Below are 111,331 nucleotides of genomic sequence, written 5' to 3' on the forward strand. Positions count from 1 at the left end.
TCGGACTAACTGGTTAGTCAAATTTGGCATCTACATGACTGTATTTTCATACTGTCACATCTCTCGAACGTATCCTATAGGTGTGACTTTTAGGGACCAGTTGATCACCGCCATCTGTATGACAATAACGTCAAACTTATCTAGCAAGCCAACCGTTATTGATAAACGTGGATCAACTGATAATAATACCAAAAGTATGCCCTTTGATCCTTTTAGAGGTTTATGAGTCATTGCACTAACTGTTAAGGACACCAACCCCAACAGGTGATGCACCAATTGGTGTCTTAAAGGCAGTTCTATAAGCCCATAATGTGTCATCTAGCTTAAGACTCCAGTCTTTCCGTGATTTAGAAACTACCTTAGACAAGATCTCTTTCAGCTCACGATTAGAGACCTCTACCTGACCACTAGTTTGGGGATGATACCCCAAACCACGCCGGTGTTGGACACCAACTCTAGACAGTATGGAAGTGAGTTTCTTTTCCTTAAAATGCACCCCCCCCATCACTAATGACGACCCTAAAGACACCAAAACGGGGGAATATGATCTTTTTGAACATCTTTATCACGGTCTTACCATCACAATGAGGTGAAGCAATTGCCTCAACCCATTTTGACACATAGTCTACAGCTACTAAAATGTACCTGTTACCTTTCGGACGGAACGGTCCTGGAAATCGATGCCCCAGACATCGAAAACCTCAACCTCTAGGATGCCGTTTTGTGGCATCTCATGTCTCTTCGAGATGTTCCCTGATCGTTGGCAAGCATCACAAGCTGAAACAAAAGACTTGGCGTCAGCAAACAAAGAAGGCCAGTAAAAACCAGACTGAAGTACCTTAGCCACGGTGCGCGATGGACCGTGGTGATCACCATATGAAGAGGAGTGACAGCCTTCCAGGACTATTTTGGTCTCCCACTGCGGAATACACCGTCTGTAGAGACCGTCTGCACATTCCTTAAACAAGTAAGGATCATCCCAAAGAAATCGCTTAGCGTTATACGTAAAACGCTTCTTTTTTTCGATGAGAAAGGTCGGTGACTTGCCATCGACAACGAAGTTAGCTATATCTGCATACCAAGGTTCTTGGTCAACAATAGACGATATAACAGCAATTAAAGTATCGTCAGGAAAAGAATCATCAATAGGTAGAGAATCTTCCCCTTCTTGTCGCATCAGTCGCGACAAGTGATCAGCTACAACGTTCTCAGCTCCTTTCTTATCCTTAATCTGCAAATCAAACTCCTGAAGAAGGAGTATCCATCTCAGTAGCCGTGGTTTAGCCTCCTTCTTAGCAAGGAGATGCCTCAAAGCTGCATGGTCAGTAAAAACAGTGACTTCTGACCCAACTAAATAAGTACGAAACTTCTCTAAGGCATAAACTACGCCTAATGACTCCTTCTCGTGGTAGTGTACTTCACTTGAGCCTCATCCCAGTTCGGCTCGCATAGTAAATAGCATTCAAGGCTTTGTCTTTCCTCTGGCCAAGCACCGCTCCTAGTGCATAGTCACTCGCGTCACACATGATCTCAAACGGCAAGTCCCAATTGGGAGGTTGTATGATCGGCGCGGAGATTAAGGCCTGCTTTAACCTGTTAAAAGCAGAAAGACAAGCGTCAGTAAACACAAAAGGGGCATCTTTAAGCAACAGCTGTGTAAGTGGTTTAGCAATTTTGGAGAAATCCTTGATAAACCGGCGTTAAAACCGGCGTGACCAAGGAAGCTCCTCACCCCCTTAACATTAACAGGAGGTGGTAATTGCTGAATCACTTCCACCTTTGCTTTGTCAACTTCTATTCCCCTATCAGAAACCAAGTGCCCTAAGACAACTCCCTCGTTGACCATAAAGTGGCACTTCTCCCAATTCATCACAAGGTTAACCTCAATACAGCGCTGCAAAACTTTCTCAAGGTTAGACAGACAGTTAGAAAAATCACTTCCGTATACACTGAAATCGTCCATAAAAACTTCCATGATAGACTCAATATACTCTGAAAATATCCCCATCATACACCTTTGGAAGGTGGCAGGGGCATTGCACAAACCAAAAGGCGTTCTGCGATACGCGAAAACGCCCTTAGGACAGGTAAATGTAGTCTTAGCCTGATCGTCTGGGTGGATAGGGATCTGAAAGAACCCTGAGTACCCGTCTAAATAGCAGAAAAATTTATGAGAAGCTAACCTTTCTACCATTTGATCAATAAAAGGAAGGGGAAAGTGATCTTTCTTGGTGGCGGCATTTAGCTGTTTGTAGTCTATGCACATCCGCCAACCAGTCACTACTCGGGTAGGTATTAATTCATTCTTCTCATTCTTAACTACAGTTGTCCCTCCTTTCTTCGGGACTACCTGTACTGGGCTTACCCATCTAGAATTACCTACAGAATAAATAATACCTGCATCCAGCAGCCTTCATTACCTCGGCCATCACAACATCCTCGCATCTTCGGTTCACCCGACGACGACCCCTGTCGCAAGGTTTGTGATCCTCCTCCAGCTCTATCCTGTGCATACAAATATCAGGACTAATCCCCGTGATATCGTCCAGTGAATAGCCCATTGCTTTCCTGTTTTTCTTAAGTATTGCTAACAAAGAGGTCAGTTGATCATCACTAAGCTTAGCACTAACAATGACTGGATACTGCTCTGTATCGTCTAGAAAAGCATATTTAAGATGAGAAGGGAGAGGCTTACGTTCCGGTACCTTTACCTCAATGGAGCAAAGTGTGCTAATCATTTGTTCCACCTGCTCTCCCTCATGCTCATCTAAATCATCAACAAGCAAATCCAACGCAGCGTCATCGCGTGCCGGGCTATCTCGCACACTCATCAAAAAGCATAAGAGCTTCCAGTGGGTCCTTCATAAAAGAACCCGACCAGAAGTCATAAATAGACTCATCAATGATATCGACCGAATAGCAAGTGTCCTCTATCATTGGGTGGGCTAAAAATCGAGCAAACTAAATGTGATAGCGTCATCCCTACCGCAAGAGTCGACGCCCTTTCTGACATCAATAACGGCCCCAGCTGTACAAAGGAATGGTCTTCCTAAGATAATTTGGGTCCGGGTGTCCTCAGCTATATCCAAAACAATGAAATCTACTGGGATGTAAAGCTTGCCTATTTTCACAGGCACATCCTCCAGGACACCTAAGGGTCTCCTAACAGATCTATCGGCCATCTGTAGGGTAATGTTAGTCACCTTGAAATGACTCATCTTCAATTTCTTGCAGACAGGAAGGGGCATGACACTAACACTGGCACCTAAATCGCAAAGGGCCTTATCAATAACCATATTGCCTATGACACAAGTAATAGAAAAGCTGCCCGGGTCTTTCATTTTTGGAGGGGCCTTATTTAACAGTAGATTACTAGACTCTTCCATAAATGAAATTGTCTCAAATTCGCTCAAATTCCTCTTACGCGTCACGATATCCTTCATAAACTTAGCGTAAGTGGGTACCTGAGTAACGAGTTCGGAAAAAGGGACAGTTACCTGGAGGTTCTTCACGATGTCCACGAACTTACCGTACTGTTGCTCGATCTTTGCGTCCTTCAGACGACTTGGGAAGGGTACTCTGGTAGCGATGAGCGGTCCTACAACCTTTTCTTTACCCTTAACAATTCGTGACGTCTCCACAGCAGGGGAAGATGACACGATGGCGGTATTAGATAGTAAATTGGAATTTCCGCCACTTGAAGTACTGGATCGAGTACCTTTGTCGCTCGATCGACCTTGTTCTTCACTCGATCGAGTGATATCTGCAGCATGGTTGCTCGATCGAGTAGTGGTGTCACTCGATCGAGTCACTGGACGATTAGAACCGCTCGATCGAGTAGAAGAGTCACTCGATCGAGTGGTTACAGCACACGCAGCAAGTATTTCCTGCAGGAACTCATCTAGATCATCATCTGAGTCATCATCACCGTCAACACCTCGTTTTCTTCATGAATAAGGTCATTTTGAAAATTCATCGACTTGGCCGGATCGCAAATTGGAAGAAACTTGGCTTGATCCGTCGCGTGTGTCAATTGCGCGACTTGCTCTTTCAATTCCGATATAACCGTATCGATTTCGTGACATACTCATCATAATGGATTTCAACTCGGCAATTTCTTCTCTTGCAGAGGGAGAGACCGGTTGTGGTATCTTGGCGTAGAAGGGTAGAAACGCTCTTTATCTCTTCATATAGCTGAGAAAAAGGAACCCCTTGCTTGTACTTATTGTAAGCAAGGGCGCGCTCTATACTTGCTACACATTCATAAAGGTCATGTCCTTCCTCGCCACATCTACCACACGGCTCTGTATGCTCTGTAATCGTAGGCATCTTGCAAATAGACTTCCGAGGCAAAAGTTAACCTGCAGCTGATCAAACTTTGCAAAAAAAAAAATGAGATCGGTCTCAAGTAATAAATTCCCTGAGACGAGAGACAAACTTAATTAAAGCAACAAATATGCGCCACCTCCCCGGCAACGGCGCCAAAATTTGACACGTCTATCGCGTACCTGCCAAAAATAACCAACTGGCTCTAACTAATATAGCTAGGGAAGTCGGGTCGAATCCACAGAGAGGTAGGAGTTTGTCGGCTAAACTTAAGTTCGTCCAAGTAACCAATTTGGGGGGTTATAAAATGTGATTTCTAAACTAAGAGAATAAGGAAAAGAGAAATAAAAAGGAAGGAGTTTAACAGATAAAGGAGAATAGCTAAGACAAACGGTTCACCATAATCATCTGGTCGAGTAATCTAGGTCCCAGGTCAATGCGGTGCGTCTAAGGGGTAGCGAACGTCACCTTTCGGTCCTTAATTCACCCTAAGGTGTAAACAGTTTAACTTTCGCCCTCGCTGCAATACTCTATTGTTTGCTACTAGTCTGCCTCTTCAAACCTTTCGGTCCAGGTCAAGGTCCACTAAGAATAAGGGTCTAATTGCGTCGACTCAATCAGGCAATTACAATTATTTGTAGCACTTAAACAACAAAGACGGTACTGGCATTAACCTAGTAGATCGATTACTCTCCCTTCAAATTATGGATCCCCTATAGTCTTAGCATAGGGAAATTAGCTACTCATAATCGTCAGATTAACAATTATAATAACCAAATAATTAAAACTAAGCATGATGATAATACTATGGGGGAACGATTGAACAATTATAAAGCAAGGAGGGAAAGGATTTAAAAGCAGTAAATACGATTAAGAATTAAAACTCGATTGATAATACCGAATCCGAGTAGCAAAGTAGAGAATAGAAATCCAAAGAACAGTGACAGAAGTAGCAGTCGAAATGTACGTGATCCAGAGATGGGAGTAACGTGATGTTCTCCTCAGTCTTATACTGAAAAATCGCCTTAAACCTAATCTAAGGACTAATTACAAAAGCCCATAAAAGATTAGGCGGAAATAAGCTAAAAGCACACGAAAACCCCTCGATCGAGTAGAAAGCTTACTCGATCGAACGCAAATCACTCGATCGAGCTAGAACAACCTCTCGATCGAGCACTGCTTGCAGAACTTCCTCGATCGACCCCTTTAAACTAGTCGATCGACCAGTCTTGAATGTGTAGAGCATTCGATCGAGCAGTAGACCACTCGATCGAGCTATATAGGCATGTTAGGACCTGAATTGCTTTCCAAACTCAGCTCATACGTCTTCCAATTGTTAGATTTCCAAGCTCCAGCTCCTTCTTTCCATGAATGCGTGCAATTGGGACAGTTAAGGCTCGATTTAGCTCCTCTTTGGTCAATTCCTGCAAATTACAATAAACGGACCAAAGTAGAATATTCGGGGGCATTTGTAGCCAGATGCTACATAAAAAGCATAGAAATACGTGCTGAAATAGGCTATAAAGACTATACATTAGGCACGTATCAAGTAGCTAGGAGATTTTTAAAGGTGACATCCATCGACCACTACCGTCACCAATCACGCCACAACCACCTTGAACTACGGCCAACAACGATTGCCACCAACGAGCATAGAACAACTATCTACCACAACCACTATCAATGAACCGATCTAAGTGCACGCTAGCTTTAATTTGCAGGTGAACTAATCTACCAGTAGTACACCTAAAAAACCGAAGAGATAAATACCTAATCTACATTGAAGGCTGAACTTGATCTTGATGTTCTTCGTCATCAACAAGTGAAACTACATTAAAAACCCCACATATAAGGATTCAACCGAAAAAGGCAAACGATGATGAAAATAAATTAGCAAAATGAGCAAGACGAAAAACATCAGACGGTCACCATATTTCTCATATTCATCATAATCTCTGTTAGTTGTAATAGTTCCATGACCATGACAATGTATAAGTTAGAACCTTTGGTACGGTGAGGAACAAGGATATAAAAAGGCCAAATGATACCTTTGTATATGGACTAACAAATTCCTTCGAAAGTGTTAACAAATCAGTCACTAAACAACCATCAAAATTCAAAACTTAGACCCTGCATTTAAATTAGCTTTAAACCCATCAAAAATCTAGCTAATTCAGCAGTTCTTGTTTCACAACCCAAATCCGTGACCAGCCTTGAGATATAAAAAATTTCAATTGAACACAAAATCCCATAAAACCCCAACTCAACCCTGAAAAGAAAAACCTCAAACAAACACTAAAGACTTAATGAACTGTAATCCCGAAAAATTAAGCAAAGACCTATTTTAGTCAGTACCATTGTCATAATTGCTATTTTTTTTCACGTCACCGTGATTCCAGTTACAATAATCCGCAAATTTGATCGACAATTGCCCAAAAGCAAAATCCAACTAAATGATCACATAACCTAAAAGATCTTTCCATATAATACACAACTACTTAAATAAAAGCAATGATAATTGATATGCACCAAAATGAATATGAACCTAGAAATGTGAACTAATAACCACCCATGAAAGGCAATGAATATGTACCCCAAATGTAAATTACGATATAATGTAGGTCTCATTCTCATTATCGACGTAGCTGAAGTTATAGATGAAGTTTAACCTTAGCTCAGGGACTAAGCTGAAAACCTGTTCTTGATTCCATGATCCACTACACCAATACTACTTTGTTTTGTTCGACATGATAACATATTCTTTTTGATCGGGAATTATCTCAACAGTATAAAGACCCAGGAAAGGATCGTCCTCATTTTTCCAAGAAGAAAGTTGCTGCCTTTTTCTAGTCTTTTTGTTATACTCGATCTTACAAGCAGGAAGCCAAGTACCAGTAAGATTTTCAAAACTCTGCCACAACGGCTCACTCGTATTAGGCCCGTCTCTAAGAACCAGATTTCTTGAATCAAGTAAAACTGCTTGTACTGATTTCCTGGTTGTCGAATTCAAATTTGTGGACCAAATGTGTGTTGATTTTAGCCCGTTTGTAATAACCAAGTTTACATCTAAAATTTTTAGCTCATAACTATGTTTATCTAAGATGGGGTTAACTCAGTTTGCTACCTAAACTAAAGTGAATACTGAAATTTTCTTGTACCGAATACCTATATATATACCAGTTGGAAGATTCACCAGGTTGAAAGTATCTGAACTCAAAGTTTCCTCCTGCTTATGTTATTGTTTCATCTCCGGAGATCGAGTTGTTTACCGTAATCCTGTCCAAACCAGGTGATAAGGGAATTATGAATGAGATAATTAATGTGATATGATAAAGCTTGAAACATCGATCATACAAGTTATCCACGACATACAAACTCCAAAGGGCAAATGTTATGTTTATCAGTCAGTTAAGAATAACAAACACAAGTATATAGTGAAACAACGGTTTGCTAGAAGACTAAAAGTCAATTTAGACGACTACAATAAGCCCATTGGAAACAGCAATCGAACAAATGTTGACATGAGCTCACCACTGATTAATTGTGGTGCTGATCAACAGAATTAACAGTACATTCAGAACATAGACTATTCAATTATTGAGCATTGAGTTGGCAATCGGGTCACTTAGGCCGTTATACATTTAAGCATCAGTCAAAGCTCCAAACAACCTAAACCAAGTTAACCAACCAATGTCCACTCCAACCCAGTCTTATGTTCACAACTCCTTCCCCAAGAAGTAACAAACCCAACCGAGAAATCAAAGATCAAAATAATAAACAATAAGCAACATAAAAACTAACTAAACTCATGTAGTAACTTACATAATGATTAGTGAGTCTGAAGTGGCTAAAAAATGATTGTTGTGTACTCAATAAGACAACCAAGTACAATGAGCAGTGAGCTAAGTGTAAAGCAGTACAAGGCAAGCTCTGAAGATCGAGTAAATACCGACCTTCCATAAGAAATCTTGACCCATGGAGTTAAATATCATCTGTTTGAAAGCAAGAGTTCAACGGCTTGCTACTGTCTTCTTCACTCCTGCCACTACTGCATTTACACCTCCAGGGTCTATAACATCACACTGAGCACAACAAAAACCAAGTCGGATTGTTAGAGACCGAGATTCTGATAAATCTGACTCCAGTTTAAATCAAGAGTATCTAAGTCACTAAGTCAGTTAAGGTCATTACATTTGCATTGAAATGTCCCATTTGGAATCTGGTGAATCCTTCTTTTACAGTATCAACAAGTCCTCTAGTTGAAGCCACAATTGGGATCTGAGTTAAAAAAAACCCAAACAAATTAATCAAAAGTATAAGAATCAAATTTAGAGGAAGAATTAAGTTGAGTCGATCAATACCATTCCATAAGCATAGCATATACTGAATTAGGCCACAAGGCTCACCTGCTTGAGATGAGCGTGAAATCATCCCCCGCTACGATCATGTGAGGTAAGGGCATATAAAATTTTGTCAATCCTCTTGCATTATTAGGAAAAAGATTTTCCGGTTCTTGAATTAGATTTTCCATTTCTTTCTTTCCGGTCCCTGAAATGTTCAAAAAAGCAGCACATCGTGTCATTGAAGGATAATGAAATTTTCACGAGTGAATGTATGGTTTGGAGAGTATTGATGAACTCACAAGGATAATAATATGCACATTATTCTTCTTGATAAAATGAGGAATTGCTTTACAAGGATATCGTAACCTTTCTGCTCTTCAAGTCGGCCTGTGAATCCAATAACTCGACTTCTCGACTCCTGCCTGAATGGTTTCACATTAATCACCTGAAACCATGCATTCAACATGAGTTACTTGAAAGCAACACATTTAGCGTCAGTCAATAAAGCTCCATAACAACCTAAATTGACCAATGTCAACTCCAGCCTAATGTAGTAATGTCAACAACTCCACCCTCGGAAAGTAACAAACCCAAAACGAAAGATCAAAATAATAAACAATAAAGAGGATTAACGATAATAGGAATACGTAGATAAATGAACACAACCAAGGTAAATTAGCAAGAAATCAAGAATACGAAGATCAATACACTAATCCTAAATGCCAGAAAACAAAGATGAAAAAAATTAACCACGAAAAGAACGAAAATGATATTGGAAAATGGCAAACCAATCTAAATCCCGCCAACTAATCAGAAGTAGCAAAGCACAGTAGTGATAATTAAGGTAACGCAAAACCCTAGTCCCAGCCAAAGTAACACAACAACGGGAAATGGAATGCCAAAATACCTGGTTGTTACCGCCACCGTCATCACACGCTGCCGTATCATCGCCATCACATCAACTCCTTCTCGTCATCGCCATGACATCAAGGCCGTATCGTTTCACTCCTCAACAACTACATGCAATATAAACATCACAAACAAATTATAAACAGGAAAAGCCTTTATGGAAACAATCCTTAACAATGACACCACGCGCCTCGTGACCTATTATACCCAAGGTACTGCTAGGGATAGAAAATAGTACTACCGAAAGGTTCCTGGACATGCATGAAGCCAGGTTCTAAAGAGCATTAACCTGAGAGGGAACTAAAAATCGTGAAAATCACCAAAGAGAAGACGAGCAATAACCATTGAATCATAACCTCGGGGTAAAAATGTTGGGAACTACACAACCAGGAATCCAGCACCAGGGCCTTCGGGAATAGCACATGAATAAGCTCGTAATTCGTAAGCGCCACAAGCAAGCCATGTCTACTACTATTGAACCTGAAAGGGAATAAAAACGTGAACAAAAACCAAAGAGAAGGTGAATAATAGCCATTCAATCATAATATCGGGAAAAAAAACAATGCTGGTAACTACAGAAACAGACACCCCAGCCCTAGGGCCTTCACGAACAGCATCCGAATAAGGTTACCCATAATAATACTCCCAAAAAAAGAATAAAGAACGCAATCAAAACCACAGGCCCAATAGCCCACCCTACCAAACCAGTTGAAACAGACCGGGTGAGGCGTAGTCCGAGATCCGATAATAGCCATTGAATCATAAACTCGGGTGCTAGAAACCTCAAGTCGAACTCTAGTCCTGTGGCTTTCAAGAATGGCACACAAATAAGGTTACCGAAGGAAGAACTCTGAAAGTAAAGAAGAAACAAAGCAATGTAAATCACAAACCCAAAACCCACCTTGAGCAAACAAGTTGGAAGAAGACCAGTGAGACAGGGCCTAAGATCCAGCAATAGTTAGCAACCTTAAAAACACAAAGAACCAAAGTAAGTTACAATAAACAGGACACAAGTACAAGAAGACAGAAATTAACCATTGAACGAACACGTAGATCAAATTGTACAATCACAAGGAGGCCTGAAAGCGACACAAGCAAGGAAAGGGCAGTTTGAAGAGACCACGAATTGCCTTTACTCAAAACCAGTACCTGTGTTGTACCAACACCCTAAATAAGGAAACCCCGAAAACATGAAAAAAATGAAAAAACTAATTAAGGATAGGAATTTGAATGCAACTTAAACACCTAATGAATGACCAATCAAATCACCATCAATAATCAGCCATCAAGAGGAGCCACGAACCGTATTCATAAGACATACGTCAGTCAGCACTTCGGATCGCTCCGCAGTAAGTCCCCTACAATTATAGAGCATCACATAAATAAGCACACAAATACATAGGAACCATCAGAAACGCACAAAGAAATGACATACGTAAATTAAGAAGGCATAAAAGAAGCTGAAACTAATGTGTAATAAAATACAATGCCTAACTCGACACAACGCAACCAACAAAACCGAATAGTGAAGAAGAGCAATAACCTTATAATCTGATTAGCTAACCTAAACAATAGAAATCCCCAATTTAATTGTGAGCCGTAGTCCATAACGGAAACTATAGCCCATAACCCTAATTCGTGATATTTAAGTGATCTGGGAAATTAGGTTAATTCAAGCGACGAACTTGGTATGGGATCCGATTATTTGAAGCAATTTGTGTGAGATTTGTCAAGGTTTATTAAAGGAGAAGTGAATTTGGGAAGGATTAAGAGAGCGGCATTTTATGAGCGAAGCAAATGAGGGTTGAAGGAGAAGTGAAATTGGGCAGAGATCTATGAATGAAGATAGGTTAAATTAGAATGTAAGGCTGTGATTCAGGGTGAGAAATCGACGGTGTGCATTTAGCATATACTATTCATCGCTACAGTGACCAATGTTCTCTCCTTTTAAAGATTAAGGATTTCAAAGTTTAGACCAGGCATAGCTAATCATAAGCATACCTAATTATGATTAAAGCAATAATACATGCAATCAAGTGACAAAAGATTAGTGTTCCAATCATAGGTATTGATTATTGATGGGAGTTGATTGTTGAACGTCTAACATAGTAGATTATTTTTTTATTTTATTTTTTGAAAAAACCCACATAAGGGTTTATACCATCTCATTCACATCCTTGTCAGCTAAAGCTATAATGTCATAAGGTACATCATCTGACCACCCCCGTCATCCTAGAGACAAGGATAGTAATGAGCAACCGAGTGAGCTACCATATTGAAATTACGACGAGTAAAAGAAAAAACAAATGAATCAAAAAACGAATAAATAGAAAAAATATCCAAGTAAACGAGATGAATGTCGCTTCGTCCTTTCTTTCCCGTCTTCAAATCTTCAACCACTTCCAAGCAATCACTCTCAATAATAATATTTCTCGCACCCATACTCCGAGCTTCCTGCACACCATGGAAAACCGCCATTGCTTCCGAATATTTCAAGGACATCTCTTCTTCCGCCTGTATTGCTGTGCACCACGTAATATGACCATAACTATTCCGACACACAACACCCCATCCAACCCCTTTACCTCTCAGCAAACCCCCATCCACATTCGCCTTTAGTACACCACTCATTAACTTTTCCCATTGCTTCATTTGTCCACCTCCCTCACACACCTCATCCACCCTATTCTCCACACCCATCCCACAAAACCCCGTCCCCTTTAATCTCCTCCCTTCTTCTGCGCTCATCATCTCCGCCAGCAACTCCCTCGTCCGGTTAATAACCCAGTCAGCACGCCATTCACCGTCTTCAAAAATTGCTTTATTTCTTCGCTGCCATATAGCCCAACATCCTACCATCAGCTCCATTCGTTCTCGACCTCCCAATTCCCTGAACATGTGCTCTACCCACTCCCTCACTCCCCTCCCTCGCCAACTTCCAATCCCAACCCATCCCAAACACCTCCAACCCAACCACAATCTTGAACCACATAAAGACAAGTCTCCACACAGTCCTTGCACCGTGGGCACATGTTATCCGTCAAAACCGATCGAGCTGCAATGTTCCCTTTTGTAGCTACGACATCATTGCATAGATGCCAAAAGAAAACTTTTATACGGGGTAGAACCGGCACCTTCCATATAATTTTCCATAGCCACTATTCCATTCCCACCTCTGATTGACCTACGCCATCAACACTATCCCCGTAAAGCAAATGATAGGCCGAAGACTTTACCGTATATTCACCACTCTTCTTAGGGTCCCGACACCACTCATCTGGTGGTCTAGTACTGCTAAGACGAATACGCCTTATCCGGTCGGCTTTAAAGGGCAAGAAAAATGACTCAATTTTCCCCGGGTCCCATCTGTTCTCATTCCCACTCATCAGGTCAGCCACCATCATCTCATCGTCCTCTACTCTTGGTGAAATCACCCGTCGCGTCTTTGTCCCGGGTATCCACGGGTCAGCCCATACTCTCGTACTAAGTCCGTCCCCAATCCTTCTACGAAGACCTTTATTGAGCACTTCCCTTGCCTCCCAAATCCCCCTCCAAGTGTAGCTTGGATTCACCCCCAACTCGGACTCCATGAAAGACACATTCGGGAAGTACTTTCCTTTAAGCACTCTCACCATAAGACACTCAGTATTAGTCACTAGCCTCCATGCTTGTTTACCAAGTAAAGCCATATTGAAGCTCATATAATCACGAAAACCCATCCCCCATGTACACTTTGGACGACACATTTTCTCCCATGCAATCCAAGGGATTTTTCTCCGACCATTTCCACTGCCCCACCAAAATCGTGAAACAAGAGAACGAAGCTCATCACAAAAATTAGTCGGCAGCTTAAAAATGCTCATTGCATAGGTAGGAATGGATTGACCTATAGCCTTTATCATAATTTCTTTACCTGCTTTCGAGAGCAGCATACCCCAACATCCTTGTAATTTCTTACTAATCTTGTCTCGAATAATCCTGGTTAGCACCTGTTTTGACCGACCTATCACAGTTGGCAGACCCAAATATTTATCCTGCACCTCTACCATACGAACATTAAGGACCCTTAACACCTCCTGCTTCCGAGTCCAAGCTGTTCCCTTGCTAAATGAGATGGTCGTTTTCTCTAGACTCACCAATTGTCCTGAAGCACTATCATACCGTTAAATAATATCCCGAACATAGCGAGCTTCCCTCTCCTTAGCCTTCACAAAAATGATACTATCATCAGCGAAAAAGAGGTATGAAACCACGGGCGCCGAAGGAGCAATTCGTATCCCATGTAGAGTATTATTTTCCACAGCTCTCCTAATCATACTCGAAAACACCTCAGCACACAAAATAAAGAGATACGGTGATAAAGGATCTCCTTGTCGAAGACCCCTACCTGGCCGAAATTCGTCGATAGCAGCCCATTAATACTGACAACATACGAGACAGATTCAACACACACCATGACTCTATCCACCCACCGCCTATCGAATCCCATATCGTCCAGAACCGACTTCAAAAAACCCATTCCACCCTATCATAAGCTTTTGCCATATCAAGCTTCAGAGCCATATGACCACCCCCACTTCGAGAATTCTTTATATAGTGAAACACCTCAAAAGCAACTAGAACATTATCAGAAATTAATCGCCCTGGAGTAAAAGCACTCTGATTCTCCGATACAATATCTCCTAAAAACACCTTTAATCTATTAGCTAAAACCTTAGAGATCAACTTATATATAACAGTATAAAGGCTAATTGGTCTGAAATCCATCATCTTATCCGGGGCCTTCTTTTTTGGTATAAGAACAATATTAGTTTTATTAACTCCATCCGGAATAGGTCCCCCATTAAGCACTCCTAAAACCGTCCTCACCACAGCCTTACCAAATATATGCCAATCTGTTTGATAAAAGAGTCCATTCATACCATCTAGCCCTGGAGCCTTGAGTGGTAGTGCCACGACCACCTCTTATTCGCTATAATCACATCGAAGGCCCTCATTCATTTGTTGCGTTACATGCCCCTCCACGCCTATTAAAATATCAGCAAAGTTCGACGGTCTCGAGCTTGTAAACAGATTAGAAAAATAGGACACAGCACATCGAGTCATAGCATAGCTACTCTCATAAACTCTACCATTCTCATCAACAAGCTTTGATACATTGTTCTTCTCCTTCCTCTGACTTGCTCTTATGTGAAAGAATTTTGTATTACGATCTCCGTCACGTAACCATAGAGCCCTGGACCGTTGTTTCCAAAAGAGTTCCTCCTGTCGAAGCAATAGTGCTATTTCTTTAACGAGCTTACGCCGTCCCATCACCAGCTGTTCAGACCTCCCTCCTTCGTTCATTCGTTTAAGTCGATCCTTTTTTTCTTAATATCCCGTGCGATCTTGCCAACACTTACTCCTTTCCATGCCTGAATTTCTGCTGCACATTTATTAATAGTATTCAATAAATCCCCATCATCATATTCCCAAGCTCGCCTTACCGCCTCTTCGCAACCATCCTCCCCTACCCAAATCTGATCAAACCTAAACAACTTTGATCTCATTTGTACCTCTTCACACCGCTTATTCAGTAAGACCTTAATTGGTGCGTTGTCCGACCACTCTCTATCCAAATGGTAGAGTTTAGCAAAAGGGTATAAATCCAGCCACGAACCTGTTATCATCGCCCTATCAATTCTACTCTGTCTATTAGCCTCCCCGGCTTGGCCATTATCAAAAGTAAAAGCATAACCTTCCATAGGAAGGTCCCTTAATCCACATTCATCCACTGCATCTCGGAAATTATTCATCTGCCACTGTAACCGCTCCCCTCCCTTCATCTCGTTAGCAAAAAGTACTTCATTATAATCACCAATACACAGCCAAGGACTGCTAATCTCCCTCGTTAATAACCTAATTTGTTGCCAAGATAAATGACGGCCTTGTAATGCAGGACACCCATAAAATCCCGTAAGTCTCCATGCCTTACCCTCCAACTCAACATCAACATCAATATAATGAACTGTAGCTGATCGAAAATTACATTTAACCTCCACCTTCCACATCACCGCTAACCCACCCGACCTGCCCACACTATCGACCTCATACCCCATATAACCACCCAAATGATCTCTAACCTTTCGCATATCACGACAATTAAGTTTAGTTTCACATAAAAATATAATAGTCGGGGCCTCCCGTCGGACAAGGTTCCGAAGACCGCTAACTGCATCGGGGTTGCCCAACCCTCTACAGTTAAGACATATGATACTCATTGGGCCCGGCGGGGTTGATTAGTCTCAACCTCCGCCTTAGATATCATCACATCCCTGTGAAAATTAGCCTTTTTCTGTACCAAGTCACAACCATTACCATCCTCCTCCCGCATCCTTTTCTGATTTTCATTGATATTTATTGTCTTCTGAACTTGCATCTCATTCCCAATGCATACGCTCCGTGTCCACAACCCTCCCCCATTATCCACTTTGTCCATTGCACATCGCCTCAACACCCCAGTCATCCTACACCCATCAGTTTCACCATCCACACCAGTCTGCACCAAACCCACCTGCCCGCCTTCCTCACACCTTCCCATACCCACAGCTTCATTGTTCTGCATATTACCCTCCTCCACTTCAACCCGCACCAACCTATCCTCCTCATTATCCTCCCCCACTTCCTCCTCCAACACACTACAGATCCCTTCAGCAGCAACCCTCTGCTTTTGCTTCAATTTATTCGATATAGCGAATTGTTGCAGCTTCTCGATCATCTCTTTTTCACACCTGCGATATCCTCAAACGCTGGCCTCAAATCCCGTCCACCTCTACTACCTTGTGCCACGCCAACCACCCCTCTTCTCCTTGGTGATGCCCTCAACTCATCCCCGTATGATTATGTGTAAGCCCTAATATTATATTTGAAGGAATATAATTTGGATGATCTTAGCTCTCACTACTAGAATCCCTTAGATAACCGATTGAAAAAAAACGACTGTATAAAAATTGGACGGTAAATGTAATCATCGACCATATTTACCGAACGACAGTTGTAGATGGTAAGTTCGTATATGTTAAATCCCGCGCACCATTTTACTATACTATATCCCGCACATTTTACCCCTTGTTTCCATCACTACCCTTCATTAAAAAAAAAAAAAGAGCTCTCTCCACCCCCTCATCATCCCGGACCACCGATCAGCCATCCTCCATCACCACTCCGCGCCAGCCCTAACCACCAACCTCCGCCCTGTCCAACCATCCATCGAAAGATTGGAGTCAACACACTGCAAATGAACAAAATGTTAAATCCCTTTTCCCCAATTATCAATCGGTTTTCACTACCCATTCCTCAATCACCGTTCACCCATCCCCTATTTCTGACGACTTTCCATCATCATTCATCCCCGTCGTCGTTCATACTTTGTCACCGACGACCCAAACGCTCTTCACCATCGCTATTTACCGATAACCGTTCACCCTCCGTCACCGACGACTCCATCGCCCTTTACCCGGCCATTTCCGTTCATACTCCATCGTCGACGACCCAATCAGCGTTCACACATCCTATTCGTGACGGCCCAGATGAAATCCCATGATTTCATGGTACTAAACTTGCAGATCGTGGTTTTTTAAGGATTTCTTAGGTTTTCTCTCTCATAGTCTCTCATGATGTGCGGGTAATGAGAGAGGTAAAATCGGAAAAAATGGAAAAAATGTGTAATGTTTAGTAATTTGTTGTGTTGGATTTAGCAAGTCCCTTAAATAATCGGCCACTAATTAGATTTACCGACTGATTTTAGTCTTACCGATATTTGATATATATCGGACGGTAACGTGTGATGTTAATTCAATATAATTGCCAAGAAGTGGACCATCTGAGATATGTGCTAAATAGATGACATATGATGAATTTGGCAAATTCTGTTATGTGTTTATGCTTTATTGTAAAAAAACAAGCTCATATTATGTTATTCTTCACTACCTAAGAATATATTCAGTAGAGTCTTTTGTTTAATCTTAAAGGGCAAAATAACAAGAAAATTTTGCCAAAAGAAGAGCATCTACATAGTATAAAAGATGAGTTTTTAAAAGGATTCCTATTGGCTGTTATAATTTTTTTTTTTCTGACGTGGGGACCGCCATGATCTCTACATAATTAATTACACTCTTCTTTACCATCTTAATTTTATTTACTTAAGATTACATTTACACAAAATCATACATTATACAATTACACATTAATAAATTACAATTACGAAAAATTAATAAAATTTTCAAATAATCGTCCTCCTACTTCTAACCTGAACAAATAAAATGTGAGCAATGCATATTGATTAATCATCCGGAATGAGTAGTTGAATTCATTGTGTAAATAAAAAAAATCAGTATAACTATTATATTCCAACATCACAAATACAGAGTATATTATTTCTTAACATTTTAACAACAAAATATATTGATATGTCATTTTTTTAAATATTCGTACATAAACAATATAGTAGAGATAGATAAAAAAATTCGTAGAAAATAGATTACTCCGTAAGAGAGTTTTTTTTTAAATCGAAAATATATAAACTTTCAAATAAATTAAAGCAAATAAAAAAAGAACTAAATATAACATAACCAGTATAATACAAGTAGATTTGAAAAAGTTCCCGTTCCAAATCGAAAAAAATATAAACTTTAAAATAAATACAAAGAAATATAAAAAGGAGGAAATATAAGTTTCGTATCATACTTACAAGAAGTTCTTCTGATTATTCACTTTAATTAGCTTTAATGTTAAAAGTCAAATCCTTTAAATTTGAATGAGATGAATATATGGAAAAATACTTAAAAAACATAGATAACTAAAGACAACAATATTTAAATAACTTTTTAAAAAGGTCTGAAAGACATCATAATTATTCATAATAATTGAAGAATAGTGAAAAAAAAAACAAAAAAAAAAGGAAAAACAGTGAACTACTGTAAAAAAAATAACAATACTGCATGGAAGAAAAAGAAATCAATTTTAAAGAAATCAATAGTCGGAAATACATAAAGATCGATCTTTTTGTATCATACATATAATTTCGATAATTGACTGCAAATGTCGTTATATGAGGTGTGAAGTAAATTTTGAGGGCAGATTTGATGTGAGAGATTTTTCAATCGGAACTTGAAGGGAATAGAAAGAGGCCTCCAAGTGAGAATGAGGGTATAAGATGATATTGAGAGTGGACGGATTTTCATTTTTATTTAATAATTGAGGGGAGTTGGAGAGATGATGGAGGTGACGGTGGTAGTGAGCCAGGGAGATATTAGACTCTCATGCTTTGGAAAAGCATATTTTGAAAAAAAATACTACTCACATATATAACTTACGTGCAATGTCCCAGAGCGCACCAACTAGGGTGATATCCCCGTGATAGTGGTTCGAAGCAACGACTGATAGATTGAATCGATTATTTTAATTACACTAATGATGAAAACCATTGTCGTAGATGAAAACTATTTTTTCTTTAATTATACGTACGTTATATGTTGGTTAGTTACGTTAATGATGAAAAACCGTATTATGTCATCAAAATGAAGACCGCTACTGAAATTATGAAATTATATTACGTCAAATCTTGTTTTAATGTTACGGCATTGCACATTTAATAACACTCATTTATATGATCATGTATCAATAATAACATCTGTTATTACGACCCGTGCATTTTTTTGCACGGGTTTAAAACTACTTAGTTAAGTAAAAGTAGGTGATCATTGAACAAGATTAATTAAAAAAATACTCTCTCTAATCATAGGTTTTGAGTTTTGGCTACGAAAATTTTTGCCATTTAAATAGTTATCGGTTGTTGTGGAATATAGAGTCTGTTAGGAAGTTAGTTAGATATAACTAACTTGATTATACTTCACCTAACAAACTAGTATAAATACTCCAACGCTGTAACACATTGTTAATTAATTCAGAATATTCAGATTTACTTCTCTCTCTTCTTCTTCCTCTCATCTCTCTTATATTCATCATCATCATTACAGTTTAATCACCATGATCTGATTTCACTATAGTTCATATGGTATCAGTGGTATCAATCCTAAAAACGCTTCCGCAAACATAAACAAACATATTCATTGATAAATCTTTGAATCTTTATCTTCATATATTCATCACAAATCCAATAATCATCAATCAAATATGTCTCAACCTGAACCAGATTCTCTTTTTTCTCCGCTTGATGATCCTCTATTCTTGTCTCATACTGACCAGCCTGGATTGAAGCTTTCAGAAACAGTCTTTGATGGCTCTAATTTTTGCCATTGGCAGCGCGAGATCATTCAGGCTCTGCTTTCCAAGAAAAAAATTGGTTTTATTTCTGGAGAATGCATGCTTCCTGAGAAAACTGATAAGAGGTATAACGCCTGGATTCGTTGTGATATTTTTGTCTCTCGTTGGATTAAAAATTCTATGATCAAAACTTTACAAGATAATTTTCAATATACTCAGTCTTCTAAGCATCTGTGGTCTGAGTTAGTTGAACGATTTGGGCAATTGAATGTTCTTGAATTGTATCAGTTAAAGACAGAACTCGCCAATGTTAAACAAGAAAATGCCTCCTTGATAGATTACTATAGTAAGATTAAGGGTCTATGGGAGAACATAGATCATATGGATCCCGTCCCTCAATGTATTTGTGGCATCATAACTAAGTGTACATGTAATCTGTTGAAGAGATTGGTTGAAAGGGAAACACAATCGAAATTGATTCAATTGCTTATGGGTTTGCATGCTGGGTATGAACATGTTCAGTCGTCTCTCTTGTCTATGGAACCTTTGCCACCCATAAACAAAGCATTAGGTGTCTTGCAAAAGATAGAATGCCAGAAATCTATTAATGATAGTTATGGTTCTGCTGTTACTGAGAATGTTGCTTATGTTGCCAAGAAAAGGTTTAATGGTCATAAGACAGCTGAGGACAATAACAGAAACAAAAAATCTAAAGATAATTTTGGTCAGGCTGCAGTTGTTGGGCAGTTTGATAATCCACCTTGTGCTCAGTGTGGGAAGACAAATCATAAAACTGCAGACTGTTTTCAGCTACAAACATGTCTATTTTGTGAAATTAAGGGTCACATAATTGAGCATTGTTATAAGAGTAAGGCATGGAAAGCCAAACAAGCAAAGAAATCCAGTAATTCTGCTGAAACTGTCACACCAGCACCTCCACCACCAAAGACTGCCAGTAATGTTGAAGTTAGTCACAATCAGGATGCTGAGTATGCTGCAGTTTATGGTTCTGTTCCTTCTTGTGCTGGCCAGTATGGCAATTTTAATCCTTTTTACCCTACTTTATATGGTTACAATAATCCAATGGGTTCATTTCAAGCTTCTCAGATACCTTCTGCACCTGTTGATGCATCTGTTGCTTCTCAAGTTTCACCAGACATTGTGCAGGGCATTGTTGATTCAGTAACACACAAGGTTCTACAAGCTTTGTCTGAGAAGACTTCTTCTTCTAATTCTGATGGACCAGCTTCTCAACCTTTTAGTCATTTTGCAGGTATCACTCTTCCCTACTCTTATGCTAATTATGGGTCTTCCAATTATAAAGATTGGGTTATTGACACTGGAGCATCTGATCATATGACATCAGATATTTCCTTGTTGCATAATATTGTAGTTCTGTCCCATCCTTTGTTTGTTGCTTTACCTGATGGGACACTGAAACCAGTACATAAAACTGGGACAGTTTACTTAACTTCAGATATTATTTTGTTTGATGTCTTGCTTATACCTGATTTTCAACCTAACCTCTTGTCTGTTGGAAAATTGATAACCAGGTCTAACTTAACTGTCACTTTTTTACATGATGCTTGTTTATTTCAGGACCATTCAAGTAAAACTACTATTGCTTATGGTAAAAGATGTGGAGACTTGTACAAACTTAGAGTGTTCAATAATCACAATGCTTGTAATAATGCATCCTTTGTTCATTCTGTTAACAAAATAAATGTAGATTTATTTCATTCTAGGCTTGGCCATTCTTCTATTGAGAAGTTAAAACATGTACATCCTGCTACTATGAAGAATGTTAATAAATTGTTTTGTGAAACTTGTATTTTAGCCAAACATCATTCTTTGCCTTTTAATAGAAGTGCTTCACATGCTGTTAAATGCTTTGATCTTGTTCATATGGACTTGTGGGGACCATATAAACAGGCTGATAGGACTGGTGCACAGTCATTTCTTACCATTCTGGATGATTATTCCAGATGCACCTGGACCTTTTTAGTTCAGCAGAAAACTCAAGTTCCTAATTTGATAGTCAATTTTATAAATTTGGTTGAAACTTAGTTTAGTACCAAAATTAAAATAATTAGATCTGATAATGGCACTGAATTCTTTCAATCACAATGTAAAGATTATTTTGCTTCTAAAGGAATCATACATCAAAGAAGTATTGTTGGTCGTCCTCAACAAAATGGTAGGGTAGAGAGAAAGCATAGACATTTTTTGGAGACTGCTCGTGCTCTTAGGTTCCATGCTCACCTTCCTATTAGGTTTTGGGGGGATTGCTTACTTACTGCAACTTATTTAATAAACAAGATGCCTTCATCTGTGTTAGATTGGCAGACTCCTCATGAGTTATTATTTCACACTAAGCCTAGCTATGATGAATTGAGAGTGTTTGGCTCTCTTTGCTATGCCACTAAGCCTCCCACTGCTAGAGGCAAATTTATGCCTAAAGCTAAAAAATGTATCTTTCTTGGGTACCCTCCTAATCAGAAAGGATATAAGCTCTATGATTTAGAGTCACATGACACCTTTATAAATAGAGATGTCATCTTCTATGAGTTTTGTCTACCTTTTAAGACTACTGGTTCATCAGCAGTTCCTGCAATCAATGATTTCTTGACTGATCTTGATAGTATACAAGTGCCTACTTCTGCAATAACAAATAATATGCCAGATAATACAAAGGTTATTACATCTAGTACTCAAAAATCACAACATAATACTCCTTCTAGTACTGGAGATTTTTATGTACAGTCTGTTCCTGCATCTGGTTCTCCTCCAATCAGAAAGTCTAGTAGAAAAAGACAACAACCAGCAAAGTTGGTTGATTACCATTGTTCAACTGCTCTACATGCTGCTGTTATTCAGCAACTTCATGATGATTTTGATCCAAGCTATACAACATCATTGAATAATGTCATTCAAGAGTTTGAACCAAGTTATTACAATCGAGCTAGTCAGGATGCTAGATGGGTCACTGCCATGAATCAGGAACTAAGTGCTCTTAAGATAAATAATACATGGGAATTGACATCATTACCTGTTGGCAAGAAGGCTATAGGTTGTAAGTGGGTCTACAAAATAAAACATAAGGCTGATGGAACAGTAGAGAGGTTCAAGGCAAGGTTGGTTGCTAAGGGTTTTAATCAGGTTAAGGACAAGGACTACAAACACACCTTTTCCTCTGTCGCAAAGTTCACTACTGTCAGAACCTTACTTGCAGTAGCAGCTATTAGAAATTGGTCTCTTTATCAGCTAGATGTCAATAATGCCTTCTTACATGGCTATATTGATGAAGAAGTTTACATGAGAGCCCCTTTGGGTTACACTAAGGCTAAGAAAGGTCAAGTGTGTAAGATTATAAGGTCATTATATGGTTTGAAGCAGGCTTCTAGACAATGGAATCAAGAACTGACAAAAGTTTTGGTTAGTCATGGCTATGTACAATCCAAACAAGACTACTCTCTTTTTACTAAACATAATCCTTTAACCAATAATTTAGCCTTGGTTTTAGTGTATGTTGATGATATATTGTTGACTGGTGATGACCTGATTGCACTAGATACACTGAAGTCAGAACTGCATTCCAAGTATACTATTAAGGACTTGGGTGAGATGAGGTATTTTTTAGGCTTGGAGATTGGAAGGAATGCTTCTGGTATAATGTTGAATCAGAGGAAGTATGTTTTAGACATCATTAAAGATGCAGGGTTTGAAGATTGTAAAGCTGCTTCATTTCCTATGCAAAAGGGACTCAAGTTAGCTATTGATCAAGGAGAGTTATTGACTAATCCTGAGGTATACAGAAGACTTATAGGCAGGTTGCTATACTTGAGTCTGACAAGGCCTGACATTGCTTACAGTGTACAGCACCTTAGTCAGTTCCTTAGCCAGCCACGGGAACCACATTATCAAGCTGCACAACATCTTCTTAAATACTTGAAAGGCACTGTCAACGCTGGTTTATTTTATTCCTCTACTGCCTCCCTTAGTTTGCAAGCATATAGTGATGCAGATTGGGGTTCGTGTGCATCTAGTTGCAGGTCTTTAAGTGGTTACTGCATTTTCTTAGGAAATTCCTTGGTCTCTTGGAAAACTAAGAAGCAGGTCACAGTTAGCAAGAATTCTGCTGGAGCCGAATACAGAAGCATGTCCTATACTACAAGTGAACTAGTGTGGTTGGTTGGATTACTCAAAGATTTCAAAGTTGACATCAAGCTTCCCATTCCGTTATATTGTGACAACAAAGCTGCTCAGCACATTACATTAAACCTTGTCTTCCATGAAAGAACTAAACACCTCAACATTGACTGTCACTTTGTTAGAGACAAGCAATTGGAAGGGTTTCTCTACACTAAGCATGTCAGGACAGGTTTACAGCTTGCAGATGTGATGACAAAAGCACTTGGCAGACAAGAACATCATTTCTTTGCTGCAAAGCTAGGACTCAAGCTGTATCAAGATTATCCATCTTGAGGGGGGGATGTGGAATATAGAGTCTGTTAGGAAGTTAGTTAGATATAACTAACTTGATTATACTTCACCTAACAAACACTACTACAAAACTCGTTATGGACATCAGTTGATGGACATCTGATTATTTAGAAAACTGATGTACAAATTATACACATCAGTTGTTTGCAAAAAACTGATGTACTTATAATTATATGTACATCAGTTGTGTTACAAAACTGATGTCCATTATTTCTGATTTTAATGGACATGGGATTTTAACAAAGCCCATGTCTATATGATAATCAAGTACATCGTGCATAAAATTTAACCGATGTACATATACAGTGAAAATTATAAGCGCGCAAAATATTTCCCTCACCGCCCTATCACTTGTATAATTTCAAGTATGTATAATTAAAAAAAATCATTTTTAATAAACCTAATAATCCCTAGCTCATCGTCATACAATTCATACCTTCATCCTCCCTCATATCATCGTCTCAGTATACAATTCATACCTTCATCCTCCATCAAATTCATCAAATTTATTCACCAGGCGCTCATCGTCAACCACCCTGTGCTGTTATCTCGCGCTGTCATCCCTCACCATAATTAGGTGTTTTTCGATCTTTTTTACTAAAGGCTTAATTTTTTGTTAATTTGATCAATTTACTACATGTATGTTTGGATTTTGTCATTTGTGTGATATGTTTTCAATTTTAATTGAAGAATAAATTATGGGTTTTTAATAAAATCTGGGTTTATGCTTAATAAAATTGTAGTTTTGATAATCAAATTGGGGGTTTATGCTGATACCTATTAATTATTTCAAATTGGGGGTTTATGCTTTGGGTGAGATGTTACCGTATGCAATTTTGATCAATTTATTGCATGCATGCCTGATTAATCGATTGTTAGAAGTGTTTTTTTTTTTTTTTTTGGTACATATGCTTTGGGTGAATTTACTGCATGCTGATACCTATCAATTTTGATCAATTTATGCTTTGGGTCAGATGTTAGAAGTGTTAGGCGAAGTGTTAGAAGTGTGCAATTTTGATAGGCCAACTATTTAGACTGCGGCAGTAGTATGGATTAAGAAAATCACCAGTTTAGCTGTTCAGTCATCCTCCTCATGCCAATTTTGATGCACTTAGTAGCTGTTCAGTCAATAGCATTGACAGTTACTGCCAATTGCCTGACTGCAGGATTTTGATGTGCATCAAATTATCAGTTGAGTGTTAGAAGCTAAGTGTTAGAAGTGTGCAATAATTATCATCAGTGGATTGTTAATTATGGAGTTGATGTTAAGTATTTAGCTGATTAATGCCTGAGTTTTGAATTATTCGTCCTGAACTTTTCAATAATAACCTTTTAACCTTATAAACTATCGCAGTGGATCTTGAATATATACGGAGATTGGGAATATGGATCGTGACTGGATGTTTGTTGACCGTTTGGACCCTAGATATAGGAAAGGGGTTGAACATTTTGTTAGACTTGCTATTAATAATACGGAGAATGTTGAAGAAATTTATTGTCCATGTGTTAAATGTGGGAATAATGTGTATCTTGATTCTGAAGAATTGAAAAGTCACCTCTTATGTAATGGTATTGACAAAAGTTATACAAGGTGGATTTGGCATGGGGAGGATGTGTTGCCTACCTTGAGTAGTAATTTAGAGGATGATAGCGACATTGAGGGAGATGATTTTGATAAAAATTTCGATCGAGTAGACGACCTGATTAATGATTTGAAGAAATCCACTGAAGACCCCACACAAGTAGAGATGTTTGATAGGCTAGCTGGTGATGCAATTAAACCCCTATACCCAGGTTCAAGTTTGACACGCCTATATGCAACTTTAAAATTGTATAGTTTAAAGGCGAAAAATGGATGGAGTGATAAAAGTTTCACAAGTTTGCTTCAGTTGTTGAGTGAGATTTTACCAGATGGCAATGAACTCCCTAAGCGTACCTATGATGCTAAGAAAATTTTGTGTCCAATGGGAGTTGATTATGTAAAGATACATGCATGTCCTAATGATTGCATTTTGTATCGAAAAGATTATAAAGATTTAAACGAATGTCCAAAGTGTGGGGCTTCACGTTACAAATTAGAAAAAAATTCCAAAAAAAATATTGGGGTCCCAGCTAAAGTCTTGTGGTATCTTCCAATTATCCCAAGATTTAAACGAATTTTTGCAAATGTAAAAGATGCAAAAAACTTAATTTGCATATTTGAAGGTAGAATTTGGATGACAAAATTCGTCATCCGGTGATTCAACATAGTGGAAAACAATAGATCATTTGTTTCTGAATTTGGATCGAGGCTAGAAATTTAAGGCTTGGACTTTGTCTGATGGTATGAATCCGTTTGGTAGTCTAAGTAGTCGGTGGAGCACATGGCCGGTTTTGCTAACAATTTATAATCTCCCTCCTTGGTTATGCATGAAGCGTAAATATCTTATGTTGTCACTACGATTTGGGGCCTAAGCAACCTGGAAATGATATAGATGTTTACCTAGAACCCTTGATTGATGATTTCAAGTTATTATGGGATGAAGGGGTAGAGGTATATGATGCTTATCATGGTGAGACTTTTAACTTACGTGCCATGATATTTTGCACCATTAATGATTTCCCGGCTTACGGCAACCTCTCTGGTTTATCTTGTGAAAGGGGCTAAAGCGTGTCCAATTTGTGAGGAGGATACAATTTCTGACCGTTTAGTTCATGGGGAAAAGAATGTGTACCTTTGTAATCGAAGATTGCTCCGCCGGTCACACCCTTATAGAAAAAAATGAAGCCTTTTAATGGGAAACAAGAACTTAGAAACCCTCCAAAGATTTTAAGTGGGAGAGAGGTTTATGAAAAAGTGAAAAACATTGAAAATAATTTTGGAAAACCATATAAGAAGCCAAGTAATGGGACCTTATACAAAAAGAAGTCCATATTCTGGGATTTACCATATTGGAAGCATTTGTCCGTGAGACATTGTATTGATGTCATGCACGTGGAGAAAAATGTGTGTGATAGCCTCATTGGCACACTTCTCAACATCCCTGGTAAAAGTAAGGATGGTGTCAAAGCTAGAGAAGATATGGTCGCACAAAAGATACGACCAGAATTAGCACCACAAATTAGAGGTTCAAGAACCTATTTACCCCCAGCTTGTTTTACTTTGTCACGAAAGGAGAAAAAAAGTGTGTGTGAATGTTTACATGGGGTGAAGGTTCCGTAAGGCTATTCATCTAACATTAGAAATCTTGTGTCTTTGAAAGAGTTAAAACTGGTAGGCTTGAAATCACATGATTGTCACACTTTAATGCAACAATTACTTCTAGTAGCTCTTCGTGGAGTTCTGCCTAATCATGTTCGAGGAGCTATTACTAGACTTTGCTATTTTTTCAATGCAATATTTAGCAAAGTTGTTGACTCAGATACCTTGAATACATTACAACGAGATGTTGTTATAACTATGTGTGAACTTGAGATGTTTTTTCCTCCTTCCTTTTTCAATATAATGCAGCATTTAATAGTACATTTGGTGAGAGAAATTAAAATTTGTGGACCAGTATTTTTAAGAAATATGTATCCATTTGAGCGATATATGAAACCCTTAGGCGGCTACGTAAGAAACCAAAATAGGCCAGAAGGGTGCATGATTCAGGGGTATGTGGCAGAAGAGGCGCTAGAGTTTGTAACTGACTACCTGTCAGATGTTGAATCTATTGGCCTCCCGACATCTCGACACGAAGGAAGAATTGAGGGACAAGGTACGCTGGGAAAAGCCGTAGTCACTATTAACCGAGATACCCTTGACCAGGCACAATTCTATATTCTCCAACACATGGTCGATGTATATCCGTATTTAGAGAAGCATCAAACCCTTCTAAGTGCACAAAATCCTTCTAAGGGAGAAAGGTGGTTAGCAATGGAGCATAATCGATCATTTCTTAAATGGTTTACTAATGAAGTAGACATTGAGCTGGAAAACGACCGTGAGAAAGTATCCGAGGAAGTAAGGTGGTTAACCCATGGACCTAGTTTGAACGTGTTATCTTATCAAGGTTATGACATCAATGGGTATTCATTCTACACTAAGGCTCAAGATGATAGAAGTACTATGCAAAATAGTGGAATAGCTTTGATGGCCATGTCAATGAGTGTTGCTAGTGTAACACCCGCGAATTTCCTATTTTGACATTTAAAATTTATTAAACCGTTTGATTACTTTATTTTATAATTTTGGATTATTCAATTTGATTAATTTTATCTCAAACGCGATTTTTATAAACGTATTATATAAAAGCTCATTTTTATAAAAATACGTACGATTAAATTATATCTTAAAGGCATGATTTATATAATAATATATGTATACGTATTTTTGGTCGGATAATAATAGTGACAGTAATAATATTAGTTTCCGTCTCAAGTTAAAATAAACTCGAGACCTTATTCCGTCTAGCTATAGACCGTCACATTTCACTGTCACCGAGCTTTAACTGGACCAATCAAAACCAACAACACATTCACCTACCTATACTCCACTTTTAAAATATCTCCTATTAATATTTATATATTATTATATATATTATTATTATTATTATTATTATCATTTGTTGTGGTGATGGTTGACCCGTCCCCACCCCCTCTCCCTTTCTTCTTCCTTTTTTTTTCCCTGCGAAAAACACACACACAGAAACCTTCAACCACCATTTCTAGTCGACCCTTCAATTTCCGATCCCGCCTTCATTCCTCAACCAATTTTCATAAAACTTACTCCATTAGCTTCCCCTCCTCATTCTCCTTCTTCCTATATAAAAAAGAACCAAGCTTTCATCCGGTTTCATTTCGGCCGTCTTTCAAGGATGCGGTTTTTGGAGCTAATCTCTTCCATTTTGGGTTTAGAATCACCCTTGGACGGTTCCTTGGACTTTAAGAGATCAAAAACAGGCAACGGTGATAGGTTACTCGACAAAATGTCGAGATTTCGTCTTACCCATCGTTTTCATGCTCTTACGTTTTAAAGCTGGAGTCTTTTTTATTTTCTTACTTGTATGCTTGAATTTATTGCGTTAATTCCATCTTAAATCGTGTTCTCACTAGTGTCGAATTGTGACTCGTTGTTGCTGCCCAAAATCGTGAGATTTAGGACTGGAAAATGGCCTAATACTCGGTATGTGTGGTCTCTAGGGCCCCTCTTGAGCTTACTTTATACTTGTGAACATCCGTCTTAAACCCGCTTCAAATGCTGTCTTAGTTTAGCCCAACCTAGGACTGTTTTATGCGCGAGGCTGGAGTAACTCGAGCCATGTCGTGCTCTGTCTTTTTGGGGACGGTTTTATGCGACTGTTGTGTAACTAAATGTGCTGGTTTTGGGACCGTTTGATGCTGGTTTTAGGACAGTAAAATGCTATTGGTGGGACGGGTTTCATGTGCAGGTTTTGAGACAAGTATATGTCGAGGTTGGAGACGGGTTATACGCATTTCTGAGTCTGTTCGGGACGGGGTGTGAGGACCGAGGTTGGGCTATTACGACTTCGTTCTAGGATAGAGATGGACTGGTGTGACATAATTTTATGGGTAGGAACTGGGATTGTTTTGACTCGGGTTGGGGCAGAAACATAGGCTGTTTTGGGACGGAATGTAGCATTTTTAGGTGCTGCACGCGGCTGTTTCAACGACCTATTTTGATGGTGTTTGTGGTCTGTTTTCGTGTTCGGTTTTGGGTAGAGGCAGGGGTTGTCCACAGCCCGTGTTGCGGGTTGGTCATGGCTAGTTGTGAGTCGTGTATAAATTACATACAAATGACACCCTGGAGTCGTGTTTGGGTACTGTCCAAAAGGGTCTTTGAGTCGTGTTTAAGGGTTACCCAAGTTGTCCCTTGAATCGTATTAACGGCTTGTTGGCGCTAGTTTGGTTTGTTTTTATTATTTATATTTCCGTCTCGTGTTTTAAATAGCGTGATTCGCTAAATATCGTTCTTTTACAAGTTTATTTGGTTGGACTCGTTTGTCTTTGCTTGTTGGGCTCAATTGATTTTAATTGTTGGGTTCACTACCTTTAAATCCTTGGGCTCACTATCATCCAATTATTAGGCTCACTATATTTCTTTTGTTGGACTTATATGATAAAATGATTTAGACCAACCTCATGTTTTGTAGTAGGCCCATGAAGAAGGCACTTGTGTGGGTTTCCATTTTAACCCGTAAATTTTGCATGATGTAAACTATCCATTACCACTTGTTATATTTTATTTATTTTATTTAACCGGCATGATAAATTATAAAATGAGATATTTATTTGCATAAGACAAGTATGAGATATTTATTGTTAAATGGTTATTTGTGAAGAGTCATATTCTTAATAACGTCTTGAATTGTTCTATTATGAGAGTCTCGGTCCTATCGGATACTAGGGGTGAGTTATAAGCCCTCTAGTTGCGATATGATCGTCGGGATTGATGTTACCATCTGTACTCACGGTGAGATGCAAGCCATAAGTATGAGTGTGACATTAATAATCCCGTCCCATGTACTTGTTTGTTGTACTTGTTTATTCTATTCAACCGGCATGTATAATTATGAAATGAAATGTTTATTTATATGTTACAGGCATGAAAAGGTTATTATAAATAATTACTTATAAGAGTCGTATTCTTGCAGAAATGCCATATTACCATCGTTTATGCTTGACATACATTTTTGCCCTGCTTGTTCTGTTCTGGCAAGCACGCGTTTGACCTACTCGTCTTTGTTGCAGCGAGTACGGTTTTGGCCTACTTGTCTTTGTTCGGCAGAAGTACGGCTTTTGGCCACTGTCTTTGTTACGGCAAGTGAGTCTTATCTTAGTCTTTCCGCCACTTTCGTCTTTGTTCAGCGATTAGGGTACTCGGTCTCCTTAGTAGTCGAGTCTTGGGTGCGTGCTGTGCTGGCGCACGTCGAATCGGGATGTACACCCGAGAATCTGCAGATTTAGACTAGGACCGTATTATTATCGTAGTCCTACCCGGGGAAATTATAGTCTAAGAGTAATAAATGTCCTGCATTATTTGGATGGTTACTTTGGTCATATCTCCTTAAAATACGTGCTCGTGGCTAAGTGGTCGTGTCTGTTATCTTGTCTTTCATATTATTTAATTGTCTCACATGAATAGTTTAACCGTTATCATGTTAATGTTGATTTATCTTGTTCCATCTCATTTAATCACCATGTTTAAACATAAACTTGATATCCATATTTTTGTAAGAGTCTTACATGGCTTACCTGTTTTAGTTCTTTGTTATGTTTGTTTCGACATTTTGTGGCTGGGAGAACCTTGAGTTACTCCCCACTGACTGTGGCGTTCATGTTTACATGAATGACAGGTATTAGTAATGCATTCATGGGGTGATTACATGTGTGAGCTAGCGAGCACTTCGGCCTAGTAGTTGGTTTATTAGGATTGTTTTGACCTACCTTTTATTGTATTGTCATTCGAGGGATATATTTTCCCACACCTCGACTATCACGTTTGTATAATTTTAAATCTTTATTTCCGCACTCTTTATTTATGTTTTGGATTTTGGTGAACCCGCGCTTTAAATTTTAAAAGTTTTCAAAATCTCACAAATTTCCGCTTTAATTTATTAGTTATATTTTCCGCTTTATAGCGGGGGTTCACAATTGGTATCAGAGCCTATGTTGCTCCCGACGCACACACGTGTACCTCAAATTTAAATATGAACTTGACCTTGAATAATGAATGAGAGATGGGTAGACTTAAGGACCTAAGGTGGTAGTCTGTATTGTGTTTGCTCTTTGTTAGGTTCTAACATGTTTGTTGATTGTCATTTAATAATTGTTGTGCCCGTGGATCAACAACCGTAAACTTACCAATGTGGTGATCAAGATTTGGTGCCTATTGCTGAGGATTGAAGATTCGTTCAACCTTTGAAGAATGCTTCTACTTCTTCGAAGATGTTTCTCATTCTTTGTGTACCTTGCTCTGTTCTTCACTTCTTAATGCTTATTCATTCTTCTAAATCCTCTTTTCTTTTTCCTTGTAAGTCACTCTTGTATTTCCTAACTTGTCCTTTGTTCCTTACTTATCCTTCCTTAACGCCCTTTTGATAGTACTCTTTCTTTTGAGGAATGTTGACCTTGGTTGAAAAACTTGTTTTTTGAGGAGATTGTTTGTGTTTGACCTTTAATCCTGGTTTTGAGAGGATTGATGTTGGAAAGACTTAGGTAGTGTGATGAGACATACTTGATGGTTCTTATACCTAGATCCTCGATAGAGTGAGTATATTTGTTTGGTGGATTTTGTGTGTCAAGTGTGAGTTGCATTGGTTACTAAGGTTATAGAACCTGGCTTTGTTGTTTATGTTTGGGATACTAGTGCTTAATACTTGACCTAAGATGGATGAAATTGAATGGTGGATTTGAGGATATAGGATTGACTAAGTAAGACGAGTTTGTGATTGGCTTTCGTAGTCGCTTTGGATATGAGGGTTTGATAATATAGATGTTACCATATGAGAAATGCTAATTGTGGGACTATTAGTTGGTTTAAGTGAGTGATATTGATTACTACTTGAGGTATAGTATGAGAGTGAGAATAAGCTACAATATTGGAAACTCTTAGCGCTTGTTTTAGTAACTAGAAAAGGATAATGGTATGGTTGACGCCAAATGTTAAGTTAAAGGACATAGTTTCAATCTATGGTATTAAAATGTGGAAAGTATGAGGTGATAAAGCGTTGTTACAACTAAGACCTTGTATTTTGGGAACTCGATGGTGAGTAAAACTCTAGGATATCAGATTTGAAAGAAAACATTCGTATTGGGATTTTTGATCGAGAGTTTTACTTTTGAGAAACCTATGGTTGACACTAGTTGGATATGAGTATAGCTTTGTTGGAAGTTTTGACCTTGATCTTGTGGAAGTTGTTTGTGGATGTTTTGGGATTGGAGTGATGAAATCACACTTATAGTAGAGTACCTTGTTTCAAGGGATAGCTTAAAATGAAGTAACATGAGTAATTTGAGGAAACCCTTGGGAGTGTTTTGATTATAAGTTTTGTGGTTAGGAAGTTTTCGGAACCGCTTAGGATGATGTTGTTGTTTGAGGTTTGAATATCTGGGGTTTCCTTGTTGTCCAATTTCTCTCTTCCTTGACCATAAGCTTTATCGTTCGCGCACCTCCTATTCTTTTGTTGTACTTCTCCTTTTGATTCGAGTCTAGAGACTTGTAAAAACTCCATCTTTGACATCCTTGTTGATCTGACTTCAATTCTTACTCCTAGGAAGTTCATCAAAGCTCTTTTGTTGGTTAAGTTCGAATCCTCCTAGCGTACTTTATAGTTATGATGTCTAAGTTACTTTTCATTTCATAAAATTTCTAAACATTTCAAGCTACCATTTTGATTCGTTGTTAAAAGTTTATTTACTTTTACAAGACCTTACCTATTTTAAAGGTTTGAAAATGAAAGTTGATTTAGTTCTCTATTTGTTCTTTGAGTATAGACTTCTTTATCATTATTTTAATTGCTAAACCCGAAATTTCTTTAAATCTTATCCAATTTCGGTTAACTTTGATCTGTTTATGACTTCTTGGTGAAAGTTTAATGTTATATTTTCAAGAATTTGACTCCCTTTTTAGTTTAAAGGTGGAACTTCTATTTCTATTTTTGGCTCTTGCAAGAGAACATTTGAGTAAATTACCTATCTCTTTTGATTTTAACGTTGATCGGATGATAGAACTCGTTATTAGAGACGTTTAATAACTTGTTCTACGCTTGTCGGCGAATGATTTTGTTTTAAATTTGTCTTTGACTTGGAAGGTTAGCGTTCTTGTGTGCACGACAAGAGCGATTTCGTTCCATGAATGAGACTTATACTTTTGACAGCTCTTCATTAATGTTTCGGAAAGTATTTGGATTTTTGATTTATACAACTAATTTAATTTTCGATCGGGTTCTGTCGGAAACTGTATTTGAAACTTTTGAAAGAATTTCGATTCTTACGATAAGTAACCTTTTAATGTTTTGGTTACCAACTTTAAAAGTTCAGTTTTATTTTATAACCTTTCTTTTCTACCTTCAAGTTTCGAGGACGAAACTTTTTAAAAGATGGGGTGATTGTAACACCCGCGAATTTCCTATTTTGACATTTAAAATTTATTAAACCGTTTGATTACTTTATTTTATAATTTTGGATTATTCAATTTGATTAATTTTATCTCAAACGCGATTTTTATAAACGTATTATATAAAAGCTCATTTTTATAAAAATACGTACGATTAAATTATATCTTAAAGGCATGATTTATATAATAATATATGTATACGTATTTTTGGTCGGATAATAATAGTGACAGTAATAATATTAGTTTCCGTCTCAAGTTAAAATAAACTCGAGACCTTATTCCGTCTAGCTATAGACCGTCACATTTCACTCTGTACCGACTTTAATCTGGACCAATCAAAAACCAACAACACATTCACCTACCTATACTCCACTTTTAAAATATCTCCTATTAATATTTATATATTATTATATATATTATTATTATTATTATTATTATCATTTGTTGTGGTGATGGTTGACCCGTCCCCACCCCCTCTCCCTTTCTTCTTCCTTTTTTTTCCCTGCGAAAAACACACACACAGAAACCTTCAACCACCATTTCTAGTCGACCCTTCAATTTCCGATCCCGCCTTCATTCCTCAACCAATTTTCATAAAACTTACTCCATTAGCTTCCCCTCCTCATTCTCCTTCTTCCTATATAAAAAAGAGCCAAGCTTTCATCCGGTTTCATTTCGGCCGTCTTTCAAGGATGCGGTTTTTGGAGCTAATCTCTTCCATTTTGGGTTTAGAATCACCTTTGGACGGTTCCTTGGACTTTAAGAGATCAAAAACAGGTAACGGTGATAGGTTACTCGACAAAATGTCGAGATTTCGTCTTACCCATCGTTTTCATGCTCTTACGTTTTAAAGCTGGAGTCTTTTTTATTTTCTTACTTGTATGCTTGAATTTATTGCGTTAATTCCGTCTTAAATCGTGTTCTCACTAGTGTCGAATTGTGACTCGTTGTTGCTGCCCAAAATCGTGAGATTTAGGACAGGAAAATGGCCTTATACTCGGTATGTGTGGTCTCTAGGGCCCCTCTTGAGCTTACTTAATACTTGTGAACATCCGTCTTAAACCCGCTTCAAATGCTGTCTTAGTTTAACCCAACCTAGGACTGTTTTATGCGCGAGGCTGGAGTAACTCGAGCCGTGTCGTGCTCTGTCTTTTTGGGGACGGTTTATGCATTTGTTGTGTAACTAAATGTCTTGGTTTTGGGACCGTTTGATCTTGGTTTTAGGACAGTAAAATGCTATTGGTGGGACGGGTTTCATGTGCAGGTTTTGAGACAAGTATATGTCGAGGTTGGAGACGGGTTATACGCATTTCTGAGTCTGTTCGGGACGGGGGTGTGAGGACCGAGGTTGGGCTGTTACGACTTCGTTCTAGGATAGAGATGGACTGGTGTGACATAATTTTATGGGTAGGAACTGGGATTGTTTTGACTCGGGTTGGGGCAGAAACATAGACTGTTTTGGGACGGAATGTAGCGTTTTTAGGTCTTTGCACGCGTCTGTTTCAACGACCTATTTTGATGGTGTTTGTGGTCCTGTTTTTCGTGTTCGGTTTTGGGTAGAGGCGGGGTTGTCCACGCCCGTTTTGCGGAGTTGGTCATGGCTAGTTGTGAGTCGTGTATAGGGAAATTTGTACAAATGACACCCTGGAGTCGTGTTTGGGTACTGTCCAAAAGGGTCTTTGAGTCGTGTTTAAGGGTTACCCAAGTTGTCCCTTGAATCGTATTAACGGCTTGTTGGCGCTAGTTTGGTTTGTTTTTATTATTTATATTTCCGTCTCGTGTTTTAATTAGCGTGATTCGCTAAATATCGTTCTTTTACAAGTTTATTTGGTTGGACTCGTTTGTCTTTGCTTGTTGGGCTCAATTGATTTTAATTTTTGGGTTCACTACCTTTAAATCCTTGGGCTCACTATCATCCAATTATTAGGCTCACTATATTTCTTTTGTTGGACTTATATGATAAAATGATTTGGACCAACCTCATGTTTTGTAGTAGGCCCATGAAGAAGGAACTTGTGTGGGTTTCCATTTTAATCCGTAAATTTTGCATGATGTAAAATATCCATTACCACTTGTTATATTTTATTTATTTTATTTAACCGGCATGATAAATTATAAAATGAGATATTTATTTGCATAAGACAAGTATGAGATATTTATTGTTAAATGGTTATTTGTGAAGAGTCATATTCTTAATAACGTCTTGAATTGTTCTATTATGAGAGTCTCAGTCCTATCGGATACTAGGGGTGAGTTATAAGCCCTCTAGTTGCGATATGATCGTCGGGATTGATGTTCTCATCTGTACTCACGGTGAGATGCAAGCCATAAGTATGAGTGTGACATTAATAATCCCGTCACATGTACTTGTTTGTTGTACTTGTTTATTCTATTCAACCGGCATGTATAATTATGAAATGAAATGTTTATTTATATGTTACAAGCATGAAAAGGTTATTATAAATAATTACTTATAAGAGTCGTATTCTTGTAGAAATGTCATATTACCATCGTTTATGCTTGACATACATTTTTGCCCCCGCTTGTCTTTGTTACGGCAAGCACGCGTTTGACCTACTCGTCTTTGTTTCGCGAGTACGGTTTTGGCCTACTTGTCTTTGTTACGGCAAGTACGGCTTTTGGCCACTGTCTTTGTTACGGCAAGTGAGTCTTATCTTACTCTTTCCGCCACTTTCGTCTTTGTTCGGCGATTGGGGTACTCGGTCTCCTTAGTAGTCGAGTCTTGGGTGCGTGTTGTGCTGGCGCACGTCGAATCGGGATGTACACCCGAGAATCTGCAGATTTAGACTAGGACCGTATTATTATCGTAGTCCTACCCGGGGAAATTATAGTCTAAGAGTAATAAATGTCCTGCATTATTTGGATGGTTACTTTGGTCATATCTCCTTGAAATACGTGCTCGTGGCTAAGTGGCCGTGTCTGTTATCTTGTCTTTCATATTATTTAATTGTCTCACATGAATAGTTTAACCGTTATCATGCTAATGTTGATCTATCTTATTCCATCTCATTTAATCACCATGTTTAAACATAAACTTGATATCCATATTTTTGTAAGAGTCTTACATGACTTACCTGTTTTAGTTCTTTGTTATGTTCGTTTCGACATTTTGTGGTTGGGAGAACCTTGAGTTACTCCCCACTGACTGTGGCGTTCATGTTTACATGAATGACAGGTATTAGTGATGCATTCATGGGGTGAAGACATGTGTGAGCTAGCGAGCACTTCGGCCTAGTAGTTGGTTTATTAGGATTGTTTAGACCTACCTTTTATTGTATTGTCATTCGAGGGATATATTTTCCCACACCTCGACTATCACGTTTGTATAATTTTAAATCTTTATTTCCGCATTCTTTATTTATGTTTTGGATTTTGGTGAACCCGCACTTTAAATTTTAAAAGTTTTCAAAATCTCACAAATTTCCGCTTTAATTTATTAGTTATATTTTCCGCTTTATAGCGGGGGTTCACAGCTAGTGCTAAAGATAATACACTCGCTTATGATGCTCAGCCATATTTTGGGGTCATTAATGAAATTTGGGAGCTGGACTATGCTCAGTTTAGGATACCTGTTTTTCGTTGTATGTGAGTTGATCGTAATAAGGGTGTTCGAGTAGATGAGATGGGATTCACATTGGTAGATTTAGCACGTGAAGGATACAAATCGGAGCCATTCATTATGGCTAGTCAGGCCAAACAAATATTTTATATTAAAGATCCAGCGGATGAAAAGTGGTCGATTGTTCTTCATGGTAAGAAGAAATTTGTGGGTAAAGAAGTCATGGATGAAGTGGATGACGAATTGCCTCCTTTTTCTTTACGGATTGTTTGTCTTCTACCACTATCGAAGATAAGATGATTTTTATCTACGAGATGATCATGACGAAGGGTTATGGGAATAATAAACACGCTTATGCGAGAAGATGATTTTTATCTAGTTACTTTTTTTGATCTGTTTTGTAAAAAGGCGGAGCCGCTTATGTTTTTTTTTTTTTTGCACCCTCATATGTTTTGCTTGTTCCATTGTCTTTAGCAAGGACACATTGAAGTTAATTTATCGAATGCTCTTTCCCTCATAGTTTCCTCCATCATTTTAACATTACTTTATTTTTATACAAGTATAATTCTATCAAACCAAGTATCCTGCATTGTTTAACAATATAAATAATTTCTTGATGCAGGTCAGGATGTCTTCTTCCGCAATCGCGCGATTTACTCGCCCCTAAAAGAAAGAGCAAAAGCGTAGTACTTATGAAGGAATTGTGAAGATTACGTGATAAAGGGATAAAACTTGATGTTCAATTTGATGAAGTTGGTGAGCCAATTGATAAAATTGGTGCTAAGTATACGATTCGCTGGTCTAATGGGACGCGCAAAAGTGCCGATTGATATTCCTACATGGAAGCATGTAGGTGAGGATCTTAAGTCAAGATTTGGGAAGAGGTTTTGGTAAGAACTCTTTGCATCTTAAGACCTTTTTATTAACACATACACATACTTTAAGTGTTGATTGTTTATAACCTACCATTTGCTTTTTGTAGACAATTTTTGGGAAGAGGTTTTGGTATGAACTGACTGTTACAACCTGCCATTTGCTTTTTGCAGACAATTTTCAACGTTCCAGATACAAAGAAGAAGCAAGTTATCAGCATTGCCAATACTACATGGACAAACTTTAAGTCAAAGTTGACTTCGTTGTATGTGTACAGAAAACCTCCTAAAAAAAGAAACCTGCCTGTTGAGACTGATCCGACAAAGAAGTATCCTTACATTACATCCGAGGTATGGAAAAGGTTTAAAGAGAAGCGTATGACGGCAGAATTTCAAGTGAGTAGTTAACATGTAGTATATTTTTTAATTTTTTAGTTAGCAATAATATTATCATATTTGATAAGTAATTTAAAATTTTCAGGCTATAAGTAAGATTGGTGCAGAGAGGCAGTTGAAGAACAAATACCCCCACAGGATGTCTCGTGGAGGATATAGGAACACAAGGCGGAAATTGGAAAAAAAACTGAAAGAGAAAGAAAAAGGCAGAGCTGCTGATGAGGTCGACGGCTCAGGGGAAAGTAGTCAATCCCAAACTACTTTAAAAAGAGGTGACCTATGGATAGAGGGAAGAGTAGACAAACATGGTGAATGTTTAAATTCTGAGACAAAAAAAAATAGAAGACCTTGTGAGTATTTTGTTTACAACAAATTTTTTTTTTTTTTTGTTTTAAAGAATTCTTACAACTAATTTCTTTTGTTTTTTCTGCTAATAATGATATTGTATTTGCAGAAAATGGTGAATGAAATGGTCAAGAAAGGGGAGTTTGTACCTAGTGGAAAAGTTGATGAATTAACAAAAGCATTTGGAACTGATGAGCATTATGGTCGTGTAAGAGGTGTTGGGGGTCGAGTGGGGCATACGCAATATTTTGGCAAATGCAAAAGGAGTCGAAGTGAGGGAGTTATGTCAAAGGAGTTTGTGGAGAAGCTTACTCGGCGGATCACAGAGCAAGTGAGCGAGAAATGTATAAAGATATAGAAGTGATGGTGGAGCAACGGACAAATGGGAATGTTAGTTATTCGGTTGAAAAAGAAAAAGGCGGAGAGATCTTTGAGGTTGAGGTTGAGATGAATTGCAAAAGTGGGAATGGTAGTTATGATAATGTTAACCATGACCCTGACCCATTTACTGACATACCTGAGAAGGTAAAATAATCTGATTCTTTATTATGTAATTCCTGAAGTTGATTTCAAGTGTATTAATTAAGCTAGGGCAGACCTTAGCTTGTTTTTTTATGCTGGCTGTGATGTTGTTCCTCAGTGAGTTGAATGCGAGCTAGCTATGAAAGATACGCAGTTGAAGAATGTCGCACTTGGACGAGTATTCAAGGCCCCAACTCAGGCATCAACATGTCACGGTCGAGCCTTTGGAGCAGATGAGTTAAGGGTATGCATTGACGTTGTCATGGAATATATGGAGGACACACCATTACCTCTACCAACTGAAGAACATTTTACTATTGGTGAGGCAATTGGTTCATTTGTTCAATGGCCGAGAAACTTAGTCAGTTTGCGCTACTTAGAGGTATGGATGTCATTTTAAAGTTGAAGTTACATTATATGGCTAGCCTTATCTTACCCCGTCTTCAACACATAAAAGTTTGTTCTCGATTGAACCATCTTTGAAAATTGCATTGTCAGTGAGTAATCGGTTTGCGTCTTTTTCTTTCCGGGAATCTCGGAAAAACCATGAAGTACAAGCGGGGAGAAAAGTCAGTGATGAGTAAGACTAAATGCAAAAAGCAGAAGAGAGTTGATGAGAGTACTAATTCCAAAAAAGTAGAAAGTGCTAAAAGTAAAACAAATGATCCAGTGGCTGGTTCAAACAATACTTTGAAAGCACTTTTGGAACAAAAATATGATTCTAGACGATTCTTGTCCAAGGTAGTTAGTATGATGGGCGAAACTCAAGTAACGAATGTGCAATTGAGCGAGGATGTTGTAGGATGTGAGCGAAGGCTGCGACTCGCCAAGGAGGACATTACTGCATTGTTGAACATGGAAAAGATCTCCCTTCCAGTCATTCAGACTTTTGTTGGGTATGTATTGACTCCGAATTTAAAGTTAGCATCTCATAGCTAGTTTTACATTGGAGCAGATGATGATTTGAAGTACATCTTTGGTTATACTTCTACGTATATTGTTACAGGTACTTGTCTAGCGTTTGTGACATGAAAACATATGGATTCTTATGTCCAGAAATGACTTCACAACTAGGCAGCCTTGAATCAGATGGAGTAGTAACATATATTTCAAACTAGATGAAAAAGAAGAAAAGCCATATTTACATTGCCCCATATTACAAAGAGTAAGTACTCACCCTTATGTAAAACAAAAGTGTCAACAGTTTGATTATTTTGATTACTTGACTGATTATTTATAGGGATCACTGGATGCTTGTTGTAATTGACATCGTTGAGCATAATCAAGTATATTGGTTCGATTCAATCGGGAATTCTGTGCCTTCAATGTTGAGAACTTTAATTAATACATAAGTTCGACTTAGTAGTTATTCTTGATATGCAAGATGTTCATTGAAAGAACACTTTTCAACTTGGCTGATAATTTTTTGTTGGAAACTTTATATTAGATCTGTAAGAGCATACGGCTACACGGGTGGATCAAGGAAGAGTTCTGTAGCACCGCAATAGGTGAAAGTTGATGTAAGTTGTTGATATGCAATAGTAGACTCATTTATATTACGTTTAATTTACAAAGTGTGTTGGTTTAATTCGTCGTCATGTTGTTTTATTAGTGTGCTCGTCGACCCAAATGCTATAGAATGCGGTTACTACATCATGAGGTATATCTTTGAAATTGTCACTCGTCTAATCCGATGACAACTATCAACGAGGTCGATTATCTCACTACTTTGTATATTGTCATACAAATCTGTGTTGCCTTGAAATTTTTTCCCCATACCCATTATTATAGCTAGAATTGAACTCTCCAGCTAGCTCAAGCCTATTATATGTGTTATTATCTAATTAGAACCTTTATGTGCATGATTTCTGACTTTTTCAAGACAAAATGGCTTATTCGGAAGAAGAAATCAATGAGGTTCGGGACTTATGGGCGAACTATTTTCTTAATATCTAGTGATATAGTAATGTGTTAGCTAGATTTTGCACATTATGTCTTGGACCTTTGTAGGTTGTTGAATTTGGACGGCATTTGTATAAACTATGTTTTGGTAAGGTCGTTGTAAGAAACTATGACGAACGACCTTTCTTGGTTGTTGAATTTGGATGGCGTTGTATGAATCTATGTTTTGGTCGTTGTATGAAAGTATGACGAACGACCTTTGTTGGTTAGTTGTTGAATTGTGGATGCAAGTGTTTTTTGTTATGAAATGGCCTAAGTTTTCATATGCAGATGAAATGGCTTGATTTAGATTAGCCATTCCAATTTTTTAAAAAAAAAATTGGCAAGGAAAAGGACAGCGGTTTTATTAGTAGAGGATGTAATATCATTTATAATGCACATGAGGTTTAGGTAAAAACTGATGAATATAGGTACATAAAGACATCGAGTTCTATGTAAATTGATGTACATGACGAAAGCAGACATCGGATTACTACTAAAAGCGATGTACATAATACTAAAGGACATCGGATTATAAATATAAACCGATGTATATTAATAGTTATGGACATCAGATATATAGAAATCCGTTGTGCAAATACTAATGGACATCGGTTTAAAAACCGATGTGCATTACTCCATAATGGACATGACCAAACCCTACATCGGGTGTGTATCCGATGTCCATATACAAAAAAGTCTGATGTGCATAACAGGTTTTGTAGTAGTGAAACTAGTATAAATACTCCAACGCTGTAACACATTGTTAATTAATTCAGAATATTCAGATTTACTTCTCTCTCTTCTTCTTCCTCTCATCTCTCTTATATTCATCATCATCATTACAGTTTAATCACCATGATCTGATTTCACTATAGTTCATAGTTGTCATAGTAGGTCTTAAAATAAACGATCTTATACGAGAGGCTAGTTTAAACTCTTTAAAGTATTTTAAGTTAACTTGTATGTAATCTATGTTATGGTAAAATGTTACCTACATAGTGGACCAAATAATTACTAAATGTGTTTAAATGTGCCTATGAATTAGGTCGAAGGTCTCATCAGTAGGGTTGTTTGTAGATTGTGAAGAATAAAAAATATCACAAATTGACTAACTGTTTGTATTGAACAAACTTTTCTTTTTTAGCTTAAAGTGTTAAATTATTCAGTTTAGTCTAAATTTAAGTTCAAAATCATAGAAATGATATCTCAACATATGCGGTCAATATTTTAATATTTCCATCTAACTCATTAAGATAGAACGTTCGCAATTTAAGACCACCAACTTATAAAATTTCACGAAAACTTTCAAATTTAAGCCATATTAATTGCAGTTACTTAGATTCTTTATGGGAACTTTTAATTACCATATTGGCCATCACAATTTACACAAGAGTTGTAGAAACTTGAAAGCCAAAAACACACAGTCGCTATTTATTACACGCATTTTACTAAATCAAAACATTTTTCATTAACTTTCACACATTATTCATTTATTCTCTCTAAAAAAATCATTTTTTCCCCTATTTCAAACCCCAATCAACATTGTCTCCATATATTCAATTATCAAAATCTGATTAACAATTAAACAAGTAATTTTTTCATTTTATTGATTAGATTACATAAATTTTAATTTCATTTGAATTAATCTAAATTTTTTTAGTTAGGACGAGATATTTAAAAATTGGCCTCACATATTTTAAGTGTACCCTAATATTAGGGTACGGGATATTTTTGTACTTTCCACCAACTCATTTCATTTTACATTTTTCATTTTACTCCGTATAAATGTATTAACTTGCTGAATTCATATGAACGTCTTTTTCAGAAATAATTATCATGAAAAGCATCTATAAACTATAAACGAAACACAAAAGTATATTTCCCTCTCATTTTCAATTGAAACTAATTTTTGAAATTGGCCTTACATATTTTAAACCCGTAAATTTAGGAAAATGAACAGTTGATACGGAGTACTATTTAACATGTCTTAAGCTAGCTAAAAAATTAAAATTTTAAAAAGTCGTAATTAGTGTTTTACAAAGTAATAAACTTATCGAAACCACGCCGGGACCATACCAACCTCTGAATAGAAAGGGAGAATTCTTTGATGATTAGTGTAAGCTTTATTATGTGGCCTCAATAGGTCTTGTTATAGACGGGTGGGGCGAATAGACGGGTAAAGACCTCTAATAAAATGGATAGGGGGAACAAGGTGGGGCACCCTCCATGTGCTTCCCACTTTATGACAAATGGGTATTTTGTGAGGGAAAATGGTATCCGTCTATACGTATAGACGGATAGTGTCCGTCTATAATGAGAATTTGTGATGTGGCCTAAGACCATCCCCAAGCAGTGGTCACGCTAACTAGGTCACGACCCGATTTTACTCTTAATTCCACCTTATTAAACTTGACCTATTTTCACCCTTCCAAGCAGAAGGTCGCGATCTAGATCATCAACCAAATCATTTTCCACTTCACAACATTCTCAATCATACTCCACTATCATATTATATACTTTTTTTTATTATTTTTTTATTGTTCCACCAATCAAATTTGGACACATAGGTCACATAAGTGGTCAATTTGTGACCAAAGTGACCAAGTTTGGTCACAAATTGCCCTTTGGTCACAAATTGCCCTTTGGTCACAAATTAACAACTTTGGTCACCAATTAAGTACCTTAATTATCCCATTAACCATGACCAAACAAGGTCATGACCAAACAATTGACCTTGCCTGGGGATGGTCTAAGATTCTTAAACAGATACAGTGGAACCTGCCACACACTTTCTACTTTCTACTTTCTACTACAGTACAATCCTTTGGTCAGAAAATTCTTGCAACTTTTTAAACAGTTTCTTCAAATTTAATTAAACTACTTTACCTAATTTAATTAACATCACTAAACAGAAGAGATTAATGTCTAATCATTCCATCACTGTCTGCTTAAATGCTTATGTACTTTTCACGGGAAGAAATTAAACACACTGTACTTCTTAATTATAAACAGATAAACAGTAGTTATTGGGTGAGACGGTCTTACACTGTACTGTGAGAGATCAAAGGGGAGATCATGGAGCTATGCAAGCTCCTGTTAATCTGCATCTTAATATTGTTTAGTGTATTAAGCTCCATTAATGGTGATACAGATCAAAATGATGGTTAGTCGGCAATTTCTTTTTTGTTGGTTGATGCAATTTTTATTGGTTTTTGATATCTGGGTTGTTCTTGTTTTTGCATTTTGATTCATATGTTTTCTGGGTTTTTTCTGGGTTAATTAGTACCAAAGAGAGTAATAATGTTTGCTGTCTAAGCAGATTCGAATGATGATTCTTGTTAGCCGATTCCAATTCATTTCATTGTTGTTGTTGTTGTTGTTGACTGTAGGTCTGTTGTTGTTGGTGTAGAGTAATAATGTTTGCCGACAGTGTATCTTTTAGCTTTTGTTTATGTGGGTTTTGTAAAGATTAAAAGATTGGGTCTTTGATTCATGGTTTTCATGGATTTTGTGCTTGCTAATGATTGCTATAATTGTATGCATCCAACTGTTTGTTGTGGGTGTTTATATTATTTACGGAAAATTCACGTGGTACCCTGAGGTTTGTAATGCTAATCGTAGCTAACATTCACTAGAATTAGGACTTTGGTTTTAAGATAAACTTCTTGTGGTCTTGTGCTGCTAATCACAATGTTGCATGTTATCTGTCAAACTCATGACTGTCAAATTATCTATTTTCTGGTTTCCCTTGTTATTTTCATGCTTGATGATAATTCTTGGTTGTTCTTATTGATGACACCTTAGGGTTTTGGCTTGCTTCTCCCAAAAAATGAAGCTGTTTTTCAGTGTAACCTTAGTTTTCATACTTTTTGTTGGGCTGCATATTGATTGTGCCATTGCCTGATTGGTGGTGCTGTTGAATGCATTGAGTGCTGTCAGTGTCGGTCAAAGGGGAATCAGATTGTTATGATCATGGATGGTTGATCATAATCTTCTTCAGCTTCAATGGTTGTTCAAAGGTGTAGCTATAAAATTTTCGGCTTTCTTGGCAACGTGGACGTGTAGATATCGTTATGAACGGATAACCACTTGATTATTGAGGCTCTCAAATCCTCAAATGAGACCTGCCTCATGATAATATTATGGTGAGACTAGTCCATATGCACTAATCAAAACTATCAAACTTAGTGAACACCTGGTAACTAAAGTTAGGTATAGTTAGAACATATGAGTAAGGTTGTGATATAGGTTGGTGGTATTACACTATATTCACTTAAAACTGTCTTTGGAGAATAATCGATAGAAGCTGGCTTGTTTGTACTTTAAGCCAGCTTGTTTTTGTGACGGCTGTTATAGTTTCTAGGCTGCCTTCAAGGATGAAGATTATGGAACTAAGACTACTTCATAATCATGTCATAGGGGGGATACATGTTAGTTGGATTGGTGTTACTGTGAGCATTCAGTATAAGCAACCTGCAGACCACGACTCAAGAGTCTGGGTTATGATCCTTCCAAGATTTGGATCAGGGTTCAGATTCTGCAAATAAAACTCATGCTATCTTTTAACAAGCTGATGTTGGACGAGCTGTACAAAGTTATATTTGAACACCGTGTTTGTCAAATAGTTAAATTTTTAATCTTTTTATTTTGGAGATTTTTAGAAATCCTGAGTTTTTGTTTGACATTCCTAGACTTGAGCTGCACATTGTGCCGATGTGGCTCCATTGTAAATTATATAAGCAGTTTCTTACTTTGAAAGATAGCACGCCTTTAGTTTTCTTTGAGGTAGAATGTTCTTTTGTTGCTCCATCAAATCAACTAACTGTTCCAAAAACACTGACAGGATGAAGTCCTCGTGTATCTTTCTATAGTTATTCGTATCTGACTGAGAATCTCTAAGGCCTTGTTTGAATACCAAAAATGGACGGAAAGGAAAGGGAGGGGAAAGAGGGAAGGTAAAGGGAGGGAACGGAAGAGGAGGGGGAATGGTGGGTGGTAGTTTTCGCTCGAAATCTTTCCTATGTTGGAGGGGCAATAATTTTCCTAGGAGGACAGAAATGGAGGGATCCATTTCCCCTTCCCTCCAAATCCCTTCACTTCCTTTCCCTCCAAATTCCCCTATCCAAACAAGGCCTAAATGTCCAGATTAGTGTTTAGGAAATAGTACTTCCTCCGTCCATGACTAAGATTCCTATTTTCTTCTGCACTTGAATTAAGGAGTACACAAACATTTCGATAAAGACTTTAAGTGGGAAGTCCAAAATGGAAACAAGGATTGTTGGGAAGTTTATACATGAACACATGGAATAGATAATTAATCTGGGGACCTGTGACCAGGATTTTGTTAATACGACATAATAGCCTTACTTCAATCTGCAGCGTCTGTTCTCTATGCCATGTACAGTAGCATGAATTCACCTACACAACTAACTGGATGGACTTCTTCTGGTGGTGATCCGTGTGGTCAGTCATGGAAAGGTGTTTCTTGTTCAGGCTCAAAAGTAACTCAAATGTAAGCCTACATTTTTTTATTGTTATGTACTTACTCTCTTTATACAATAATCATCTTTCTAGTTTTCACTTTTCACTTTGGCAATGTCCTCATGTCCATGCATAAACTTCCGATGTAAAATCTTTCCACTTTTGTATGTTGTTTATGATCATTATGCACCCAACGTATTTCATCAACTTGTATTTCCATCTACTTATCATGCTCCTTAACTTTTGTGCACAATACACCACGAGTTTTTTCATGGACGAACGTAGTACAGTAGTTCTAACTATGCAGTTTTTGGTCACATCTCACATCTATACAGTTTAAGTCTAATCTTGTTCTTTTGTAATCTCGTTGCAGAAAAATATCGAACCTTGGACTTACCGGGTCAATTGGATATTCACTTCAAAATTTGCAGTCGCTGACCGATTTGTAACACTCTTGGGCTGTCCACACTTTGGTAGTTTGGTTTATTGAGCTTCTTGTGGTTTGTTCTTTTTCAGTAACTTTGTGTGAATGTTTGCAGTGACATAAGTCACAATAATTTTGGGGGCACGGTGCCATATAATCTTCCAACAAATGTGCTACGACTGTATGTCCTCTTGCTTTGGCTTGTACCCATTGTTTTAACTTTATAGAATAGGAATTCTTTGACAGGAACGGCGGTTGTTTTTATCTTTCTTGTTCATGTTTACTGTTTAGTATCAGCTGATATAACTATATAATCTTTTTGTCCTTGAGCAGAAACCTTGCCAGTTGTAATTTCAACGGAGCAGTACCCTATTCAATTTCTACAATGAAATCGTTAGAGCAGCTGTAAGTTTTTGCTCTTAATTCAATCTTCTTCACAACAACCTAGAAGAGATGTAACTAAAGCGGTTCTTTCCCTGCTTGAGAATAGAGACCTCAGCCACAATCAATTCAACGGACAGCTGAATGTTGATTTTTCTCAGCTTTCTTCACTATCTGCAATGTGAGATGTCTTCTCTTTATATATTTTGTGATCTATAGTTTATTCTTTTCAGTTGACTTCCCTATTTTCTCTTGTCTTTAGCCGAAAATAAAACGGAGATCTACTATTTTGCCAAAAAAAACTTCTAAGCATTTCCTATCCACGTAAACATCGAATGAATTCACTTTCTTTTCGTTGAGACTGCGCTTGATGGTTTTATGATAACATACTGATTGCTGGTTTTCAGGGATGTTTCTGGTAATTCTCTTTCAGGCAATCTCTCAACAACGATGAGCTCGTTAACCAGCTTGACCTCTTTGTCAGTATTCTTTCCGTAAAAATTTCCCTCTAAAAACTGTGTTCTGTAATAAATTATTCTTCTTATGGTTGAATCGCTATTGTGCAGAAATTTGGAAAACAACCAGTTCACAGGCACAATAAATGTCCTAGCTAACCTGCCTCTTCAGACTTTGTTGGCATTCTTTTCTCTATGATAATTAAGCATAATCTCATTGTTCCATCAGCAATAATTCCATTGTAACGTACTCTTATGTCTCTCTGGTAGGAATGTCGCGAATAACCAGTTCACTGGGTGGATTCCGAAGCAATTACAAAATATAAATCTGCAGTATGCATTGCTCATTTTATCTCTTTGGGTGTTATACTCTTTTGATGCAATAGAAATTTTTTTAAGTCCATTCTCGTTATGCTGCATTATTAATCATTTAATCCTTCACAGGAAGGGTGGCAACTCTTGGAGTTCAGGCCCTGCGCCGCCGTCCCCGCCAGCTCCACCTGGTGCACCCAGTCATAAAAAACCAGGGAGCCACCAAAAGTCATCTCAAAGTTCAGACTCTGGTAAATCCGGTATTAGTGCCGGTGCCATTGTCGGAATCATTTTGGCCATTCTTGTGGTTGTAGCAGTAGTGGGTTTTGTTGTGTTTAAGAGAAGATCACGGAAGCCAATCCGTGACGTAGAGAAGACGGATGTAAATAAGCCGTTTGTTCCTGTTCCTTCAAACGATGTGCCTGGTAACTCTGCCTTCTTGTGCATTTTTGTTGTTGCCCTTTGTGGACATATCCTATTGCTTGAAGTGCAAAAATTTGCTGTTGAACTTGTTCACTTTTGGTAAACTGTTAAGAGTACCTGTATGTTACTTTTGTGTGACGAGAAAAAATTAAGCACCTCTAGGAAAATTAAGCCTCTTGTTAATCTGTATGTTACTTTTGTCTTCATCACCAATTAGTCTTGTGGGAGATGGTCTCGTGTTAATATAGTGGGAGACTTACCCAATTCAATTAAAGTCCCTACCCATATATCATTTAACTCGGTGAACATGGAAAACCAAGATATAACAACCTCATAATATGGGTCACTCTCATAAAAATCTGATCATGAGAGTGTAATATGAGAATTTGTGTCCCACGACTACATGCTCGCTTTAGAAGGTAAACTGGAAATTCACATATTCAGATGCTTGATTTGAAGTATTTTGAATGATAAAAGTTAATGTAAAAGCCGGTTTTGCAGAACTGAAGTCTGTGCATTCGTCATCCTCGATCAACACAACCACACTTGATCCAGTTGCCACGATAAATCTTAAACCACCACCACTAGATCGTCACAAGTCATTTGATGACGAGGACTTCTCGAATAAGCCTCTTGTGATCAAAGTGGCTAGACCAGTGCCAGATAATGTCAAATCATATTCCGTAGCAGATTTGCAGATGGCTACTGACAGCTTCAGTACTGAGAATCTTATTGGAGAAGGATCTATTGGACGTGTTTATCGTGCTCATTTTGATGACGGGAAGGTATACTTCACTACTGCATTTTCTTTTTACCGTGGATCATTTGTTAAGTTCCATATTTGCTGTGATTTTCAATGCCCCTACCCGTGTTTTTCCGTCTTTTAACACGCCCCATGATTTTTTTGTCACTAATGTATCCTGAACTCAATGAAAATTTCTTATAAATAACCCCAAGTATTTTATCCGCTTCTTTTAAATGCAGTATATAGTCACTTATAAACAATTATTTGTCGATCCATTAACATAATAATCGTGGTTATTCGACACTTATTCTTGACATTTGTGATTCTGAAACATCTGCAAGTGTTCAGTGCTTTGCCTGAAATCTAGACGTCAAATCCAATTCTCATTTTCTGAAATTATGTCATATTGACAGATACTGGCTGTAAAAAAGATCAACTCGTCAGTCATCACCAACCATAGTGAAGATTTTACAGAGGTAGTTGCCAGTATCTCCCAATTACATCATCCAAATGTGACGGAGCTGGTTGGTTACTGCTCTGAACATGGGCAACACTTGCTTATTTACGAGTTCCACAAGAATGCCTCGTTGTATGATTTCTTACATATCGAAGATGAATACATCAAACCATTGACCTGGAATAACCGTGTCAAGATCGCTTTGGGAAGTGCACGTGCTCTTGAGTAAGTCAAGATTATGATATTTTACTGCCATCATGAAATTGCTAGAAGAACCCCTAGTTTGTCAAGTGCTAAAAATTCGCACTTAGACAATTGAACATCCTCACAATCTCTGGTCAATAGACCAAGAATGCTCTGGTCATCAACTTCGGAAAATATTTTTATCAAAATCAATTTTTGGTCCTACCCCATCCTAAGTTTTTCAGTTTTTGATAATCTTCATACCAACAGTTGGGTAAAAAGTATAGTGCTCCCTTTGCCTCATCCTTTTGTTTACGTTTGCTTTTGGATTGTTTTTTTATGCAAAAACATTCACCTGAGGAAAGGGTATGTGTAATAGGTAGATTGAAGTGTATTAACATTGGTGGACACAAACCACATCAGTTGAACTCGGAAGGGGTAAATTAGTTTTTACAAGACAAAAAACAGTCCTAACATGGCTGAGGTAGACCTAAGAAGAACGTAAACAAATGGGTTAGACATAGGGAGTATATGTGGTTCTGTGTTTAGCTTTTAGACCGTACTTGTTATGTTCTTAACTGACTATCCTTACAGGTATCTGCATGAAGTTTGCTCTCCGTCTGTAGTTCATCAAAATTTTAAGTCAGAGAACATATTGCTTGATGGAGAGCTGAACCCTCATATTTCCGATTGTGGGCTAGCCACCGTCCTTCCAGATGTAAATATGGTACTTCTCAACCCTGATGAAGCACATCGTAGGCTAATCTTAAGTATAGATGTTTCCTGTCAAAAAAATTGAACATTTTATACGAACACAACTTTTAAGCCTCCTCTACTAAATTATGAAAGCTTTGGATATCGTTAAAATGCATACATGATAATTGTTGCGTAGTTCACAACTTCACTGTATATAAATACACAAGTAAGAAACTGAATATGTTGACTTTTTCCTTGAGCCATAGGAACATAAGTTATTACGAGTAACACTTTTGTTGAGCTATAGAAGGTTACCCGTCTTGCATTGTAAATATTGACCGTTGATAATGGTGGGAAACCCGCAGCCCTTAACTTAGCTGTGAACTGAGCAAAGCCCGGAGTATGCATGATAGCCTGCCATTCACGTACACCAAGTTAACCACCCTTTTTTAACATGTTCCAACTCTGGAAGGCATAATTTCATGCGAATTGCTCCTGCAAGAATTTGAACTCACACCAATGAGTTATTATTCTACGTCTTAACCAATTGAGCCAACTCAAATTAGCCATTTGCCGTCCTTATATGCTCTTTGTTCAATCTCGATTATTTGCTTGTGTTTTATGTAGGAAATGAACCACACCGCAAGTGCCCCTGAAGTTGCTGATTCTGGTCAGTACACTCTAAAAAGCGATGTTTACAGTTTCGGGGTAGTCATGTTAGAGCTTCTCACAGGACGAAAATCTTTTGATAGGTAAATTCATGATCTTAGCTTGAAACCCAAGGTCTCCATAGTAACTGAGTAATCATTATCCTGAGATTTTTTAAATGTATGTAGCTCAAGAATGTGGGAGGAACAATCTTTAGTTCGTTGGGCAACACCTCAGCTTCACGACATTGACACTTTGACTAAGATGGTAGATCCTGCATTGGAAGGCCTCTACCCTGTCAAGTCTTTGTCTCGTTTTGCCGATGTCATTGCTCTCTGCGTCCAGGTATTTCTTCTTGCATAATATTTTATTTTCTCTTGACAGTAAAAAATTCTAGAGACTGGAAGAACTCAACCTTCCTGGTTTATATGCACAGCTAAATACTACACTCCCTTAATTTTCACTTATATTTCTTGAGTATAGCTTTATTATCCCGTTACCTATCAAGCGTGCAACTTCAACCATTGTTTTACCAGGAATGTATATCAGTTTCATTTGCAGTCGTGATGAATTTAACTAGGTCACGATTACATTGGATCTCAGTTTCTCAACTTATGTGATCATACCCAAAACGATAAATGCTCAATTTTGTGATGCGACTTGTTTCCCTTGGATAGCACATTGAATTGTTTGTTGTTATTTATGTATGAACAGCCGGAACCAGAATTTCGACCACCAATGTCAGAGGTGGTGCAAGCCCTAGTTCGCTTGGTTCAACGAGCAAACATGAGCAAGAGAACTGTAGGAAATGCTGCTCGAGAGAATTCCGATACTACTGACTGTGTCAATTAAAAATGGCTGTACAGAATTTTGGAACACTGATCAAATGCTTGAGCAATCAAAGTTATTTATATTGTTTATTTGCTCATTATTTTCCATTTTCCCTATCTTTTCCATCACAGATTTAAGTTTACCTCTATTGTATACTCCGTACTATTTAACATAGTGACGATGTTATCGTTGAATACCTTGAAAATGGGGAAGGAAACTGTTACCGTCAAGGAACTACCCTGCTTGTATATGAAATAAATCGAATAGCACCCTCGATTACTGCATATATTTGGCAAAATGAATCAATCTTAACTTCATACTGTATTACATATAAACGGGTTTATATCAGATTTGTATTTAGATGGAAAAAGGCAAGCAATATCATTTTGGATGGCAATTCAGACTCAAATCATTCAGCAATATTATAACAGGAGGACTAAAACATATAAAAGCTAAAAGCTTGGCAAGCTATTATAACCACTTCGAATAGAGATGGTACTTTCTCGATTTCTCCACAGATTTGTTTACATATCTGAGAAAAGACGCAACAGTTCAAATGTTATGCCTTGAATAAAGAACACATGATTGACGATAACAAAAGATAAAAGATCACCAAACCCTTTTATTTGTCGAAACTGAGATTGTAAATAAATTCTTCCTTGACAAAATTGCGATCTGGGCTTCACTGACGAGAGATTTCAGGTCTACTGTTAATTCTACATAGCAAACTTTCATGCTATAACTTCTGATACTTGAGAATGTGCTGTGAGTTCAAGTTAAAGGTCTTGCATATATCAACTAGGATGCTTTTGCCGAGACCAGTATCAGTATTACCACGACGTATGAGTTCTTCGAGTTCCTTCGATGGTCGCAAGATCTATCAACAATTAAACAAAATACGTCACTCAACATGAATAAAGATGACACTACTTGCAGGACGGTTCACACAAAAGTATTGTAAAATTGCTTGCTATTGACCCGAATACATTACATTGTATAAGAAATTTTAGCAACTAGCTTTTGAAGGGTATTTAGGTGATTATATGCGATTTGAATGAACTGACATAAGGAAGAACTTCATAGAACATGGTTCGTTTATTTTGAGATCTCAAATTTTCGTACCAGTCTCAAAGTTGCCTATCAAAGTAATATAGACAATGTATATTTAAACATAAATGACTTTTATGTGGGCAACATGACAGTCTCTCAGTAGAATAGATCCATAAAGATTTAGGTTCCTCACCCATGGCAGTGCTGTCAATTCATGATATCTATGCTGAGGTTTATTCTCGTCTTTTGGAGTATCTTTTGTGCTATCAGCCCCACGATCCGAGCCCTCTGAGACAAGGTGAAGAAGCTTTTCGCTTCCCTGGTAGAATATGAAAAATAGATTTCTTGTTTAGCAGGCGGGAATATGAAGACAAAAAAGAAACCAACCTATTTTTAATATGCCTCCTAAGATTTCTGAACGTTGATAGTAATATATGTATCAATCAAGCCAGATTTAACGTTGATAGCATCCCCATGGGAGGTAATAAAGTAATAAACAAATAGATGTGTGTAAATGGTTAGAAGACACCTCAAGAAAAAAAGAGTCAAGTGATACTAGTACGGAAAATAATTATGTATACACCTGCAGAGCACGCCAATGGGAATATGTACGATAAAGCAGCCAGAAGAACGGGATATTAGGCAGAGGTAGAACCTAACCATCAAACAAGTGAGATTAAGATCATGAAACAGTATAAGTTTTCATGACAACATTATTTTATTGGTGTAAATACATGCTTCGTACCATGAAGACAGTTGAAACAGGAAGTAATGCTGCAGAGCCATACAAGTACTTTTTGTGAATGATCGAACCACTGTGAAATGAATTATCGAAGTCTATTAGTAGAGAAAATAATGGTACAGAAAATAAACACTTCGCCTGAAAGTAAAAGTCTGTGTCATCATTTCCATGGTTGAATAAATGGCAACAAAACGCCAGCGAAGAAGACAAAGGGGAGAAGGAAGAAGCCAACACATAAAGCGAAAAAGATAAGGAAGAATCAAGCAGAAACAAATACCTCATAGCAATGTGCCTCAATCTACGGCGTACAAGTCTTGCATTCAAACTGCAGCATCAAAAACAAACATTGGAAATCCTTAATATTAAAAATGCACATCCCATAATTTTGTTTTAACGAAAGTCAATCCCTATACATTTTTGTAACTTAAGAAATCACACCAAGCGGCGAGGAAGAATTTCCAGGTCTTTTGGAACCTCAGTTGACTCCACTTTGTTCATATTGGCAATATTTATTTCATAAAGGATCACACTGATAGGTGTATACTCCGTACATGTTACCCTCCTTGGAGCAATCAATAGATTTTGGAAACGCGGTGTTCTTAAATTTTACACGGACAGTGCTGGTATACAAACATATGATATTAGTGGTTTTCTTTAGGAGATGAATTCAGGGGTATGTGAAATCAGTCGATACGGCACATAGCCGTATCCTGGTCTAAGATCGTCAATATATCCAATTAGAGTACTCAAGCGATCTCTTAACAGAAACGACGATAAAAACACACTGTGCAAGAACATCAAAATTATTGTTTGAAACATCAGAGCAAATAGACCTCGTTGGATACGTGACTTCGACTTCAGTAACTTCCTTAGTTATAGACTTCAAGAAGATCTCCGAAGGCTGGACTCGAGCAAGCAACCACAAACCCACACTGTAAAGAAATGTTGACTTGGATTAGGGAGGTATTTACGGTAGTCTTACGCATCACTACAGGTAAGAGAAAAATTTACATCTGAAGTACCAATGAATCTTGTTTTTGAGAGATCCTTGTGGCGCTTTCTCAAGACCCGTCCAAGAATTATTCATCTATCAATTAGAAAGATAAATTCTGCACAAATCAGGAGTAGCTCATATCTGGGAAGCAATTCTACAATAAGCATATCTTCTACTCATGTGAAAAGGATTAAAAAATACGAACTGTTGGTAAACATTTACAACTAGTGCAAAACTATATAGGTAAAACTCCCCACATGCATACAGCATCACACATTATACTTCTGAATAGCTCCCGACTGAAACAGGGAACATCAACTCTAGTTACTCATCTAATTTCTCTCGACTGGTTTGCCTGGTTAGACTTGAGTTCAGAACTACAATCGTATCATCAACATATATATTCCAGCATTCCTCCACATACAGTTAAGAACCCATCACGGAAAACACTCAAATTTCTTATCGTGGTTTCCAAACAATTATCCTAATAAACAACCAAGTCTGGAACAGCTTGCCAACAAGATCATAGCACAACCATTATGACCGAGCTACTAGGTACGTTAGTTATACGGTTGACACCGACTACTACTCTACCACAATAGCAATTCTTATAACACCAATGTACCATATTCATCACAATGAACTAGCATATTGATCGAAAAGCGTGTCAGTATTCATAAAAAACGACCACCGTATTCATCAAGCAAAACGAGTTAAAAAAGAGAAAACATGGGAATTTATCCTGTTGACCAGTAATTTATGTATAATAAATACGGTTACTCAATCTGAAAATCGAAACTTTTAATTAAATTTCCGAACTTTGTTCTACTTATCTTATTATTGCATTGTATTAAAAGTCTTCCCCCTAATTTTCCGACCCCTAACTACAAATCTTGGTTCCGCCACTGTATGCAAGTACGGAGTTCCATACTCCAAATGCATGATATAATTCACAAGGTATAAATCTTACAACTACAAGCAGTACTGGAAAAAAAAGAGAGAGGGAGAGAGATTAAAAAGAGAGACTTTAGAGGAGACGAAATCGACGACGAGTTCGGCATTGGCGGAAATCGGCTTCGAATCGGAAGATAGAGATTTGCATAAATCGCGAAAAGTTGATGGAGTTGTTGACGATGATGATTGAGATTGAGCTGAATTTGATCGAAATTGATCAATGCATCTGCTAAAACACCATGTTCTTCCTTTCACTGGAAACGCAATTAATCTAGCTTTCATGATTCAACGATGAAATTTCAATGTGGATTGAGAGAGAAGGAACCCTAGAAATTTGGGGATTTTGAGAGCTGGCCGGGGTTTTAGGAGCGATTAATTAAAGTATAAACCCTATATTTTTTGTTTTGTTTTGGAAAAGAGTGGTTTTGTTGAGTTGTTGACCGTGTTAGTTGGATCATTAAAGTGGTGACGGAAATGGATTATTTTTGTGATAAAAAAGAATTAGGATTAGCGATTTTTATCACGGGTTTATTTGAAGTTTTGAACAATTATTGTTGGATCATTTAAGTGAAGACGGAAATGGATGATTTTTGTGAAACAATAATTACATTAGCGGTTTTCATCACATGTTTATTGAAAATTTTGAACATAATTGGATGATTTAATGGATTATTTATTTTTGTGAAACAGATGGGTAGGACTAGCCGTTTTCATAACACATATTAGGGGTGTTCATAATAAACCGAACCGTAATAATCGAATAACCGTGCATTTTTAAGGTTCGATTAACCGAACCGTTACGACAAAGCGGTTCACTGAACCAAACCGTTAAATTTATTATAGAAGAGGTTCGGTTAAGGTTCGCAATTTTATAAAACCAGTTAACCGCGAAGTGAACCGTTTCACAAAAAAGTAAGCAAAAACTTAAAATATTATATAAGAATTGTTCTTTCATTTAATTTTCTTAGTGTATCCAAATTAAAAATTTCTTAAATTGATTAAGACTAAAGTTTACCTAATTAACTTTATTGTTGAGTATAATATATCATGAAAATTTAATTAAACTACTAGAAAAAATTAACGAAGGCCTTATTCTTTTGGACTTAAAGTCACCCTCTTTAAGTTAAGTTAAGCAAAATTAAATTAAGTTCAGAAAAGTTCAGCTCCCATAAGTTAAGTTAAGTTCAGCAAAATTAAGTTCAGAAAAGTTCAGCAAAATTAAGTTCAGCAAAATTAAATTCAGAAAAGTTCAGCAACATTAAATTCAGAAAAGTTCAACAAAATTAAGTTCAGAAAAGTTAAGCAAAATTATAAATTTCATAATATTGACGAGTTTTAAAAAAATACGATTTTTGTTCAAATCGATTGTATAAACAGTCCGAGATTAATTATTATTCTATATTTTTTATAAAAAAAAGGTATTTATTTCAACCCAAAATTCTTACCTATCCCCTAACTCATCCATTAAAACCACACAAAGGCATCAAAACTCCATAACTTTAATCACCTAAGTATAAACAATGGCATTTGGTCAGGTGAAAAAAGGGTGGAAGATGTTAAAAGTTATGCCTCAAATGTCACCTAAGTATCAAATGTCCATTATTATTTCTACTTTTACACTTCATAATTTTATACGGGTGCACACTCTTGGGATACATGTTATACAATATGAGAACGTTGTAGAGACAACAGATCCAGGCATGTTTGATAAGATGCGGAAAAAAGCTATGTCGTGCGAAATAACATAGTCAAAAACATTTGGCGAGGCAATGGATTTGACGGCGTGAGCTCAAATGAAGATGAAGAAAGTGACGAGGTAGATGATAATATGGAACTAGATGATTAGAAAAAAAAAAGTATTATGTGATTTACTTTTTATTTTTATGTATTACGTAATGTGTACGAACATATTAATTTATATAAAGAAAGTATTTTATTATCTTTACTTGTATTTTAAGTTATATTTCTTTATTTAATTAGGCCCTGTTCTTTTGGACTTAAAGTTGCTGAACTTAACTTAATTTTTCTGAACTTAACTTAATTTTGCTGAACTTAACTTATTTTTTCTTTGAACTTTTCGAACTTAATTTTCTTTGAACTTTTCGAACTTAATTTTCTTTGAACTTAATTTTCTTTGAATTTTCTTTGAACTTTTTTGAACTTAACCTATAATAGCTTAACTTTTCTAAATTAAAATAATCTTACTTAAATTAACTTAATTTAATTTTACTTACTACTACTACTACTACTACTACTACTACTACTACTACTAATAATAATAATAATAATAATAATAATAATAATAATAATTCCCTTCAAAAAAAAAATATTTAATAATAATAATAATAATAATAATAATAATAATAATAAAGAAATATAACTAAAAACACAAATAAAGATTATAAAATACTTGATTTATATAAGTTAATATTTTCGTACACATTACCTAATACATAAAAATAAAAAGTAAATCACATTACTTTTTTTTTTTTTTCTAATCATCTAGTTCCATATTATCATCTTCCTCGTCACTTTCTTCATCTTCATTTGAGCTCACCCCGTCAAATCCATTGCCTCGCCAAATGTTCTTGACTATGTTATTTCGCACCTTGTACATAGCTTTTTTCTGCTTCTTATCAAACATGCCTAAATCTTTTGTCCCTAGAACGTTCTCATGTTGTATAACAGGTATCCCATGAGTGTGCATCCGTATAAAATTATGAAGTGTGAAATTAGAAACAATAATGGACATTTGATACTTAGGTGACATTTGAGGCATAACTTTAAACACCTTCCACCTTTTTTTCAATTGACCAAATGTCATTTCAACTTTCATTCTCAATGACGAATGTCGGTAATTAAAATGCTCTAACATACCTTCGGGGGATAGGTAAAAATTCCGCTTTAAATTAATATTTTTTTTTGAAAAAATTATATAGAATAATAATTAATCTCGGATTGTTTATACAACCGATTTGAACGAAAATTGTATCTATTTTTTAAAACTCGTCAATATTATGAAACTTATTATTATGCTTAACTTTTCTGAACTTAATTTTGCTGAACTTTTCTGAACTTAATTTTGCTGAACTTAATTTTGTTGAACTTTTCTGAACTTAATTTTGCTGAACTTAACTTAACTTAATTTTGTTGAACTTTTCTGAACTTAACTTAATTTTGCTGAACTTAACTTATAGAGAGTGACTTTAAGTCCAAAAGAACAGGGCCTTATTATTATATATTATTATTATTATTATTATTTTTATTATTATTATTATTATTATTATTATTATTATTATTATTATTATTATTATTATTATTATTATTATTATTATTATTATTATTATTATTATTATTATTATTATTATTAGTAGTAGTAGTAGTAGTAGTAGTAGTAGTAGTATTAAGTGAAATTAAATTAAGTTAATTTAAGTAAGATTCTTTTAATTCAGAAAAGTTAAGCTAAGTTAAGTTCAACAAAATTAAGTTCAGAAAAGTTCAGCAAAATTAAGTTCAGCAAAATTAAGTTCAGAAAAGTTCAACAAAATTAAGTTTAGTAAAATTAAGTTCAGAAAAGTTCAGCAAAATTAAGTTCAAAAAAGTTCAGCAAAAATAAGTTAAGTTTAGCAAAATTAAGTTAAGTTCAGAAAAATTAAGTTACGTTCAGCAACTTTAAGTCCAAAAGAACAGGGCCGAAAACTAAAAAAAAAAAGTATATGTAGAATCATTATCGGTTCACCGGTAACCGAACCGCTAATAACCGTTTAAAGTGGTTAACCAAACCGTTACTAACCGTTAGAAACAGTTCGGTTTAGGTTCAGAGTTTTGTCGAACCGAACCGTGTGCGAACCGAATTAAGCTAGCGGTTCGGTGAACCGAACCGTGAATGAACACCCCTAACACATACCCCCTCCCATTCAAAGCAAAGGTTACATTTGACTTTTTGGCACTATTCATGGTTGTAGAGAATCTTTGGTATTATTAATAATGTATAAGAGAAAACATAAAACATAATCATGCGAGATCTTGTTTGATTCATCGTCATGAATGCTATAAGAATATCAAGTTTTTATAATTTTTAATAATGTGTAACTAAAGATATTCACGTTGCAAAACACGCCTCGACAAGCGTAATAAAGTCAAATGTAACCTTTGGTTTGGATGGGAGGGAGTATTCAAACTTCAAAGATGTAAAAATGATTTCACGGGTCTTCATAAAAGAATCTTAAAGTCAAATATAACCTTTGGTTAGTTGTTTAGTTTATTGTAGAAATTTACAATGATAAGAATTACAATTATCACTTCCTATGAATCGACATAAACTATTTACTTGAGTAAATGGAATAATATTTTTCATAAATTTTCACTTAGATGGGACACTATCAACTTTCTAATTCAACTTTCAGCAAAAAAATCGAGCCCACCCGTAGCCAATGGCAAACCTAGAATTTTTCGAGGGTAGGGTCAGTTTAACATAATTATCATTCATTTTCTTTTATTATGGGGTCGTAAAGGTACAAACTTTTCAAATCTAACCAATTTATCGCCTAAAGCGTCAAACTATGACTGGCACAGTGTCACGGTCCGTACTTTTGCCGGATCGTGGCGCGCACCCTTGCACGGCTCAAGGCAAGGTGCAAGCGACAAGGATCTCCGTACTAGTGAAAGATCGCTCACTCGCACGATACTCGGGTCTCGGCAACACTCGACAGGATTGCAACGAGAGCGTCAAGCACTAGTGTTTGTCAAGCACTAGGCATTCGTAATCGGTCTCGGGTGTGTGAGTCGGGATCCTAGTGTCGATCCTACAAACACGGCTTGTTAGAAAAGTGAAGGCAAAGAGTCGTTCACAACAAAGCAACGCGAAGGCACAAGGTAGGAAGCGGATTTTCATTCACTAGTACTCCCTAAAGAGGGAAATTTGATATTTACATCCTGGTAGCAGGAGACATTGAAATTACAAAATTAGTGTAGAATAGCGATATACCTATTTATGGAAAGAAAAGCTATTCTAAAACTATGCTAAACTAGGAAAGTATTTACTAAAAATATACAAGGGAGAAATTACATAAGCATGAATAAATCTAAGGGTTCGAAGTGTGCGGATCGTCACACTCTCCCCCACCTAATCTGTTGCCGCCCTCGGCAACACAAAAATCTTGAATGGTGCTTCAGTGACACATCCTCGGTGAGCTCTGACTGTCCCTGCAGTGTTGGGGCTTGTCTTGTACAACCCGGCTTAAATGTGCGCTTCGTCCCGAACAATGACTGGCATCTTCGTCCCTTCAAGGATAGGCTGGAGTTCGTTGACATAGAAGCTGCCGAACATCATGTTCTCTAAGTCCACCACGTGCTCCTTGTCTCTCGGGAAAGTCCACTTTGCCGCTGCTTGAAAAGACCTCTCTCGGGATTTCTTCAAGTACTGGCTCCAACGGACCTTCATCTTGTCTCTTGTCACTTCAGCACCTGCATTACAGAACGCGGGAGGTTTCCAGGACGCCGAATCAACATTTCCGCGCGGCCCCTTGATGGTACGAGGCTTTCTCCCCCAGGTCGGCTGACCCTCAAACCAGGACGTCGTTCAACACATCGACGCGGCCCCCTAATTTCACGAGGCCTTCTTATTTGGGTATTTCGACCCTCGTTGTCTACTACTCGGTGAGGTGGTAGACTCTCCTTTTGTCTCCCAGGCCACTTAGCAGCGTAGTTAGCCTGGGTCTTGTTCGCTCTCGGTTCCACCGAACCTTTAGGCATTCTCCAAGGTTGCATCCCACGTTTCGTCGTCGGTATCACCCTCATAGCCGATATTCGATGCTGCCCCTTGTCTTCATCGCCGTCTACCGTCTTCACTACGATAGACCTCATTAGTAGCATCGATCCGTCACTCGGTTTCAATACTACCAATGCTTTCTGAAAGAACTGCATCCCGAGTACTAACTTGAAGTCATCCAGCGGAACGGTGGTGAAGTCGAGCTCCCCTGCCCACTCACCCACTTAGACCGCGACATTCTTAGCCACTCCTTGGACGCGTCTCAATTTCCCATTGATCGGCTTCAGGCAGCTGTTAGCATCCCGTAGAACTAGCCCCAACCGATCAGCTTCCTCTTTAGTAACAAAGTTGTGGGAGGCGCCCGAGTCGATCAAGGCTCGTGCTTGCTTCCCATCCACCATCAAGTCCACGTACATGATCCCGTTGGATTTCTTGGCGCAGGAATCTTCGTACTTCCCCATCTCGCTAATCTTTTGAAGTGAGCCCATCCGTGGTTGGTCTTCACCATCACTCGAGTTTTCGTTATACACTTGGTAATAGTCGGCCAACGCCCCATCAAGACGTTCTTGAGCCCCTTTTGGCATCTTCTTGAACATGGCATTGAACTCCGCTTTGTTCGGACAATCGACCATCTTGTGAGGACCCTTGCACACAAAACACGCGAACGGTTTATTCGTTGTGGAAGCAGTTGAGTTTCCCGCCTTCGAAGACGAGCTTGAGGGCGAGTTTGTAGTGATCGTCGATTGGGCTTGACTTCCTTACGAGCAGAACCGACTGTTCCCAACTGAAATGGCGCTATTTTGTGGCCTTTGTCCATTGTACCCACTCTGTGACGCACCAATATTCCCCGTTGGTGCCACAACAGTGACACCCCGCGATAAAGCGGAAAATGTAACTAATAAATTAAAGCGGAAATTTATGAGATTTTAAAAACTTTTAAATTACTAGTTAAAGATTAACACGCGGGTGCCAAAAGAAATGAAACAAATACTACAATAGACAAACTTAGGTTATTACAACCCAAGTCTAGAAAGCGGGGAAAAGATATCCCACGAATAAACAAATAAGGGGTTTCTAAACTAGCAAACTAAGGTCCAAGGGTTTAGTTCTCGCTAGCCCACACGTCTTCCCACGTAAGCATCTTCACCACCTGTCATTCATGTAAACATGAACACCACATTCAGTGGGGAGTAACTCAAGGTTCTCCCAGCCACAAAATGTCGAAACACGGATAAACAAGAACATATTAGAACAGCATGAATATAACTATTTGATGCAAGCACTCAGACATGAGACTAACATTCAAAACATGTGTAGTCAATCATAGATAAGGCATATGATACATCCAAATTTGAAAACCAAACAACATACAATACATGAAATGGGACTACTAACATCACATAATAAGCAAAGCATCCGGCTCAGAGGCTACCTTTAAAGCATGTCCGAGACACAAGTCCTTAAGTACCTTGGCTCAGCGGTTACCTTTAAAACATGTCCAAGGCACGACCTCTAAAGTATCTGGCTCAGCGGTTACCTTTAAAACATGTCCAAATACTAAACAAGTGCCCGACTCAGAGGTTACCTTTAAAACATGTCCGAGGCACCACACATAAAGTATATGGCTCAGCGGTTACCTTTAAAACATGTCCAAATATTACAAACAAGTGCCCGACTTAGAGGTTACCTTTAAAACATGTCCGAGACACAACAAACAAGTATCTGGCTCAGCGGTTACCTTTAAAACATGGCCAAATACAACAAACAAGTGTCCGACTCAGAGGTTACCTTTAAAACATGTCCGAGGCACAACAAAAAAGTATCTGGCTCAGCGGTTACCTTTAAAACATAGCCAAATACAACAAACAAGTGCCCGACTCAGAGGTTACCTTTAAAACATGTCCGAGGGACAACAAACAAGTATCTGGCTCAGCGGTTATCTTTAAAACATGGCCAAATACAACAAACAAGTGCCCGACTCAGAGGTTACCTTTAAAACATGTCCGAAGCACAACAAACAAGTATCTGTCTCTGCGGTTACCTTTAAAACATGGCCAAATACAACAAACAAGTACAACAAACAAGCACAACAAACAAGCACATAGAACGGGATTATTAATGTCACATTCATACTTATGGCCTGCATCACCATAAGTACGGATGGGAACATCACTCCCGCCGATCATATCGCAACTAGAGGGCCTATGACTCACCCCTAGTAACCGATTGAATCAAGACTCAGGGACGAGATTATAAATGTCACATTCATACTTATGACCTGCATCGCCAAAAGTACGGATGAGAATATCAATCCTGACGATCATATCGCAACTAGAGGGCCTCTGGCTCACCCCTAGTAACCGATAGAATCAAGACTCTCACAACCGAACAATACTAGACATTATTAAGCATACGACTCACTACAAGTAACTATTTATAATAAATATCTCATACTTGCATTATATTAATAAATATTCCACTTTATAATTTAACATGCCGATTAAAATAAAATATAGCAAGTGGTGATGAATAATTTACGTTATGTGAAAATCGTGGAATAAAACGTAACTAACTACAAATGAGTCATTCATAAGTCAACACTAACATGTAGGTTGGCCCAACAACTATAAGACCATATACAACAAGCCCAAGTATGATACATAATAAAACCTAGAACAAGGGGAGAATAAATGTAATAGACAAATAATAATCCAAGTTAGACATTCCAATCCCATTTATACTCGTAAACATGAATTAGTAATTCATTTACTTGTTTACTAACACAATAACGGGTTCACCACCCACCTAGCATAACATACTCGTATTCCAGTTTGCATAAGGAAATGGTGATATGGGCATGCTCCCTTAGATATTGATATTGTGTAAGTGTATCATACTATCAAGCATGTTTGGCCCAAAGAAAAACACACTTCCTCTACAGGTCCCATAATGACCTGATTATCTCACCATATTTTAGGAAAACATGTTCAAAATTAAAGGAACTACTTTGTTTACGCACCACTAATTCTACCAAGTCAACAATTAACATTTCAATTACCCACATAAGCCCACACCCCCACCAGTAGTCACCCTAAAACGGCAACCTCCCAATCCCAAATAATTTTCCTCCACAAATCCACATTTAACCGCACTTAACTCCTCCTGCAAAACAAAAGCTCGGGTCTGCTTTCTCCCCACGTCCTATATCCGACCCAACTCCTGTCATTACATGATAGGAACAAGACAGGCCATTGATAACCCATAAATCAGTCCATTTCAACATCATTCTGAGACGGAAATTACCATACAAAAGACCCGTATTATTCTTGAATATACAGTTGAGACGGAAATAAGAAAGTTGGCTCGAACCACCAACAAAACATTGACCAAAAATCGTGTATAAGACCGTCTCACAACTCCATTTCCACGTTTTGAGCAGCCCCAGTAAGACAAGGTTTAAGACGGAATTTAACACGATAAATTCGAGCATACAAGTGAGAAAAGTTTAAAGGACCAAACTTTATCAAACAAACGCATATAAAACGACTTATAAGACGGAGTTTCGACATTTTTGTCGAGTAACCTATCACCGTTACCTCATAATTTCTTCGAATAAATGGCCTCCGAAGCTTGAGTATTCCAATGAGTCTCCGAAACCTTCATCAAGGAGCAAGAACATGAAAGGATTGAGACAAAAACCGCAACTTTTATAAGACGGCGAAAGACGAAACCACCACAAGGACGAGACTTTCTTACCTTGAAAGAATGAGGAAGGAAAGAGGAAGCTAATGGCGTAAAGATTAGTGGAAAAGGTTGAGAATTGGAGGAGAAATTTGGGTTTGAAAGGGGCGAAAATGGTGTACGGAGCTCTGTCATAATGTTTGTTGTTGTTGTCGTGTTTCGTTGTTTACAGGAAGAAGGGAAAAAAAGTGAGGGGGGTGGGACACCGTCAACCACACAAAGTATTAATATTAATAATATATATATATATATATATATATTATAATAATAATAATAATAATAATAATAATAATAATAATAAAAGAATTATATAAAATATATAATAATATATAATAATATATAAAGGAGATATTTAGAGGTAGGGTGTAAGAGGGTGGGTGAGTGTGTTGTCGATTTAGGATAGGTCGGGAAAGATTAGTCTCACAAGTGGAAATGTGACGGTCTATAGCTAGACGGAAGTTAAGACATGGATTATTATTATTATTACGGTCATTATTATTGTCACTATTATTATTCGACAAAAAATACGTATTTTTATATAAACTACGCTTTAAAATATTCTTTTCATAAAAACCGTGCTCAAAATGAATTAATTGATTTGAATAATTTAATAATATAAAATAAAGTAATCAAACGGTTTAATAAATTTTAAATGTCACAAAGGGAAATTCGCGGGTGTTACAATCACCCCACCTTTTAAAAAGTTTCGTCCTCGAAACTTGAAAGTAGAAATGAAAGGTTAAATAAAATAAAACTGAACTTTTGAAAATGGTAACCAACCATTTAAAAGGTTACTTATCGTAAGAATTAAAATTCTTTCAAAAGTTTCAAATAAAATTTTCTGACATAATCAGATTGAAAGGTAAATCATTGGTATAAATCAAAAATCAAAATAATTTGAAAAACACTAATGAAGAGTTTTCCAAGTATAAGTCTCATTCATGGAACGAAATTGCTTTTGTCGTGCACACAAGAACGCTAACTTTCCAAGTCAAAGACAAATTTAAAACAAAAATCATTCGCCGACAAGCGTAGAACAAGTTATTAAACGTCTCTAATAACGAGTTCTAACATCCGATCAACGTTAAAATCAAATGAGAAAGGTAATTCACTCAAATTTTCTTTTGCAAAAGCCAAATGGAAGTTGAAAGATTCATTGTTGATCCTCAAAAAGGAGTCAATTTCTGAAAATATAGTATTAAACTTTGACAAAGAAGTAATAAATAGATCAAATTTAACAGAAATTGGATAAACTTTAAAGAAATCTCGGGCTTAGCAGTTAAAATTATGATAAAGGAGTTTATATTCAAAGAATAAATAGGGAACTAAATTAAATTTTCATCTTCAACTTTTTCTAAAATAGGTAAGGATTGTAAGAGTAACATAAATTTTTAACAACGACTCAAAATTGGTAGCTTGAAAAGTTTAGAAGTTGTACAAAAGAAAAGTAACTTAGACATCATAGATACCGGTATGCAAAAAGGATTCAACTTAACTAATCAAAAGAGTTATGATGAATTTCATAGGTTACGAGTATCAAACTTAAAAGAGGAGCATGATGAAGCGAGAAAGAGAGGTATGAACGGTAACACTTATGGTCAAAGAGGAAGGGAAATTAGGCAACAAGGAAACGCCAGGTACTCGAATCTGAAACAACAACACCATCCTAAACGGTTCCGAAAACTTCCTAACAACAAAACTTATAATCACAACACTCCCAAGGGTTTCCTCAAAACACTCATGTTACTTCATCCTAATCCATTCCCTGAAACAAGGTACTCCACTATAAGTTGATAAGTGCATAATTTACATACTTTTACCCCTCATTTTAGCTCGGTTTCTATTATTCATCATACTTTAATTAGTATATTTTTGAGCTAATCTTGTGTTCTAGGTGTATTGTTGTGTTTGTTACGGTTTTGTAGGAATCTAAGCATTTAGAGGCTTTTTCCTATCATTTTATACACCAAGTTCACTAAGCTAATCAAGACCAAGTGTTGGAATAATCATGGAGCATTGGATTGGGTTTTGCATGGAGAAATTGTTGGATTAATATGTGTAATGCAAATATTGCCAACAATCAAAGTCAAAGCCCAATGTTCAAGTCCAAGTCAAGGTGGAAAGCATAAGATTCCAACATGCTTAGGATGCTTTTTGGGAGCTCTAAAGATGATAGATGAAGCATTTACCCGGGTGCATTAAGGGTCATTAATCACGCTCTTAGGATTCCTCAAGAAATTACGTGAGTAATTAAGAGAAAATACCCGGAAACACACGACCCCGATCGGGGCCACATGCATCTTGATTGTTTACGTTTCTTCTTCCTCTCCTATAAATAGGAGAGGCATCCCAAGGCTTAGGCATCTCTTCTTCACGTCTCATTTTACTTTACAATAGCCTTAAGTATTATTTTTTCTCTCATTAGTTTTCTCATTAGTTTTCAATATTGTTAAGCTTATAGTTGTTAAACATTTGGTTATTTATACATTCAAGCTTTTGGTTCTACTTTTTTCTTCCTTGCAAGTTCTATTTCCATTCGGTAATTCTAATTCTAGCTTGTTTAATTTACGTTTCTATTATAGTTATCATATAGTTTTCATCATTAGTCCTTTTATACTACATAGTTTAATTTTATATCATATATCTTACCATTTAGTTTACATCATTTTCATTATCATGTTTATCATTTCTCTTAATATAGCTTACAATTTACACCTTAATATGAGTAGCTAAATCTCTTAGTCTAAGGGTTAGGTGAGCCGTGCATAAATTAAATATGTAACATGATAAAATAAGTTAATATTAATATTGTTCAAATTGCTTCTATGACATGCTTGCGCCATAACGTTTAATCTTTGTTTAAGGCCTTATTCAATTGATTAAGTTTGTTCATTCGTTCTATAAGTCGAGAGGCACGGAATTGAATTAGACTAAGCATGTATAGTAGGACGACCTAGTCATGGACGAGAGTTTCTCTAGGACCCGGTCTATGGTTGACACTAATATCGTAAGGTGGGTGTCTCTAAGCCTAAGCAACTGACAATGTTATTAGTACCGAATTTATCATGATCGTATATTTACCCTTGCATGTGTGACCCGAACCCCTTAGACTCTCTTTTATCATATAATTTACATTACAATTTTTATTAATCATCAAACAAACAAACTAAACCAAAAACAAAATCGACCTTGATAAAAATATACCCATAGCAATTCACAACGTAATTCCCATTTCCTTGTGGTTCGACCCCTGTTACTATATTTACTTGTGTTTAGGGAATTTATCTTTGCATAGGTACGCGATAAGCCTATCAAATTTTGGCGCCGTTGCCGGGGAAACGGTTTTATTGCTTTTTGAATTGTCGATTTTTATCTTGTTTTCCTTTGTCTTGGGGAACACTTGTTTCTTGAGACCGTTACTTATCACCTCTCTAGAAATTGTTGTCTTATGCCCAGGTCCTCTCGAAGTGGAGAATTGCTTTCACCGGATTCCGATCCCGAGAAAACATTTAGGAGAAGACGACGTTTCTGAAAGGAAGTGAAAGAAGCCACTTCTCCCATACAAGTTGAAAGTGCTAGAAAGTCTTACTTAGACGATCTAGTGGTTCTTGAAGAGCAGGAGGTTTCAAGTTCATCATCCCCACCACCATCACCATCTACTACCAAAAAGATGGTGAAACTTTCCGATCACTCAAAGCCCACCGCGGCCATGCTTCCGGCCGGAATCATAACCACTCAAATCACCGCACCGGAATTCGAGATCAAGTCGGCTTTCATTAGCCTCGTGGAGAGAAAGCAATTTGGGGGAAGTCATTTGGAGGATCCCAATTTGCATGTGCAAATTTTTTGTGACTATTGCTCCATGATTCATCAAACGGGCGTCACTCAAGCCCAAATTAGGGAAATACTTTTCCCTTTCTCTTTGAAGGACAAGGCCAAGTTTTGGATCAATAGCCTTGACTGCACTGCCATGGGAATCACCAATTGGGAGACTTTGGCTCTTGCTTTCTATCAAAAGTTTTTTTCACCGGAGAAAACTCAAACTTTGAGGAGCCAAATTACCGGGTTCCGTCAACAAGCTCTTGAGAGCTTATATGAGACTTGGGAGAGGTACAAAGAGCTTCAAAGACAATTCCCACATCATGGGCTTGATGATTGGTTTCTAGCAATAACATTCTACAATGGATGTTGTGCCGAGTCCCGAAGGATTCTTGATTCCGCCAACAATGGGCGGTTTGATCAAATTGACACCGACCTTGCTCATGCCACGATTGAATCTATGGCGGTCCATGATGCCCAATATGTCAATTTCCGAGTTGTGCCATCCAAAGGTAAAGAAGAATCCTCGAACAACTCCGTTTTGCTAGCTCAAATTGTCTTGCTCCAACAACAATTGGCGGAAAGAGATGCTAAAGATTCCCTTCAACAACTCAATGTCGTGTCTTCAACAAGCCAAATCATTGTTTGTGATGGTTGCGGAGGTACGGGTCATTATGCCGCTCATTGCCGAGCTCCTATCGAAGAGGTAAATGCTTTTCAAGCTCTAAGACAAAGTTCATATCCACCGGGTACATTTTCCAACACTTATAAACCGAATTCAAAATTCCATCCGAACTTGTCTTAAACTAGCAACAATGTGCTTAACCCACAACCCCCACCACAATAAAATGTCTATGTCCCTCAACAACAAAAGTATATATCTCCACCGGGTTATCAAAATCAAGAAAGGCCCCCACAAAACAATTACCAACAAAATCCACCACAAAATACCCAACAAAACAATCAACGAGTTGGTAAGCTCGAGGGTATGATAGTCCAAATGCAAAGGAAATTATTGGCTCAAATTCAAAAGAACGATCAAGCTCATAGTGCCGCGGTCAAGATGTTGGAACAACAAGTGGCTCAACTAGCCGCTTCTAATTCTCAAAGGAAGAACGGTCAACTACCTCCCCAAGGTGAGCAACCACATGAAACTGTTAATTCTATTTCCTTGAGAAGTGGTACAAACTATGATGGGCCATCCATGAATTTGGATGATGAGGTGGTTGTTAAAAAGGCGAAGCTTGGGGGAAATGATAAAAAGAAGGTTAGTGAAGAGCCTCTTGTTAAGGATCGTGTGTAACACCCCCTCATACCAAGGTACCTTACCAAGGACTACCCTAACATGAAAGGCTGTTACCATCTCGGTTTCCCGAGGTTAGTATATCAAAGTTACAATTTCCAAACAACATTTATTAAAGTATAAAGAGTTAGCGAATACATTATCTCAAATCAACTCAAACTAAAAGTGTAAGAACTTCAATACAACTGAAATCATTGACGGCTAAACTCGTAACGGCGGAAACTAGACTCGAAGTGATGTCTCCCCATGTCTGTCCCATAACTAAACATCTGCATTACCTGTCATATCTGCTCATCATCTCCGAATGGATCACCGCAGGTTTTACAAAACAACAACACGGGGTCAGTTACCGCATAATTCAAATAAGACAAACAAATAATGTAACCGGCTGATCATCCTCCATCCCCGGTCTCCCAATTTCACACATTAACCGACTACACACCGAAGTGTGTAGCCCTGCCAGATTACCCATCGCAACAGGTAATCCTCGCCGCCATTGGGTGACCATGACCCATCCCCACCTAGTCCAGCTCATCAACGAGCGACTAACAATCCCTGTCCCTTAATGTGCACATCCCCTCCCGTGACGGGTTCCACGGAGGGCGAACTAGGGTGTGAAGCCACTCCCGCAAGTGACTCCACCACAATCACACATACCACAGCATCACAGCTGTCACAACACCACTTCCGTCATAACACAATCATGTGGGAAATAATCTGTATACTTCCCTTAAAAATGAAGGATTATAACGAATTTAATTAAGACGATCACTATTCATAAAATAAATACATAAACAAAGTAAAAGATTCAGAAATAACCTTCGGTCCTAGCAAAAACGGCCTAAGAACAATATCAAAATTGATATTCGCTTATCAGTTGCACCCAAGACGATATGAGATATGCCCTATAGATAATGCTAGAATCGAACTAAAATTTTCTGTAAAATTTAGTTGTTTTGTGTTTTTCTTCTGATGAGAGAGGAGGCTAGGTCAAAAAAAGAATTAGGTCAGAAAATCCTCTCCCTCACTCACCTATAAACCGTGTATAGGAATAAATTAGGGTAGGCTTTTCTTTTCTATTTTTCTCGGCCCATAACCGAAATAAGGAGTATTCTTTCCTTATTTTTGGTTATTCCAAAAATGTATAAAATGTGTTAAATTGTCATCTAGTGAGGATCGAACCCATGACCTCTTGGTTTGTGTACCCTCACTATTACCACTATGACACATTCAACTTGTTGATATTAAATATAACCGATTACATTTAATTACGAATTAACAGATTAATTCGTCCAAGCTAACATTACATACATTTAATTAAATATAACTTATTATATTCAATTTACGAATTGACAGTTAATTCGTCTCAACTAATATTATTTAATCTTCATTAAATAATTGTCTCATCAACACATTGACTAACTGTTTAGTCATATTAGGCATCAATGTGATCATATTTCTATAACCACATCTCTCAAACACATCCTATAGGTGTGACCTTTAGGGACCAGATTGATCACCGCCATCGTATGATAATAACGTCAAACTTTCTAGCAAGCCAACCGTTATTAGGTAAATGTTAATCAAGCGATTAAATATACGAAGTATACCCTTGTGAACACAGTAAGAGATTTACAAATGTTATCACACTAATTTGTGGAGGACACAAGCTCCAACAAACTCCCACTTGTCCTCACAAGTGTATGTGCGATAACCGATTCTCATATCCTAAAATTTCTCCCAATCAATGTAAAACAATTTGCAAATCCGCATTCACAAAGGTCGTATTTTACAAGCGATCATTATCAAGAGTGGTTTCCCCGACTAGAGAGTAACTTAACTGATAAACGAATCAACATTCGAGCATGGCCATGCATTTCAGTTACAACTCCTCGAGTGGCCCTGAGAAATAACTATACCTGATAAGGGTTGGATATTTTCCTCAACTCGAATCCTGCAGATGTAAGCACAAGTATGAAATGACCGGAAAAAATCTACTTAGCCTCCGATTCACGGGGCAGACCGTGAGAAAGAAACCAAAGTCACCCAAAAGCGCCTTAATCTCAAGAGACAGTCGATAGTCAAAAGAATCGACTCTAGGAACACAATGGATGTCCTATCCACGACCTGGCACCGAATGTTTTTAAACATTTAAGACTCCATTACTTTGTCACAAAAGGTTGTCCTACGAGGTATCGTTATAATCTCGCATCTGTGATCGATCAGTCAATCGTTTGACTTATGGCTCGTTGAACCCACCATCAATCGACTGCACAATATAATAGCCGGAGTTATCAGCTCACATTGGCGATTACGGACCAAAACAAATATAATGTAATTGATTCACTTTGTGGCGTTCAATGTTGTCGATACAATCCACATGAAAAACAAAATATTATATATAAAACGATGAAGTTATAAATAGTATATATGAAAAAGATAATGTATCAAATCCATAATCAAGTACTACAACTCAGGAACGCGTTTAATTCCCATGGAATTAACGTGCCCTACATGCTTATCATAATTCAACGGTTTAGTGAGAGGATCCGCGATGTTATCATCCGTCGCAATCTTGTCTATCACTATCTCCTCTTGCTCCACATAATCACGGATCAGGTGAGCTTTCCGATGTACATGTCTAGATTTGTTGCTAGACTTTGGCTCCTTAGCCTGGAAGATGGCACCTCTATTGTCACAATAGATGGTGATCGGGTCATTCGAACTAGAAATTACCGTAAGTCCTTGTAAGAATTGACGCATCCATATCGCTTCCTTTGCTGCCTCCGAAGTGGCATAGTACTCGGATTCAGTAGTAAAATCTGCTACAACACTCTGTTTGGAACTCTTCCGGTGACCGCAAACACCATTAAGAGTGAAGACGAACACGGACTGAGATTTTGAATCATCTCGATTCGTTTGGAAGCTAGCATCTGCGTAACCGATTGCGCATAGATTAGAATCGCCTCCATAAGTCAATACCCAATCCTTAGTCCTCCGTAGGTACTTGAGGATGTTTTTAACAACTATCCAGTGTGTTTCACCTGGAGTCTTTTGGTACCGACTCGTGATAAGTAGCATTTTAGTTGTATTTTACCCATGCTTTTATCTTATATTTGACTCGATTTTGTGTGCTTTAAATGTTAAAAAGCTCATTTTGTTAATTAATTAGAAGTAATTAGTTTTATTGCATTTATCTCGAATAATTGGTGTATCTCGAGTATTTGATCTTTGCTTGGTTTTATTTTGTCATGTAGGTCTTTGAGAAGAACGGAATCGTATATTGAATAAAGCGACGGGTCAATACGAAGTCAAATCGTAAAGAAATGGAGATATTTGTGATTGTGTCCTAAAGAAAAGTCAAATGGCCAAATGACTTTACCAAAGTCACACTCCCGTCATCAACTCCCCTGCAATGTTCATTCATCATCAAACCTGCCACTTCATCCTCACCATTTCCACTTTCATTCTTTGTCACCTCCATTAACAAACCTTCATCACCATTCATTCTTTCCCGAGCTCATCACCAACAACTCGACATTCATTCACCATCTCCATTCATCTTCACTTGACCACCATTTCCATCACCAACAACTCGCCTTCTTCTTCGTCCACAACACCATTAATGCTCCCTCCTTGACCACCCCGTGTCCTCCGTCTCCATTAGACCAGTAGAGATCATTAACCACCACCATTCGTAACCATTTCAGACCCGAAACGACTTCATCGTCATTCGTACCTTCATCACCATTGCAACCATAAACTGAGCTCAGTCCAACCCACATCATGTCGCCCATCATCTCGGACATCAATCTCGCCACTTCACCTTCTCCATTTTCGCACCCCTGCATCATCAACAACAACATGCAACAACTTCATCATCTTTCAATTAATTCACCAACATCAGCAACAACCTCGCATCAACCACCATCAACGCCATTCATTAACTCCACCACGACTCCAACCCACAATTCGACATCGACAAAACCACCAACTCCACTCTCATTCACCAATTCAATTCTGCAAATTATGAAGATTTGCTCTCTATGCCGGTACCCCGGCAGTCGACTACCCACACCGGCAGGCACCAACATCAATTCCTCTCCTTTTCTTTGTGAACGCGCTACCGGTCATAGCCACCGGCAGCCGGGCAACCGGCATACAACACCGCAGACAACATTCTCGGATCAATTCGTGTTCCTATGCCGGTGCCCCGGCAGCCGCCCCACCGGCAACCACACACACCTAGTGAATTTCCGCCTTTTCTTCAAGTACTCGCTGCCGGCACCTCGCACCGACCGCCGGCTGACCGGCAAAGAACCCTTGGCTGCGTCTTTTCCTGTGTTTTTCCCTTCTTCCTTTTTGTCTTTATTAAATAAGTCGTGTCTTTTGTTTCACAAATTCTCATTGAAGACATGACATATCCGTCACAAGCTGAAGACGGATACCATTTTACCTCACAATGTACCCACTTTTTCTCTCTCTGCAACACTATTCATGTGGTCCCCTTTCTCCACTAACTCATTTTGTTACCATTTTATCTCACAAAATATCCGTCACAAATGGTAACCCGTCACAAGGGAGACCAATTGCTTTTGTTTAGCCTAGTGGTGTCTTTTGATGAGGATTATTATTAATATTATTAATGTTATTATTAAATTATCATTATTATTATTATTTAGATTATTATTAGATTAGTATATAAGGACACCTTACACCACACCATTATACAACCTTAGAAATTAGAATAGAAATTAGATTAGTCTTTAGTCTCTCTATATTGTAACTCAAGAACCCTAATATTTACTCTCTCCTTTTCATTCAATAAAATTTGCAATCTTTCTTTAATTATTAGTTTAATTCTTCCTTTGTTTATGCAAGTTCTTCATCTCTCATTAGTATACAATTAGTATTTTGGGTTGTATTTGAAGATTAGAAGAAATTCATTCTTCCATTATTATCCAAGATTGCTACTTTCCTCTTTGTTGGTACAATTCTCATCTTTTGTTTACATTACTTTCATTAGTTTACATTTATTATGTTGTTTTATCATTATTCATCTAAAGTAGTAATCTTTATCATATTTACAATGTTTACTTGTGTTTTGTTGCAATTTATTGTTGAATTCTCACCCATGAACATGTGTGAGTAGTCTTATCTAAGGTCTAGGGGGAATTTGGGTAATTAAGGGGATGAATTTAGGTTGTTAACCTTTTGAATTGGGTGATTATGTGGTTTCTACTCTTAATGCATTTGAAGTGTTTGTGGAAATGCCTCAATGAAAATTGGACATTTCATTAACATGTTTGGCTTACCTTGGTGCATTGTGCTATTAGATAGTTTTAGAAGTGCTTATAGATGAGTTTTAATGAAAGTTAGAACATCTCTTTGATGCATTCGATCCGTCTTGGTGCTCATGCTATTGGGTAGTCTTTATGCTTTATTTGTAGCTAGTTCATCTCGATCAAGTGACAACTTATTGAGGAGCTTAAGGTGACTAAGAAATTAGTCTTAAACCCTTGACCACTATTATTACCCTTTTCTTGTTAGACCTTGTTTCTCCCCCTAATTGCCCTTTGTGAACTCAAAGACCTTAGCCTTCCATCAATTGAATACAATCCCATTTAGTTTAATTTAACTTGTTTGCATCTTAATTTAGATAAATCAACATCTTATTTTGTTTGACTAAACTAAAGACTTAAACAAACCAAGTATCTAACCCCCGCCATCTTCGTGTTCGACACCCGAATAAATACTACTTTTATTTGGTTTTATAAATTGTTTTTGGTACCGGAAGTGACGGCAAAATCCGGTCATCAAAATGGCGCCGTTGCCGGGGATGGCGTTAGGTTATGCTTAGTTAGTTAGAGTCTTAGGCTTAGTCTTTACTTGTTGTTTGCTTGTTTGTGTAGTTTGTGTGCTTCTTGTAGAGTGTGTGTGATTTTTGCCTTACCCTAGTGTGTAAAAGCACTAGGAGTCTTACGGTTTGACAAGTTGTATGCCTAGGAGGAACCACCAAGCTTTGCTCTTTGACTCCGATCCCGAAAGGCTTTTTAGAGCCTTAAGGAATAGGACCATTGCAAGGGTTAGAATCTCTTCTCAAGCAACCATAAACCAAGCAAATTCACCCACCCAACCTCTCTTTGAAAACACAACACAACAACAACCAAACAACACCATTGATCACCCCCTAGAAAATCCTTTCTACAATTTCCAACTCCCAAATACTCCACCTCAAACACCACCCCCTCATATACCAAATCCACCACCACCACCAATGGCTTTACGTGACCATAACCGTCCTAACCACAATGATGCTTGCGACCCAATTAATTTTGGCGCATTGGCTCCCAACAACTTTGAGATGCATCCCGCCCAAGTCGGGTTGATTGAGAAGGATTTGTTCGGGGGGCATATTGAAGAGGATGCCCATGCTCACCTCCGGAAGTTTAAGAGGAAGGTTTCAATGATGAAAAAGAATGGGGTGTCCGAGGACACCTTGAGAATGATGTTGTTTCCGTTTTCATTGACGGGCAAAGCGGACCGATGGTTGAACATTCACCCACCGGATACTTTCACTACTTGGGATGCCTTGGCTAAATCATTCATGGCCAAATATTACCCTTCCTCAAAGACCGCGATGCTCCGTAATGAGATTCATACATTTCAACAAGAGGATGGGGAGTCTTTGGGTGAAGCTTGGGACCGTTATCAAGACTTGATAGCAAGTTGCCCCCACCATGGAATACCGGAATGGTACATCACTCAAACATTCTTCCAAACTTTGTTACCGAGGACTAAGGAGATGGTAAATGCCTCCGCGGGGGGAGGATTTGATCACTTGAGTGATGAAGAGGGCACGGCATTGATCAAGAAAATGGTAGATTCGGAAGCAAACTATGGTTCTAGAGGAAACATGCTAAGAAGGAATGGGAAGTTTCCTAAGGACAACTCCTCCAACTCCGAGACAAATGCCAAGCTCGACTTACTCACAAAACAATTTGAGAAGTTTCAAAGAAATCAAGTGCACCAAGCCGCAACCTCACATGGGGCACCCATGGAGGAAGTGGGTCAAGTCTCAAGTTGTGAACTTTGTGGAGGAAGTGGTCACACATATGACTTGTGTGCCAACAATTACAACAACTTTGATGGGAACAATGTGCAAGAGGTGAATGCTTTCCAAGCATTTAACAATTTTTCCAACCGTCCACTTAGACCCTCATTCAACAACAACCAAGGATCCAACCAAAACTTTGCCAACCAATCTCAAGCATACCAAGATTATAGGGGTAACCAAGGGAACCAAGGTAATCAAAACTTTTACCAAGGAAACCAAGGAAACCAAGCTAACCAAGGGTTTGGCCAAGGATTCAATCAATGGAATAACAACAATGGGTTCAATCAAGGATACAACAATAATCAAAGGTACAACCAAGGGCAAAACCAAGGGTTCAATCAAGGGTACCAAGGGAACCACCAAAATTCCAACTTTAGAGTTCAAGGATATGACTTTCCTCTTCCAATTTCCAACCAACCTTGCAACCAAGAGCCACCACTCCAAGCAAGCAATACCATGGGAGATGATAAATATGACAACTTGGTGAAGTTGATAGGGGATTTGGCAAGTAGCACCCAACAACAAATCAAGAGTCTTGAAGCTAAAGTGGCTTCCCAAGCTCTCATGAGTTCTCAAAAACCACCGGGTGTATTTCTAAGACAAGGGCAAAATCCAAGAGACCCTATGAAGGCAAAGGAAGTTAATGCTATCATGGTTGGAGTTGAAGAGGAAAGAGAAGAGTCATTTGATTTGCCGAGTCAAGAGGAGTTATCTTACACTACTCCCTTTTCCATGGCTATGGAAACATTCCAAGAAGTTGACCATGAGCCCGAAAAAGAGAGCATAGAAGACTATGTGCTTGAGCAAATAATGACAATTCATGGTACAAGCTTGGATGTTGAAGTCAACCCGGATAAGGGAGAGATGATTATGACTTCACCAACCACTATGAGTGAAGAATTTGTGCTTGAAGAAATTTTGAAATCACCAAATGTGATGGTAGAAGTTGAGAAGAGCCCGGAAGAAGAAGAGGTGGTGATGATAGAAGAACACTCTTTGGCCAAGCAAGAAGAAGTCATTTCTAGAAGAGTGGACATTAGTAGACATGAGCTTGATGCCTCAAGTGAAGAGTGCAATGTGGTCAAGTCTAAAGAAATTCCCGTCAAACTTGATGACCCCGGGAGTTTCTCAATTCCATGTACCGTTGGTGACCAAAAGGTGGATAGTGCTTTGTGTGACTTAGGGGCAAGTGTGAGTGTCATACCACTTGCCCTTGTGAAGAGGTTGAATATTTCAAGCTTAGCCCGCACTTCCATTACAATCAAACTTGCCGATGGAACAATCAAATCTCCAAATGGGATTCTCAAGGATATCATGGTTCAAATTGGTAAACTTTCAATTCCTACCGACTTTGTTGTGTTGGACATCCCTATGGGAAGAAGCTCTCGTGTCATTCTTGGTAGGCCATTCTTGGCCACGGGAGGAGCTATCATAGATGTCAAAGAGGGAAGATTGTTATTCAAAGTCGGGGAGGAAAAAGTTGAATTCAAGCTACCACATGCTTCAAAGAAAACCGTGGTTCAAAACATGTTTGCCGTGGAAACTTTAGAACTCCATGAGAATGAAGAAGATGAGAATATGGAATTCTTGATTCCTTATGAGCCAAAAGTTGATGATGAGCCACCGGATAAGTTCCTTGAAAAAGAAGTGAATGCTAAAGATAAGTGTTGGGAAACCGAGTTCAATTCTAGCACAAATGCCCCTCCAAATTCAAAACCAAGAATTGAAAAGAAGAAACCAAAAAGATGGAGAAAGAGATCGAAAGTAAATAGGGTATGTGACCCTAATGTTGACAAAGAGACTAAGGAAAAGTTTGAAGAAGAAATGAACCGAAAATGGCAAGAGATTCAAGATGCCATGAGTAAGTTGCATGCTTTGATGATGAAGAACAAGGGTTCATGTGTTGTTGATGCTTGTATTGAAGGTAGAAGGTTGGTGGGATCTCGGGATATTGATCCCGGTTGAATGAAGTCTTTGAATGAAGAGGTTTGGTGGAGTCACTTAAGAACCACCGCAATGTATATATTCTTCTCCTCTTTAATTAAGTTTTTACCGCATTTTGCATTTAGTAACATGATTAGAAAAGGAGTTAATCTAAATTAGCTCTCTTTGCATTCATGTAGTGTAGTTTGCATTGTACTTTCAATTTAGCATGTAGGATAGTTCATGCATTACATTCATTAAACAAAAACCACTAAAAATTTGAAAAATCAAAAATCAACAAAAACATGTATTTCATTTCCGAATTCCTCCACACATGTATTTCCATTGAGAATATGTAAATAAATAAGTGTGGGGAGGAAATTCCATCATTTTAAAAATACAAAAACATGTTATTTATTTTCAAATATTCAAAAAATCCAAAAATATGTTCTTTAATTTCGAAAAATTCAAAAACCACAAAAAATATGTTGTTTATTTTTCCTATTCTCTCCCTATACTTTGTTCCATTGAGGACAATGTAAATTTCAAGTGTGGGGAGGGAAATATCCACTTTGTGAATATTTGTTTATATTTGTATATACCTTTAAATGTGATAAAAATTCAAAAAATGCCTAAAAATTGAAAAATTTCGAAAAAAATTACAAAAATATTGCATTGTATATATATGTTGGTCTAACAAGTGGCGCAGGCACATACGGGACATTTGAGGCATTAGGAGACTAGAAGACCGCTCGGTTGAATCTTTCTTATCTCTTTCTCCTTTACTATTCTTTTCCTTTATATTGTTGGATATATGGAGGAGGATGGGCTATGTTGATGAGGATGTTCCATTTTGGAACTTGGTGTGTGTGCTTACGTGCTGCTAGGTTTAGATAATTGTTACATGTTTACCTTATGTTCATTTCAATTTCTTGCATGCATTTGTCTCACATGTATTTATGTGTTGTGTTTCCTTTTTGTTGCATTGAGTTTGTATATAAAGTTTTGAACAAAATGTGGTCTAGGGAGGGATTATGATACCCCAATGATGATTTATGTCTTGACCGTGCCTTCCCCCTCCCCATGGCTCGCACCCGTGTCACATGGTTAGCATATGGGAAAAAGGGCATGTCCACCAAGTTTTGGCCGCCTTGTGAGACCGAGAGGACCGTAGGCTAGACCTAGACCTCGACCTAACTACTCAAATGTGAGGATTAGAGCCTCCTAGGGTCGGTGCATTCATACCCGACCCCCACTTAGGATTGTGAGTAGGTCTCCTCGCGAGACGTGTTATGTCTAGACGCATAAGTGTGTCATTCCGTCCTTAGGCCATGATTTGCATTTCATTTTAAGTCATGAAATGAAATTTGTTTCCACATGCATATGAACCTCACATAGCCAAATTGCCTTGTTTTGTCCCTTCCATTATCTCCCTTTTTGATTCACCCCCTTTGAGCCTCAACCTATTCATTTGGCAAACTCACTAAAATAGCTACATCCCATAACCACCCTTCCTTGATCAAGAATTGGTCGGTTTTGTAGTAGTGTTGTAGGAGGTGATTTGGGTCATAGTGGTGGATAGTATACATACCCACTTGGGTCGGAACTTGGTACGCATTTGGCATTGTATATAATTAAGAGGTTTTGAAAAAAAGAAATGAAAAACAAAATAGAAAAGTGAAAAAGTTGTGAAAAATTCAAAAAAAGAGTTGGTTGTTTTGTATATATTTGTGTCAAAAGAAGAAAAAGGCAAGCAACACCCCTCCTCATCATTAAACGGGGTAGAAAGAGCCGTTGCTAAATAAAGGGGCAATCTGATGTTTTTCCAAAATGAGTCGGGTTTACACAATTTTTGCTAGACTTGAGAAACCGAGTCTTTGTTAGGGTGTAGACGTTACCATTTGTTGAAATAAGAGGAGTACTTTCAAAGTTTTTCCAATTTGAGTTGGGTTTATGCAATTTTTGCATAGTTTTGGTGATCCATGCTATGTTAGGGCATAGACGTGTCTCATGTGTTGCAATAAGGAAATGGATGTGATGTGTCGACAATTCTTGATTTGAACTCCACATGTCCAAACGGTGCTTGCACCAATCCCGTTCCATCCTACTCCTTAGCCCCATTACAACCCTTATTTCATGGCTTGCGCATTGTTACATTTTGCATCTCATTTGGACATAGGACTGTTTTACACATTAGATTGCGGACACGTTCTCACGAGTCGTAGTAGGAGAGCGTTTGGCTACTTTTTGTACAAAAACACCCGGTCTTTAAATGAGTGACGAGTGAAATCCGTGAGGTTGTCGATGGTCTAAGTCCCCTTAGCCATGGGTCTCTTTTGGTTGAATCTTGCGTGTGTCATGTCATTCTTGGAGGACTAGCCTTGCTTCCCCTTTTCCCCGCCTCAGAATGTGTTTCTTTGGCTTGTGTGAACATATTTGGGTTGCTTGTGCCACGTTTAGGGAGTTGGCACCTCGTTGAGGTTTTGAGACGGTTTCACCTAACCTAGACCTTTCAATTTTGAAGCAAAACGGCCGCTTAGATGAGGAAAGCGGTTTGGCTTTTTGTGATGCATCTTATATGTTGATTCGTGCTTAAATGTTGGATGTGTCAAAAATTTTCCGCAAGCCCCCACTTGCCTTGCATCAGAATGCATACCTCATTGTGTTTCGGTGTGAGTTGAAGGGACGGAGAAGGCCCGTTAATTGCCTTTCATTGGATATTATTAGTTTATCTAGTTATTTTATATTACGGGTCTTAGTTTAATTTAATGAGCTTACTCGAGGACGAGTAAGGTTTAAGTGTGGGGAGATTTGATAAGTAGCATTTTAATTGTATTTTACCCATGCTTTTATCTTATATTTGACTCGATTTTGTGTGCTTTAAATGTTAAAAAGCTCATTTTGTTAATTAATTAGAAGTAATTAGTTTTATTGCATTTATCTCGAATAATTGGTGTATCTCGAGTATTTGATACTGCTTGGTTTTATTTTGTCATGTAGGTGCTGAGAAGAACGGAATCGTATATTGAATAAAGCGACGGGTCAATACGAAGTCAAATCGTAAAGAAATGGAGATATTTGTGATTGTGTCCTAAAGAAAAGTCAAATGGCCAAATGACTTTACCAAAGTCACACTCCCGTCATCAACTCCCCTGCAATGTTCATTCATCATCAAACCTGCCACTTCATCCTCACCATTTCCACTTTCATTCACTGTCACCTCCATTAACAAACCTTCATCACCATTCATTCTTTCACCTGAGCTCATCACCAACAACTCGACATTCATTCACCATCTCCATTCATCTTCACTTGACCACCATTTCCATCACCAACAACTCGCCTTCTTCTTCGTCCACAACACCATTAATGCTCCCTCCTTGACCACCCCGTGTCCTCCGTCTCCATTAGACCAGCAGCAGCATCATTAACCACCACCATTCGTAACCATTTCAGCAGCCCAGAACAGCTTCATCGTCATTCGTACCTTCATCACCATTGCAACCATAAACTGAGCTCAGTCCAACCCACATCATGCTGCCCATCATCTCAGACATCAATCTCGCCACTTCACCTTCTCCATTTTCGCACCCCTGCATCATCAACAACAACATGCAACAACTTCATCATCTTTCAATTAATTCACCAACATCAGCAACAACCTCGCATCAACCACCATCAACGCCATTCATTAACTCCACCACGACTCCAACCCACAATTCGACATCGACAAAACCACCAACTCCACTCTCATTCACCAATTCAATTCTGCAAATTATGAAGATTTGCTCTCTATGCCGGTACCCCGGCAGTCGACTACCCACACCGGCAGGCACCAACATCAATTCCTCTCCTTTTCTTTGTGAACGCGCTACCGGTCATAGCCACCGGCAGCCGGGCAACCGGCATACAACACCGCAGACAACATTCTCGGATCAATTCGTGTTCCTATGCCGGTGCCCCGGCAGCCGCCCCACCGGCAACCACACACACCTAGTGAATTTCCGCCTTTTCTTCAAGTACTCGCTGCCGGCACCTCGCACCGACCGCCGGCTGACCGGCAAAGAACCCTTGGCTGCGTCTTTTCCTGTGTTTTTCCCTTCTTCCTTTTTGTCTTTATTAAATAAGTCGTGTCTTTTGTTTAGCCTAGTGGTGTCTTTTGATGAGGATTATTATTAATATTATTAATGTTATTATTAAATTATCATTATTATTATTATTTAGATTATTATTAGATTAGTATATAAGGACACCTTACACCACACCATTATACAACCTTAGAAATTAGAATAGAAATTAGATTAGTCTTTAGTCTCTCTATATTGTAACTCAAGAACCCTAATATTTACTCTCTCCTTTTCATTCAATAAAATTTGCAATCTTTCTTTAATTATTAGTTTAATTCTTCCTTTGTTTATGCAAGTTCTTCATCTCTCATTAGTATACAATTAGTATTTTGGGTTGTATTTGAAGATTAGAAGAAATTCATTCTTCCATTATTATCCAAGATTGCTACTTTCCTCTTTGTTGGTACAATTCTCATCTTTTGTTTACATTACTTTCATTAGTTTACATTTATTATGTTGTTTTATCATTATTCATCTAAAGTAGTAATCTTTATCATATTTACAATGTTTACTTGTGTTTTGTTGCAATTTATTGTTGAATTCTCACCCATGAACATGTGTGAGTAGTCTTATCTAAGGTCTAGGGGGAATTTGGGTAATTAAGGGGATGAATTTAGGTTGTTAACCTTTTGAATTGGGTGATTATGTGGTTTCTACTCTTAATGCATTTGAAGTGTTTGTGGAAATGCCTCAATGAAAATTGGACATTTCATTAACATGTTTGGCTTACCTTGGTGCATTGTGCTATTAGATAGTTTTAGAAGTGCTTATAGATGAGTTTTAATGAAAGTTAGAACATCTCTTTGATGCATTCGATCCGTCTTGGTGCTCATGCTATTGGGTAGTCTTTATGCTTTATTTGTAGCTAGTTCATCTCGATCAAGTGACAACTTATTGAGGAGCTTAAGGTGACTAAGAAATTAGTCTTAAACCCTTGACCACTATTATTACCCTTTTCTTGTTAGACCTTGTTTCTCCCCCTAATTGCCCTTTGTGAACTCAAAGACCTTAGCCTTCCATCAATTGAATACAATCCCATTTAGTTTAATTTAACTTGTTTGCATCTTAATTTAGATAAATCAACATCTTATTTTGTTTGACTAAACTAAAGACTTAAACAAACCAAGTATCTAACCCCCGCCATCTTCGTGTTCGACACCCGAATAAATACTACTTTTATTTGGTTTTATAAATTGTTTTTGGTACCGGAAGTGACGGCAAAATCCGGTCATCAACTCGTCATACTCAATGCATATGCCACGTCTGGACGTGTACATATCATGGCATACATGATCGATCCTATTGCAGATGCATAAGGAACACGACTCATGCGCTCAATCCCTTCAGGCGTCGTGGGTGACTGAGACTTGCTCAACTGCATCCCAGTCGTCATTGGAAGGTTCCCCTTCTTGGAGTTGGTCATGCTGAACTTCTCAAGAATCTTATCCAAATAAGACTCCTGACTAAGTGATAACGTCCGTCGTGATCTATCTCGGTAGATACGGATTCCCAAAATGCGTTGTGCCTCACCCATATCTTTCATCTGGAAATGGTTCTTCAACCATTCTTTAACCGAAGATAGGAGAGGAATGTCATTCCCAATCAAGAGTATGTCATCGACATACAATATCAAGAATACAATCTTGCTCCCACTCGACTTGATATATAAGCATGGTTCCTCGACTGATCGAGTGAAACCATACTCTTTTATCACTTGGTCGAAACGATGATTTCAACTCCGAGAAGCTTGCTTAAGTCCATAAATGGAACGCTTAAGTTTGCATACTTTCTTAGGATGATTAGGATCTCTGAAACCTTCGGGTTGCACCATGTACAACTCTTCCTCCAAATAACCGTTTAAGAAGGCGGTTTTCACATCCATTTGCCAAATCTCATAATCATGAAATGCGGCAATCGCTAAGATTATCCGAATGGAACGTAGCATGACTACAGGTGCAAAAATCTCATCATAATGCAATCCTTGCACTTGAGTGAAACCTTTTGCCACTAGTCGTGCCTTATAGATATCGGTTCGCGTCTACGTAACGCTTTATTTTGTAAAGCCATTTGCACTGTAGAGGTTTTACCTTATTAGGTAAATCAACTAGATCCCATACGTTATTCTCATACATGGAGTCCATCTCGGATTGCATGGCTTCGAGCCATAGCTTTGAGTCGGAACAGGCCATAGCACCTTTATAGGTTGTTGGTTCATTACTTTCTAGAAGTAAAACGTCATTCTCCTCGACCATACCAATGTATCTGTCCGGAGGATGAGAGTCTCTACCCGACCTCCTAGGTTCCTCAGGAATATTAACCGTATCATCAGTTGGAGGAACAGCTTCCTCCATCCGTTCCTCGGTTGTTGGTTCTGGAATCTCCGACAGCTCGAAGGTTCTATTGCTCGTCTTGTTCTCGAGAAATTCTTTCTCTAAGAACGTCGCACTAGCCGCAACAAAAACTCGATGTTCGGTAGGCGAATAGAAGTAATGACCAAATTTTCCTTTTGGATAACCTATAAAGTATGTCTTGACCGATCGCGGGCCGAGCTTATCCTCGTGTCTCCACTTGACATAAGCCTCGCAGCCCCAAACCCGAATAAAGGACAAGTTAGGGACCCTTCCCTTCCACATTTCATATGGAGTCTTGTCGACAGCTTTAGACGGACTTCGGTTAAGTATAAGAGCAGCTGACAAAAGAGAAAAACCCCATAATGAATCAGGCACTACCATGTGACTCATCATGGATCGAACCATATCAAGTAAGGTTCGATTTCTCCGTTCGGACACACCATTTAATTGAGGTGTTCCAGGTGGAGTTAAGCTATGAACGATTCCACAGTCTTTCAGGTGTTGATCAAACTCATTTGAAAGATATTCGCCACCCCGATCCGAACGGAGTGCTTTAACCTTTCTACCCGAGTTGGTTTCAGACAGACTGTTCGGGTATTCCTTGAATTTCTCAAAGGATTCACTTTTATGCTTCATTAAGTAGACATATCCGTATCTACTCAAATCGTCCGTGAAAGTGATGAAATATCTATAGCCATCTCTAGCGGTAATTGACATAGGTCCACAAACATCAGTATGTATGAGTCCTAATAGGTCACTAGCGCGCATTCCAACACCTTTGAAGGAAATTCGAGTCATCTTGCCAATGAGACATGATTCACACGTGCCATATGTAGAAAAATCGAATGCGGGAATAGTCCCATTATCGACGAGTTTCTTCACGCGTTTCTCATTTATGTGTCCCATTCGACAATGCCATAGATAGGTTTGATCTTTGTCACCAACCTTTATTTTCTTATTATTCACGTGTAATACTTCTGTAGTTTGGTCTAAGATATAAATTCCATTCATGGAAACTGCTTTGCCATAAATCATTTCATTGAAAGAGAAAATACAGCTATTATCCTTTATTGAAAATGCAAAACCGTCTTTAGCAAGTACGGAAACAGAAATAATGTTCTTAGACAAACTGGGTACATAGTAATGTGATTATTTAAAAATAACTCAAAACCACTAGGGAGTTGGATTACATATGTTCCCTTCGAGACAGCAGCAACTCGTGCTCCATTCCCGACTCGCAGGTCCACATCACCTTTTTCGAGAGGTATGATGTTCTTTAGGCCCTGCAAATGATTACACAGATGAGAACCACAACCAGTATCAAGTACCCAAGTTCCGAAACTTGCATGGTTAATCTCAATCATATGAATATAAGATGACATACCAACAGGAACGACGCGGCCTGCTTTGATGTCCTCACGGTAGACGGGACAGTTCCTCCTCCAATGTCCAGTCTTGTGACAATGGTGGCACTCTATGTCACCGCCCTTGCTCTTTGCCTTGCCCTGTGAGCCACTAGTCTCACCAGGCGCACTCTTACCGTTTCCTGGCTTCTTAAACTTTGGCTTACCTACAGCTAGGTCGCCATGAGCCTTGCCCTTACCTTTACCCTTGTTGTAAATCGTGAGAACATCCTGCTTCATGCTCCCACTCAATTTCATATCCTTCTCGGTCTGTACGAGAAGGGTGTGTAGCTCATGAGTACTCTTTTTCAAGTCATTCATGTAATAGTTCGTCCTGAAAAGGGCAAAACCATCGTGAAGAGAATGAAGCATTCGGTCAATGACAATGCTTTCACTGATTTTACAATTCAGTGCCTCCAGCTTCTCGACATTCTCAATCATGTGAAGAATGTGTGGGCTAACCGGTTGGCCCTTCTGGAGTTTTGCATCAAAGAAGCGACAGGTATGCTCATATGTAACGATTCTCGGTGCCTTTGAGAACTCGTTAGTGAGCGTGGTGAAAATCTTGTTTGCACCTTGGGCAATGAAGCGTCTCTGCAAATTGGTTTCCATTGTAAAGATGAGTACGTTCTTCATCGCACCAGCTTCCATAACGAAATCACTATAAGCGAGTGTCTCGTTGACTCCTGCATTGGGGCCTGGTTTGACCGGTATTGGCTCAGTTAAGTACTTGAACTTACCGTCAGCAATGGCAGCATTCCGTAGTGCCGCCTCCCAGTCCGCAAAGTTGGACCCATCATTTTTCAGACGTGTGAACTGATTCATCTGGTCCATGAATACTTTTAGCCAGGACGCGCGATCAAGTGTGGCACTAGGCATTGGGATTGCGTTATTTCCAGCCATTTCGTTGTAACAGTATTATGAAAAATAATCGTGTTCTACACTGCGAGAAGAAGAATAAAAATAATAAGCATGTGCATCGTTTATGTTTTTAAGTCTAATGAACTACTGTCATAACGCGAAGACTCAAAACATTTATACAATTGACCTCCCTCAAGAATTATATAAATGATCCCAAGACTCAATTCTCTGTAAATTGATAAGCTAACCTTTTAGCTAATTCTACCGTTAGAATTCTTGGTCGATAAATTTCTGAATCCTATATTTTGTTTATGTATTTTAATTTTATGACTAGTGATCGTCATCATTATATTCGTTATAATCCTTAATAATAAGGGAAGTATACAGATTATTTCCCACAAACCACATCACCACCGTCACCACAACACCAACACTCCGATGATCAGCAGACAACAATCATACACAATACAACAAATATCTCAATTCAATTACACAAGAACTGAGTAGGGAAACCCTACCTTTTCGCAATCCGCTTACGCTGCAATCAACCATACAAATGCATAACAATTACCACATCGTCACCTACAACAACAATCATATAGTTCCAATCACTAACTGCAAAACCCCATTTCCCCCAATTCATGAATAAAGACAAACCCTATAATTAATCATCAACAACATAGGGATAAAGACTTACCGGTGAAAGAAACAAAGGATGAATGCACTTGCTATGATCACACACACACACAAGGGGAGATTTAGAGAGGATTAGAGCGTCGTTTGAGTGATTAGGTTTTATGAAATGTAATAGGAAACTGTTTTGCGTTTATAATAACTCTAATCCTTTCTAAATCAATCGCGGAAAAAATATAACCCGTCAGACCGGATACTCGGTCGAGTAAAATGTATACTCGGCCGAGTATCCTCTACTCGGTCGAGTATTCACCATACTCGGTCGAGTATTCACCATACTCGGCCGAGTATTCCTCGGCAGAACCCAAACAAACTACACTCTTGGCACTACTCGGCCGAGTAGGCTCTACTCGGTCGAGTACTTAGCTTATAAAATCCGTAGTATTACAGTCTTCCCCCCTTAAAAAGAACTTCGTCCCCGAAGTTCCAACCCAACCTATAAAACATGGACACTTAACACTAACTCCATAAACCACTCTTCCTTCCACAACATGGCTCATGATATCGTCTCAACTATAGCATAGGCTCTCAATACTGACTCCATAACATTACCAAATAACCACAATATAATGTTGCCAACCTTGTCTCACTTCCATAACACTCAATAGCACTCAATCCACAAAAGAAGATCAACCATCAAAACGGAATGTTACATTCTACCATCCTTAAAACGAACTTCGTCCTCGAAGTTTACTCAAACACATAAATATCATCTTCCAACTGTCAAAACTATCGGACTCATAATCATCATCATTCAACTGTCAACACTATTGAAATATTCTCTCATTCCTAAACATTGAACTACTACAAGCATGGTCATGACCTTTAATAAAAACAAAACAAATATCCGTCCTTTATGCTACACCAACACTCTACTTCCAATTATAGTACTATATGCACAACCATCAAAATCTCTTTTATTGCATCCTACTCCTCTTAAGATAAATGTTACGTCCTCGTAACTCACTAATACTAAATCCTAGCTATATCTTCTCATTATCCCCATCACCACCGCATGTCAAAGATAACCACTTATAATCTGAATAGTCGCCATGCATATATCTTAGGCTCTCTTACTTAAACAACTCTCATCCTTCAATTCACTCGTCACACCCCCTAACCTATACCTCAAAATCTTTAACTTAACCCAAAACTTCAACTCTTCCACATTACCGCAACATGACACACCTCTCTATATAAACTATATAAAAATCATATCACCAAAAGCATAACTCACTCTCCACACTTGTTACGTACACTCACACTAGATCCTCAAGTTCTTTTCTTTCATTACCGCAAAACTCATACATAACTTAACATGACACCAATTCCCAATATCCTGCACTTACTATCTCAACAAAAGATTATGAACCACCTGCCGCTTTCAGATCATTACAACACATATTCCACGAATCACTTGCCATGACTATGACTACCGATGCCTCATCTTAAAATAAGATCAAAATTACTGTAACAACTTCTCACAACTGTGTCCCATCAATGAGAATATCACTATACCATGACAACAACGAAAACATATACAACTCTCTTTCATATCCTACTCTACTCTCATTCCCAAACTGAAATCGGTAAGAAACATCAACAAACAAAACAACAAAGTCTACATGTTCAACCAAAACTCACAAGGAACAATGACAAATAAAACAACAATCTATGTTTAACTGGTATGCACTTTCGAAACTCGTATCATAATCACCTCACCTACTCCACCACAACCGGTGACGGCATCGCAACACTGCCACCAACAGCCGCACCGCAGTGCAAAAATACCCGCATCACAATACTAAGTATCGTGCCCGGATCACCACCCGAGGCACCACAACCACACCGATAGACATCACAACATACACAATCCCATAAACAATGACTCAATATAACATCTCGGACAAGAAAAACTTACTCAAGACGCTTTGCGGATCACAACACCATATATCATACGGAATAAATAGACAAGAATCTCATGCATACCATCCATACTTTTTCATGGAATAAACATATATCATGAATACACATGCAAGTATAACCAGTCTTGTCAGACCACCCAAACTATGACTTTTGATCATCATTCCATTAAGTTACCGTATCCAACATATCTTACAGAACATTCAGATAACAACATTATAACTATCACACCATACCGCTTTTCGTGAGGTCACAACCTCACACAAACATTTATATATTTCTTAGACCCATAATCATATCCAACTAGTCAATCCTGATCACGTAAGTTACCATTTGACAATGAATATCTCTTATCCGGACTTAACTCAGGTGCCCTTCCTAACATATCTTCTCTTACACACAATTATCACCCCTCCGGCAAATGTAGCCATAACATCAGTGTAATACTACGGTTTTATGAGCCTCTGGGTACTCTATCGAGTAGGCCTTACTCTGTCGAGTAAGGGTGAGTTGCAGTTTAAAATAGTTTCTGACCTGTTGGGTACTCGATCGAGTAACGTAGATACTCGATCGAGTAAGGGGACACTCGATCGAGCACCTAAGCTACTCGATCGAGTAGCCGGTTTACGGGGGACGATTTCTCGGGTTTTGTTAGTAATGCGATTAAGTATATGTTATTTCCGTCATTGTTCTTTAAACACTTTTAAAATCTAATTACTGTCAAAAAGAGAAATTAACTACGTTCTTCGTTTCAATCGCATTGTTGGCAAATCCCAGAATTTAGAAGGTCGGATTTCACCTTTCTATATACCTTTGTGATCCTTGCGTCGAGGGTAAGATCTACGTACCGTTTTTATAGTATTTCCTTAAAGTTGGTTAAACCCTAATTTTGGGAATTGGGGATTTGTGTTAGTTTTGTGATTGTTAGTAATTATGTGATTATATGTTAGGAGGAGGATTCGTAGAAGAGGAATTTTGATATCAGCTGTGAGACCGTCTAATTGTGTTTTTGTTCGGGTAGGGTTTCCTACTCAAAAGTATTAGTCCCATAATGTGTTGTTGGTGTGTTGTGGTTGTTGAATATTATCGTATTCGTATTATGACGGTTGTTGGTTTTGATTGTTGTCTAATGGTTGTGATTGTTTGTCTCTGGTTCTCGAGATGCGTTCTCGGTGGAGTGGAGTCTTTGCGGGAGTGGCTTCACGCCTAGTTTCGCCCTTCGTGGAACCCGCCATGGAAGGGGATGTGCACATTAATGGGACGGGGTTATCGCTCGGTATGATGAGCGGGGCTTAGGTGGGAACGGCTGCGGTCCCCCAACGCGTGGTGGTAGTCCCAGGTGGACAGTCGGTGACGGAGATTGATTGGAGTGGGTGTGATTGTGTGTGTGACCGTGTGAGATGCTTGTTTGTTGTGTTGTTAGATTATATAAATTGTGTGATTAGTGATCGACCCCGTTTAATGTTTTAAAACGTGGTGATCCATTCGGGGTGGTGAGCAGTTATTGAGCAGGTATGATATGACGCGTATGGGATAGCTGGGATGAGTCATCACGTGGCGGTTAGAAGTCTTTTTGTGTCGACGATGTTTTATAGTTTTGATAGTGTTAGCAGTAGACCGTCTGAGAATCTTGTATTTCAGTTTTTGTTTTGGTTTTGATCATGTAATCACTTTAAACTATTTTGTTATTTAAACTCTGTTTCGTTATTGTCTTATGATCATCATTGCCTCGGGCAACCGAGATGGTAATATCTTCATACCTGAGTGGTCCTGGTAAGGCACTTGGAGTATGGGGGTGTTACAAATGGTATCAGAGCGACGATCCTGAAACCTGTAACCAATGAATCTAATGAATATAGGGAGTCAATTAAAATGAACCCGAGGTAAAGGTTGTAGGAGCTAATGCAAAGGCTTGTGAGACGTCCTAAAGTCGCGAACTCGCCCTATAATTTCGAACCGGTCACCATGGGATATGAGTCGGGATCGCTATGTGTTTATTTTGTGAATTGTGTACCAATATAGTGATGTGTGACATGAATAAGTGTGATTTTGTATGTTGTTGGTTGAAAGCATGTTGGATGATAGTTGGTTTACCATTTGATTGGAATAGTTGGAAAAGTATGTGAGAATGACGAATGATGTGGTGGAAAAAGGAAGTATTTCATATGTGATAATATGTGATGAATAATGATGTTGCAGGATGAATGATTTATAATGTGTACATACTAGTAACTTGTGATTAGGGGATTTGATATGATTTTACATAATTCTGTTTGCGTAAAGTTAGATAATAAGTTCATATAATTGTCTACTGTGGTATCATATGCACTTGTAGATGAAAAATGTGGTTGAAATAGATGAAAAGCTTGGAAAAGATGAGTGTCAATTGCATGAGAATATGGATTTTGTGAATATGAGTATGTTTAGACGATGAAGTGGATTTGTAATATTGTTGCGTTAGTAACATGGAAATAGGATTTGTAATGTATGAGAATGTTTTGGGTTACGAAAAGTTATAAAATTTAAAGCATGCGGTTAGTACATGATTAATAAGTTAAATAGTATATGTGCATGATGGATGTTGTTGCTTGACTTTTGAAGATAGTAACATGTGATTAGCAATACTGGTTTTTTGAGTACTGAGTTGTTTTTGTCTACCTTGTTGTTGTTTAAGTCGTTTGGAAGTAAAAATCAAGTAGTTGTGTTTTTCGATTATAGAGAGGGTGTCTTTAAACTGTTATAACTTGAGATGCATAAATGATTTTAATGTGGTTCCATTTGGAGGTGATAGCTTGTTCTTTTACGATTCTAACGATATGTCACACGCCTAAAACGACCAAGAAATGAGTGAGTTATGACTGTTTTACAAAAACTGGACAATGCTGAGAATTGCGTAGGGTACTCGATCGAGTAGCCTTGGTACTCGATCGAGTAGGCGGCACTCGATCGAGTACGTTAATTACTCGATCGAGTAGCCCTGGTGATTTGTTTTACGTGCTTCTGACCTTCACCTACTCGATCGAGTAAGTCCCTTACTCGATCGAGTGGCCTGTACTCGATCTAGTGACCCCTATTTTGGGTCATATGCTTATCTTTTGACTTTGTTGCATATAATGTTTAATTCAAAGGTGTTATCTTGCTTCTTTATGCATTGTTTTATATGTATGTTAATCCTGATGCGTAAGTTACCCAATCTTATGATGTAAGGAGTGGCACCTGTGGTGAGTATGAGTTCGGTGGGAGGACATGAGTTATATGTGGTTGTGATAGATAGTGGAAAAAAGAAAAGGAAGATCGTTATGGCTTAATTGAGACATAGAGCATATTTTCTGAGATGAGATGAGTGATATGACTGTGTGTTGAGTAACGTAAAAGCAAGTGAATATGGGCAAGGGATGATGTGAGTCTAAGGAACGTGAGAATAAAAAGATTCAAAGTAAGGATGTGGATAGTGGCAGCTTGAGATGTGTAAAGAGTTATGTAGGGAGATGGTTAGGAGTCGTGTGGGTTAAGGATATATGTAGTGAAAGTTCGTTTTAAAGGGGTTGAGAAGAGTGGTATACAGTGAACGTTAATTTTATTGATAGATTAGTGGCAAGTGTGAGTAATAGCATAATAAGAGAAGATCCATGGTAAGAAAGAGTGAGGTGATATCGATATAAAATAATGAGATTTGAGTTTTGGAGCGATGAGAAGGTAATTGGAGCACTAAAGGGGTTAGGTAGAAGTAATAAGGAGTTGAGATATTAAATGGAACTGTTGAGTATAAAGAGAAAAGAAGGATAAAAGTAAGCTGAGAAAAATGTTCACCGGAGTTATGTGATATAAAAGTAAGGAATCAACGGGATGTATGATACTACCAAGAGTAAGTGAGTTAATGGTTATACAAAAGTTTCAGGACAACATGATTAATCATGAGCTTCGAGGAATTATGGGAGTAAGAGGTTGATTTAGTATCTGCACTCTATGAGATTTTGGCGGAGAGTTAGATGACGATACAGTTCGGGATAGTATTGGGAATAATGTTGAGGTAAATTTTGTTGATAGGTTGATGTTCGTTATTTGGGAAATTAACCGAAGATAGGAAAGAAACCGTGAAGTTTAGAGATGAGTGTAAGAGGCTTAATGTCCGAACGACGGTAGTGTTGAGGTGTTGCCACTAGTGGTTAAGGGTGATGATAGAAAAGAAAGATAGCAATTCTAATGAAGTTGATTTTGTAGAGGCCGGATTGAATGTATGGTTGTAAGGAAGTATAAGATGTGGTTAGATGAGGCGGGTGCTAATCGTTGAATAGTAATGGTATGGTTATACTTGGCATGAGGTGATGGTTATGTGAATGGGGGAATATGTTATGAGGGGCTTATGAGTTAAGCTCGGGCGACAGGTACCCTTTATCGAGTGGTAACTTACGTGATCAGAATTGACTGGTTGGATGTGATTACGGGTCTGTGATATATATAAATGCTTGTGTAAGGTTTTAACCTCACAAGAAGTGGTATGGTGTGATTATTATAAAGTTGTTATTTGAATGTTCTGTAATGCATGTTGGGTATGCTAATCTAATTGAATGATATCCAAAAATGTAATAATTTGAGTGATCTGGCGTGACTGGTTATACTTGTATGTATTCATGATACATGTTAATCTGTGATATGGTAAGGGGATGATATTCATGAGGTTATTATCTGTTTAATTCATATAATATGTTGCGTTGTGATTTAGTAAGTGGATTTGAGTAAGTTTTTCTTGTCTGAGAAGTTATTCTGAGTCAGTGTTTATGGGAATTGTATGTAGTTGTGATGTCTATCGATGTGGTTGTTGTGCCTCGGGTGGTGATTCGGGCACGGTACTTAGTGTTGTGATGCGGATATTTTCGCACTGCGGTGTGGCTATTGGTGACGGTGTTGCGATGTCGTCACCGGTTGTGGTGGAGTAGGCGGGATGATTATGATTCGAGTTTCGAAAGTGTATATCAGTTATACATAGATTGTTATTTTGTTTGTTGTTGTTCCCTGTGAGTTTCAGTTTGGACACATAGATTGTTGTTTTGTTTGCTACTGTTCCTTGTTAGTTTTGGTTGAACAGGTAGACGGTTGTTTTGTTTCTTGATGTTTCTTACCAGTTTCAGTCTGAGAATGAGGGTAGAGTATGGTATGAAAGAGAGTGTCTTTGTTTCCGTGGTTGTCATGGCATAGGGATATTCTGTTGATAGGACACGATTGTTAGAATTTGTTACAGTACATTTGATCTTGTTGTAGATGAGACATCGGTGCACATAGTCATGGCAAGTGATTCGTAGAACATGTGTGGTAATGATCTGAAAGCTGCAGGTGGTTCATAATCTTTTGTTGGGACAGTGAGGGTAGAGTGTTTGGATTTAGTGTCATGTTAAGTCATGTATGAGTTTTGCAGTGATGAAAGAAAAGAACTTGAGGATTTGGAATGAGCGTACGTCACTAGTGTGAATCGTCAGCTATGCTTTTGACGATAGGAGTTTATATAGTTTATATAGAGAGGTATGTCATGTTGTGGTAATGTGGAAGAGTTGGAGTATTGGTTATGCTAAGGATTTTGTGGTATTGGTTAGATGGAGTGCAGAGTGATTTGAAGTATGAGAACTGTTTAAGTAAGAGAGCCTTGGAAATAGGAATGGTTATGGAAATGAGGTTATAGGCGGTTATCTTTGACATGTGGTGGTGATGAGGATAATGAGATGATATAACTAAGGATTTAGTATTAGTGAGTTACGAGGACGTAACATTTGTCTTAAGAGGAGTAGGATGCGATTAAAGAGAATTTCATGGTTGTGCATGTTGTAATATAATTCGAAGTAGAGTGTTAGCGCAGCGTAAAGGAGGGATTTGTTTTGTGGATGATACTGTTAAAAGGCCATGGCCGTGCTTGTAGTAGTGTGATGCTTAGGAGTGTGAGAATACTTCGATAGTGGTAAGGGTTGGATGATGATGTTTAGGAGTTCGAGAGTTTTGATAGTGACAAGATGATGTTTATGAGTGTAAGTAAACTTCGAGGACGAAGTTCCTTTTAAGGGTGGTAGAATGTAACATTCCGTTTGAAGTTATGAGTATCTTGATATTGGATTATCTAGTGGATGATATTTTACGGAGCTAGCAGCGTTTGTGTGGGTAGTGTATGGAGTTAAGGTCGAGAGAGATATAATGGAGTTGGTACGATATCGTGAGCCATGTTGTGGAAGTAGGAATAGTTGGTGGAGTTGGGATTACGAGTTCATGTTTGGTCGGTTGGGGGTTTTGTTTTGAGTTCTTAGTTGGTTGTTGTGTCTTGATCAAGTTGGTACGATATCGTGAGCCATGTTGTGGAAGTAGGAATAGTTGGTGGAGTTGGGGTTACGAGTTCATGTTTGGTCGGTTGGGGGTTTTGTTTTGAGTTCTTAGTTGGTTGTTGTGTCTTGATCGAGTTAGTATGTTTGTTTTTAGGTATGGGTTGAACTTCGGGGACGAAGTTCTTTTTAAGGAGGGAAGACTGTAATACTACGGTTTTATGAGCCTCTGGGTACTCTATCGAGTAGGCCTTACTCTGTCGAGTAAGGGTGAGTTGCAGTTTAAAATAGTTTCTGACCTGTTGGGTACTCGATCGAGTAACGTAGATACTCGATCGAGTAAGGGGACACTCGATCGAGCACCTAAGCTACTCGATCGAGTAGCCGGTTTACGGGGGACGATTTCTCGGGTTTTGTTAGTAATGCGATTAAGTATATATTATTTCCGTCATTGTTCTTTAAACACTTTTAAAACCTAATTACTGTCAAAAAGAGAAATCAAACTACGTTCTTCTTTTCAATCGCATTGTTGGCAAATCCCAGAATTTGGAAGGTCGGATTTCACCTTTCTATATACCTTTGTGATCCTTGCGTCGAGGGTAAGATCTACGTACCGTTTTTATAGTATTTCCTTAAAGTTGGTTAAACCCTAATTTTGGGAATTGGGGATTTGTGTTAGTTTTGTGATTGTTAGTAATTATGTGATTATATGTTAGGAGGAGGATTCGTAGAAGAGGAATTTTGATATCAGCTGTGAGACCGTCTAATTGTGTTGTTGTTCCAGGTAGGGTTTCCCTACTCAGTATTAGTCCCATAATGTGTTGTTGGTGTGTTGTGGTTGTTGAATATTATCGTATTCGTATTATGACGGTTGTTGGTTTTGATTGTTGTCTAATGGTTGTGATTGTTTGTCTCTGGTTCTCGAGATGCGTTCTCGGCTGAGTGGAGTCACTTGCGGGAGTGGCTTCACGCCCTAGTTTCGCCCTTCGTGGAACCCGCCACGGAAGGGGATGTTCACATTAATGGGACAGGGTTATCGCTCGGTATGATGAGCGGGGCTTAGGTGGGAACGGCTGCGGTCCCCCATCGGCGTGGCTGGTCCAAAGTGGGATGTCGGTGACGGAGATTGATTGGAGTGGGTGTGATTGTGTGTGTGACCGTGTGAGCTGCTTGTTTGTTGTGTTGTTGGATTATATAAATTGTGTGATTAGTACTGACCCCGTTTAATGTTTTAAAAACTGTGGCGATCCATTCGGGGGTGGTGAGCAGTTATTGAGCAGGTATGATATGACGCGTATGGGATAGCTGGGATGAGTCATCACGTGGCAGTTAGAAGTCTTCCGCTGTGTCAGACGATGTTTTATAGTTTTGATAGTGTTAGCAGTAGACCGTCTGAGAATCTTGTATTTCAGTTTTTGTTTTGGTTTTGATCATGTAATCACTTTAAACTATTTTGTTATTTAAACTCTGTTTCGTTATTGTCTTATGATCATCATTGCCTCGGGCAACCGAGATGGTAATATCTTCATACCTGAGTGGTCCTGGTAAGGCACTTGGAGTATGGGGGTGTTACAATCAGTACCCAACTTCCAGCGAACACCTCGTATATCCATATCTTATACTTCCTCACAACCAAACATACTAACCACCTCCACAAAATCAACCTCATTAGAACAACTAACTTCCCTAAAGTAACATCACCCTCAGCCACTAGTGACACTACTATGACACCAACATCCTTCATGTGACTACTCTCTTACTATCACTTCTTAATATAACAATCTGTTTCCTCTCTTTGGTTATCATCCCAAATACGAACATCCAATCCATCAACAAAACATACCTCAACATTATTCCCAATTCTATCCTTTATCATATCGCTACCTAACTCCCCACCAAAATCTCAGATCTTGCAACACTCCACAAGCTTCTTATTTCCTTAATACCTCGAAACTCACGGCTAACACGTTGTCCTGCTCTCCTATATAACTATTAACTCACACCCTCTAGTAGGGATATCGTAGATTTCATAATTTCCTACCTTCATGCTCCTTAACTCCGGTCAACGTTCTCTCAACTTACTTCCATCCCTCTTTCCTCCTTTTTACTCAATAATACCAATTAATAATTCATCTCCTTTCTCTTTCTACCTAACCCTTTAGTCATTTGTTTATTTTCCATTGCTCTACAACTCTAATTCCATTAATTCATATCAATATCTTATCATTCTTCTTATCTTTTATCATCTCTCATCTTGCTTCACAATCACCCTTGTCACCATCAAGTCCACGCACTAACAGTTACTCTTCAATTAGTCGTATCTCCCTTTCGCATCTCTAGAAACCAAAATTCACTTCATACCGTTTGTCCAAAGAATTACACACTAGGCTCACCCCTTGATATTCCAACTTCCCAAACTTAGCCACTTTCTACAAATCCACATCGCGACATAACTTCCTTTAAGTTCACTATATACCTCTCTTTCCTATCTTCTTACAAAAACCTTCCATTACATATATCCTTAAGCAACTCTATCCTAGCTGTCTTCCTCCATAAATCCTTACACATCCAAATATGCCACTATTCGTATCCCTTATCTCAGTCTTTCATTCTCATGATTCTTTACACTTACATCACCCTTGCCCATATACACTTACTTTTATACTACTCAACACACGACTATATCACTCATCATATCTCACAAAACATGCTCTTTACCTCGATTAGCTCATCATTCTTCCCTTTTCTTTTTCCACTATCCTTCACAACCACATTAACACATGTCTTCCTTACCCAACACATGTCCCTCATAAGCCGTCATTCTCCTTGTCATAACTTCCGGTAACTTACGTATCAAGACCATCTCACATATAAAATAATGCGTTAAGACTCAAAACATACATGTGTATATACCCTACGACTCAAAACAATGTAAAAACATAGCCACCGGCTCAAAACAAAAGTAAGAACATAGCCACCGACTCAAAACAAAAATAAGAACATAGCCACCGACTCAAAGTGGCCGCCCAATGAGGTACTCGGTCGAGTACATAACATACTAGGTCGAGTACAAGGTACTCGGTCGAGTAACTATATTACTCGGTCGAGTTTTCGACTCCAGAAGCAAACTCAATTGTCGCATAAGGATTACTCGGTCGAGTATTGGGAATACTCGGCCGAGTAGACCTTACTCGGTCGAGTATGAGACTACTCGGCCGAGTTCACGACTCCAAACGCTAAACAGTATTATCACAGAGATATTACTCGGCCGAATATGGAATACTCGTCGAGTATAAAAGATACTCGGCCGAGTAGGGACTACTCGGTCGAGTATCGGCGCAGTTCTCAGCACCGACCAGTTTTTGTAAAACAGTCATATCTCACTCGTTACTTCGTTATTTTGGGCGTGTGACCTATCGTTAGAATCGTAAGAGGACAAGTTATCACCTTAACTTAGAATCACAGCAATATCATTTCCAGAACTCGACTTATGACAGTTTTAAGACAACCCTTCCCTGATCGTTCTTTATACAAATCAAGTTTCCTAAGCCAAAACAACTTGAACATACATAAGGCAACAATAATAATTCAATACCTATAAAAACCAGTACATAGTTGAACATTTATCATACTCACATTAAAATTAAACACGACATTTACATATATAGACGCATGACCTTAATCACATGCTTCTACCAACAATCAAGCATTAAAATCATCATGTTCATATGCACATGTACCACTACCATACTTCATGCTCAACATTGTATTAAACAGATAACATGATCACATTCTTCATAATCAATATCAATCAGATACAAATTCACAATTCACCTTTCATATTTTACCATGTTCCAACACTTAACATGCCAACATATTCCTTCTCAAAGTTTAACATGAAAAATCCTCGATGCATCTTTCAACAACTATCACATTCCACTTCGTTCATCATTTCATCCAACCATGCACAAGGTTCAAACTATAGATATCACACTCACAGAACTCAAGCATACAACAGTTTTCCCCCCATGTGACCGGCTTGAGATCGTAAGGGCCTTAATGCGACTTCGGGACGTCTCCCAAGTCCTTGCGGTAGCTCCAAACAACTCTCCCCGGGTTCATTTTATTTAGACTCCCTAAGTTCATTGGGTTCATTTGTTTTAGGTGCCGGAATCGTCGGCTCTGATACCACTTTGTAACACCCCCTCATACCAAGGTACCTTACCAAGGACTACCCTAACATGAAAGGCTGTTACCATCTCGGTTTCCCGAGGTTAGTATATCAAAGTTACAATTTCCAAACAACATTTATTAAAGTATAAAGAGTTAGCGAATACATTATCTCAAATCAACTCAAACTAAAAGTGTAAGAACTTCAATACAACTGAAATCATTGACGGCTAAACTCGTAACGGGGAAACTAGACTCAAGTGATGTCTCCCCATGTACGTCCCATAACTAAACATCTCGCATTACTGTCATATCTGCTCACCATCCCGAATGGATCACAAAGCAGGTTTTACAAAACAACAACACGGGGTCGATTCACGCATAATTCAAATAAGACAAATAAATAATGTAACCGATCGATCATCCTCCATCCCCGGTCTCCCAATTTCACACATTAACCGACTACACACCGAAGTGTATAGCCCCGCCGATTACCCATCGCAACGGGTAATCCTGGCGCGCATGGGTGACCGCAGCCCATCCCACCTAGTCCAGCTCATCAACGAGCGACTAACAATCCCTGTCCCTTAATGTGCACATCCCCTCCCGTGACGGGTTCCACGGAGGGCGAACTAGGGTGTGAAGCCACTCCCGCAAGTGACTCCACCACAATCACACATACCACAGCATCACAGCTGTCACAACACAACTTCCGTCACAACACAGCCACATCACCACCGTCACCACAACACCAACACTCCGATGATCAGCAGACAACAATCATACACAATACAACAAATATCTCAATTCAATTACACAAGAACTGAGTAGGGAAACCCTACCTTTTTGCAATCCGCTTACGCTGCAATCAACCATACAAATGCATAACAATTACCACATCGTCACCTACAACAACAGTCATATAGTTCCAATCACTAACTGCAAAACCCCATTTCCCCCAATTCATGAATAAAGACAAACCCTATAATTAATCATCAACAACATAGGGATAAAGAATTACCGGCGAAAGAAACAAAGGATGAATGCACTTTCTATAATCACACACACACACAAGGGGAGATTTAGAGAGGATTAGAGCGTCGTTTGAGTGATTAGGTTTTATGAAATGTAATAGGAAACTATTTTGCGTTTATAAATAACTCTAATCCTTTCTAAATCAATCGCGGAAAAAATATAACCCGTCAGACCGGATACTCGGTCGAGTAAAATGTATACTCGGCCGAGTATCCTCTACTTGGTCGAGTATTCACCATACTCGGCCGAGTATTCCTCGGCATAACCCAAACAAACTACACTCTTGGCACTACTCGGCCGAGTAGGCTCTACTCGGTCGAGTACTTAGCTTATAAAATCCGTAGTATTACATCGTGTGCCATTTCCTCATCGATTGTTGATGCTTAAGAGGAAGAGCAAGCTTGATGCCAAAGATGTTGAGCCCCCATTGCCCGAAGATAATGACAAGGTGATTGTTGAAGAAGTCTCTCATAATGCTAAGGAGAGTAATGCCATTTCAAAGAAGGTGAGTATTCCCAATGAGAATGAGAAAGTAAAGATGTGGAGGATGCTCCTCCAAAAGAAGTTGTTTAAGTAACATTTCCCCATCGTCTAGCAAAGCACAAGGAAGAAGGTAAGTTCGGTAAGTTTATGGAAATGTGTAAGAATTTACAAGTCACCGTCCCATTAATGGAATTGCTTACCCAAGTCCCTTCTTACGCAAAGTTTATGAAGGAAATTCTCTCAAAGAAGCGATCCTTCAATGAGGTTGAGACCATTGTTTTCACCGAAAAGTGTAGTGCACTCTTACAAAATAAGTCTCCCCCGAAACTTAAGGACCCCGGTATCTATTCTATTCCTTGCACTATAGGCACATATACCATTGATAAGGCCCTTTGCGACCTAGGTGCTAGTGTGAGTGTCATGCCCTATTCCCTTTGTGAGAAACTTAACATGGGTGCTCTAAAATGCACAAGTACAACATTGCAAATGGCGGACCGTTCTTTAAAGCGACCTTTAGGTGTCTTAGAAGATGTACCCGTCAAAGTTGGCAAGTTTTTCATACCCGTTGACTTCCTCATACTTGATATGGCCGAGGACTCGTAAACCCTAATTATATTGTGTGACACCCCGCGATAAAGCGGAAAATATAACTAATAAATTAATGCGGAATTTTACGAGATTTTAAAAAATTTTAAATTACTAGCTAAAGATTAACACGCGGGTGCCAAAAACGAAAAGAGACAAAACAATAATAGACAAATTTAGATTATTACAACCCAAGTCTAGAAGGCGGGGAAAAGATATCCCACGAATAAACATATAAGGGTTTTCTAATCTAGCAACTAAGGTCCAAGGGTTTAGTTCTCGCTAGCCCACACGTCTTCCCCACGTAAGCATCTTCACAACCTATCATTCATGTAAACATGAACACCACAGTCAGTGGGAAGTAACTCAAGGTTCTCCCAGCCACAATATGTCGAAATGCAAGTAAACAACCACTTAATTAAACATATTAATCATGCAACATGTATGAACAAATAGAGAACAAGGAGATACAATGAAAATCATGATGAAACAAGCATAATACTTTCTTAATGGAATGAGTATGATATATTAGGATTAAATATGCAATCAAGGAAATAGGGTAATCAAGTCAACCAACTCATTTTGACACGACTCAACAAGTATAAAACATATACTTAATATGAACTCACAAGACAACCATTTAGACTCCAACCTCTTGGTAGGACGACGATCATAATACGGTCCTAGTCTAAACCTGGATCCAGACTCTCGGGATGGACGTCACCCGATTCGACAAACGATATACCAATCGCATCCAAGACTCGAAACATGGCACACACTCGTAACCAAAGGTCGAGTAACCTCTAATCGGAAACATGGCACACACCCATAACCAAAGGTCCGAAGAAAGGCGGAAGGATATCCTAATTCGGAAACATGGCACACACCCGTAACCAAAGGTCCGAAAGAGGAAAGATAACCCAATCCGGAAACATGGCACACACTCGTAACCAAAGGTCCGAAAGGGGTAAAGATAAGGAATGTCAAGTAGTCACACAATGTAAAACGTCACACTTGAGTCACAATAGGGGTAAGAATGATCATGCAAACATCATATGACACGAGATCTTTTAATGTCACATTCATACTCATGGCTTGCATCTCACCATGAGTACGGATGGGAACATCAATCCCGACGATCATATCGCAACTAGAGGGCTTATAGCTCACCCCTAGTATCCGATAGGACCAAGACTCTCACAACAGAACAATACAAGGCATTATCAAGAATGTGACTCTTACAAGTACTTATAATGAATATCTCATACTCGTATTATATTAATGAATGTTCCATTTTATAATTTAACATGCCGGTTAAATAAAATATAATGAGTGATAATGCATAATTTACGTTATGTGAAATTTACGGGATAAAATGTGACCAAGTCCAAGTGACCCATTCATGAGCCCAATAAAGAAACCATGTGAAATTCAATGAATGGACTAGAATAAGTCCAATTAAATAAATATTTGTCACAATAGTAATAACTATATATACTTGGTAATTCGAAGACGCAAATTGGGTCTTTTTCAATTCAAACATTGTAATTAAATACTCCGTAATAAGTAATCTAAATCAGTCTCAAATTCCACAGTCAAGCTCACGAACTCATGGATAGGCTTACTAACATACTCCTTAACTACTAAGAGATGAATGTGGGTATATATAAAACGAGTAGTATACTTGCTAATTATGCTAAGATATGAATACAGTACTTCAAAGGGTCCTCATATTGGTAGCATAAAGGGATCCAATGTACACACCAGTAATGAAAGTTCCGTCAAGAATTATACCAACCAACTTCTATAAATATCGTTCTACTCCACGTTATATAAAATACGAGACGGAAATTAACTAGCTATTTCGAATATAACTCGAACTTGCACCAAAACCATATTTGACGAGTCCCTAAAATGGCCCAACCAAACCTTAGCTCAACAATTATTTCACACCCCAAAACAAAGCCCCAAAACTGGTACCACACTGTCCCAAAATCAGTATTAACTCCACCATAACCACCTGCAAGCAACCTACTCACCCGCATACCCGTTCACATTAGACACCCAAAACTGTACAACATCAGCTCACACGACCATCATTTTCGACTGCCCAAACAGAGCACACAACCCCTCATTCTGACCACACAAAACAGCCATGAAGTACCCACAAGGCTGAGTCAAAACAGTCCCAATTTCCGTCATAAAACAGTCCCAAATCAGCATAATTTTGTGCCTAAGAGCAACACTACACATACCCTATTCTCATCCCAAAGCAGTCCGTATAAACACCAAATTTCATACCCAAAACAGTCCCAGAGACAACACTAATACCTGCTGAAAACGACGCCCATACCGAGTCCAAACATCCACCAAACACGCCACTAAAGCCGACCTAAAACTAACCCACATATCAGGCCGCCCAACACCTTCCTTCGACTGAAAAACAGAACACGAGACGACCCCAAAACGACTACTGAGACGGAGACAAGCATGAATGAAACACAAATGACAACCATTTACTTCGTTCAACTATACTCGAGAATTGTCGGGTAAAATGATTCACTGAAACAGTATAAACTAGCCCATTTCAACCACCATTCGAGACGAGAAACATCATACAAATGCCAAACAATATAAAGATTTAAACTTTAATAAACAAGAACATTTAAAAGGACACAAAAGACAGAAATTTCGACGATTGTCGAGTAACCCATCACCGTTACCTGTTTTTGATCTCTTAAAGTCCAAGGAATCGCCCTAGGATGATACGAAACCCAAAAACAGAAGAAATTAACCCAAAATCCGAATACTTTGTAAGGCGGCCGAATTGAAATAGGACGAAAGCTTGGCTCTTTTTTACATATAAAGAAGGAGGACGAGGAAAGGAAGCTATTGGTGTAAAACTTATCAAATTTGGTTGAGAATGGGGGCGGGATCTGAGGTTGGAGGTGACGAAAATGGTGGGTGTTGTGGTTCCCTGGTTGTTGTCTATTGTTGTTGCTGATAGATCGAAAGAGGAAAGGAAGAAATGAAAGGGGAAAGTGACGGGGGGTATGGGACGGGTATAACAATTACGATAATAATAATAATAATAATAATAATAATAATAATAATAATAATAATAATAATAATAATAATAATAATAATAATAATAATAATAATAATAATAATAATAATAATAATAATAATAATAATAATAATAATAATAATAATAATAATAATATTTAAGTTAGTTGTGTTGTCGGAATCGGGTTGGTTCGAAAAGAAGAAGCTTTATAAGAGAAATGCGACGATCTTTGCTAGACGGTAACATAAGACGGAAATATCATTATTATTTTCACCTATTATTAATATCCGACTATAATACGTGTTTTTATATAAATTAAGCTTTAGAATATTCTTTTTATAAAATTTGTGCTTAAAAAGAATTAATTAAATTAAATAATTTTAAAAATAAAAACTAAATTAATTAAACGGTTAGATAAATTTTAATTGTTAAAATGAGAAATTCGCGGGTGTTACAATCACCCCACCTTTTAAAAAGTTTCGTCCTCGAAATTTGAAAGTAGAAAATTAAAGGTTATAAAGGTAAAACTGGACTTTTGAAATTGGTAACCCAGAACATTAAAAAGGTTACAAATAGTAAGAATTTAAATTCTTTCAAAGTTTCAAATAAAATTTTCTGACAGAACCAGATTCTCATCAAAGGAACGGAAGTGCTCTCGTTGCGCATTCAAGAACATCACATTCCAAATCAAAGATAAGGTCAAAAAGCAAATCATTTGTATAAATCGAAAATCGAAATATTTTCAAAAACATTAATGAAGAGTTTTCAAAAGTATAAATCTCATTCATGGAACGAAATTGCTCTTGTTGTGCACACAAGAACGCTAACTTTCCAAGTCAAAGACAAATTTAAAACAAAAATCATTCGCCGACAAGCGTAGGGCAAGTTATTAGACGCCTTTAATAACGAGTTCTAACATCCATCAACGTTAAAACCAAAAGAAAAGATAATCCACTCAAATTTTCTTTTGCAAGAGCCGAATGAAAATTAAAAGATTCATTGTTAAACTTTAAAAGAAGTCAAATTCTTGAAATTATAACATTAAACTTTGACAAGTAAATCAGAAATAAATCAAAGTCATTTAGAACTTGAGCAAAATTAAAAGTAACTCGGGCATAGCAATCAAAATCATGATAAAGAAATCTATACTCAGAGAACGAAATAGGATTAAATCAAATTTTCATCTTCAAACCTTTAAAATAGGTAAAGTTTTGTAAAAGTAACATAAAGTTTTAACAACAAACCAAAAAATGGTAGCTTGAAATGTTTAAAAAAAATTGTACAAATTGAAAAACAACTTAGAGAACATAACTACCAAGTACGGTTGAAGAATTCAAACTTAACCAACAAAAGACCTATGGCGAACATCCTAGGGGTAAAAGTCGAAGAAGAAGGGAATTAGACAAGAAGGGAACGCCAAGTACTCGAATCCCAAATAACAACATCACTCCCAAGGGTTTCATCAAAACACTTATGTTACATCATCTTAAGCTATTCCATGAAACAAGGTACTTCACTATAAGTGTGATTTCACCACTACAAATCCTCAAACATCTACTAACCACCTCCACGAGGTCAAGGTCAAAGCTCCTAACAACGCTATACCCATATCCAACTAGTGTCAACTTTGAGCTCCTAAAGATGGTAAACCATCAATCAAAAATCCAAGTTCAAAAGTTCTTTTATACAATCTAACATCCTAAAGGTATCTTTTTCCAAAATCACATCATAAACCTTACTCCATGTTTTACTCCTAAGGTAACAACGCTCAACCTACTAAGCTTTCAAATCCCAAACATAAACAACAAAGCCAAGTTCTATAACTTTAGTAACATAGGCAACTCACTCTTAACACACATAATTCCACCTATCACTTATACTCACTTTACCAAGGGGATAGGTATAAGAATCCCCAAGTACGTCTCACCACACTACCTAAGTCCTTCCAATATCACAACTTCTCAAAACCGGGGTTATAGGTCAACCAGAAACAACTCCACAAGCCAAATTATCCAACCAAGGTTAACATCCCACAAAAGAAAGAGAATTATCTAAAAGGCGTCAAGGGAGGATAAACAAGGAACCAAGGGCAAGTTAGGAGGGTACAAAAGTAACTTCCAAGGACAAAGAAAACAGAATTTAGAAGAAGGATAGGCACCAAGAGGTAAAGAATAAGGCAAGATACACAAAGAATAAGGAACATCTTCGAGGAAGAAAAAGCATTCTTCAAAAGGTTGAACAAACCTTCCATCTTCGGCAATACGCACCAAGTCTTGATCGCAACGCGGGTAAGCTCACGGTCATTGATCAAAGGGTACAAAAATAATTGACAATCAACAAACATGTTAGAACCTACCACGAAGCATACACAAAGAGACTACCAACTTAGGTCCTTATTTCTACCCATCTCTCATTCATTATTCAAGGTCAAGTTCAAGTTTAAATTTGGGGTACACGCGTGTGCGTCGGGAGCAACATAGGCTCTGATACCAACTGTGACATCCCGCGATAAAGCGGAAAATATAACTAATAAATTAATGCGGAATTTTACGAGATTTTAAAAACTTTTAAATTACTAGCTAAAGATTAACACGCGGGTGCCAAAAACGAAAAGAGACAAAACAATAATAGACAAATTTAGATTATTACAACCCAAGTCTAGAAGGCGGGGAAAAGATATCCCACGAATAAACATATAAGGGTTTTCTAATCTAGCAACTAAGGTCCAAGGGTTTAGTTCTCGCTAGCCCACACGTCTTCCCCACGTAAGCATCTTCACAACCTATCATTCATGTAAACATGAACGCCACAGTCAGTGGGGAGTAACTCAAGGTTCTCCTAGCCACAATATGTCGAAATGCAAGTAAACAACCACTTAATTAAACATATTAATCATGCAACATGTATGAACAAATAGAGAACAAGGAGATACAATGAAAATCATGATGAAACAGGCATAATACTTTCTTAATGGAATGAGTATGATATATTAGGATTAAATATGCAATTAAGGAAATAGGGTAATCAAGTCAACCAACTCATTTTGACACGACTCAACAAGTGTAAAACATATACTTAGTATGAACTCACAAGACAACCATTTAGACTCCAACCTCTTGGTAGGACGACGATCATAATACGGTCCTAGTCTAAACCTGGATCCAGACTCTCGGGATGGACGTCACCCGATTCGACAAACGATATACCAATCGCATCCAAGACTCAAAACATGGCACACACTCGTAACCAAAGGTCGAGTAACCTCTAATCGGAAACATGGCACACACCCGTAACCAAAGGTCCGAAGAAAGGCGGAAGGATATCCTAATTCGGAAACATGGCACACACCCGTAACCAAAGGTCCGAAAGAGGAAAGAAAACCCAATCCGGAAACATGGCACACACTCGTAACCAAAGGTCCGAAAGGGGTAAAGATAAGGAATGTCAAGTAGTCACACAATGTAAAACGTCACACTTGAGTCACAATAGGGGTAAGAATGATCATGCAAACATCATATGACACGAGATCTTTTAATGTCACATTCATACTCATGGCTTGCATCTCACCATGAGTACGGATGGGAACATCAATCCCGACGATCATATCGCAACTAGAGGGCTTATAGCTCACCCCTAGTATCCGATAGGACCAAGACTCAACAAGAACAATACAAGGCATTATCAAGAATGTGACTCTTACAAGTACTTATAATGAATATCTCATACTCGTATTATGTTAATGAATGTTCCATTTTATAATTTAACATGCCGGTTAAATAAAATATA

The 111,331-nt window shown here is 38.1% G+C and overlaps 3 protein-coding genes, 1 long non-coding RNA gene and 2 other non-coding genes across 6 annotated transcripts; 2 read left to right on the top strand and 4 right to left on the bottom strand.

Annotated features, from left to right (window-relative positions):
* Positions 1–19,751: 19,751 nt before the first annotated feature.
* LOC141631167 (uncharacterized) lies at positions 19,752–21,908 on the top strand. The gene has a single exon (XM_074443873.1). The coding sequence runs from the start codon at positions 19,752–19,754 to the stop codon at positions 21,906–21,908; it is 2,157 nt and encodes a 718-aa protein (XP_074299974.1).
* Positions 21,909–44,886: 22,978 nt separating this feature from the next.
* LOC141633311 (protein STRUBBELIG-RECEPTOR FAMILY 6-like) lies at positions 44,887–53,232 on the top strand. Its single transcript, XM_074445798.1, has 16 exons — positions 44,887–45,262; positions 47,479–47,611; positions 47,954–48,025; positions 48,120–48,185; positions 48,338–48,409; positions 48,495–48,566; positions 48,793–48,864; positions 48,952–49,017; positions 49,111–49,173; positions 49,285–49,577; positions 50,077–50,360; positions 50,734–51,002; positions 51,555–51,687; positions 52,284–52,408; positions 52,493–52,649; positions 53,019–53,232. The coding sequence occupies exons 1-16, from the start codon at positions 45,175–45,177 to the stop codon at positions 53,154–53,156; spliced, it is 2,103 nt and encodes a 700-aa protein (XP_074301899.1). The 5' UTR covers positions 44,887–45,174; the 3' UTR covers positions 53,157–53,232.
* A 353-nt stretch (positions 53,233–53,585) lies between these two features.
* On the bottom strand, positions 53,586–57,274 carry LOC141633312 (uncharacterized). Its single transcript, XM_074445799.1, has 8 exons — positions 56,948–57,274; positions 55,950–56,014; positions 55,761–55,859; positions 55,205–55,252; positions 54,931–55,000; positions 54,769–54,840; positions 54,379–54,504; positions 53,586–54,012 (listed from the first exon to the last, which is right to left on the bottom strand). Exons 1-8 carry the CDS (start codon positions 57,155–57,157, stop codon positions 53,872–53,874), a joined length of 831 nt encoding a protein of 276 aa, XP_074301900.1. The 5' UTR covers positions 57,158–57,274; the 3' UTR covers positions 53,586–53,871.
* A 6,286-nt stretch (positions 57,275–63,560) lies between these two features.
* Positions 63,561–66,596, bottom strand: LOC141626868 (uncharacterized). The gene is made up of 3 exons (XR_012536445.1): positions 66,402–66,596; positions 66,242–66,302; positions 63,561–63,795 (listed from the first exon to the last, which is right to left on the bottom strand). It is a non-coding gene; the product is annotated as an uncharacterized LOC141626868 (long non-coding RNA).
* Positions 66,597–70,426: 3,830 nt separating this feature from the next.
* LOC141635352 (small nucleolar RNA R71) lies at positions 70,427–70,536 on the bottom strand. Its single transcript, XR_012540048.1, has one exon. It is a non-coding gene; the product is annotated as a small nucleolar RNA R71 (small nucleolar RNA).
* A 7,612-nt stretch (positions 70,537–78,148) lies between these two features.
* Positions 78,149–78,255, bottom strand: LOC141635251 (small nucleolar RNA R71). Its single transcript, XR_012539950.1, has one exon. It is a non-coding gene; the product is annotated as a small nucleolar RNA R71 (small nucleolar RNA).
* Positions 78,256–111,331: the final 33,076 nt, after the last annotated feature.

Source organism: Silene latifolia, chromosome Y, assembly GCF_048544455.1.
Source record: "Silene latifolia isolate original U9 population chromosome Y, ASM4854445v1, whole genome shotgun sequence".
NCBI classification, from domain to species: Eukaryota; Viridiplantae; Streptophyta; class Magnoliopsida; order Caryophyllales; family Caryophyllaceae; genus Silene; species Silene latifolia.

Bases quoted from the DNA above. Each gene is read 5' to 3' on its own strand.
- LOC141633312 (XM_074445799.1), bottom strand. From the start codon at position 57,157: ATGAAAGCTAGATTAATTGCGTTTCCAGTGAAAGGAAGAACATGGTGT. The intron at 55,253-55,760 runs GTCTATTTGCTC...TTGATGCTGCAG, and splicing joins GAAGTCACGTATCCAACGAG to TTTGAATGCAAGACTTGTAC. The intron at 54,841-54,930 runs GTACGAAGCATG...TTTGATGGTTAG, and splicing joins CTGTTTCAACTGTCTTCATG to GTTCTACCTCTGCCTAATAT.
- LOC141633311 (XM_074445798.1), top strand. From the start codon at position 45,175: ATGGAGCTATGCAAGCTCCTGTTAATCTGCATCTTAATATTGTTTAGT. The intron at 45,263-47,478 runs GTTAGTCGGCAA...TTCAATCTGCAG, and splicing joins TGATACAGATCAAAATGATG to CGTCTGTTCTCTATGCCATG. The intron at 51,003-51,554 runs GTAAGTCAAGAT...CTATCCTTACAG, and splicing joins GGAAGTGCACGTGCTCTTGA to GTATCTGCATGAAGTTTGCT.
- LOC141631167 (XM_074443873.1), top strand. From the start codon at position 19,752: ATGTCTCAACCTGAACCAGATTCTCTTTTTTCTCCGCTTGATGATCCT.